Genomic DNA, 144,179 nt, shown 5'->3' with positions numbered 1-144,179 from the left:
TGATAATGCCATGTTGGCACACGTTTAGGCATGAGTTTGGCCCAAACCTCCAGCCCTCCCACACCTGGTCCCTTCAAAGTGTGGGTTTTCAATTCACAGATTCACAGCAGCATTTAAAGATGTCCCTTCTTTTTTTTTTTTTTTAAATGCAGTCCAAAAATACACTCCAGCACAGTTCCGCAGTTATGCGCTGAGCGCCAGGCTGCTGTCCACTTGTAATGCACCAGACTAGCTAGACCCGAACCACGGATTCCTGGAGAGCCGCCTCAGTGGTCCTCGCTGGCTCCGCGGCTCTCTGGCTTTTTTCCTGCGGCTTTAAACACACAAAATGTTATGTTTGTCCATTTATTTCTGCAAAATCGCTCTTTTGTGCGCGCGCTGCTGTTGTCCTTTCATGGACAGCCACCTCTGTGCTCTTTCTAAGTGGCTTCCTTTCCATTCGTGGCTTGCTGGCTTTATTTTTTCCCGGGCTTTAAACACAGTCATTTTTACAATGTGATTCCACTTTTAACTTTGTGTTTGTCCGTTTATTTCTGCAAAAGCGCTCTTTTGCGTGCGGTGCCGTTCTGCATACAGAATGAGGTGGCCGTTTTATTATATACACCTGTGGATCATTTTCAAAATATATATATTTTTTTTTATGTCTTCCGCAGCTTACAAGTCACCATGATACAACTTTTAACTTTGTGTTATGTCTTCAAAATTGGTCTTTTGCATGCTCTCCACCTGTGTTGCCGCACAGCTTCTGCTCTTAGCTGCTCCACTGGAATTATTATCTTCCATGGCTTTAAACACACATCCACTTTCACGCAGTCACCCAAATTTTAACTTTGTGTTCGTCCAATATTGACTGAAAAATCACTCTTTTGTGAGCTGGCGTTCTGCCTAAATGCTCGTTTGAAGCATGATGATGAGTCACTGCCGCAGTGCGCACACACAGCAGAGCTCATGTCATCCATTACAGAAGTGATTAGAGGTGTTTTCAGCATCCAAGGTTTGACAGAAAATGATTAATCTGCTACAAAATAATTATTTTATATAGAGTCCAGCGCACAGAGCAGGTGGAATTGTGTGCACAAGAGGAGAGCCGCTCCAAAAATAGCCTCTCAGGTTCTGCCTCAGTGCGCACACACAGCGGAGGTCATGTGATCCATTAACAAGATGTTAAATCAACATACTTTTACATAAACAGACATCAGCATACAGACATACTTTTACAGCTAGGAACTGTTTTATCAAGCTGTTCCAAAAATAGCCTCTCAGGTCCTGCGAAGGTGCCAGGTGCACGGATAATGGACTTTTAGCAGACTCGTAAGCACCACGCAAATGCCTCTAAGCCGTCGCAGTAACTCGAACACAAACTGATGGAGCGAGACAAAGGAACACCTCTGTTTCGGAGTGTTAAAGGACAAGTTGGGACAAGCCCAGCTCTCCACAATTTCTCTTATACTCACTCGACTGGTAAGCACTGAAAGCCGAGATAGGCATGTCCCAACTTGTCCTTTAACACTCCGAAACGGAGGTGTTCCTTTGTCTCGCTCCATCAGCGAATCGGTCGTGATGTGCGAAGCCTCCGCGCGGCTTTCCATGACAAAATCTCTTGTTAAAAGTGAAATCTGCCGGAAAATGGCTGATGTCCAGCTCTTGTGATAACCAGAGAAATGGTACACGACGGTCCCGGCTCCACACAGCGATCCGTTTAGAAATGATGTGGTGGTTTCTGCCTCTCAATGGCGGCTCGGAGCACAGCGCGCCGAGCGCCAATGTGGGCCGTCCTTAAAGCTGTAGTAACACTCCTTATTCTCTGTGAAGCCCGTAAAATTTTCACAGAAAGACAGATAAATTTTTCGAATGGTTTCCAGCAGCCGGTCTCTAACAGTTTCTGAAAAAATTCTGATGGAAAAAAAGCCCAAATCATTCCGCCATTTCCTCGCAATGAAACAACGACGAGAGGGGTGGACCACTGCTCACTCAAAGCCTGCCCACAGGCGAATGACGCAACCAACAGGCGTGGAAAAACTCACGCATATGCACAAAGGTTCAAGCTTGGCTGACGTAAAAACATATGAATCAAATCCATATATTTTTTGCATAAAATAAAAAGGTCGGATTCTTTTCTCACAGACCTCGTATTGGCGAATATTGTAATAATTGTGACTGCCCTAATAGTGAGTACTTTGAAAAGGGCTTATATTGGCCGATAATACCGGCCACACCGATATATCGGTCGGGCTCTACTAGCAACGTCCTACTTTTAAACTCTGATAAGACTGAAATGATGGTTCTTGGTCCAGTGAGTCATCAGCATCAATTTGACCAGTTAACACTTGGCCTAGGCATACATTACACAGACAACGTGAGGAACCTTGGGGTAATTTTTTGATCCTATGTTGTCCTTTGATCTCCATGCATTTGTCTCTTCTAGAATGCAACAACAAACAGTCGCCTTGGGGCGCTATATAAAAAAAATTGATTGATTGATTGATTGATAGAATGGACTACTGTAATGTTCTATTTTCTGGTTTACCGCAGTCCAGCATTAGGGCTCTCCAATTGATTCAAAATGCTGCTGCCAGACGTTTGACACGAAGCAGAAAGTTTGACCACATTACACCCATTTTGGCATCCCTTCACTGGCTTCCTGTCCCAGTGAGATCAGATTTTAAGGTTTTGCTATGATCCTATAAAACTGTTCCTGGACTGGCACCTCCCTACCTAGCTCACCTAATTAAACCCTACGTACCGGCCCAGGCTTTGCGTTCTCAGGGTGCAGGACTACTTTGTATCCCTAAGGTGAATAAAAAGGTCTGCAGGTCATAGAGCTTTCTCTTATCGTGCCCCTGTTCTGTGGAATGATCTCCGTGCGTCAAAAAAACACTCAGATTCTGTAGAGACTTTCAAGTCCAGACTTAAGACGCACTTATTTTCCCTTTCGTATGGCTAGCATACTGGCATTGTATTGACATTCTACGCTTTTTACTCTTTTAATTCATTGTATTAGGAAATGGAGCGCGCCGCTGCCTCAACTTTAATCTAAATTGTGGGTCTTTAAGTGAAGCTTAGGGCTAGTGGCTGGCGATCACCTTAGTTTTTCTTGTGCTTAATGTTGACAAATTACACTGTATTTTTTGTCTTTCTGATGCCTGATTATGATTTTTTTTTCTCCTCTCTCTGTTTAAGGTGCGGCTCCATCCAGAGATGGGTGTGGTATCTGTTCCAGAAACCATCCTGTCCTGTGCACCGGCAACATTTCCTGTATTTTGTTTTGGAATTTGTGTCTGTAGCATGGCCCAAGCACAGGGTCACCCCTTTGAGTCTGGTCTGCTTGAGGTTTGTTCCTCAGGGGGAGTTTTTCCTTACCACTGTAAGGTTAGACCTTACTTGTGTGAAGCGCTTTGAGGCAATTTTGTTGTGATTTGGCACTATATAAATGAAAATAAATTGAAATTGAAAATACTTTAGTTCCTTGTCATGGCTGGAAACGTAGCTTTTTAAAGCAGGTCCCTCTGTGGTTTTTCTGCTGCAGAGGCATTTCTCAGAGGATGCTGGTGTCGCGCTCTCTTCAAACAGAAGCACTGTGATGATTTAAACTTTTAAAGCGCAGTCACAGTCAGTGTAATCATCAGACGACGTGATCAAACCCAAATGAAGTGTTGTGTCTCTTTAAACTTTTAAAGTGCCATCGCTGTCTGTGTGATCTGTCGACGAGGTGATCACCACACCAACAGATCACCAGATCACTTCATTCAGGTCTGAACACACCTGATCATGGTCGACTGGTGCTTTAAAAAGTTTAAATCATCACAGCACAGAGTATCAAAAGTGAAAGTAAAAAAAGAACAGTTTGTAAATATAAATACCAGACATACTGGTTTACTGGCTACTACTGTTCCTCTCATTCCTGACCTCTGTCTTCCTATTACCCCTACTCTCCCTGAATGAGGAATTGTACAGACTGATGGCCTGAGGGACAAAGGAGTTTTTCAGTCTGTTGGTCCTGTATTTGGGAAGGAGCAGTCTGTGGCTGAAGAGGCTCCTCTTGTTGCTGATGTCAGTGTGCAGAGGGTGACTGGCATTGTTCATAATGTCCAGCAGTTTGTCCAGTGTTCTCTGCTCTACCACCATCACCAGAGAGTCCAGCTTCATGCAAACCACAGAGCCAGCCCTCCTGATCAGTTTGTCCAGCCTGGATGTGGTCCCCCCAGCACACTACGAGTTATATATTGATGGCTACAGTATTTACAGAAATGATAGAAATAGACTTGGTGGTGGAGTTGCTTTTTATATTCAGGATCACTTACCGTAACAAATCAGAAATTATATGAAATTTAATATTGAAGTGTTATGGCTGCAAGTTTATTTACCGCACCGTAAGCCGTTGGGTTGTTGTTGTTACCGACCACCAAATGCTAATTGTGAATATTTAGATACAATTTGTGAAATGTTTGATACCTACGAGGTCTATTAGAAAAGTATCGGCCCTTTTTATTTTTTGCAAAAACCTGATGGATTTGAATCACATGTGCTTGCATGAGCAAACCTTGAACCTTCGTGCGCATGCGCGAATTTTTTCACGCCTGTCGATTGCGTCATTTGCTGGTAAGCAGCCTTTGTGTGAGGATGGGTGTAGTCTCTCGTTGGATTTTCATTATAAGGAATTATTATTACTGGAGCAGCGCTACTACATCAAATTTTGCCAGAAACTGGGCAACAGCCAGGTGGAAACCATTCGGAAGATTCAGATGGCTTTCGGTGACGATCCTATGGGCATCACACAGATTAAGGAGTGGTACAACCGGTTTAAAGACGTCCGCACAACAGTACAGAGCGAGCCACGCTCCTGTCAGCCATAAACATGCTGAAATAACCAGATCATTTCCAAAGTGAACGCTGTGGTGATGCTGGACCGTCGTGTGACTGTCCGAGAAATTGCGGAAGAGGTGGATATCAGCACTTTTTCGGTACATTCCACTGTGACAGAAGATTTGGCCATGAAAAGAGTGGCTGTGAAATTCATGCTGCTGCTGACGGTGAAACAAAAGCACCTCCATGTTGAAGTCTCACAGGACATGCTGTGACATGCCCACCTCTTCCACAATTTCTCTGATAGTCACACGACTGAAAAGTCACCGAAAGCCGTCTGAATCATCCGAATGGTTTCCACCTGTCTGTCGCCCAGTTTCTGGCAAAATCTGATGCGGCGCTGCTCCAGTCGTTCCGTCTTTTTCCTTGTAATGAAAATCTGCCGAGCACACAAAACATGTCCTCACACAAAGGCTGCTTACCAGAAAATGATGCAATCGACAGGTGTGAAAAAGTTCACGCATGCGCATGAAGGTTCAAGGTTTGCTCATGCAAGCACACGTGACTCAAATCCATCAGGTTTTTGCAAAAAATAAAAAGGTCCAATACTTTTCTAACAGACCTCGTATACTACTGTGGGTAGGGTGATTTCAAGATCGACTGGTTTGCTAAAAACTGCCATTTAAAAAATAAGTTGTTTACTGTAACTTCTACATGTGGATTTACTCAGGTTATTAATAAACCTACAAGAATACGTACATGTTAAGAATGATGGTGCCAGAATATCAACGTGTATTGATCACATTTTTACCAATTCGCCTGAGTGGTGAAGTAGTAAATTGCTTCCTACAGAAGTGACAGTAGTAAAGCAGTTTCTGTTCCCATTGGCTGTAGTGATCATAACCTCGTCATAATTGTATTAGCCACGATGGTAGGTAGACCTGGACCCACAGTAATATTCAAGAGGTCATATAAAATGTTTAGTAATGAGAAATTTGTTGATGATGTGAAGGCCATTCGTTGGGATGAGGTGTTATCTATTCATAATCTCGATATTGCACTCGCATGATTTAAGAGCTTATTCTTGCCTTTAGTTGAAATTTATGCTCCTTTGAAGTTTACTGTCAAGAACATAGTCACACCCTGGTTGGATGATGAAATTGAAGACTTAAAATGAGAGATCAGATGAAAAAGGTGGCAACTATAACAGGCAATAAATCTGATTGGGACCTTTATTGTAAAATGAGGAACGCACGAAACTTAAAAAGAAAAAAAATTTCTGGATCGAGTTCAGAAAGCAGGAACTGACAGTACAAAGATATGGAATGTTTTAAATCAGTTGACAGGCAAGAAAAACAGAATCAATGTGTCTTTTCTTGAGGTAGATAATAAATTCATAACAAAGCCTGTAGATAGCTAATTATATTAATGATTATTTTATAAGCAAACTAGACAAATTAAGAGAAAATGTGCCTAATCTGAGTAATTTTAAATCCTATCGATTAAAAAATAAAATTATGAATAATAAAAACATCAGGTTTAAATTTGAAGAAGTACAAATAAGGTGAAGGAAGTCCTGAAATCCTGTAAAGATAAGCCCCCGGGTGTTGACGGTCTTGACAGTAGGCTTCTCAAACTAGCAGCTGATTGTATTGCTCCAGTTTTAACTCGTATAATAAACCTTGGTTTTACTTGCAACACATGTCCGCAAGCGTGGAAACGGGCAAAAATTATCCCACTACTGAAAAATAAGAAACTTCCGTTCTCAACTTTAAATAGTCGACCTATTAGTATTCTACCTGTGTTAGGAAAAAATATGGATTCAATTGTATATGAGCAAATTAGTAACTATTTTTCTTCAAATAACTTAATCTCGGACTTCCAACATGCATATAGAAAGAGTCACTGCACTGCCACGGCGTTGACTCATATGTCCGATGACTGGCTAGGAGAGGTTGAAAGAAAGAATATAGTCGGTACTGTGTCTCTCGAATTCTCTGCTGCTTTTGATATTATTAATCATGATTTGTTATTGGAAAAACTTGCTGGTTATGGTTTTGAGCTATCAGCTCTTACCTAGTTTTATAGTTACCTATCAGAACACAGACAGTGTTTTTTAATGGCAGCTTCTCTAGCACCAGGAGTGTAGTATGTGGTGTGCCACAAGGGAGTTGTCTTGGTCCATTATTATTTACTATTTTCACAAATGATTTACCATATATTTGATCAAGTCAATATAGAGATGTATGCAGATGATTCTACCATTTATGCATCAGCACGCTCACACAATGATTTAGAATTGTTTTTAAATGTGGAACTGCACAAGGTAGTTGACTGGGTAACCTCTGATAAGTTAGTGTTAAATACAGTAAAGACTAATTATATGATTGTTGGCTCTAGTTGCATTATTATAAAAAAAAACTGTATTAAACATCAAAATTAATAATATGATAATAAATCAAGTACATGAGACTAAGCTGCTCGGTATAGTGGTAGACTCTTAACTATCATGGAAAAAACATATGAATTATATATTTGTAAAAATGGGCAGGGGTATATCGATTATGACAAGACATGCAAGGTTTTAGGGTAGCCCTGTGGTGGAGATGGAGTAACACGTTGAGGAGGGTAAAAGGAAGGAGAATAAAAGGCTGAGGATGATCTCCCTCCCCCTGCAGTGACAGAGGCATGTATTCCTCCTGCTTCAGCCTATTATACTCTGGGGGCGGTGCCTATATGCAAAAGTTCCTGGAGTAACGCAGGATTTGCCTGGATAAATCCAGCGGTACACAGGCCATTATCAGCGGCAGCAGAACACCGCCGTTCTCACGTGCGTCTTAACCTGCGATTGTAAAGGATAGAACTGGGTATTAACCCCCGTTGCCTGACGTGTGCCGGATGCTACGGCGTCAAAACGCTGCTTTATTCGGCGGATTGAGCGGCGTTTTATCCGCGTATTTGCGGATAGTACGGCGGCCAAAACGCCGGTGAAATGCTCCGCCCCTTTCCACCTCAAAAACAGCCGGAACTACCTCGAACTTTGGTCTACGTACTGCCCACCGACAAAACATAGACGGTTTTGAAACATTACGCTACCTGTTGCTAGAACTAATGCCATTAAGAACACTATCATATGAAGGAATGGAATTTATTACCAGATTACATTAAACTCACTTCTAATTAGTCTATTTAAAAAACATCTGAAACTGCATCTGTTGGTATAGTGAGCAATCTGGGTCAAACCTTTAAACATATATAGACACTTTTCTCTGCCCATGTGTGATGGATTGTTTTTTGTTTTGTTTTTTTCATTTTTTGCTTAAATATGTTTTGAATGCATTTTTGATGTTTGTGAATTTGGATGGACCTCAGGAAGAATAGCTGCAGCTAATGAGGATCAAAGAAAAACAAATACATAAACTACGAGCTGGTAGAATATCCACAAGAGTTTCCTGCAGATTATATCAAATGACCGCAACCTCCTCAGAAAGTACAGCCTGCTCTCTCCCTTAAAAAGCTGCTCTCACGGTAAATCCTCTGGTTTTTCAGTGAGGACAGCTCATAGATCTTGTTCCGCATTGAGTTCACATTTTCCGTAATTGCAAAGGGAATTGATAGTTTGTTGCGCCTCCAGTTGTCTGTTAGCCTAGCCTTTAGCTTACCCCTGGCCTTGCAGTCCCTGTGTTTATCCTTAGTTCTGCCAGGATGGGGTGTCATATTCCAGCTTGTCCCTTTGTTTTCGGAGCCAGTAGTTCCTCTCTTGACTAAGTGAAAAAGCTGGCTCCTGGTAGCCTTGTAAAGTTAAAAATATCCATGGGATATGTATATAACACACAATGTCTTTGTGAGAAGAACAGAATGGTAAAAAAACGAGCTAAAAAGAGGTAAAACTGGAGAGGCAGCCAACTCCAACAGCACCGGAGCAAAAAAAACACCAAAACAAATCCTGATGTATATTTCCACTTCATCAGTTCCATCAGTGTAATAACTTACTGTCATCAGATCAAGCTCCCACTCTGACACTTTATTTTAATGAGTGTTGTTCTAACATTTATTGTTCATTTATTTACAGACATGCAGCTGTTGTTGGTGATTAAAGAAGAAAATCTCACTGAACACCAAGAATGGAATCTCAGTGTTGACCAGGAGGACATTAAAAAAGAAGAGAAGCTGTGGATAAGTCAGCAGGGAGAGCAGCTTCAGCAGCTGGAGGAGGCAGATCTCACCAAGTTTGGTTTCACTGTCGTCCCTGTGAAGAGTGAAAATGATGATGCAAAACCAGAGTCATCACAGCTTCATCAAAGCCGAAGTGATGAGAGCACAGAGGCTGAGCCTGTAGCCAGCAGCTCATCTGTACACAGAACACTGACATTAGAAGCTGATGGAGAGAATGATGGAGGACCACAACCACCCAGCAACTCAGGTCCAAACAGTAATTTACAACCAGAAACCAGTGGCAGGAGTTCAGACAGTTCTGGAACTGAGACTGATGACAGTTATGACTGGAAACAGACCAGAGAACTTCGGTCAAGTTTTAACCGTCGAAAAAATACTAGTATTGTTCCTTCAAGCAACACTGATAAGAAACAATTTAAAGGTTCTAAATATGGAAAAGCATCTGGTCACACGCACAACTCCGAGCAACAAAAGGAGAGGCAAGCAAGCGGAAAACCATTTCGCTGTTCTGATCGGAGAAAAAGACAGAAACAAAACAGCACTCTGAACAAACACATTAGAACTCACACAGGACAAAAACCATTTGGCTGTTCTGAATGTGGTAAAAGATTTAGAGGAAAGGGCAACCTAAAAGCACACTTGATAATTCATACTGGACAAAAAGCATATGTCTGTTTGGAGTGTGGTCACAGATTTGGACAAAAGAGCACTCTGAACAAACACATGATAATTCATACAGGACAAAAAGCATTTGTCTGTTCTGAGTGTGGTAAAAGATTTGGGCGAAAAAGCCACCTCAACTCACACATGATAATTCATACAGGACAAAAAGCATTTGTCTGTTCTGAGTGTGGTAAAAGATTTGGACAAAAGAGCCACCTCAACTCACACATGATAAGTCATACAGGGGAAAAAGCATTTGTCTGTTCGGAGTGTGATCAAAGATTTGGACAAAAGAGCGATCTGAATAGACACATGAGAATTCATACAGGGCAAAAAGCATTTGTCTGTTCGGAGTGTGGTCAAAGTTTTGGACGAAAGTGCACTCTGAACACACACATGATAATTCATACAGGACAAAAAGCATTTGTCTGTTTTGAGTGTGGTCAAAGATTTGGAGTAAAAAGCAACCTGAACCAACACATGAGAATTCATACAACCGCTTAAAAAAGATCTGCAAAACAGAGTTGACACCAAAGAACAAGATCAGAGCCATAAACCAGTTTGCAATACCAGTGGTGACCTATGGGTTTGGCATAGTAGACTGGCGACAACATGAGCTTAATAAGTTGGACACAAAAACCAGGAAGATGCTCATGTTCAAGAAATTGTATATACATGTTATCATTTATAATGTTTTTCCTTTGAGGTTGCCTGTAAGTTTTGATTTATCAGTAACTCACTGAGCACAGCCTCTTCTTTTACCACCCTGAAAATGAACTGTCTGAATAAGGATGATTATAGAACCTGCTTTCAGTTTAACTGTCCTTGATAAAGTACAGCTGCGGCTGCAGTATCCGTTTGTTCCTACTTCACTGATAACCACACGCAGACATTTTGCTGGCCTGGAAACAGATGTTAAAATGACTTATTTCTGTAGTATCTGCACCCTTGAGTGAATAAATGCTGGGGAGAGACAGGGCTCTGGCAGAGAGAAGGGAGTGGCTGCCCGAGTGAACTCACTGTCTCTCCTTGCGAGCAAAAGCAACAATATCTCCTGTGGTCCTTTGTTCTTTAATGGGTTAACTGTGTCTCCTATACAGGATAAACCTAACAGCTCACCCTCCACAAAGTCACATACAGAAATCAATGCATGGACAGAATATATCTCCCTCCCAGAGAAGGCGGTCTGGGTCTCACTGAATTCAACCAGGCCGACAGAGCATCGATAATAAGTATTGGCCAGTACTTAAAGAGCTCTGAAGAAGTGATGAAAAAGGTCGCACAACACCACGAGAAGACCTTATCCGAACAGACCTCAGTCACCAAACTGGCAAAAATTTTGGCGGAGAACTTCTACAAGAGAAAGCAACAATCTGACGCCTGCAACAAAACTTGCAAGACAGACCAGAGAACAATACAGCAAAAAAAGAACAAAAACAGAGTAGACAGATGGAAACAGCACAGAAGGGCTGGACGATTCCAAGAAGAGCTCAAAAAGGAATACATTGACAAAGTTGGATCAATGCAGTGGCTGAAAAATGGAGAACTTGGTTTTGATGGAGAAAGAATTCTGATTGGAGCACAAGATCAGAGGGCAATCGATTAATCCTGCTACATTTGCATTAATGTACTTTTATATATATTTAAGTCAGGGTCTAGCCAGATAAACAATGATTTTCTTAGAGCCTTCACCTCCTATTTTACATTAAATAAAAAAGAGAATAAATGAATTTAGTATATTTTAATATAATCAATATTTGCATGTTAAAGAAAATGTTTTTCAAATAATTTCATTGAACACAAATTTATACATATTAGAAATTCATATGACAGCAGTACAGTGCTGGCTCCAACCAATTTGGTGCCCTAGCTAAGATTTTTAATGGCGCCCCCCAAAAATAACTCGTATTATTGTGGCAAGGTGCACAAAAAACTAAAACCAAAGCATTTCCTTTTTCCACACACTACCATAAGAATGTGCTAATGTGCCACAATGAAATGCAGCACAACAATTTACAGTCTTAGCGATTGGCTTCATTATTTTTACTTTATCTTTTGTCTTGGAACCACTTTTCCATTCTCACTTTTTTTTCTTTTTCTTTTTTTTCCCCCTCCCATGGGCACCAGACAGTTTGGGCCGTTTGGCATTATGTCGCAATGACATAATGACTCAGAAAAGCTCAGACACTTGAGAGAGGGGGCATAACTTTTCAACACACAAATACTTCATATGGAATTCATTTAATTCAATTTATTTTCATTTATATAGCATGAAATCACAACAAAGTTGCCTCAAGGTGCTTCACACAAGTAAGGTCTAACCTTACCAACCCCCAGAACAAGCACACAGGTGAGGGTGGTAAGGAAAAAGTCCCTCTGATGATTTCAGGAAGAAACCTCAAGCAGACAAGACTCAAAGGGGTGACCGTCTGTTTGGGCCATGCTACCAACACAACTGACAAAACAAATTTACAGGAAATTTTGCCAGTGGACAGGGCAGGAGGGTTGCAGAAGTAGACATCACTCCCATCTCTGGATGGGGCTGCACCTCAAACAGAGAGGACAATAAAAACAAAATAAGGCAGCGGAAAGGCAACAAATACCGTGTAATTCGTCAGTATCAATGATGAAACCCCTACTAACAAAACAAATCTGATCAGCCTTATTATTTTAGTTAAATTTCATATACACACCAGCATTTTTTAAATAAAAATTTTTTTTTTGTTTTTTCTGGCTTATTATTATTATTATTATTATTATTATGCCTCGTGGGACATATAGCATCCAGGTTGTCCGTCCTTCTGACTGTCTGTCCGAAATTTGTTCGCCGCAATGTAGCTCAGCAACTATATACAATTAAAGACTTTTGATGAGGTGTACCCGTGATTATGCGGACCTGGTCAGGATGGGGTTCACCAGGCCTCGGTGAACCCCATCCTGACCAGGTCCACATAATAATGGGTACACCGAAATTAAAAGTCTATAACTATTTTATTATATGGTAAACAGGAAAATTGGGAGTTTGTCAAACATGCTAAAACTGAAAAATCAATCTCACGTTTCAGCTCTTTATTTTTACTGTCATACTGCACCAACAGATCCAAATTGCTTCATGAGCACAATCTCTAAAGCCCCTTTCACTCCGGGGCTGCCTCGAGCTTCCTGTGGTGTCATGTGCGCAGCAGGGGGGCAGAGAGAAGGTGAGAACGCAGCCTGCAGGTTCTCTGCACAGAGGAATCCGAGTGCAGTTTGGCTGCAGACAGACTGTGCACTCTGATTTATCTTCTGGTTTATATTTGTGCTGAGCTGCAGGTCTGCGCTCTGAGTTCTGTTATAGTTTATCTTTCCTACTTTGACCGCAAGATGCGCATGCACTCGAACGAACCGTCTGTGAGTAAATGTGGAGATGTCTGGAGTTATACTTGATGTGGACATGTCCTGTCTCTGGCCATCAGTCTGTGAGCAGGACTTATATGGACTGTATTTAAACACATTTGTGAGAGAAGACCGAGGAGCTGCTGCAGCCAGCAGTGTTTTTTTCCTGTGCCCTTAGTTTTTACTGCATTGTGTACACAGCGTCGTCATGACGAAGCATGAAACAACTCAAAGCTGGCCAAAGTAGGCATTGTATCGCGTTATCTGATTGGTCGTTATCGATAGAAGGCATCGCTCAATTGGCTAGCGCTACGCTGCACGCGAGGTGTACTCGGCTCCACCAGTGGTCAACTCGGCATGTAGTACAGCTCAGAAAGTGGCAAATGGGCCAATCAGAAGTTGGCAAAATCACATACCATACAATAATTGCTCGCACGAACTTCATATTTGTTGATACATGCCTTGGAGGAGTACTTCGCATGGGTTGGGTTTGAAGTCCAGTGACCTTGACCTACTTTAAAAAAAAATTACCAATAGTTGCATTTATTCGAAGACTACCGACTTTTTATTGTCACTGTTGGCCACATCCTCTAAATAAATATAATGTCAATCTCCAATTTTTCCACTGTGTATCCTAGTTTACAGTAGTACTGTGTGTGGGGTATTTCGTGACGAATGTCTCTAGTTTTAAATCTTATTTGGAGATCTCAAAAGATTGCACTAGCAAAAAAGCTGTAAAAACCCAAACATTAAGAGAATACAACCCCTGACAAAAATTATGGAATCACCGGCCTCAAAGGATATTCATTCAGTTGTTTAATTTTGTAGAAAAAAAGCAGATCACAGACATGACACAAAACTAAAGTCATTTCAAATGGCAACTTTCTGGCTTTAAGAAACACTATAAGAAATCAAGAAAAAAAGATTGTGGCAGTCAGTAACGGTTACTTTTTTAGACCAAGCAGAGGAAAAAAATATGGAATCACTCAATTCTGAGGAAAAAATTATGGAATCACCCTGTAAATTTTCATCCCCCAAATTAACACCTGCATCAAATCAGATCTGCTCATTGACATTGACCCTATGCCATGACATTGACCCTATGTGTCTTTTTGCAAGGAATGTTTTTGCAGTTTTTGCTCTATGGCAAGATGCATTATCATCTTGAAAAATGATTTCATCATCCCCAAACATCCTTTCAATTGTCCAAAATATCAACATAAACTTGTGCATTTATTGATGATGTAATGACAGCCATCTCCCCAGTGCCTTTACCTGACATGCAGCCCCATATCATCAATGACTGTGGAAATTTACGTGTTCTCGTCAGGCAGTCATCTTTATAAATCTCATTGGAAAGGCACCAAACAAAAGTTCCAGCATCATCACCTTGCCCAATGCAGATTCGAGATTCATCACTGAATATGACTTTCATCCAGTCATCCACAGTCCACAATTGCTTTTCCTTAGCCATTGTAACCTTGTTTTTTTCTGTTTAGGTGTTAATGATGCCTTTCGTTTAGCTTTTCTGTATGTAAATCCCATTTGCTTTAGGCGGTTTCTTACAGTTCGGTCACAGACGTTGACTCCAGTTTCCTCCCATTCGTTCCTCATTTGTTTTGTTGTACATTTTTCGATTTTTGAGACATATTGTTTTAAGTTTTCTGTCTTGACGCTTTGATGTCTTCCTTGGTCTACCAGTATGTTTGCCTTTAACAACCTTCCCATGTTGTTTGTATTTGGTCCAGAGTTTAGACACAGCTGACTGTGAACAACCAACATCTTTTGCAACATTGCGTGATGATTTACTCTCTTTTGAGTTTGATAATCCTCTCCTTTGTTTCAATTGACATCTCTCGTGTTGGAGCCATGATTCATGTCAGTCCACTTGGTGCAACAGCTCTCCAAGGTGTGTTCACTCCTTTTTAGATGCAGACTAACGAGCAGATCTGATATGATGCAGATGTTAGTTTTGGGGATGAAAATTTACAGGGTGATTCCATAATTTTTTCCTCAGAATTGAGTGATTCCATATTTTTTTCCTCTGCTTGGTGTAAAAAAGTAACTGTTACTGACTGCCACAATCTTTTTTTATTGATTTCTTATAGTGTTTCTTAAAGCCAGAAAGTTGCCATTTGAAATGACTTTAGTTTTGTGTCATGTCTGTGATCTGCTTTTTTTCTACAAAATTAAACAACTGAATGAACATCCTCCAAGGCCGGTGATTCCATAATTTTTGCCAGGGGTTGTATAACTTCTAATCTGTCTTCATGTATCCTTGTTATGTAAGATTTTTAATGCCTTTCTTTGTTATGTATGCACACTTTGAATCATTGTTCTGTTTAAGCTGTATTGTTCATATTTGTGTCAAATATGTGTTTCAAAAAAAAACTTTAGAGGGGATGGGGGCAACAAAAACTATTGGCTGGTCCCTAGCTATGTAAATTGTTGTGCTGCAATGCATTGTGGGAGTTCAAGGTTTTAAGTGTTGTTATTGTGATTCATGTTAGTGTTGTTGATTTGTTGTGTTTTCTAGACAAATTGCTTTTGGAAATTTAGCTGAGTGTCATATTGTTAATACCATGAGTGTAAAGTATAGTATATTTGATGACTTCCCCGTTATCTCTGTGTTGTGTGTAAAGATAATGTCGCTTACTTGTGGCAAAGTGTAGAAAAGACAAACATGCTTGTTCTTCCATGTACCTTGCCACACAAATATTATCATTATTATTATTTAATAGGTTTTGCTATGTAGTTAAATCAATATGGGCTTATGTGTATTTTATACTATACCATATACTAAAAGGGAAATTGTGTTGACTAGATTAAACATAAGTAGAACAATTTGCTGTTGTCTTAACTGTCTCCACCTTGTTTAACCTGAAATTCTTGGACACGATCGCGAAACGGTTTCTCTAAGAAGGTAGATGGTGAACAGCTTATGATTCCCCCCACTTTGCTCTGTTCACAATTCTTCCTCACAGAACTTTGAAATTTTTAATTGTGGTGAAAATAGTGAAATTCATCATAAGACAGTTTCTCCTTCAGTTTCTGATTTTAATTATGGTGGTTTTGTTTGATTCATTTAAACACTTAACAATTCTTCACAAATGTTGAATTTTGTTGTAAACAGACTAGTTGTTTGGAAAATAATAAATTTCACCCAAAATTATGCTTTTCCTCCAGTTTCTGGTCAATTTTAATTCTGATGGTTTTGTTTGATTCATCAAAGCTCTGTTCTTGAATGCAGAATTTTGAAATTTGAATTTGGTGAAAAACATCAACTCTTGGTCATGAAAACTATGAAATTCACCCAAAATTGAACATGTTCCTGAATTTCACCTTTTCTGATAGAAAAAAGAAGATTGCATTCAAGAAATTTACAGATCAAACGTCACGGGCATTCAATGTTGGTTTTGGGTCTTGCCACTTATGTGTAGAACGTTGTCCAGATTCTCTGAATCTTCTGATTTTATTATGGACTGTAGATGATGGAATCTCTAAATTCCTTGCAATTGTACACTGAGGAACATTGTTCTTAAACTGTTGGACTATTTTTTTCACGTAGTTGTTCACAAAGTGGTGATCCTCGCCCCGTCTTTGCTTGTGAACACCTAAAACGTTTGGGGATGCTCCTTTTATACCCAGTCATGACTCGCACAATTAGTGTCCTTTCCCAAACGCTAACTGAGTGTCATTAGAAGGAAAGGTGATGTAACACAGTGGTAAACATACCACTGTCCCACCTTTTTTCAAACGCCTTGCAGGCATCATTTCAAAATGAGCAAATATTTGCACAAAAACAATAACATTTATCAGTTTGAACATTAAATATCTTGTCTTTGTGGTGTATTCAGTTGAATATAGGTTGAAGAGGATTTGCAAATCATTGTATTCTGTTTTTATTTACATTTCACACAATGTCCCAACTTCATTGGAATTGGGGTTGTAATATGGTTGATTTTTATGCTTCTGACCTTGGTAATGCATAGCATTGTGGGCAGAGCAGAGAATCAGATGCTCAAATGAGTTATATTTGTGACCCCCAACAGCTAATAAGCGAAACCTAGATTTATAAATAAGAGCAACACCCCCGCCTTGCTGTGCATCATGAGGGACATGACTAAATGTGTACCCTGTTGGGCAGGCCTCATTTAAGGGGAGGACACAATGGCGGCGCCAGGAAATTTTTGTTGGGGGGCTGAGGTAAAAGTTGGAGGGACTCCACAAAATGTTGTCGAAATTAACAATATATAGTAAATTGCTTTATAAATACCAAGGTATATGTTTTAGTCATCCGTGCTCCTCTAAAATGCGGTATCAATGCACATACACATCAATTAGAATGATTGCATTCATCACTTTGCTCAGTTACGCAATATTGAGACATTCTTAGTGCAAAACTGCAGTTGAAATCCACAAATATGTCAGTCGCTGTTCACAGTATTGGCAGAATTATTGGGGGAGCTGAGGGGGGGCCTGGCTCTTTATTGGGGGGGCTTAAGCTCCCCCTTGGCGCCGCCACTAGGAGGACAGCTGTAGGTTTAAGCCAGGTTTCACATAACCCAATCATATCTAAGTGATGAACCAGAATTAGATCATTAATCAACAATGATTTTGAGGATAGTGATCTTATGTTAATGAGACCCAGACTAAGGATCTCAGTGGGGCTGACAGTTGGACTGTTTGGGTTTAGGAGTGGTTCCAGAGTAGCATGGACACATCGACGGAAGCAGGCCACAGTCTGAACTTGTTGAATTTCCCTCCCTGGCAGATAAACTGCACTGTGAAAGAAACAGTCTGCTGTCCGGATATAGAACTTTTAGCTGTCAGCCTTAGACCATACTACGTGCCTCGAGAGTACAGTCACGTGATCGCTGTATGTGTTTACATTCCACCGCGTGCACTTCCGGAGAAGGCGTGTGACGTCATTCACTCCACTGTTGCTAAGCTCCAGACTCAACATCCTAATGCCTTCATTTTTATCTCTGGGGACTTCAATCATGTTACACTGGAGTCAAATCTCTCTGCATTCTATCAGTTTGTGAACTGCCCCACAAGGAAAAACTGGACAATTGACCTCATGTATGCCAATGTGAGGGAAGCTTATAAGGCTATTCCTCTGCCTCCACTGGGTAAATCAGATCATAATTTGGTTTTATTGCAGCCACAGTACATTCCGTGTGTGCGCCGACAGCCATCCGTCACACGTTCATTCAGGGTGTGGTCCCCTGAGGCAGAGGATGCTCTGAGGGACTGTTTTAAGTGCATAGATTGGAGGGTGCTGTATGAATCATATGGGGAGGATATTGAGGGGGTTACTCACTGCATAACCGACTATTTGAACTTCTGTATGGACATTGTTGTCCCCAGCAGAACTGTACGCTGCTTTCCCAATAATAAACCTTAGATAACCAGTGACGTCAAGGACCTCCTAAACAAGAAGAAGAGGGCGTTCAAGGATGGTGACCGGACAAAGCTGAGGCGCGTACAGAGAGAGCTCAAGGTCAAGCTGAGTGAGGCAAAGGAGAAGTATAGCAGGAAGGTGGAGGAAAAGTTACGGAATAATAACATGAGGGAGGTCTGGAATGGGATGAGAACCATAACAGGCTGTAAAAAAAACCCAGCGGTGTAGTGGATGGGAATGTGGAGAGGGCAAATCAGCTGAATAACTTTTATAATCGTTTTGATGCAGCTGCCTGCTCTAGTACCGCCCCCCAATCCCCTCTACTCGATGGGGTTACTCATGCAGCACACCATGTACACCCTTCATTACTTACCTCCACTATCGATGCTCCTCCCTCTCGGGCAGCTACCTCAATTAGTACCTCAATTAGTGTGCCATTCAAACGTGTTAATAACCTCCATTCTGGTCACTGTGAGCCTCCTCCCCCTGTCTCTATAACATTAGACATGGTGACACGTGAGCTCAGGAGACTCCAGCCCAGGAAGGCTGCTGGACCGGACAGAGTGTGCCCTAGACTTCTGAAACTCTGTGCGGCTGAACTAGGTGAGCCTCTGCAGCATGTCTTCAACCTCAGCTTACATCTTGAGAGAGTACCAACTTTGTGGAAGACATCATGCCTCATCCCAGTTCCAAAGAACTTACATCCTAGTGAACTGAATGACTTTAGGCCTGTTCCTTTAACTTCTCACATCATGAAGACATTGGAGCGGCTACTACTGCACCTCCTCAGACCTCAAGTCATCCATGCACTCGATCCGCTACAGTTCGCTTACCGGGAGAAAGTAGGAGTGGAAGATGCCATCATCTACCTACTGCATAGAGCTCATTCATACCTTGACAGTGGAAATGGTGCTGTAAGAATCATGTTTTTTGATTTCTCCAGTGCCTTTAACACCATTCAGCCCCCACTATTGAGAGATAATCTACTGCGGATGAGGGTAGACCCACACCTAGTCTCCTGGATAACAGACTATCTCACCATGAGACCACAGTTTGTGAGGCTGAAGGACTGTGTCTCTGGGACTGTGATCAGTAGTATAGGTGCCCCACAAGGAACTGTCCTCTCTCCTGTTCTGTTCACCCTTTATACATCAGATTTCAGTTACAACACCGAGCTATGCCACATGCAGAAGTTTTCTGATGATACAGCTATTGTGGCATGTATTAGGGATGGACAGGAAGGGGAGTATAGGACTCTGGTGAAGGACTTTGTCAAGTGGTGCAGGGCAAACCACCTGCAAATGAACACTCTTAAGACCAAGGAGATGGTGGTGGATTATAGGAGGTCTAGATCCCCTTCACTCCCAGTCTCCATTGAGGGGCTTAATGTACAAGGGTGTTTAAATTCCCTTTTGGGTCATTAATGTATGTATGTATGTATGTATGTATGTGTGTATGTGTGTATGTGTGTGTGTGTGTGTGTGTGTGTGTGTGTGTGTGTGTGTGTGTGTGTGTGTGTGTGTGTGTGTGTGTGTGTGTGTGTGTGTATCTATCTATCTATCTATCTATCTATCTATCTATCTATCTATCTATCTATCTATCTATCACCATAGTGGATTTTCTGCACTAATTTCTCCGCTAAGCTAATGGATTCCACATCCACATTTGTCATAAACCTTGCAGGGTCTCTAATCACTTGCTCCATGGCCTGCTATAAAATCCTAATGTTACCCTCCCTATAGAGCTCTATCTATGTTCGTAGACAAGATGGCGGCACGTTCCCCAGTAGGATGAAGGCCATCCGGCATCAGAAAGCCACGGCAGCCCCAGAACAAAGGCCAGTTATCAATAAAACTAAAGCCTTGCTGCCTACAAAATTACGCCAGGCTGACAATGGTGTCAGCCTGCTAAACGCCTCATCATTACCCCAGGAGGGGAGGGGAAATGTTCATATTTAATGTTCAAACTGATACGTTTTTGTTTTTGTGCAAATATTTGCCCATTTTGAAATGGATGCCTGCCACACGTTTCAAAAAAGCTGGGTTGGCAACAAAACACTTGATGAATACTCAAAGAACAAATGTTTGGAACATTCCACAGGTGAACAGGTTAATTGGATAAAGATGAGTGTCATGATTGGGTAATATGTATATGTCACGGACATGAACGAGCAAAGCTCTTCAGCGTCTGACCATGTCATTTAGGTCCTTCAGACTTTTTTTTTTTTGGAGTATATGCTTCAGCGGAGCAGTAGCATGGCTAAAACTTTTCAGCTTCGGGGGGGGGGGGGGCAGCCCTCTTAACCCTCTGCCACTTTAAGCATTTTTTAAAATGTAGATGTAAATTAATATTCAAAGTTTTCAGCTAGTTGACAGTAGGGTTGTACAATATGGCCAAATTATCATATCTCAATATTGCCATATCAATATGATATACAATATGACTATGATTTGGCACAAAGTGCAGCATCAGTGAAAATTAAACATTCTTAAACAGTAATAATAATAATTTTCTTTTTGTTCCCTCTCTTCTCCTCTGGCTCCAGCCGTGTGAGCCGTAGTGTCGGCGTTGCTGGAGTGGTGCAGTGTGGTTATGCTGGGCGTTTCCCAGGTAACCTCTGCACCTGGGGGGGGGGGGTGTTTTCCCCCCAGTTTCTGCCCTCAGGGTTTGACTGTGGTGTCCTCTGGGGGGGAAAGGGCTGTGGGTCCATCTAGCCATAGACGGCCGGGGCTGGGTCCGTTGGTCGTGAGGGGAGGCGTCTCCTGGGGTTGACGAGTGGTCCTCTGGGAGGCGCTGGGAGTCCCCGTGGGTGACGTTGGATCCCAGAGGGACCTCGGCTGTGGTTATTACTCCTGGAGCTGGCGGGAAGTCCTCTGGGGGGTGTTGGTCCCTACATGTCGTTTGGGGGGGGGGGGGGGGGGGGGTGTTTTAGCACTTTTATTTGTAAGCTTAAGTTTGGGGTTTTTCTTTTCTCCTCTTCCCGGGGTTTGATGGGACGGTCCCCTGGGGAGGGGGGATGTTTTGGTTGTTTGTGTTTGTCTTTTTTGTTTTATGACTAAAGACCGAACATGGTTGGATAAAGGCTGACTGCACAGGTTTAAGAACTCCTGGCCACACCTGTGCTAAGGGACTGACTGAAACAAAGGCAAGGATGCAACCAGAGGAGAGGACATCAACCATTCTGTTGGAAGACGAATGCAGATGCGGTTTCCAGCCATGGTCCCTGGAGGGGGGTGTTTCTCCTGGGCCAGGTTTGTGTGGTCGCCGGGAGGCTTCCCGTGAGGGTGGGGTACTGTTATATGGCTGGGGGGGCCTGGCTGCCTTTTTGTTTCTGTCCTTTGTTTCTCCTTCCAGGTGGCTTGCATTTGGGACTGAGTGGCTGTGTTGCTGAGGTTATCAGGACCTCACCCTGATCACCTGCGGCTCGTCAGGACTCACAGCTGAGGTGCATCTATATGGATTGGAACATGGTGGCATTTAAGACTGGAGTATACAGTGTGTATTTGCCAGAGACTCGACCTTATGACCAGACGGGTGAGATCGTCGTCTCGGGAGCCATCTCATCATCAGTGGATGCAGAGAACGTCCAGGGTTTGATGCACGGTCTGTGAAAGAGGAGGGGGTGAGGTCTCACGCTCGTCAGCACACTTCCTGAGGTACGTTAGATTTTGTGACTAACATTTATACAGTCAGTAAATGTGGTGTCCCTCACACCTTTATTATATTGAGCTGTATGTGTTGTGTGGGCCGCTGAAGAGGAGGTACTGCTGGCCCACTACCACCAGAGGGCGCCCTGCTTGGAGTGCGGGCTCCAAGCACGAGAGGGCGCCAGACCCAGAGGAAGTGACAGCTGTCACTCATTACTCCAGCTGTCACTCATCTACACCACCATATAAGCCGGACTGCAACTCCACCTCCCCGCCGAGAAATCGACTACCAGTACCAAGGTAATTTCTCTGCTGACTGACACATTGTGTAACCAACTGAACTTCTATTGCAGCCGTTTTCCTGAAGTGTTGCCTTGTCTGGAGGATTGGCGTTTGGTGCGACAGTGACGGCTTCACCTCGCACCCCCTCCCAGATAAGTGGTTGATCAGGAGCTGCACGAGTGTGTGTGATTTGGAGGTGGAGGTGCTCCCTCCTAACGGTGTCTGGACTGTAAATTACTGAGTGTGCGGACTCACACTCATACATCATCTTTCTGTTTTCTGCCAGCAGTACCAGGGTCGACAGCCGAAGACAGAGGCCACCTGGGGACTCGGGACTTGGCGGCTCCGGTGTTCTTCAGGCCGTTGGTGGTGGAGGCCGTGTGGGACGCGGCTTCTCTCTCGTCGGGCGTCTTCTATCTTCGAGCCTGCCCACACGTCACCTGGTGTTTATTGACTGTGAAAATTACGACACATTTCGTTGTGTATTATCACAACATTAAATTGTTACCTTTTGGCTTACTCATTGTCCGTTCATTTGCGCCCCCTGTTGTGGGTCCGTGCTACGACACCTTCCCAACAGTATGTTAGTCATGTATCGGCTTCCACTGCAGTGGAGTTTTGTGGACTGGATGTTCCATGCCTGCAGGTTGGGAAGCTGATTAGTAATCAAGCCAGGAAGTGTTTGCTGTTTGTACACCTTTAAGTGTTCTCTCTGTGTGTAGAGTGTGGACTCACATAATGGTTCCTTCTTTCACAGACTCGGTTTGTTGCGGCCACCTGGGGGGTGTTGGCGGGGTCCTTGGGTCCGAACAGCTTCTGGCTCCGGACCGTTAGCGCTGCTGGGAGCGCACCACGCCAGACCGCACTTTCTTTTGTTGTATTTTGTATCACTGTTATGTATTAAATTCAGTTAGCCTTTGTACCGTGCTCTGCTTATTTCATACTGGGTCCTTCAAATGCTGGTCGGTTCTCCGAGCTGCGTCCGACACATAACAGATTTAAAGCGTTTTTGTAAGCTCCGTGGATTGCCTGTTACAACCAGTACCACTACATACGGCAGTGGACAGAAACGGAAAGAAGAGCTGGCTGTGCTTGCGTATGCCGCATCGTGACAGAAACTACCGTTGGTGCCGACAAAGGAGGAAGAGAGAGCTGCTGTCGAAAATGACCAGTCCTTGTTGATAGACAAACAAATTTCTGACCCCTTGAAGGCAACTGACGGATGGTTAGACGAAGTCCAGAGTCTGAAACTGTGGATAGTGCAGAATATTTGCTAAGCAGGGATGAGAAATCGCTACTCCGCCGGCTTTGTAATGACTACAAGGAAGGTGGGTCTCAGATATAACCTCTTTGGTGTCACGTTTGTTTTGATAAGTTGACAAACAATAATATGTGCATGCATGCAGTTCGTTTATAGAACATGTCAACATTACAATATTATGTGCCACGTCATTCATGGCGCGACATTCCAGTCATAAGCCGATGCATGAAAACTGTGTCATCAGCCACATTATAATTCGGCACAGTTTCAGGATATTGACAAAATAAATGTGTGCAAGAAACTTACAATTTTAGTCCATCTTATACGTCCGTCTGGATCTTTCTTTTCTGTGGAGAAATTGTGTAGAATGAACAGAGGTTTACAACCACATTTCTTCTTCTTTTCGTCTTTGTGTGGACTCAGCGGAGCTTTGCAATTGTGTGTTTTCAACCAACTTTCAAGCCTATGAATTCCGTTCGAGCATTTGAAAACAGCACAATATGCACCTGTCATTGTACGCGTCACTTAAGGCTTAAAGCCTTTGAAACAATCCCTGTAAGCCTTAACTTTTACAGTCCGCTAATGCTACTGTATACGAAAATCAATGGGAGCGGTGTGAGTTTGGTAGTTGGAATTTTTGCCCCCGTTTGACCCACGTATGTGCAGACGCGTTGCGCACTTCGGTTACTTCGACCCCTGTGTAATTCTTCAATTGACCACAAGCACAAACAGCTGCACATCGTGTTGGTGATTAGATTGCACCAAGTAGCATGACATGTATGCATGAAAGATTTTTTAGAACCTTTCAGCTCGTCAAGTGGTGCGAAGAAGTGAACAGTGCGCATCAGAGCGCAGCTCGTCTGAACATTATAACAAGAAGTTAAATCTGTTATAAAAATATTTAACAGCTACACACAAGAAGGAAAGAGCACACAGCTGTTTTACCAAGCCATGACAATGTAAATATGACAAGTAATTACCTTTTAAGATGGCTCAAAATGCTTTCTGCAGCTTGCAGTCGGAGTTTTATCGATCCTACAGATGCTACAGACGTCTGATTTTTTTCGTTCCTTTATCTGAATACATAATGTATTGACTACTGTTAGGTTAGATGGACCATTTCACCCAATATAACAAAAATTGTTTCTGAACAGTTACCTACCCTAGCTTACAATGGCAAAAGTCTTGGGAACAGGAGGTTAAGGGTAGACATTTATTTTCAATAGCTAATAGAGTGACAATTCCAGGGAATAGCTGTGGAAGGAAAGGGTGGACAAAAAAGGAGGAAGTCACTATCACTAGACTGAGAATTGAGCATACATTCTTGAATAGCACTCTCTTCCTCTTAGGGAAACACCAGGATGAGCCAGAGACAGTGAAGCTTCTCCTCATGTACTGGGAAAAATATTCCAGGGCAACGCACAAGCTTTTGTGAGAATTTACAAAGATGGGGCTGAATAGAGTTTCTGTGGGCAGTATTTTGGACATGGGGTCAAGTGGGAGGGGAAGTCATGGTTCTTTAAATTCCTGAAAGATACTGGACTCAAGAGGATTTAGGACAACTGTAATGGACTGATGCAGTAGGTGGCAGCAATGCACCAAAAGGATGCCGGAAATTCATGCCGATGGCTTTGGCACGAAGCTGATGGCACAGCAAAAGCGCCACCGTGTTGAAGCCTCACAGGACATGTTGTGACATGCCCACCTCGTCCACAATTTGATAGTGAATGATAGTCACACGACTGAAAAGCCACCGAAAGCCATCTGAATCTTCTGAATGGTGGAAGAGCTGGGCATGTCACAACATGTCCTGGGAGACTTAAACACGGAGGCGCTTTGTTGTGCCATCAGCTTCGTGCCGATGAATTTCGCTGCAACTCTTTTCATGGCAAAATCTTCTGTCACAGTGGAATGTGCTGAAAAAGTGCTGATGTCCACCTCTTCCACAATTTCTCGGATAGTCACACGACGGTCCCACATCACCACAGTATTCACTTTGGAATGATCCGGTCATTTCAGCGTGTTGATGGCCGCCCGGAGCGTGGCTCGCTCTCCACCTTGTGCGGATGTCTTTAAACCAGTAGTACCACTCCTTAATCTGTGTGATGCCCATAGGATCGTCACCGAAAGCCATCTGAATAATCCGAATGGTTTCCACCTGGCTGTCGCCCAGTTTCTGACAAAATTTGATGCAGTCGCGCTGCTCCAGTCATTCCGCCATTTCCTTGCAAAGAAAAAATGACAAGAGACTCCACCCATCCTCACACAAAGGCTGCTTACAAGCAAATGATGCAACCGACAGGCGTGAAAAAAATCACGCATGCGCACAAAGGTTCAAGGTTGGCTCATGCAAGCACACGTGATTCAAATCCATCAGGTTTTTGCAAAAAATAAAAAGATCGGATACTTTTCTAACAGACCTCGTATTTCTTTTCTGTGTTCATGTTGTCTGATGTGACAGCGTGGGGAATATCTGCTCAAGGGGCTTATTTATATGAAATTGCATATTCAATCAGGGGCAAGGCCAGGGAGGAGTTGTGTGTGTTTGCAGGTGCGATCAATTTCACGTCCAATGGGATATACAAATGGAACATCCCCAGAGCCATGTGTATCCACACTTTGATACATCTGATTATTTTTGTTCTTACACCAATGTCTGGGTTTTGCTGTACGCCGTGTTTCAGTAAGAAATCCATGCAATTCTTTGTACATGAGGTCCCAGGTGCTTTGGGCTTGTTCTTGTGCTGCCATGATCAGATCCTGTGTGCTGTCCTTTAGGCAGGCCTTTCCTAGCCACTGGTAGGACTTCTTGATGTCAGCCACTTCCTCTCTATCGCACATGCTCTGGCGGGGCTTGGTCTTCCACGATTAGGGATGGGTAATAATAAAATTTTAATCAGTCGATGCCATTATCGATTCCCTTATCGATACCTCTTGTGAATTTTCTGTGTACTAAAAGTAGGCTTTACAGGTTTTCTATGTCAACATTTTAAACTGGTCACTGGATCCTTGATCTCTGGACATAAATAAAATCTGTAGTTTTCGTCAAAAGCATTTCCTTTCAGACATTTTGGCATGAATGCCTCTCCATACCTCTGAACTGAGCTCAGCCGGCTGCTGCACATCAGCGAAGGTGTCTCGTTTTAGGAGGAAAAAAAAACATTTTGATCGATTGCAGTTTATTATTTGTATTACAACGTTTGGAAAGAGGTGTTAATTTGATTTAAATGGTGTTTTGCTTTGAATTAATTAATTCCGACTGGACTCTATCATTCTAACTTGACTCGGCAGAGAGCCACACAGCGTTTTGAGCTGTGTGAACAGAACGGAGGATGATTCACATTTCTTTCTTGCAACAAGACAGGAGTCTTGATTGACAAGTGACTCATGATTGACATATTCAGGGAAGAAAGTGGTGCAAAGCAAAAAAAAGCTGAAACCCCAAATTACTCCCAACACCACCCACATGAAAATGTTTGAATTCTAGAAGCTCTGAAATCCAATCTGGGACTATTCCAGACAAACTGCAGTGAGTGCAGCAGCCATTTTGGTGGAAAAAAAAAACTTTCCTTATTCAAATTCATTCAAGTAGTATTCTGCTCTTACTAGGATGCAGCAGTTTTCTAGCTTGGCAGATAGTTCTGGAGGAAATCACTGAAGAAATTAACAAATTGAAAATTTGTTGGACTGAAACAAATTGTCATTAAACAGGGATGAAGTGGAGGTGTAAGAGTCACTAGGTGTTCACAGGAAACATTTATTTCTATATGTATTTATTTTCATTGTTAGTTTGTTACCATTACAGGCCACAGTGCCGGTCCTGTAACGGTGAGGCTTCTTCACACCGCCGGTAGCCGGAGCGTTCTTCCAGGTGACTTTGGTAGCGAGCTGCTTACTTGGAGCTTTTCCTCCGGTGGATTCACAGGTGGTTTGCTTGGTTCTGGCTATATTAAGTTTACGCTGTGAAACTGCCGGCCACTTCGTTACATCGTCCTTAAATTCACTATGCGGTGTAACATACAGATCCACTGCACCAACTGCTACACATCGATCACAATAAACAGCTTTATCTTGAGGGTTTAAAGTCTCGTAATCAGCTTTCATTCTCATTTTCTTTCACGTGCCAGCCGCCTAGTAATCCACAATGGAGATGGTAACTGTCCCACAGCAAATCGGTCACGTGATTGAAAACCCTCTATACAGACAACAAATGCGCGGAGATGCGAACTTAATGCCAACTTTAACATTGAAAATGCCATAGACATGCTAACGCATTAGCGTCTGTCACGTTTTTAAGTTATAAAATACATCTCAACTGTTTCAGAAGGCCATAACAGGTCGGTGTAACATGAAAAAGGTAAATATTACACATACATATGCTCTTTCGGGTTTTAGTGGGGAAACATTAAGATAAAGTGAACTAAAACAATGAACCAACGAAGCAGCAGATCAAAGCATTGCTTCAATCTGTGAATCACTGCTTCAACCTTGATTAGTTTAAGGTTCAAAGCAAAGCCGCACTGCAGAAAAGTTGATTACAGATCCACTGTAGGGTCTGTAATCAATGTAGAGAAATCATTTTCCTTACAAACACCCCAAAAACAGCCATTCTGAAGGACCAATAAGGGAATCTTTAAGCAAAAAGTTATTGATGTAGGTGGATTGAATCATTTTTTAACGATACCTGAAAAGAACCGGTTCTTGATACCCATCATTATCCATGATATCTCCTCTTCCTGCTCATTATCATGTCCGTCTTCACCTATCTGAGGCATTCTTGTAGCAGCTGATCGGGGGCGGCATCTTTCTGCTGTGTTCACGGATGCTCCTCATCTCATCCTGGATTGTGGCTCTGACACTCACTAATCCTCGCCCTCCCTCCTTCCATTGCTCATAGAGCCTCAGGATGCTGGACTTTAGGTGGAAGCCTCTGTGTAGTGATGGGATGATGATACCTCAAGGAGTGTATTGACACACTACACAAACTGTCAGTAACTCATTAGTGACCCCTGCAGTAGTTATAAAATCATTGCAGGTAAATAAGATGGAAATGCTAACATCCTGCAAACCCAACATCAGCCTGTGAAATATTCAATGGCCAGTCCTTTATTTAAAATATGATCTCATCATTGCATAATTTCATGTGCTCAATTTCTGTGTCCAGTTAAGCTGTTCATGAGAAGAGCTTAAACTTTGCTTAAATCCTTGTTTGTGTAAATGCTAAACTGAGTTGGTATGTAAAATATAGCAAATTTGTCTGTAATAAAATTCAGAGTTAAAATTGACCTGGGGGTCTGCTCTGTGTCAGCCTGATCCTGTCAGATCTCAGAAGCTAAGCAGAGCAGGATCTGGTTAGTACTTGGAACTTTGGAACACCAGCGTCTGTGTTTCTCCAGGTAAAACTTGAATTGTGTCAGGAAGGGCATCCGACGTAAAACTAGTGCCAAATACCAATGCGGATCTGGCTGTATCTGCTGTGGTGACCCCGAACGAAACTGGGAGCAGCCGAATGAACAACAACTCACACGGGACTGGGAAAAACCTCTTTGAATGATCCATGAAGTCAGTGGAACAAGGCGAGGGCAAGCAAAACTCCAAAATCCAACTCCAACAGCAAAACTCCATCCATCAAATCCGCAACGTCGATAGTTTGTTTCCTTATAAACACAATTTGGCGCGGAGCATCCGACGACAGTTCCTGTATTGGTCACATGATTTTTTTTTTCTTCTTAAAGCGATACATGCACCAATACGGGGTTTCACTCATGTGCTCGGCCCAGTGCTGACACACCAGTGTTGCTTGTCCCATCACTACCTCTGTGTATTGTGAGTTTGTGTTTTGACATCAGTGGCATCTCCCCCTGTGGCCAACTTATCTCAGCTCAATTTGGAGTTGAATTAAGATAAAACTAAAATTCTATTTGGGATATACTCTTGATCTTGGTCTCACTTTAAGCAGGATGTAATTCAATTAGGCACCGAGTCATTTCAGAAAATAAGAGACCGAAAAGGTATTTTTGTACCGATGTTGCAGACTGAACTAATCAATTGCTGGCTGTCTGAGTGGTGTCCAAAAAATGAGGTGGGCTTCATAGATAATTGGCAAAGCTTCCGGGGAAAACCTGGTCTTGTTAGGAGAGACGGCATCCATACCACTTTGGATGGAGCATCTCTCATCTCTAGAAATCTGGCCAATTTTATTAAACCCTCCAAGTCATGACTATCCAGGGTTGGGACCAGGAAACAGAGTTGTAGTCTTACACACCTCTCTGCAGCTTCTCTCCCCCTGCCATCCCCTCATTACCCCATCCCCGTAGAGACGGTGCCTGCTCCAAGACCACCAATAACCAGTAAAAATCTATTTAAGCATAAAAATTCAAAAAGAAAAAATAATATAGCACCTTCACCTGCACCACAGACTAAAACAGTTAAAAGTGGTTTATTAAACATTAGGTCTCTCTCTTCTAAGTCCCTGTTAGTAAATGATATAATAATTGATCAACATATTGATTTATTCTGCCTTACAGAAACCTGGTTATAGCAGGATGATTATGTTAGTTTAAATGATTCAACACCCCCGAGTCACACTAACTGCCAGAATGCTCGTAGCACGGGCCGAGGCAGAGGACTAGTAGCAATCTTCCATTCCAGCTTATTAATTAATCAAAAACCCAGACAGAGCTTTAATTCATTTGAAAGCTTGACTCTTAGTCTTGTCCATCCAAATTGGAAGTCTCAAAAACCAGTTTTATTTGTTATTATCTATCGTCCACCTGGTCGTTACTGTGAGTTTCTTTGTGATTTTTCAGACCTTTTGTCTGACTTAGTGCTTAGCTCAGATAAGATAATTACAGTGGATGATTTTAACATCCACATAGATGCTGAGAATGACAGCCTCAACACTGCATTTAATCTATTATTAGACTCAGTTGGCTTCGCTCAAAATGTAAATGAGCCCACCCACCACTTTAACACACACACTTTAGACATATGGCATAGAAATTGAAGACTTAACAGTATTCCCTGAAAACCCCCTTTTGTCTGATCATTTCTTAATAACATTTACTTTAATGGACTACCCAGCAGTGGGGAATAAGTTTCATTACAGTAGAAGTCTTTCTGAAAGCACTGTAACTAGGTTTAAGGACATGATTCCTTCTTTGTTATGTTCTTCAATGCCATATACCAACACAGTGCAGAGTAGCTACCTAAACTCTGTGAGTGAGATAGATTATCTCATCAACAGCTTTACATCCTCATTGAGCACAACTTTGGATGCTGTAGCTCCTCTGAAAAAGAGAGCCTTAAATCAGAAGTGCCTGACTCCTTGGTATAACCCACAAACTCGCAGCTTAAAGCAGATAACCCGTAAGCTGGAGAGGAAATGGCGTCTCACTAATTTAGAAGATCTTCATTTAGCCTGGAAAAAGTGTCTGTTGCTCTATAAAAAAGTCCCCCGTAAAGCTAGAACATCTTACTATTCATCACTAATTGAAGAAAATAAGAACAACCCCAGGTTTCTTTTCAGCACTGTAGCCAGGCTGACAAAGAGTCAGAGCTCTATTGAGCCGAGTATTCCTTTAAGTTTAACTAGTAATGACTTCATGACTTTCTTTGCAAATAAAATTTTAACTATTGGAGAAAACATTATTCATAACCATCCCAAAGACATATCTTTATGTTCGGCTGCTTTCAGTAATGCTGGTATTTGGTTAGACTCTTTTTCTCCGATTGTTCTGAGTTATTTTCATTAGTTATTTCCTCCAAACCATCAACATGTCTATTAGACCCCATTCCTACCAGGCTGCTCAAGGAAGCCCTACCATTAATTAATGCTTCGATCTTAAATATGATCAATCTATCTTTATGAGTTGGCTATTAAGGCTTTTAAGGTGGCAGTAATTAAACCATTACTTAAAAAGCCATCACTTGACCCAGCTATCTTAGCTAATTATAGGCCAATCTCCAACCTTCCTTTTCTCTCAAAAATTCTTGAAAGGATAGTTGTAAAACAGCTAACTGATCATCTGCAGAGGAATGGTCTATTTGAAGTCAGGTTTCAGAATTCATCATAGTACAGAAACAGCATTAGTAAGGTTACAAATGATCTTCTTATGGCCTCAGACAGTGGACTCATCTCTGTGCTCGTCCTGTTAGACCTCAGCGCAGCTTTTGATACGGTTGACCATAAAATTTTATTACAGAGATTAGAGCATGCCATAGGTATTAAAGGCACTGCACTGCAGTGGTTTGAATCATATTTATCTAATAGATTACAATTTGTTCATGTAAATGGGGAGTCTTCTTCACAGACTAAGGTTAATTATGGAGTTCCACAAGGTTCTGTGCTAGGACCAATTTTATTCACTTTATACATGCTTCCCTTAGGCAGTATTATTAGAAAGCATTGCTTAAATTTTCATTGTTACGCAGATGATACCCAGCTTTATCTATCCATGAAGCCGGAGGACACACACCATTTAGTTAAACTGCAGGAATGTCTTTCAGACATAAAAACATGGATGACCTCTAATTTCCTGCTTTTAAATTCAGATAAAACTGAAGTTATTGTACTTGGCCCCACAAATCTTAGAAGCATGGTGTCTAACCAGATCCTTACTCTGGATGGCATTACCATGACCTCCAGTAATATTGTGAGAAATCTTGGAGTCATTTTTGATCGGGATATGTCATTCAATGCGCATACAACCCCTGGCAATAATTATGGAATCACTGGCCTCGGAGGATGTTCATTCAGTTGTTTAATTTTGTAGAAAAAAAAGCAGATCACAGACATGACACAAAACTAAAGTAATTTCAAGTGGCAATTTTCTGGCTTTAAGAAACACTATAAGAAATAAAGAAAAATAATTGTGGCAGTCAGTAATGGTTACTTTTTAGACCAAGCAGAGAGAAAAAAATATGGACTCACTCAATTCTGAGGAATAAATTATGGAATCACCCTGTAAATTTTCAGCCCCCAAAACTAACACCTGCATCAGATCAGATCTGCATCTAAAAAGGAGTGATCACACCTTGGAGAGTTGTTGCACCAAGTGGACTGACATGAATCATGGCTCCAACACAAGAGATGTCAATTGAAACAAAGAAGAAGATTATCAAACTCATAAGAGGGTAAATCATCACGCAATGTTGCAAAAGATGTTGGTTGTTCACAGTCAGCTGTGTTTAAACTCTGGACCAAATACAAACAAAACGGGAAGGTTGTTAAAGGCAAACATACGGATTTTTCAGAGTCATACGGACGTACAAATCGTCTTACGGATATTCAGGGTTTTCTGTTAATTTATTTTACTGTTTTTCTTAACTCCGGACTTTTGGCAAGCCCTCCACCATCTTCGTACTCCTCATAAGCTGTGTGATGACGTGCGAAATGTGAGCGTCCAATCGAAATTGGTTCACCATCACATGGTTTTCCAATATCCAATCGTAGGGCGGAGCAGTCTCAGACAGTAGGGCCAAAGATTGTTAGGAGCAGGGATCTGTTACTGTGTTCGTGTTTCTGTAAAAATTGAACAGCTGTGTGACACTATTCATGGGAAATATATCGAGTTTGTACAAAATGTCTACAATGTACTTGACATTTTGACAGCAAGCAATTTTACTGTTTAGCAAGAGGATTTAACTGTGGAGAACTTCCACCATAAAAGAGCCCATGGAGATCCCTGGTGTTATATGGACAAAACCCCAGTTATGTGATACAGCCATGTGGGTGTGTGTACTGTAATAAAACTGATTTTGGTGCAGTGTGGAGGTTATAAGGATTTTGTTGATTTTTATCACTTGGTTATAGGTGGACCCTCAAAGGGGTTGACATGTATGAGCGATCAGAGTGCCATGGCTAAAGCTGCTAGCTGATGCGTTCACTGCTTGTCGGACTTTTCAAACCGTCATGGAATTTCACCCCGTTTCTGCTTAAAACTGACTTTAGAATGATTTGAGGTTTAACATTTATCATGCGATGGTTAATAATCCATTTAATTGCTTTGGGTTAAGATGCAGATGGAAGGGGCGGACAGTTTAGTCTAAGACACCAGTGACGCAGACTGAAAGGTCCCCCTATTTGTCGCTGAGACAGATGGCTGGAATGCAGTTTTAAGCAGAAACGAGGTGATAATCGGTAAACTGCGGCTCATGACGCATGCACTGTGGAGGCAGGGCGGACCATTTTTAGGGGGACCTTTCAAATCAATTTTATATAGCGCCAAGTCACAACAAACAGTTGCCCCAAGGTGCTTTATATTGTAAGGCCAAAGCCATACAATTACAGAAATACCCCAACGGTCAAAATGACCCCCTATGAGCAAGCACTTGGCAACAGTGGGAAGGAAAAACTCCCTTTTAACAGGAAGAAACCTCCAGCAGAACCAGGCTCATGGAGGGGCAGTATTCTGCTGGGACTGGTTGGGGCTGAGGATAGAGAATCAGGAAAAAGACATGCTGTGGAAGAGATCAATCACTAATGAATAAATGCAGAGTGGTGCATACAGAGCAAAAAGAGAAATAAAAAGAAACACTCAGTGCATCATGGGAACCCCCCAGCAGTCTAAGTCTATAGTAGCATAACTAAGGGTTGGTTCAGGGTCACCTGATCCAGCCCTAACTATAAGCTTTAGCAAAAAGGAAAGTTTTAAGCTTAGTCTTAAATGTAGAGAGGGTGTCTGTCTCCCTAATCTGAATTGGGAGCTGGTTCCACAGGAGAGGAGCCTGAAAGATGAAGGCTCTGCCTCCCATTCTATTCTTACAAACCCTAGGAACTACAAGTAAACCTGCAGTCTGAGAGCGAAGTGCTCTATTGGGGGGATATGGTACTAAGAGGTCCCTAAGATAAGATGGGACCTGATTATTCAAAACCTTAAGAATTTTAAAAATTCTATTCTGGAATTCACAGGGAGCCAATGGAGAGGCTAATATGGGTGAAATATGCTCTCTCCTTCCAGTCCCTGTCAGTACTCTAGCTGCAGCATTTTGAATTAACTGAAGGCTTTTCAGGGAACTTTTAGGACAACCTGATAATGAATTACAATAATCCAGGCTAGAAGAAATAAATGCATGAATTAGCTTTTCAGCATCACTCTGAGACAAGACCTAATTTTAGAGATATTGCCCAAATACAAAAAAAAAGCAGTCCTACATATTTGCTTAATACAACCCCTGGCAAAAATTACGGAATCAGCAGCATCTGAGGATGTTCAGTTTAATTTTGTAGAAGAAAAAAAAAATAAATAAAAAGATCACAGACATGACAAAACTAAAGTCATTTCAAATGGCAACTTTCTGGCTTTAAGAAACCCTATAAGAAATAAAAAAAAATTGTGGCGTTCAGTAACCGTTACTTTAAGACCAAGCGGGGGGGGGGGGGGGGGACCCCACTCAGAGGAATAAATTATGGATTCACCCTGTAAATTTTCATCCCCAAAACTAACACTTGCATCAAATCAGATCTGCTGATTAGTCTGCATCTAAAAAGGAGTGATCACACCTTGGAGAGCTGTTGCACCAGGTGGACTGACATGAATCATGGCTCCAACACGAGAGATGTCAATTGAAACAAAGGAGAGGATTATCAAACTCTTAAGAGGGTAGATCATCATGCAATATTGGAAAAGATGTTGGTTGTTCACAGTCAGCTGTGTCTAAACTCTGCACCAAATACAAACATGGGAAGGTTGTTAAAGGCAAACATACCGGTAGACCAAGGAAGACAAAGTGTCAAGACAGAAAACTTAAAGCAATGTCTCAAAAAAAAAAAAAAAAAAGGAAATGGGATTTAAACGAAAGCCATCATTAACACCTAAACAGAGAAAAAAAAAAAGGTTACAATGGGTTAAGGAAAAGCAATTGTGGACTGTGGATGACAGTCATTCAAAAATTTCTCCACATTGCACCAAAATCAGTTTTATTATAGTACACACACCCACATAGCGGTATCACATAACCGGGGTTTTGTCCATATAACTAACACCAGGGATCTCCATGGGCTCTTTTATGGTGGAAGTCCTCCACAGTTAAATCCTCTTGCTAGACAGTAAAATTGCTTGCTGTCAAAATGTCTACAAGTACATTGTAGACATTTTGTACAAACTCAATATATTTCCCATGAATAGTGTCACACAGCTGTTCAATTTTTACAGAAACACGAACACAGTAACAGATCCCTGCTCCTAACAATCTTTGGCCCTACTGTCTGAGACTGCTCCGCCCTACGATTGGATATTGGAAAACCATGTGATGGTGAACCAATTTCGATTGGACGCTCACATTTCGCACGTCATCACACAGCTTATGAGGAGTACGAAGATGGTGGAGGGCTTGCCAAAAGTCCGGAGTTAAGAAAAACAGTAAAATAAATTAACAGAAAACCCTGAATATCCGTAAGACGATTTGTACGTCCGTATGACTCTGAAAAATCCGTATGTTTGCCTTTAACAACCTTCCCGTTTTGTTTGTATTTGGTCTGAGACTGCTCTGCCCTACGATTGGATATTGGAAAACCATGTGACCGTGAACCAATTCCAATTGTACGCTCACATTGTGCACGTCACACAGCTTATGAGGAGTACGGCTTGCCGAAAGTCCACGGAGTTAAGAAAAACAGTAAAATAAATTAACAGCAAACCCTGAATATCTGTAAGACTATTTGTACGTCCGTATGACTGAAAAATCCATATAGGTTGACATGTATGATCGCTTCTGCCTCCTTTTATGATGAAATGCTGAATCTGTGTGGAAATCATTGTTGTACAAAAGCTTCAGATCTGTCGCTGAGATAGATGACTGGTGTGCAGTCTGAAGCAGAAACGAGGTGATAATCTGAACTGCGTCATCGGGGGACCGTTCCGTCTGCGACACCGCCAGTAAACTGCCATTTATTTTGACTCTCTGCGCTCTTATTTGTCCAATCCAAAACTGGACTATGATACATTAATGAAAATATTGATATGAATTAAGAAATATTTAAGATAAACCAAATGCTGATTTTAGACTCAAGTATAGCAGATCTGCAGTGTATTCTCACTTTTCTAAACTATAATAATATGGCCATTAGTCAATGAAATTTGTCATCTCCATCCCAATTACAGACAAACCAACCACTAGGATCAGTGGGCATCTACAGTCTGGTGCCCCTGGACCAACTCCAGATATGGAAACATTGGCTTGGTCAGCGAAAGGAACAGACCCTAAATATTAGTCACATTTTTCTCAACAATCAGTGTTTAAAATCAAAACACATCATTTCTCTTTACTCAAAATATGAAATTTTACTCAATTTGAAAATGCCTCAGCATTTTGAGAGGGGAAGGGGGTCAGCAATGAGCACTCCCAAGTTGTTGTTGAAGATAATTCTGCCATCAGACTCAGTGCTGCAGTCTGGGTGCCGCAGAAAAGCTAAGACGCTGGATCTGAGCTCAGATGAGGCTGTCTTACTGAAGTCCAGCACTCCAGTTAGAAAATCAAGCAGCAGCTCTCCTTTCTCGGACCCCTCAGAGAAACACTCAGTGATATCCATTTGAGACAGCAGCTCATAGCTCTGGTAGGTCACTTCTCTGGAGTCCAAGAACCTTTTGACGTCTTCTGTGGTCACCCACCAACTGGTCCCACTGTTAGGCAGCTGGTCCTTGTAGGTCTTCCCCAGCCTTGCCCAACCACTCTCACCTGGAATAAGGTGTGTAAAGAAAGCAACATCAGCTTGGAAAACTATCCACATCTCAGTTTTACAAGACACTGTTTGGGGAGAATTTGAGAAGGAGAAATACACACGTTTGGTCAGTTATTTGCTGTTTTGTGGGTCACATTCTTACCTACAGAGCTCCCTCTATAGCTTGGGAGTACATGTTACAAAAAACCACACCTCATTGCCTTGACCTGTGTGTGACCCCTTCCTCTGTCATGATTGTGAACATGAAAGAAATAGTCTTTGTTGGTTTGTTCTTATAGCTGCCAATTCAACAGGGGTGTGTGTATATGGTGCTATTGTTGTGCCATAAAGCCATCGCACTGTCTTCACTCAGATTGACAGTCACCATGTCTCACCCATTGGTACATGCAGACTTCATTTATTTTGGTGTTGCCTAGCTGGTGGCATAGCAACTCTTTGTCTCCGGCAATGATGCAACTTTTCTTTAAGACCCTTTCCAGACAACCCCAAATGTGCAGCAAGTTCATTTTGTTTTGAAGTGGAGAAATCCACCTTGAACAATCAGATTTAACAAAGTGTTCAACATTTTGTAGAAGAATTTTTAGGTCCATATTTGAACTGTGATGAACTATCAAGTGTCCTGATCCGAACTGTATGTCCTCTGGTTGAACTAGCAGGTGTTCAACCCAAAAAAAGGGCTCTATTAGTCATTTAGTCTGTCAGGGGCTTTCCAAGGCCTTTTAGGTGCTTTCCCGCAGGCCACGTGCGGGGGCCTCAGGCCAGCTGCACGTGTGGCTGAGGCCACGTGCGGAGGGGGCCTCAGGCCAGCTGCACGTGTGGCTGAAGGTCTTTTAAAAAAATCAGTTGTAAATCCTTCATGTTTTAATGGGAGCGTTTGTCACATTGAAATAATGGCCTAACACCTGCTTAGGGTTCACTAGAGGACGCTTCCAATAGAAAACCATGTCTTGGGAATGAAATAAATAAAAAAGTCGAAGGAGGAGCGATGCCCGCGGGTCTCCAATAAATAGACGAGCGCGGTTGTCATATTCAGTCTCTCTAGAGGACTCAGTTTGTCTAAGCTTTGTGTCGAAGGCTTAAATAAACTTAAAAACTGTGCATTTTATCTTGCTTAAGGCTGAATTATTCTAAAGTGTTGTGTCCTCTTTCTAGCATATCACTTGCAATTAGTTTGTGTTATCTAAAAGACGACATCCTGAGAAGACCAAAAAGACGAGCCGCGACAATTTCACCCTTTGAATCAAAACTTCACACTCAAGAAATATTGTTCTCTACTTTTTCTGGGTCAGGCTCAAACCTCTCAATCAGCCCTTGTATAAAATGTTTTGATGATCACATGTTAGACCACTTACTAGAGACAAGAATGAAAAGGATCTTGCCATTATTTTTAAGGAGACTCTGGTAGAAGGTGATTGTTGATTCAAGGTCCTCCATATAGTACAGCACCTGTCAAGTCCAGCAGACAAATGAGAGGAGAACCGCATTCATGGAATAATCATAGATACCAGGAAACACTAACCTGGATCATATGGATGAAGTCAACCTTCTTGGTTATTTTTTTCACTTTCCAGCTCTCCTCAAACTCAGAGGCAGTCATCATGTTCCAGGAAAACTTGATGTAATCTAAATCTGGTCTCTGTGACACCAAAGCTATACACACACCACACTTTAGATTATCAGCTTTATTGGCAAGTATGTTAATAAACTGAGTTTTGCCTTCTTGTTCAGCTCCTTCACCACAATTGTCTGGTACAACATCAGACCACCCCAATCTGTCTGCCAATCTCACACTCCAATTTCCTTGACTCGTGAACAAGACCCAGCGAGACTTAAGGACCCCTTCACACAGTGTGAATACATACAACTCAGGGTAACTCACGGCGGTAGAGCTCATACAGGGCCAGCCCAAGCCTTTATGGGGCCTTAAGCAGAATTTCATTTGGGGCCCCCCTACCATCACCTCAGCACCAGATGCCTCATTATTCCATAGGTTACACTGTTATGTGTGTGTAACGTACTCACAATAATTAGCATTATTTGTAATTATCTTACATCATACAGGTGTCACTTGTTTTTAACCTTAAAGGGGTAGCAAACTCAACTGTTTTAATTCTACATACAGAGTGATGTATAAGTATGGCTCATTAATTTAACTATTTGAAAGTAACATCAGCAGGCAGGAGACTGCATTTATAGTAAACATTAAATAACTTAATTTCTTTCAGATGTGCAAAATGTTCAATATCCAAATACAAAATAGAATCAAATGACATTCACATTATCTTACAGAAAAATAAAGTTGTAATCAAAATTAAATAATTTTGAAAATGAACAGTACATCCATAGCTCTCTGCTGGACAGTGTCAAACAAACACCACATCAGTCAGATTTGTTCATATGTGTACAACATGAACACAAAATCCTCCAGTTTCATCAGAAGTCCTTTGGCACAGTCTAATGTGTCATCATCCATGGACTTATCTGCAATGATCATCTCAAAAGTTTGCAGGAGGGCATCATAATTGTTTGCCACAGTGCTCACTATCTGTGATGTGAAATTCTGAGTAGGAGCATTTCTGGGCAACCTTGAGCAGCCTGCAGACTCAAGAAAAGACATCCTCTTTGTGGATTGAGAAAAATGTGGCAAACCCAGAGAATGATGCAAAAAATATTCTGCAATCAGATAAGCATTTAGCCCCCTGAGACAGAACCAGATTAAGTCTGTGTGCATAGCAATGCACAAACATTGCACTGGGGGCTGTTGCTTTAACTTTGGCCTGCAAACCATTGAGAGCTGAGCTACTTTTCCCCACCTTTTGCACCAAATTAATCTGAGTTGATCTGTCCTGCTGTTTAACTCTAAGTTTTTCTTCATAAGGAAGACTATCAAATGGCTTCGCCAAAAGCCGGTCCACAACATTCAAATTGTCTGCCATTATGTGTAGCTTGCTACCTAGCTAGCTGGGACTGGCGGGAGGCTAGTGTGAAGTTTGTCCGCTTGTGAGTGCTTTGTGACGGAGGAGCTCGGTAGGGACAGAAACTGCGATAGAAGTCAGTCTCCAAACACAAGCAGCTACAAAAAAAAAAAAAAACACGATATAGGAGCTCGATTTGTCGCTAGTTTTTAACAAAAAATGCCGCTAAGATTAGGAAAGTCTCTGGTTCAACTCAGACCAGAATGAAAATTAAAAATGCTCCCACGGATGTTTACGCCAAGAGATCGCTGAGTCGCTCATTTCGTTGTCAATCAAAAAGGGATTCAGCCTCAGACAGATCACCCAATCATCATCAAGCAGAAGCTGAGCGTCCGGGCCAGCCGAGGTCAGCCCACTGCCCCATAGACCCCCCCAGACACGCTGAGCGTCCGATGGGCGGGACAAAGCCCAGCATTTATCTAATGACTCGTCTCATTTCGTTGCAGTCTGTGTCGCTGAGTGAGAGGAAAGCCGCGTTGTTACCAGTGATAAGCTGATTCTGAACAAAAGTTCAGCGTGTTGTAGCGCATATTTAGTCAATGACATGTACACACACACCAGTATATATTTGATCACTTATTTTTGACTTTAGGGGAAGCTTAGCTTCCCTTGCAGTCTTAGAGCAATTGCCTCTGACTTTAAGACACCTAAAGCACTTTACACTAAACGAACGGAGCATTTTGCAAACAAAAAATTGTAATATTGGACATGCAAACCTACCTTTGTCTTGTTTTTTTTCTCATCTTCCAACTTTTTTCTTTTCTCCGCTCCAGAGGGATAATTTCTTTTCTGAGACATGACTTGCACTCACTTCGTTCCTCACGATTAGTCGTCGACCACCTGACCCAAGCGGTGCATCTAAAATTTGCCCAACAGTGGCAGCAGCCAACAGGAGTCAATTAACCTAGTATTGGTATTTTGTCAAAATGAATTTTTTTCAGGTGTAATACAATATTATTTTAATTTCATGTATATATTTTTTTATCACAATGTCTCGGTGCTCTCGGGGCCCCCTGGTGGTGTGGAGGCCCTAAGCGACCACGTAGTTGGCATATGCCTTGGGCTGGCTCCAAGCTCATGAAACATTGCGCCAACAGGCAGGCATGCACTATCTGGGTATGACTGTCTTTTGAGCATGAAACAGTGTGAGCAGCTGCACCACATCACACTGCTGATGTGGAGAAGAGAATAAAATAAAAACCAGCTGTGTAATTAGTGAATATCAATGGGTTGATGTAAATAATACGTCAAAGGGGACGCAATACAAAAACCCTGTAGTTAAATAAGATGTCATTCACAGGATTCAAACCCATAAGCTGTGATTACCAGACGGAAACTTTACCACTGCACTACCATCACTGGCCTGTAAACAGTGTGGAAAAATGTCTGGAATCAACAAAGGCATGGACGAGGTGCACTGTGTCCGGCCGCTGCAGCCCAGTGCAGAGGCGAAAGATGTTATGAGGACAGCAGGCAGAGATACACACATCATGGAGGAATGTTGTAAGATCATGTCCTTCCAAACACAGAACATGTTCTCAAGCTGGGACGTCCAGGAGCAGAGATCTTTACAGCTGTGAACAGACACACCCCCCCTCTATCGTTCAGCACCCAGACCAAAGTGTCACTTTGTTATGTGGTCATTTTTTTTCCAATTGCAGCTGTAGGTATTGTCGTAATTTATACAACTGTCCTCGCAGTTGTTTGTGTGTTATCCAGCCATCAGTGTGCTGCGAGCAGCTGACAGACCTGGTTGTCCGGCTCCCCATGTGATCATATCTGTACATACATAAGCATTTGATGTACGCAAGTGTATTCCCCCAGATGTGTTGGGGGAGACACATGCACCACATGTGTGGGATTTCTAACTCCAGTTGTGGGGCACTTAGATTTCACATCTTGCTCAGTGATCTGCTGACTTTTTGTGATGATAGTGCAAATGGCCACACATTTTCTAAGTGCCACGTAAGCGGTGTTAGATGTTTGTGCGTGTCATCTGGAATTTGGCCGACACTGGGTTCATATAGTGCAGTCTTTCAGCCGCTGGTGTGCACAAGTAGTTGTAACAGCTTTATGATCCGTTGGAAGCAGCTACGAAATTGCACATTTTACCTACGATTCCTGCTTCATGTGCAATTCAACCAAATTCACACTGTGCGTGAAGGGGCCCTAAGCTCCTCCACTTGGGGCAATCTCTCCCTTGAGCTAGAATGACAGTTCATCCTTTTTCGACAGAGGACCATGCTCTTAGTAGGGCTCACTAAATAAAAGGCTGGAATATATTTTGGGGTGTGGGAACATGCAGGTGCAGAACTTCATTTGTATCTCACCTACCTCTGTACTTGTGTAGTAGCTGGCTGTTCGGCTCCACCACCTCGTTGTCCAGTGTCAACCATGGATACTTCTGATGGATTGCAGAGAGCAGCTCCAGGTCAACTTCACCTACAGTGTCAGACAAGATCAGGTAAAGTACACAGACATAACTGAATAAATTAACCACACTGTCAAAAAAAAAAAGTTCAATTAAAAACACGGCGTGTGAGTTTTACAATTAAACTTGACTGGTTGTTAGGGCAAAGTTTTCACAGCTGCAGCCATAAACCACAGCACATTTACAGAAACAGTTATGGCAGGGATCACAGACTATTTCATTAAGAAAATGAAGTAGAAACAGCTTTATTGTACAAAGATGAATACATAGTGAAATTTGTCCTCTGCATTTAACGTGTCCAAATTACAGTTAGACACAACCCAGCCACTAGGAGCAGTGGGCAGCCACAGCCCAATGCCACAGGACTAATTCCAGATGTAAACATGCTGGCTTGGTCAGGGGCAGAGAAAGAACCATGTTTTTGATAGTGGGAGGAAATGCAAACGCCACAGAAAGAACCAGGTGGGAATTGATCCCACAGCCTTCTTGCTGTGAGGCAATAGTACTAACCATTAATCCACTGTGCAAGCCATGTTTGAAGTCACCTGAACAGCAGATATGAGTGTCATATCGGAGTGGCCATGTTGGCAGCACTGACTGACTACACTGTGACAAACCCATAAATGAATAAGAGTGGAGCCTGGGTAGCTCTCTGTGACAGACAGAGCTAACAGGGGAAAAAAAAAAGTTAACCATGGTTGGGGTGTTTATTAAACCATATTTTGGTGACTGTATGGTGGTTCTCAGTACATTGTGCTTTGGTGTGGGCAAGGGTTCCAGCTAGGACCATTTTAGTACCAGGTAATTTGTTAATTTTGTGCTCAGTTGTCATGGCAGGGACAGAGCCCCCTGAAGCTATGGAGTTTTAATGTTATTGGCAAGCCCTATTTTAACTAATTTTGAGTTGTTTTAGATGCATCGAAAGCAAGAATAATAGACAAAAAAAAAAAACGTAATATCAATGATATTTTTATGTTTGTCAACATCTAATTAATAAAATGTTGAAAATGTTTAAAAATTTGATGAACAGTTTTTGCACCTTTAATCAAATGAAGCGGGCAGTTTCTCTCATGACAGTTATGTTTTTTCCCCTATTTTTGAGTGGGGATTGCATTACTAAATATATAGAAAACATGGAAATGATTGACTTTTCATGTCAAAGATGAGTGAAGCTCTCAGAGCAAACCGAGTGTTTTGGAAATACAAAGCCTTTAAACTGTAAAATAAACCATAAATTTCTGAATGTATCGGCATATATGGATAGAAGGGACTCTAATGAAAGATTTTGAGGGAGTTTTTTCCTCCTTTCGCTCTAAGCTGCCTTAGAAAATGATACATTTCTTTTAAATAAAGCAAAACCAACGCTAAGCTTGAAATACGATCGAACTGGAACATTTTTAGCAACATTTCAGTTCACATTTTGGAAAATCCGTGCTGGGAGGTACAGCCAATTTGAACCCGAGAGCTGGGCTGAAATTTACAATAGTGGGCTGTGCCACCCAGCGCTGCCCGCCAAAGCGAGAAACATGGTGTGGGAATTAAAAGTTATGAGCTACTAATTTTCTATGTAATTGTGCATGAGCAGGACTTAAAAGATGAAGCTACCAACAGCTGCTAATGCTGCGTTTACACATGATGATGACAAGTCACGAATGCCATGAAGTACACATTCTTGGCCGCTGATCACGAATGTGATGATTCGGGGCAGAGGTGTCAGGTGTCCTCAGGAACTGTTGCAACCTGTTACGATTAATGGCACGTGTTGCTGGAGAATTTATCAGGAACCATTACGCACGGTCAAGAATAATGTTCTGCATTGTTGCGCGCAACAGCACATCGTTAAGTTGTGAATGAGGTGAGTTGTCTCCACACACCCATATTCATACAACCGTTGCTAACAATTTAGATTGCTCCAGTTTTTCAGAACTTTGTGACTGCATGCGTAGTTGGGCTCTGCCATGGAGTGGCACAGAGAGGAGGAGGAGACGGACAGAGCCAAATGTGTGGCTTTCTGCGGCTCGGCTCATGCGTTTTCCTAAACATCAGGCACATGCAGCAGGTGGAACACCTGCAGGAGCGCGCTGAAGAGCACCGAAATTAGTCTTTTAGCCGACTTGGTGTCAGCAATCAAACTGAATGCGGTGCAGCAGAGTTTAATTATGTGCGCTTCTGCCGCTGGACTGGAAGAGGTGCAGAGATGTCTGGCTGCACATGAGTCTCCTCTTGCTCCTCTGGTTCAGACTCGTTCTGCTCATCGGTTACAACAGCAGGTGGAATACCTGCAGGAGCAACCTGAGGAGCTTCAGTAGGAACACTTAGATGACTTTGCGTCACTGTTCCTCTTCGGCATAGTGCATCAAACTGAACGCTGTGGAGCTGAGTTTAATTGTGTGCACATGACAGAAAACCGATTGGTCGTGGAGCGCAGTGAAATGTGACGCCGCGTTACAAGTCGTGCTAAAACTTGACAATTTCCGTGTCAGTTTGGGCTCCAAGAACCATCACAGGAACCACTACGAACGTTGTCACGTTCTATTAAGGATCACTACTCAAGACGGATCAACACACTCAGTTGTGACCTACATGACGTGAGACGAAATGGTGGTGTGTGACATTCGTGGAAGATTTTGACAGGCAAAAAAACATGCTCCATGAATATCACACACCATTAAGAAACCTATTCAGATGTGTTAAGAATGTGTCATAAATGACAGAAAAATGACAACGCATCTTGCTTATGTGTAAACGCACCTTAAGAGTGCTACTGTGGTTAGCACACTGCAACACTGAATAAGGTGAGAGTTTAACTCAGTGAAACTATTGCAGCAGGGACATCTTAGATGATCCATTAGGATATTTCACCCCACAACAAGTCATGTTATTCCATGTATTTGCAATAAAATGTTTAAAATGACAGATACAGCCTCCATAACAGCTAGTAGCCACATCTTGTGGCCTCTGAACTGAAGATGTTATGAGAGACAGATTTTGGGCTCTTCCACTGTCACTAAAAGTGACCATTGCCTCCAATTATATTTAACTATTGCTTACAACATCTTAAAATAACATACATTAAAAAACAAACACCAGTACAGTTGTCATACCAGAGGAAACTATGTGGTTGTTAAGTGCTGACGTAATGCATCACGTGATAAATCTGTTTCCGGGTCCAAAAACCTCCAAGTTTACAATTAAAGTTACGTCTGTTTGATCCTTTTAACGATCTACAGTTTAAGTTTAGTTTGTGTTTATAGTGCGCAAACCTACATCCCTTCCTTAATGGCATTCATCTGGTTCTATGGTCAGAACACTTCTTTTACATATTTTATTATGCACAGGTAAAATATACATGTCTATTTGTTAATAAAAAATGTATTACAATAAACAGGACGTTAAAGTGCAAACTTCACTTTCTCCCCAAACGACATGAACAGGAAGTGATCGCAGCAACTCCCATTGAAAATAACGGAGAAACGACCTGAGCGTCTGACATTTTTACATAAAAACACAGTAACAACGTCTAAAAACCCAGTTAATATATCCAGGAGAGTTTTAGACACAATATACAAAGAGTTTTATGTTGCGATGTTAACGCTGTTGTCCGTGTGCAATGGTGTAAGTGCAGCCTGCTCAAGTCATCTCAGTGCAGTTCTCAATGTTAATGACAGAGCACCTTTTTTGTTTGGAGCTGGAAGTTGAAAAATCACATGATGCGTTACGTCACACTTAACTGGATAGAAACCAAAAATGTTTGACTATAAACATGTTTACTTGAACATTTTAACATGAACTTGACTACGATCCTGCTCACTTTTGGAGCCACCCTGAAGCGGTCAGTCAAGGAATTGCAACATTTTCTTCTTTCGCGTGGGCTTCATTCAAGAAAGTCGAAGATTACTACTTTGTCCCTTGGGGACTTATTGTGTAAGTTATCATGTAAGTGTCTTGTTTTCTTACCTGCACCACTTCCTACTCCAATGACACTGATATGAGATTTTCCCTCTGCAGTGCTGAGGAAAGAAGAGATAATAACTATTATCCTGAAGGAAATTTGGCTAGAGTACCAAACAATAAGCATTTTTTTAAATAAAATAGGTGGAACAAATTTATGCTAAATGACAAAACATTTCCACAAGATGTTCGCCAGTATTGCACATAACTGAGTAACTGTCATTATGTATTCATCCTGCACAAGGGGTAGGAATTATACAGTCTGATTGTCAGAGGTAGAAAAGATCTCCTGTGGCCTTCTGTGTTGAGAAAATTGCCTCAAGCACAGGTCTTGATCATAATGTAGCGTTATAATTCAGTGCTGTATTTTTTGAAGTATAACCTTGTTTTTGGCCAATAACTGAAGTCAGTTCTTTTGGATTTTCCATTTTTTTCTCCATTTTGGGCCACCATAGAAGACTTGATATGGAGCTGCATGTTAATTTGGCACACGTTTACCAGATGCATAGCTTAAAATAGAAATGATTTTTCAAAAATATAATAGAGCTGAGTTCATAAGAAATGAGGGTCTGAGCCAGGACCACAGTCTGCCTATTGGTGATGGCAAGTCTAGGGATTAAAGTGGTGGGCTTTAGACAACAGGTTCATTGGTTCAAAGCCTTGTCAGTTCCCCCCTTCAAAAAAGGGGCTTTTGGGCAAGGTCCTTAATCTCTAAGTTGCTCTTAATGCATCTTTGAATGGTAGCATGTTGAGCATCTGCTTCAGATGGAAGAGTACTACAGAAATGTAGTGTTGCAGCACACCAGGAACTAGAGACAGACTCAGATGTAATGAGGCAGGTTTCATGACAAAAACCAAAGAACAATTTATTGAAAATGTGCTGTTGAGGTGGATGAGCTGGAGACCAGGAAACCAGTTGTAAGGACGATGAGGGGGTAGTGACAGGGTGCTGATCATGATAAACTGCAGGAATCTGAGAAATCACCTGGGAGTCAGAGGGAGGAATGTGGGACTGACTACTGGGAAAAGTGAATTGCAAGCAGAGGGAGTGGCACCTCTCGCTACACTGGTAGACCAATCCATGGATGGATTGTTATGGTGTAACCACAGGAGCACACACTGTACAAATATTGAATGCTTGTGTTCAATGGTACAAATAGTTTATCCAATAAACTGTAGTGTTTCTTTTTATTTGTCCCAATCAGGAACATTTGCTGTGCAGACAACCTAAATACAGATGCACTTTAAAAACTTCCATTGATGAGCTGAACACCATGAAGCCCAGTTGGAAAATAGGAGAGAAGTGTCTTCAACACCACAACATCACCTGCTTCTAAATAAAAGGCTCTTTAAACAGCAACCATTTTATTATTTTTAAAAAGCCGTTTCAGTTTATATTTTAACAATAAATGAATGGATCATTAAAAATGTCCACAAAATCAAAAGACATTTGCACAAGTAGAAGTTCTCCCCTCATTGTGCACAATTTTACAACATTATCACTATGGAGGTGATCTGGATCCAGATTCTGGCTCAGAATTTCACTTTATAGTCTTTTAAGGATTATGTCAAAACTACTATAGGGATTCTCACAAGATTTGCACCACAGATAGATATTAGGGCCCGGAGACTCCACTCAATTCTGAAGGTGATCTGGAGCTGGATGTCAAAAATCTGATTGCTGATAGTCTCACACACAGACTGAGATTAAAGACCCTTTGTGACTGATCTTCAAAGACGTTTGTATCAAATCAAGTCCAACCTGTCTCTCGTCTGTGCACTGCCAGTAATGGCGGTTCTTTTCAATTCAGTTGTGTCTTACCTGGACAGGAGGTCTGGGAGGATCTTGTGGATGAAGTCGTACGTGGCTTGATGCTCAGAAGAGCACTCCAGAAAAACCTCAAAGGATTTCTGCCAGTGGCTTTCATTGTCAGTCAGATTCCTGAGTGTCGATGCCATGTCATATATATAATCTGCCAAAATAAAAGTTACATAAATGCACATAGTTAAGAAATGTATCATTTTCTTATTTAAGGTTGCAACCTTTTGTAGTTAGTGTGAAGTGGAATATTTTAGTGGGAAGTTACATTATATAGGTCCTTATCAGCACCGATTTGTTTGGACAGTTTAAAATGGGCAGGACATGTACATTATAAACAATGTTTGAAACAGTGGAGGAGCCTCTTGATCAACTCCTCCCCCAATATCAGAGTCCTCCACATGAGTACATTCAGGATCTTATCTTGCAACTGTTATTTTCTGAACAAATCTGACTTTGTGATTCCAGACTAGAATTCATAGCTCATTTATAGGTTGTGTTCCATCACTTTACAGGTGTGACTGGTAATGAGACATGCAAAATTTGTCGACAGTGTCACTACACTCCAGTCATACGACATTTTGTACAAAAAAACAACAACAACAAAAAAAACAACTTTGAACTCATCTGTGACTATGTTTACATGCAGCCAATAACCCTTTCATAACCGGAATATTAGCAATAACCTGGTTGCGCACGGCCATGTAAACACCCGCAAAAACCCAAATATGCTCATATTCTGATTTTTAAAAACCGGAATATGACCCCTGGTTACTCCTTTTCTAACCCAAATATCAGGTCATGTAAACGCGCATCGGAATATCCCCATAGAAAGGAACATTGTTTTATGTTCCGTGCATGTCCTATCCGCAAGGAATCTTGGTCTTTTGAGTACGGCAACTACTTGTGGGTTGCGCGCGCCACACACAGGACACCACAGAAGCAGAGGTAAACAAGCATGGGGAAATCCAGACGCAGCAGCACAGCACCACACTTTTGGAGCGAGGAGGAAACCGAGTACTTCATTAGTATCGTGAAAGACATGAATATAATGTCTTATTGATGGGAGAAAGTACAGAGATAGCGACATTTACAAGAAGGTGGCTGAAAAGTTACGCGAAGCAGGATTTGCATGAACAGACCAAATAAAGCACCAATGGAAAACGCGCGTCGCTGTTTAGATGGGGATATTCCAAATGATACCAGTGACCATGTATACAGGAGTAACTGTCTGCTTAAGCTTGTAAACGGGTTATTCCTAATGATTCAGAAACCGGAATATTGCCCAAGGTGTATGCTAAACCAGGAAGACCTAGTTTCCGTCAGTATTAGCTTCATCTCTAACAGCAAGCAGCTGATCCACAATTTAGTTGTTAACCACACAACCAATGGGAAATGCACACATAAGATGTCAGTTCAAATTGACCTTTGTACCGTTTGCATATGCAGGCCAGAAATGCAAATCATCCACCGTTCAGACTAATTTTTCTTAATTTCTCCTTAACATGCCTTCTTTATCACCCCGGCCAGGGCCACCCATGATGTTTCTCTGGCATGGACTGGAACATTAATCTTTGTGGCTTGATCAACTTACGGGTTGGAAATACTGTCCCTTGTGCATCATATTTCATGTGTTGTGGTACTCGACTGATTAAATGGGGGAGGTTAAGGTCTAGTGCAGTGGTGTCTGAACTATTCCAGAAAGGGCTGAGAGGATGCAGGTTTTCTTTGCAGTCACTGACTCCAGCAGGTGATTTCACTGATGAAATCATCCCACCTGTTCAAAGGGATGTTAATCAGTGAAATCACCTGCTGAAGACAGTGGCTGCAAATAAATCCTACACCCTCTCGGCCCTTTCTGGAATAGTTTGGACATCACTGGTCTAGTGGTTATCCGTTGGGCTTGAGCTCAGCGGACCCTTGGTTGAAACCCCAGCCAGACTGGGGGGGGACCACTAAGGGCCCTTGGGCAAGGTGCTTAGTCCCCAAGTTGCTCCTGGTGTGTAGTGAGCACCTTGCATGGCACTGTGTATATATATGGGCGGTATTGTAAAACAACTTGCAAAAAACCATCAGCAGACCAATTAGCTTCCAATGAATTTAGGTCTGATAATTTTTAGACCGCCAACATATTTTTGCGGGCATAGTGAATAAAGCTTAACAGTTAAAAACATTTGTGAAGTCTGAAATTAAAGATTTTAGTGCCTGTCTGCTACATGTTCTGTAGTAGATGGACAGCTATGAGCAATACAGCTCTATCCTCTGCAGGCAGGAGAGAGGAAGAGGAAAAGGGGGGGGGGGGGAGATAATTTCTCTTCACACCATACAGACTCACCAGCATACAGTTTTGACTTATGAATACAATTTTAAACAAACTAATTCCAGACAAGTCATCTAAAATTAATGTCACATCTGACATTTTATAAAGTGAAAATATTAACTGTTACAGTTAGGAGTTATGGCAGCTAACTGAAACCAGGACTTAAACAGTGTAGAACCCCAGGATGCAGGGCAGCTCAAACATGAGGGTGAGGATGAATAGTTTTACACAGGTGAGTAACACCAACCCAGAGTTCAATTGCAGAATGTCTTGACACTGGCATGAGTAAACAGAGGAATAATATTCATAATGTTGTAGACAAACTCAGGAAATCTTCTACTTAAGAGTAGATAAACTTAATGAGAAGTGAGAACAAAGAAAATCTCTTTTCATGGAAGGGGTGTGCCAGACAGAATTTAAACTTAGCAAACCTCCAAACTGAAGTTTTGCTTCTTCATAAAAGTGAGTTCAAACTGAGAAATGTTTCACCTTCAAATTTCTATATCACCAGTTCACAATGAGATCACATCAAGGAACTTCACACAACATAAGAAAAACAGAAAACTGAATTAAAAACAATAAAAAAAAAAGACAAAACCATAAAGAACACAAGAATAAAAACACCTTAGGTGGAAATCAATGCTGGAGTTTTTAACAACAGGTGACACACAAACTAAAGAAACTGCTTCAAATGAGAAAAAACTCAGACTCTGTTCAACTGAGGAACACCTCTTATTTCTTAGATGTGGAATTCCAAGTCAATGACAAAAACAAAACAAATAGTCCTTTCTTCTTACCAAAAATGTATGAACTCAGAGACAAGAGTTAACTCAGAAAAACTCTCTTGCTTAGTAAATGAGTTCAACTCTAGAGTGCACAAAAAAAAAAAAAAAAGCTGGTTAATACTCACTACAAAAGTGACAAGAAGAAACACACCATCAACCAACTCAATGCAAACATGCACTACTGCAATGGATCCATAACCCAAAATAAACAGAGCCCCATTAAATAGACAAACAAATCAGAGAACAGCAGTAGACATTAGCAGGTGGAAATAATCAGACCTAATTATGTGTAGGGAGCTCAAATGAACACTAGATGGTGAGAGTAAGACCTGTGAGGACATAAAGGGTCACCAGAGGGAAGCAGAGAGTGCTAAATACTGTAAGGTGATAGAGGTCAAATGCAGAGAATACTAGACAAGAAAAAAGGTGAAACTGACAAGATGTGATATCAGAGCTGGAAGCAACTGTGAGAAGGAAATGACAAAACTACTGAGACAGACAGAAAATGACTAAGACAAAAGCTGGGATATGCAAAGAATGATAAACCAGAAAACAGGTGATACAAGATAAAAGGCTGGGAAATAATATAAAGCGAACCTAAAGAGATGGGAGTCGTCAGGAGATCAGAGCAGATAAAAACTGGTACTACGAGGTCTGTCCGTAAAGTATAGGTCCTTTTTATTTTTTTCAAAAACTATATGGATTTCATTCATATGTTTTTACGTCAGACATGCTTGAACCCTCGTGCGCATGTGTGAGTTTTTCCACGCCTGTCGGTGACGTCATTCGCCTGTGAGCACTCCTTGTGGGAGGAGTCGTCCAGCCCCTCGTCGGAATTCCTTTGTCTGAGAAGTTGCTGAGAGACTGGCGCTTTGTTTGATCAAAATTTTTTCTAAACCTGTGAGACACATCGAAATGGACACGGTTCGAAAAATTAAGCTGGTTTTCAGTGAAAATTTTAACAGCTGATGAGAGATTTTGAGGTGATTCTGTCGCTTTAAGGACTTTTCACGGTGCGAGACGTCGCGCAGCGCTCTCAGGCGGCGTCATCAGCCTGTTTCAAGCTTAAAACCTCCACATTTCAGGCTCTATTGATCCAGGACGTCGTGAGAGAACAGAGAAGTTTCAGAAGAAGTCGGTTTCAGTATTTTATCCGGATATTCCACTGTTAAAGGAGATTTTTTTAATGAAAGACGTGCGGACGGGTCGGTGCGGCGGCACAGGAAAAACACCTCCGTGTTGATAACCATTTGTTAAAATCCAGTTTTTGATGGCTTTCAGTGGAGTGAGTATATGAGAAATTGTTTATCAGCTGGAGATGTTCCAACTTGTCCTCAAGGCTTCCAACAGAGGTGTTTTTCCTGTGGCGGAGCGTCGCGGCGGCTGCGAGCCGACGCTGCAATCCGCCCGCACGTCTTTCATTAAAAAAATCTCCTTTAACAGTGGAATATCCGGATAAAATGCTGAAACCGACTTCTTCTGAAACGTCTCTGTTCTCTCACGACGTCCTGGATCAACAGAGCCTGAAATGTGGAGGTTTTAAGCTTGAAACAGGCTGATGACGCCGCCTGAGAGCACTGCGCGACGTCTCGCACCGTGAAAAGTCCTTAAAGCGACAGAATCACCTCAAAATCTCTCATCAGCTGTTAAAATTTTCACTGAAGACCAGCTTAATTTTTCGAACCATGTCCACTTCGATGTGTCTCACAGGTTTAGAAAAAATTTTGATCAAACAAAGCGCCAGTCTCTCAGCAACTTCTCAGACGAAGGAATTCCGACGAGGGGCTGGACGACTCCTCCCACAAGGAGTGCTCACAGACGAATGACGTCACCGACAGGCGTGGAAAAACTCACGCATGCGCACGAGGGTTCAAGCATGTCTGACGTAAAAACATATGAATGAAATCCATATAGTTTTTGAAAAAAATAAAAAGGACCTATACTTTACGGACAGATCTCGTAGATGTGACAAAGATTAACAAAGAAGAGACAGGAAACTAAAACCCCAACACTGACAGAACCACAACAAGCTATGTTTTAGTTTTAAAGTAATGTACTAATTTCGAAATTTTAGCATTTAGACACATGCCCGCAGTGCATTATGGGTAAATTTGTTTCCCTGACATGACTGGTTGGCTGCTCAGTATAACACACACACACACACACACACACACACACACAACTTACTGAAACGTGTGTTTTACAAATAAATCTGTATTTGTAAATATGTCTTTTTTTTTCATTTGTAAAGAAAAAGGCAATTTAAAAACTGAAAATTCTGTTTAAGTGGATTCAGCACTTTTAGCAAATGTGTTGGATTTTAGTATAATAGTAATAGTATTTGTCCTATTGAGATATCCCATAATCCTTTGCGCACCAGAGAGTTGCTGCAATCTAAACAGCATAGAAAATCCACATGATGACAATTGTAAATGAACATTATACAACCAAAATGTACATTCTGATGCTTTTCATCACGTTAAGAGGCTGCATGCATGAGACCCTGAAAACTTGCTAAAACAAATATTCCAAATAATCCGTGGCTGCTACATTTAATCTCCATGGAATTTAATAAACGCAAACCGAATTTCAGACATCTTATATATATTACTCTGGAACAAAGAGGAAAAACGGTATTGTGAAGGACAATAAGTAGGACGCTAAAGAGCAAACTTCATTTTCCCCCAGAATGACATGAACAGGAAGCGAACACAGCTCACAGTGATTCCCATTGAAAATAGAGAAACAACCTGAGCTTCTGGCATGTTTACATAAAACAAGCACAATAACAACATCTATAAACCCAGAGAATATATTCAAGAGAGTTTTAGGCACAATATACAAAGGGTTTTATGTTGCGATGTTAATGCTGTTTTCCGTGTGCAGCGATTACAGTGCAGCCTGATTGGAGCATCTCAATGCATTTCTCCTGTCAGGAAACTAATTTACCCATGATGCCCTGCGGCATGTGTCTAAACACTAAAACCTTCAAAATTAGTGCATTACTTTAAAACTAAAACATATAGCTGATATTTTCACTTTATAAAACGTCACACGTGGCATTAATTTAAATAACTTGTCCAGAATTAGTTTGTTTAAGATTTTAACCATAAGTCAAAACTGTAGCCCTGTGAATGACTTGCGTGATACGCTGGTGAATCTGTATGGTGTGAAGAAAAATTGTCTTTATTTTCCTTGGTCATCATGTCTCTTTTGCTGAGAAAAGACTGATCTGATACAGAAGAACTGACTCATTGTTGTGTCAGTAGCTGCTAGTGTACTGAAGTCAATACCGAAAATTACCGGTTTAGTTTTTATCTGTAGCTTCTGCAAAAAATTTTAAGGGTATATTGGTTTAGCTTCATAAAAGACAACTTTTCAGTTAGGGGATTAATTATTGAAGCTAGCTTTTTAGTTAGCTGTGCCCACCACTATATACACACACCATACATACATACATGTGTGTGTATATATATATATATATATATAGAGAGAGAGAGAGAGAGAGAGAGAGAGAGAGAGAGATACCATCAGAGAGTCTTGTCCACAACTACCACAAAAGACTCCAAGATGTCACTGATGTTAAAGGGGGCAATACACAGTATTAAGAACAGCGGTGTTTTGCTGTATCTGTTAGCTGTTTAATCTGCGTAGTTAGATTGATCTAGAAAAAGATTTGTTTCACAGTGTAATCTTCACGTGCCTTAACTAAAGCACTCTCTCTGCTGAATCACCTCTAAATTATTCACACATTATTCACTTTGTGTGTTTTTAGGAATCCGCTAGCTTAGCGCAGCTACTAGCTCTTAGCCGGTTTAGCATGGCGGCTTCTCCTGTCTCTCCCACACTTCTCTGCTCTGGGTGTGAAATGTTTAGTTATTCCTCGGCCTCCTTTAGCAGTAACGGTACTTGTAATAAGTGCAGCTTATTCGTAGCTTTGGAGGCCAGGCTGGGCGAATTGGAGACTCGGCTCCGCACCTTGGAAAATCCTACAGCTAGCCAGGCCCCTGTAGTCGGTGCGGACCAAGGTAGCTTAGCCGCCATTAGCTGTCCTCCAGCAGATCCCGAGCAGCCGGGAAAGCAGGCCAGCTGGGTGACTGTGAGGAGGAAACATAGTCCTAAACAGAAGCCCCGTGTACACCGCCAACCCATTCACATCTCTAACCGTTTTTCCCCACTCGGCAACACACCCACCGAGGAACAAACTCTGGTTATTGGCGACTCTGTTTTGAGAAATGTGAAGTTAGTGACACCAGCAACCATAGTCAATTGTCTTCCCGGGGCCAGAGCAGGCGACACTGAAGGAAATTTGAAACTGCTGGCTAAGGCTAAGCGTAAATTTGGTAAGATTGTAATTCACGTCGGCAGTAATGACACCCGGTTACGCCAATCGGAGGTAACTAAAATTAACATTGAATCGGTGTGTAACTTTGCAAAAAGAATGTCGGACTCTGTAGTTTTCTCTGGGCCCCTCCCCAATCGGACCGGGAGTGACATGTTTAGCCGCATGTTCTCCTTGAATTACTGGCTGTCTGAGTGGTGTCCAAAAAATGAGGTGGGCTTCATAGATAATTGGCAAAGCTTCTGGGGAAAACCTGGTCTTGTTAGGAGAGACGGCATCCATCCCACTTTGGATGGAGCAGCTCTCATTTCTAGAAATCTGGCCAATTTTCTTAAACCCTCCAAACCGTGACTATCCAGGGTTGGGACCAGGAAGTAGAGTTGTAGTCTTACACACCTCTCTGCAGCTTCTCTCCCCCTGCCATCCCCTCATTACCCCATCCCCGTAGAGACGGTGCCTGCTCCCAGACCACCAATAACCATCAAAAATCTATTTAAGCATAAAAATTCAAAAAGAAAAAATAATATAGCACCTTCAACTGCACCACAGACTAAAACAGTTAAATGTGGTTTATTAAATATTAGATCTCTCTCTTCTAAGTCCCCTGTTAGTAAACGATATAATAATTGATCAACATATTGATTTATTCTGCCTTACAGAAACCTGGTTACAGCAGAATGATTATGTTAGTCACACTAACTGCCAGAATGCTCGTAGCATGGGCTGAGGCGGAGGATTAGCAGCAATCTTCCACTCCAGCTTATGAATTAATCAAAAACCCAGACAGAGCTTTAATTCATTTGAAAGCTTGACTCTTAGTCTTGTCTATTCAAATTGGAAGTCCCAAAAACCAGTTTTATTTGTTGTTATTTATCGTCCACCTGGTTGTTACTACGAGTTTCTTTGTGAATTTTCAGACCTTTTGTCTGACTTAGTGCTTAGCTCAGATAAGATAATTATAGTGGGCGATTTTAACATCCACACAGATGTTGAGAATGACAGTCTCAACACTGCATTTAATCTATTGTTAGACTCGATTGGCTTCGCTCAAAATGTAAATGAGTCCACCCACCACTTTAATCATACTTTAGATCTTGTTCTGACATATGGCATGGAAATTGAAGATTTAACAGTATCTTGTCAATAGTTTTACATCCTCATTGAGGACAACTTTGGATGCTGTAGCTCCTCTGAAAAAGAGAGCCTTAAATCAGAAGTGCCTGACTCCGTGGTATAACTCACAAACTCGCAGCTTAAAGCAGATAACCTGTAAGTTGGAGAGGAAATGGCGTCTCACTAATTTAGAAGATCTTCACTTAGCCTGGAAAAAGAGTCTGTTGCTCTATAAAAAAAAGCCCTCTGTAAAGCTAGGACATCTTACTACTCATCACTAATTGAAGAAAATAAGAACAACCCCAGGTTTCTTTTCAGCACTGTAGCCAAGCTGACAAAGAGTCAGAGCTCTACTGAGCCGAGTATTACTTTAACTTTAACTAGTAATCACTTCATGACATTCTTTGCTAATAAAATTTGAACTATTAGAGAAAAAATTACTCACAACCATCCCAAAGACATATCGTTATCTTTGGCTGCTTTCAGTGATGCTGGTATTGTTATGTGTCGACGCGGGTTGAGGAGCGGACCTGCGTCAGACGGAACCCAGCGCTAAAAATAACCAGAAAGCGGTTCCAATAACAAAAAACAATTTATTTATATCACCCGCTGGTGCATAATAAAGTGTAAAAACTGAAATAGCGTCCTTCTGGTGGAGTGAAGGCTGGCACGCTCTCCAGCGCCCAAAAGGATCGAAGCCCGGCGCTCCTGGACCCACTATTACCGCCAACCACCCCCCAGGTGGACACGACAAACCGACTCTCTGCGAAGGATAGAAGAGGTGAGGTAAGTCAGCAGTTACAACTAATATCCTTCAAAAGACACACACTATCAGCAACACATTCAGATCTGTATTTTGAGCTTTATGCAAATGAGCAGCTTCTCACAACAGGTGAAGGATCACTTGTCTGCACGTCTCAGCAGTGAGAAGCAAGCTGCACAATTCTCATCACAATTCAAATATACTGCGTAACAAAATACCAAGTTACTATCAACAATTAGTCAAACACTTAATCACCTCTGATGTGTGCTGACAGCATGTGTCCCTCACCCTTCCTCCTTCACGGGCTCGATGTGTCAAACCCAGGCGCGGTCCTCAGCATCTCACAAACGAACATCACAAGGTCGAGTTCCCGGCAGTTCTGCTTGAATCACACATGACTTAAATGCAGAATGCCATCCAATTATCTGCTTCAGCTGAAAGTCTTCAAGGCTGCACGTGAGCACCATTCACAGGTGCTGCACATGATGTTGATGAGGGTGAAGGACTCTTCAGCCAGCACCTTCTCCACAGACAAATCAGTTCTCATGCCACCTGGAGAGCAAAGAAAAGAAAAGAACACCAAAATGTCCAGCCACACCCCCCAACACACAACAGGTATTTGGTTAGACTCTTTCTCTCCGATTGTTCTGTCTGAGTTATTTTCATTAGTTACTTCCTCCAAACCATCAACATGTCTATTAGACCCCATTCCTACCAGGCTGCTCAAGGAAGCCCTACCATTAATTAATGCTTCGATCTTAAATATGATCAATCTATCTTTATTAGTTGGCTATGTACCACAGGCTTTTAAGGTGGCAGTAATTAAACCATTACCTAAAAAGCCATCACTTGACCCAGCTATCTTAGCTAATTATAGGCCAATCTAACCTTCCTTTTCTCTCAAAAATTCTTGAAAGGGTGGTTGTAAAACAGCTAACTGATCTGCAGAGGAATGGTCTATTTGAAGAGTTTCAGTCAGGTTTTAGAATGCATCATAGTACAGAAACAGCATTAGTGAAGGTTACAAATGATCTTCTTATGGCCTCAGACAGTGGACTCATCTCTGTGCTTGTCCTGTTAGACCTCAGTGCTGCTTTTGATACTGTTGACCATAAAATTTTATTACAGAGATTAGAGCATGCCATAGGTATTAAAGGCACTGCGCTGCGGTGGTTTGAATCATATTTATCTAATAGATTACAATTTGTTCATGTAAATGGGGAGTCTTCTTCACAGACTAAGGTTAATTATGGAGTTCCACAAGGTTCTGTGCTAGGACCAATTTTATTCACTTTATACATGCTTCCCTTAGGCAGTATTATTAGAAAGCATTGCTTAAATTTTCATTGTTACGCAGATGATACCCAGCTTTATCTATCCATGAAGCCAGAGGACATACACCAGTTAGCTAAACTGCAGGATTGTCTTACAGACATAAAGACATGGATGACCTCTAATTTCCTGCTTTTAAACTCAGATAAAACTGAAGTTATTGTACTTGGCCCCACAAATCTTAGAAATATGGTGTCTAACCAGATCCTTACTCTGGATGTCATTACCCTGACTTCCAGTAATACTGTGAGAAATCTTGGAGACATTTTTGATCAGGATATGTCATTCATTGCGCATATTAAACAAATATGTAGGACTGCTTTTTTGCATTTGCGCAATATCTCTAAAATTAGAAAGGTCTTGTCTCAGAGTGATGCTGAAAAACTAATTCATGCATTTATTTCCTCTAGGCTGGACTATTGTAATTCATTATTATCGGGTTGTCCTAAAAGTTCCCTGAAAAGCCTTCAGTTAATTCAAAATGCATCCAATATCACCCCAATAGAGCGCTTCGCTCTCAGACTGCAGACTTACTTGTAGTTCCTAGGGTTTGTAAGAGTAGAATGGGAGGCAGAGCCTTCAGCTTTCAGGCTCCTCTCCTGTGGAACCAGCTCCCAATTCGGATCAGGGAGACAGACACCCTCTCTACTTTTAAGATTAGGCTTAAAACTTTTCTTTTTGCTAAAGCTTATAGTTAGGGCTGGATCAGGTGACCCTGAACCATCCCTTAATTATGCTGCTATAGACTGCTGGGGGGTTCCCATGATGCACTGAGTGTTTCTTTCTCTTTTTGAATCACCAACGATATTAGCTCATCTAAATCGTTTGGCTCGTCACGGACTGCCAGCTCGTCTTTTAATGACTCATTTAACCCATCTACAAACACTCCTCGTAAAGCTGCGGCGTTCCAACCTGACTGAGCAGAAAAAATCCGGAAGTCCACGGAATACTCCGCCGCACTCCGCCTCCCCTGCCTGAGATTCAGCAACCGTTGGGCAACGGTATTCGTTTTCACCGGATGGTCAAAAACCAGTCGGAACTCCTGGGAGAAATCCTTAAAGGATCCTAACAATGGCGAGTTGTTACTCCACAACGCTGTGACCCAAGCTAAGGCGTCACCTCGGAGCAAATTTGTCACATATGAAACACGGCTCCCATCAGAAAAGAAGGAAGCCGGTTGCTGAGCAAAAACCAGAGAACATTGCATCAAAAACGAAGCACAGGCTTCGACATCTCCCGCATAAGGCTCCGGATGACAAATAATCGGTTCGGACGCCGAATCTCTGGGTGACGGAGTTATCTGCACCGGTATCGATGGTGCCGCAGCTGGAGCAGCAGGAAGCGGAACGGCTTGCGCTGCAAGCTCCGTAACACGAGCGTCTGTTTGTTTAATTTGGTTTGCGAGATGCTGTAATTGCTCCCATATTTTCTCCAAGTGTTCTTGAACTTTTTCGGCAAAAGGATCCGCCTCTGCCACTGGGTCCATTATGGAATGGCCGGGAACTACTGTTATGTGTCGACGCGGGTTGAGGAGCGGACCTGCGTCAGACGGAACCCAGCGCTAAAAATAACCAGAAAGCGGTTCCAATAACAAAAACAATTTATTTATTTCACCCGCTGGTGCACAACAAAGTGTAAAAACCAAAATAACATCCTTCTGGTGGAGTGAAGGCTGGCACGCTCTCCAGCGCCCAAAAGGATCGAAGCCCGGCGCTCCTGGACCCACTACCACCGCCAAACACCCCCCAGGTGGACACGACAAACCGACTCTCTGCGAAGCATAGAAGAGGTGAGGTAAGTCAGCAGTTACAACTAATATCCTTCAAAAGACACACACTATCAGCAACACATTCAGGTCTGTATTTTAAGCTTTATGCAAATGAGCAGCTTCTCACAACAGGTGGAGGATCACTTGTCTGCACGCCACAGCAGTGAGAAGCAAGCTGCACAATTCTCATCACAATTCAAGTATACTGCGTAACAAAATACCAAGTTACTATCAACAATTAGTCAAACACTTAATCACCTCTGATGTGTGCTGACAGCATGTGTCCCTCACCCTTCCTGCTTCACAGGCTCGATGTGTCAAACCCAGGCGCGGTCCTCAGCGTCTCACAAACGAACATCACAAGGTCGAGTTCTCAGCAGTTCTGCTTGAATCACACATGACTTAAATGCAGAACGCCATCCAATTATCTGCTTCAGCTGAAAGTCTTTAAGGCTGCACGTGAGCACCATTCACAGGTGCTGCACATGATGTTGATGAGGGTGAAGAACTCTTCAGCCAGCATCTTCTCCACAGACAAATCAGTTTTCATGCACCAAAATGTCCAGCCACACCCCCCAACACACAACACTCTCGTGGGCATGCGAGAGTTTTTTCACGCCTGTCGGTTACGTCATTCGCCTGTGGGCAGTCTTTGAGTGAGGAGTGGCCCACCCTCTCGTCGTTTTTTCATTGTTTAGGAATTGTTTGATAAAAATTTTTTAAAAACTGTAAGGCACAACTGAGTGGACACCATTCGATAAATTCAGATAGTTTTCTGTAAAAATTTTAACGGCTGATGAGAGATTTTGGTTTGGTAGTGTCGCTTTAAGGACGGCCCACGGCGCCTGATGGCGATCTGCGGTCCGAGGCGGCAGCGTCTCGCCGTTTCAAGTTGAAAACTTCCACATTTCAGGCTCTGTTGACCCAGGTTGTCGTCAGAGAACAGAGAACTTTCAGAAGAAGTCGGCATGAGGAGTTTATTCGGACATTCCATTGTTAACGGACATTTTGTAATGAAAGAACGTGCGGGCAGAGTCGCATGTCGGGCCGGACCCGACCGCGGGGGGTCGCGACAGGAAAAACACCTCCGTTGGAAACCTTAACGGGCAAGTTGGAACATGCCCAAGCTGTTAAACAATTTCTCAGTTACTCACTTGTTGAAAGCCATCAAAAGCCGCCTGAATTTTACAAATGGTTTTCAACACGGAGGTGTTTTTCCTGTCGCGGCGCACACAGATTCGCCGAGTCGTCACGGAAACAACTCGGAAAATTTGCGCACACGTCTTTCATTACAAAATGTCCTTAAACAGTGGAATGTCCGCTTAAAGTCCTCACGCTGACCTGTTCTGAATCTTCTCTGTTCTCTCACGACGTCCTGGGTGAATTAAGCCTGAAATTAGAATGTTTTCAGGTCGAAACAGGCCGACGACAGTGCCTGGAAGCGCTGCGAGACGTCCCGCTCCGTGGGAAGTCCTTACAGCGACAGAAACACCCCATAATCTCTCATCAGCCGTTAAACTTTTCACCGAAAACCAGCTTAATTTCTCGAATAGTGTCCACTCGGATATCCCTCACAGGTCCAAAAAAAGTGTTGATAAAGCAACGCGCATCGTCCGCAGCAGTTATTCAGACAAAGAGATTCCGACGGGCGGGGTGGAGCACTCCTCACTCAAGGCCTGCCCACAGGCGAATGACGTCACCGACACGCGTGAAAAAACTCACGCATGCGCACGAGCGTTCAAGCTTGTCTGACGTAAAAACATATGAATCAAATCCATTTATTTTTTGAAAAAAATAAAAAGGACCACTTTTTCATCACAGACCTCGTATACAGTTGTTGTTCTTCTTTTGGCTTCTCCCGGTTCACTCAGGGTCACCACAGCAAATCCAGTATGGATCTGCATGTTGTTTTGGTTTTCACTCTGTCATTCATGTCTTCTTTCAGGGGATTTGGATGTGAAGATGTTGTCTCTGCTGCAGTCTCCCTATTCTGACGACCCCATCACTGTGGATATTTTAGACTGCAGTACTTTATGTTTTTATTTTTTTTATCTTTTTATTTGTATTTGAACATACCTGTACATACAGCTAAATTTGTTCTCCACATTTAAAGGTATAGTGCCACTGGGCTTTTTACCTGATGGCCATCAAATATGGCCATATGGCCGTGTCCTCCCAATCCATCTTGCTCTTAACCTCACTGACCCTCCGATCTCAAATGAATCCCGCCTTGTTCCTTATAACGAGGTAACAGGTACACCTACCAACTTAAACCTCCTCTGTCCATTGACCCAAGGGTCATACTAGTCCTACCCTTAAACAGGGAACACTTATGACCAACGGGTATAACAACATGCTCTGTAGACACAGGTGAAATCCCCGAAGGAACGCCGCCAGTGGGAATGCCTGGAGCCTGGATAACTCCGCTAGGGCTGGCCTGGGCCGGTGCCCCCTCCCGAGAAGTCACTCATTGTTTGCTTTAAGCTGAGACAGTTGCTCTCTGAGCTGTTGGAGCTCCTCCTCCACAATGGTAGCAGATACATACGCCCCAACCTTTAGGCAAGAAAAGATTGGATTTTACCAACCTCAAGTTTTGGGTCCTAAGGAAAAAATTAATAGAAGAAGAAGAAGAAGAAGAAGAAGAGTTTCTTATTTAATGTTGGTAGCCAACAAAAGTCTACGACTTGTTTCCAGAAGGGCCCACGACACATGTCACTCCTCCCCCCCCAGCACAGATGTTAAGAGTGCCAGTCAGGAGCGTGGTTGCCATCGGGAAGCAAACCCGAGTCGCTGGCATCCCAGTCCAACGTGCAAGCTGTTACGCCACCACCTCCCTAATACCGTTGCTTTGTCCAACTGTGCATATCCACAACAAAATACCAAATATAAAAAGGTGCAAAACAAAAGTCACAACAAAAGAACAATTCATAAATACTACCAAAGTGATCACACCTCTACATTATCCTGCCGACAACACCAAGTGTGGTGGAGTCAAGTTTGGTTTGTTATTTGTTTGTTTAAAAGGAACTATAATTTAATTTTAATCTTAGAGAAAAGGACCGACAACGCCACCCGGGGATACGGCCCTGGTACCATTCAAAGCCCAATTTGTTTCAAAAAGGCTGCGCTAGGTACAGGAAACAGAGGTGTGTTTATCACAAGGTAGATTTATTCTCCACAATTGATTTAAAATATATAAAACATATCACAAATTACACATTTAACATTTCATAGCACCACTTTTTCACAACTTTATATTGCACGTTCCCATCAGGCATTATGTTGCGCTTTGCACACACTTAAATTGTTCACCTTTCACCAGTTTTTATAATGCACTATGCACACAGTTCAATTGTTCACCTTTAACCAGTTTTTATGTTGCACTTAGTACACTGTTCAATTGTTCACCTTTAACCCTGATTAAAATAGGCTGGGCGAGGGCCCAACTCAGGCACAAATTTAAAGAAAACAACTAAATACAAAACAAACTCTGCAAACCAAAACACAAACAACTGCAACATAAAAAGCAACAAGCCAACAACAATCAACAACAAAAAAAACAACCAAAACATGCATAAAATTAGGGAAAGGGAACTCGCCCGAAAGGGAATAAAACCATTACCCCACCATATTAACAAGATCAGGCAGTCAGTCCCATGCAGTGCATCAACCACACCAACAGAGGGCGCCCCCTTGTGAAGCAATGTGCACACCATTGTTGAAGACCAAACGAAAACGTGGACAAAGCAACGACCCCTTTAATAGATAGATATCCAATGACATCAAGGATTTCCCACAGTTCCGCAGTCCGCCATGTTGTGAGTCAACTTTCTTTCACTAATCTCTATATAATAGATCAGTGACATCACCACAATAATGTTGATGTCAAAGCCGAATAAAAATAGCAAGAAGGAAAAACCAATATATCGTGACACATTGAATCCAATTTGCAAAGCGAGGTATTTACAGAAAACTGCTGAAATTGACAATAAGGACCCACATGATCGGAAAAGAAGAACGGTGCTCGGACGAGGAAGCACTCCCAGCCATTATCTTCCCAGATCTTGTCAACTATTTGGTTATACGATGTGAGTGCGTACACGTTAGAGGAAATAAAATCCTACAGTTGCCGTGTACGTGCAGATGAGGACGATTCCGGCTGCTGCCGGCGGAACAAACACACCAGGTTTTACGCTGCGCCCACAGTTGTTGCGCTGATCCACAGCAGAAGCAGCAGCGCTGCCATTTTTATTATTACTGAGCCAATATCACCTGAACACACTGAATAATTCACCAACATCTGAGTGCTAAAAGTCATACTGAAACGTGGTGTTCTGCAGCCTGTGCAAAAGCATCTCCGCATTACGCAACTCCAGTTAGTACAGGATGGATCAAACCATCTTCCTCTCTCCTGTGCGCACTGGTTGCAAAAAGTCCTGGTGCTGTCGAGAAGGCTTGCAAGAAAATAAATGTGACAATTTTCATGCGCTCACAGCGATAAAATGCCACAACAGAACCCGGTGTGCATCCACGGGAAGCCTACTTTTAAGACCTCTGTGTACTGCCTCCCAGTGTCGTAGTTTAACAGTTGATGTGTGAAGGTCGAAAAAAAAAAAAACGCTTTTGGGCTATGACCTCAGATCAGATGACACCACCCGCCAAATTTAAGGAGCATATTAAATAAATAAATAAATGCAGATGATTTTTATTATATACTTACTGGACGTAATGAGAGTGAGTGCGCGTGTGTGTGTATGTATGTGTGTGTGAGAGACAGAGCGAAAAAAAAAAAAAACAATTCACAGTTAAACATCAAGGTTTACTTCTTGCTCTGATGACCAGCGACAGTATGTCCCTTGATTGTCAGTATCCGGTTGTTAAGCGCTGATGTAACGCATCACGCGATAAATCTGTTTCCGGATCCAAAGACCTTCAAGTTTACAATTAAATTTACGTCTGTTTGATCCTTTAAGGATTTACAGTTTAAGTTTAGTTTGTGTTTACATTGTGCACAAACCTCCGTCCCTCCCTTCTCCGCCTCCACCTCCGTTAACCGCATTCGTCTGGTTCTATGGTCAGAACACTTAATAAAACTTTTTTTCTTTTACTTTACATATTTTATTATGCACAGGTAAAATATACATGTCTGTTTGTTAATAAAAAATATTTATTACAATAAACAGGACGTTAAAGTGCAAACTTCACTTTCTCCCCGAATGACATGAACAGGAAGCGATCGCAGCTCACAGCAACTCCCATTGAAAATAATGGAGAAACAACCTGAGCGTCTGACATTTTTACATAAAACAAACGCAGTAACAACGTCTAAAAACTCAGTTAATATATCCAGGAGAGTTTTAGGCACAATATACAAAGAGTTTTATGTTGCAATGTTAATGCTGTTGTCCGTGTACAACAGTTTAAGTGCAGCCTGATCAGATCGTCTCAGTGCAGTTCTCAATGTTAATGAGAGCGCGACTGTTTTGTTTGGAGCCGGAAGTTGAAAATCACATGATGCGTTACGTCACACTTAACAACCGGATATTGTTGCTTGGGACAATATGAAAAAAACAATATGGAGAAAAAAAAAAAAACGTTCTAAAGACAATTTGTTTAGTATATGTTTTTCCACTTCAGATGGAAACACTGGCGCTTACTGAGGATTTACCGCAGCACACCGAGTGTATCCACTGAGTTTCTTGTTCCTTTGTTCCTTTGTTTTTATAAACTGTCTTTTTCTTTAGGTTCCTTGAATGCCAGGGGGTTAAAACATGCCATAAAACGTAAAGCTCTATTTTTGTTTTCTAAAGGACTAAATACAGACTTCTTCTTTTTTCAAGAATCCCACTCTACAGGTGACGATACAAACTTCTGGAGATCCCAATGGGGTGACAATACGAGGGCTGTGTTGTGAAAGTGACGTGACACGGACCCACAACAGGGGGCGTTAATGAACAGACAATGGATAAGCCAAAAGTAACAATTTAATGTTGTGAATCGCACAACAATGTACAGACAATAACAATATGGTGGACTGTCAATCATACACCAGGTGACGTGTGGGCAGGCTCGACGATAGAAGACGCCTGGCGAGAGAAGAGCTGGATCCCCACACAGCTTCCACCACCAACGGAGCTGAAGAACACCAGAGCCGCCAAGCCCTGCGCCCCAGGTGGCCACTGTCTTCAGCAGTCAGACCCGGTACTGCTGGCAGAAAACAGAGACAGTCCTGATGAGTGTGAGTTCGCACACTCAGTAATCCCACAGTCAGTGTTTAGTAAAGGAGGGAGAACCTCCACCTCCAATCACATACTCGTGCAGCTCCTGTTTAACCACTTACCTTGGTTTGGGGTGTGAGGCGAAGCCGTCACTGATCACACCAAACGCCAATCCCACAGATAAGGCAGAACACCACAGGATAACGGCTGCAAAAGAAGTTCAGGTTATCGCTCAATGATTTGAGTCAGCAGAGAAAGTTACCTGAATGGTAGCTGATTTCTCGGCGGGGAGGTGGAGTTGCAGTCCGGCCTTTATGGTGGTGGTGATGAGTAGTGGATGAGTGACAGCTGGTACGGATGATGAGTGACAGCTGTCACTCCTGGTTGCTCCGACGCCCTCTCGTGCTTGAAGCCCGCACTTCAAGCAGGGCGCCATCTTGTGGTGGTGGGCCAGCAGTACCTCCTCTTCAGCGGCCCACACAACAGGCTGTCAATAAAGTATAGGTCCTTTTTATTTTTTTTCAAAAACTATATGGATTTCATTCATATGTTTTTACGTCAGACATGCTTGAACCCTCGTGCGCATGCGTGAGTTTTTCCACGCCTGTCGGTGACGTCATTCGCCTGTGAGCACTCCTTGTGGGAGGAGTCGTCCAGCCCCTCGTCGGAATTCCTTTGTCTGAGAAGTTGCTGAGAGACTGGTGCTTTGTTTGATCAAAATTTTTTCTAAACCTGTGAGACACATCGAAGTGGACACAGTTCGAAAAATTAAACTGGTTTTCGGTGAAAATTTTAACAGCTGATGAGAGATTTTGAGGTGATACTGTCGCTTTAAGGACTTCCCACGGTGCGAGACGTCGCGCAGCGCTCTCAGGCGCCGTCGTCAGTCTGTTTCAAGCTGAAAACCTCCACATTTCAGGCTCTATTGATCTAGGACGTCGTGAGAGAACAGAGAAGTTTCAGAAGAAGTCGGTTTCAGCATTTTATCCGGATATTCCACTGTTAAAGGAGATTTTTTTTAATGAAAGACGTGCAGGCGGATTGCAGCATCGGCTCGCAGGAAAAACACCTCCGTTGGAAGCCTTAAGGACAAGTTGGAACATGTCCAGCTGTTAAACAATTTCTCATATACTCACTCCACTGAAAGCCATCAAAAGCCACCTGGATGAGAGATTTTGAGGTGATACTGTTGCTTTAAGGACTTCCCACGGTGCGAGACGTCGCGCAGCGCTCTCAGGCGCTGTCGTCAGCCTGTTTCAAGCTGAAAACCTCCACATTTCAGGCTCTATTGATCTAGGACGTCGTGAGAGAACAGAGAAGTTTCAGAAGAAGTTGGTTTCAGCATTTTATCTGGATATTCCACTGTTAAAGGAGATTTTTTTAATGAAAGACGTGTGGATGGGTCGCGCGTCGGGACGCAGCCGGTGCAGTGCAGCGGCACAGGAAAAACACCTCCGTGTTGATAAACATTTGTAAAATCCAGGCGGCTTTTGATGGCTTTCAGTGGAGTGAGTATCTGAGAAATTGTTTAACAGCTGGGCATGTTCCAACTTGTCCTTAAGGCTTCCAACAGAGGTGTTTTTCCTGTGGCGGAGCGTCACGCCGGCTGCGAGCCGACGCTGCAATCCGTCCGCACGTCTTTCATTAAAAAAATCTCCTTTAACAGTGGAATATCCGGATAAAATGCTGAAACCGACTTCTTCTGAAACTTCTCTGTTCTCTCACGACGTCCTGGATCAATAGAGCCTGAAATGTGGAGGTTTTCAGCTTGAAACAGGCTGACGATGGCGCCTGGGAGTGCTGCGCAACGTCCCGCTCCATGGGAAGTCCTTAAAGCGACAGTATCTGTTGTGTGGGCCGCCAGAAGAGGAGGTACTGCTGGCCCACCACCAGAGGGCGCCCTGCCTGAAGTGCGGGCTTCAGGCATGAGAGGGCGTTGCCGCCACGGACACAGCCGGGGGTGACAGCTGTCACTCATTATCTCTTGACAGCTGTCACCCATCTACACTACATCATCTCACCCCATAAAACCCGGACGTCATCTCCACCTCATTGCCAAGATATCATCGACCTGTGAAGGTAATAATCTCAGCCGTATAACTAACTGTGTTTAGTAAACTCATTTTGCAGCTGTTTTTCCTGTGGAGTGCATTATCTGGAGATTGGCGTGACCGGCGACAGCTTCGCTTTACACCCCACCAGATAAGTGCTGTGTGACAGGAGCTGCACGAGTGTGGATGAGAGCTGGAGGTGGAATCTCCACCATTGTTGTTACTGGGTGTGCACACACCCACATCTTATTGTTTCTGCTCCTTGCCAGCAGTACCAGATCCCACATTCGGAGACGGTGGCCACCTGGGGACTCGGGACTTGGCGGCTCCAGTATTCTCCGGGTTCGTGGCGGAGGAAATCGTGTGGTTCCGGTTCTTCTCAGGACAGACGTCTTCTATCCTCGAGCCTGTCCACACGTCACCCTTGTGATTGACTGTTTGCAAAATTTCACATTCCTCTGTATTGGTTGTGCTCATTCACAACAGTAAAAGTGTTCATATTCGACTCTTTCATTGTCCGTTTCATTTACGCCCCCTGTTGTGGGTCCGTGTCACTACACTTTTCCAACAGTATCACCTCAAAATCTCTCATCAGCCGTTAAAATTTTCCTCGTATTTTTCTTTCCCATGGAAGTCAGCACTCAGCTGGCACTGTCACGGTAAAACACAAATATGGAGGTGAGCTTCTCACTCACAAATATGACAACCATGGGCATTTTGTTTTTATGATATTATCATATCTAAACAATATCTTCATTGTTATTAATATCTATGGTTATAACTCACAACGTGAAAATTTAAACTTATTAGTTTCAATTGAAAATGAAATTACAGATGGTCTAAACAAGTATCCTAATTCAATTATTATAATAGGAGGAGACTTCAACATGGTGATAAACAGTCAGATTGATAGGTGGCCACTTAAACAATCTAGCCCTAATAATCAATTACTGCTATTTATGCAAAGATTTAATTTGAAAGATATATGGAGAGAAAATTTTTTAAACAGAATTAAATTTTACCTGGAGAAATAACAATGGTTCTAAACAGTCACACATTGACTTCTGGCTGGTCTCTGACTGTCTAAATACAGATGATATTGAAGTTCGTATCCTTTCTTCTCCGCTCACTGATCATAAAGCAATCTGTCTCTCAATTAAATTATCTAGAAACATGTCTCAGGAAAATAGGAAAGGCTACTGGATGCTTAATAACTCTTTGCTTAAACTGGACATTGTGCAACAGAAGATTTTAAAAATACTCACTTACTATGTAACTAAAGCTAAAAATGAGAATTCTTTTGGAACAAACTGGGAGCTTTTTAAATATGAATGCAAAATTTCTTAGAACATACAGTTCCTATCTGGCTAAAACCAGGAAGGCTGAAGAAAATAAAATAGTTCTAGACATTATGACAATATCCAAATTAATTCCATCAGACTTGTCTGATGAAGACAAAATTAATCTAGCATCTTTACAAAACAAATTAGATTATATATACGTATAAGGACAGAGTACAAGGTGAATTTGTAAGATCTCGTCTAAAACTCTTCATATTTTTTTCAGTTAGAAAAGCATTGTGCTAAGTCTAATACACTCCAACAATTAAAAATTAATGGTCAAATAATCTCTGACCCAGCTTGTATTGCAAATCATGTAAGCTCATTTTATAGCAATCTTTATGGGCCAAGTGATGCTGCTGGGAATATTGAGCAATTTTTAGCGGATATTAATATTCAACAAATTCAGTCTTCCCAAAGAGAAACATGCGATTCCCCTCTTTCGATCAGTGAAATTCACTCAGCTATAAATCAATTAAAAAAACAATAAATCCCCAGGACCGGATGGTCTAACACCAGAATTCTACAAACTTTTTAATAATCAGATTTCTCCATTCTTAATCCAAGTATTTTTAGAGAGCATAGAGAAAGGGACCCTTCCTCCTACATTAAATCAAGGAGTAATTACACTAATCCCAAAACCCAAAAAAGATATACTCTTAATCGATAACTGGCATCCTATATGCTTACTGAAAAATGATTATAAAATCCTGGCATCTATCTTTGCCAAGAGACTAAAATCTGTGTTAAATACTGTAACAGGAGAAACACAATCCAGTTTTATGCAAAATCGACACATCTCTCATAACATCCGTCTTGTTTTAGATATTTTAGATTACTCCCACTTATTGCCAGATGATAGTTATATCCTATTTCTGGATTTTTATAAAGCGTTTGATTCTGTTAATCACGATTTTATATTTAGCTCTCTTTCTAAATTTGGTTTTTGTCAGGATTCGTGGTCGCGTGACACAGAAGGTGTTTGGACACAAATGCAAACTCTCAGACGATGCGGTGTAATAATAATCTTTATCTTACAGACAGTCCAGGGTCCGGTACACAGAAAGGCAGGCCGCGTAGCAAAGGTACAGATGAGGGCAAGGCAAAATACGTAGTCAGGAACAGGCTGAGGTCGAACGCACAGTGAGACACAATATCAGAGTCAGAGAGCAAAATCCGGAAAAGCAGAACGAGGTCAAAAAACACTGAGGTATATGAGACGAGAACAGGGCTGGAACAAAGATACGAAGATCAACGAGCTGGCACCACGGTGAGGGAAGTGAGCGCTAAATAACAGGTGATCAAACAAGGTGCACGTGTAATCGAGGGTTCTGGAAGGAGGTGTGGCTGGATGTAACAAAGATGAGGGAAGCAGGTGCAAGATAGTGCAGTGGAGACAACACAAAGTGGAGTGATGTAAGATGCAAAGAGTAAGGAGCGTGAGTGGATAAATACACTAAACAGACAGAATGAGTGAGGGACGATGAGATGAGACAGGTCCAGTGGCGTGGAGTGAAAATGAAGCAGATCCAAAGCAAAAGGAGTCAGTGAATGAAAACCAATGGTGAAAATATAACATGCCCACAGACCAACAAAAGGAAATGTGAATCGAATAAAGAGCAAACTAGGAAACAGAGTGACAGACCTAAAAATAGCACAAGAATAATAAGACTAAAAACACCACTTGAACTGAATCTCAATCTGACATCACAGACAGAGGAAATAAGACAGAACTGATAAGAAGAAGAACAGAAACAAAACCAGAACCTACAGTAAAACAATGGAAAAACTAGAACCAGTGATCGCAGAAAACAAAAAGAATACAACAAGATAATAAAACACCAAAGATACATAATAAATGCAACCAGAGAAAACATAATACAAAATGATCAAAAGGGTAACCAAAAGGATCAAATCCGGGGAGGCAGATGACAACAGGGTACAAACCCATAACCTCGCCCTGAGCCCGGACCCACCCTGACAGTACCCACCCCCCTACAGCCGACACTGACGGCCGAGAGACCAGAACCCCCACAAACCCCAATGGGGAAAACAGAAACACAGAAAAACCCCGGCGGACGAAGTCGACCAGAGGCCAGCAAATGAGACCAACACAGAACACCCTCCACCAGCACCGCAGGTGGCAACCAGAGCCCACCAAATAAGGGAGGGCGGAGGGGGACCGGCAGGGGGGCAACAGAGGTCAGAGGACGACCACGCAAGAGGCCACGGACAGAAAAACCATCGGACATGCAACCGAAAACAGAGACCCCAGGTAAGTCAGGAGGCCGGCCGGGGGGCCCATAGTGAACTGATGGGGAGACAGCGGGCACCTGGCAAAAAACGGGTGAGGACACAGGAACCAAAACATCAGTAACACAGCGCCCCTGACCAGGAACCAACTGCCAGTGATCGGTGCAGCAGAAGAGACACATCGAAGTAAACGAACAAATAATCATGTGGGTGTGTACAAGAAAGGATCACAAAACTCTGAGGATCCAACAAAAATATATTCCAACCAATAAGAACCAGACAAACCAAGAAAGCAACCACGCAAACGACAAATTGATGAGTGGAACAAAAAGCTCCAAGCCACTATTACCAGAACCTAACAAATGAAAAAAACCAACATAAGGACTTATCCCGGAGGTAAATAGTCATAAACAAACCACAAAATGAACAGGGGGGAAAGAAAACAGAGAAAAGGCATGAGGAACAAACTGACTTAAGAAGGGAGCAAAGAAAGTGAAGAAACCTACCAAAAAAGATGCTGTCAGTGCAAAAGAACCTAACCAGGCTAGTAAATGAATGGGGGAACCATACTGTGAAAAAATCAGCTGTAGCCGGAGAACCATCCAATCACACCATACTAGGGGCCAAACAAAAATGGAAAAATCACAAAAATAAATGGGGAGAAGGCCAAAAGGGAACCTTAGCCTGAAATAGGAGTATGACCAATGAAAAAGATTAAATAAACCCCTAACACCCTGAAAACCAGACAAACAAACAGAAGAACTAACCAGGGCCCAAACCAGAAAAGCAAATGAATGTAAAAGACGAATAAACCATGAGAATGTGCTCTGGAGGTGGCAAAAAATTGGTAACTTATATAAAGACCTTAGGGAGACTTTAACAATACCATAAAGTGAGGGAAAGACCCTTATCATTCTTAAATGTAGACAGACCAATATGGGAGTCCTAATACATAAAAACAAGGAAGTGATGATTACTGAAGTACCAAAATTATTCAATGAAAACAAAACTGGACATTGATCACAGACAATGAATGGTCTACTTTTCAGGGAAAAAGGAAAATAACACAACCACAATAATAGTCCAAAAATAAGAAAGGAAAAACTCACAGTCCAGATGGAGTCAGAGGGCCGTTCTAATGCAGACTCTGAAGAGGAAGAGGGCAGAGGAGACTCAGCAGGCATGTCCTCTGTCGAAAACCCCTGTGGAGAGCACGCTGGAGAGATGTTCTGTGGCGTGCACGGAGTTGATCCCACCGATGACGATGATGAAGCCGTGTGCATAATGACCACTCTGATTGGTGACGTTGCTAAATGTGGAGCAGCGCGCGCCGTGATTGTGTCGTCCTGTGCCGTGATCAGATGAGGAGCAGCGCGCGCCGAGATTGCGTCGTCCTGTGCCGTGATTAGATGAGGAGCAGCGATGCATGCTGGAGCCGGGTCTGCCATCCTCACCGATGCATTAGCAGGGGGGCGTGTCACCACAGTTTCTGTTGTGCGCCCCAGAATGGAAACAGCCATTCCTGATGGCTCCTCCAGCGACCCAGGACACGAGAACGCTGGAGGGCAGTCAGGCAACATGAAGGCTTTAGACACCAAGAGTGCTTGTGATCTGCGTGGTGCAGGGACCGGAGGCAAACGGGGCATGGAGCCCGAACATGGCTGTACCGCTGCTCTGGTTAAGGGACTTGGCACAGCAGACTCCCATTACCAAGATGTGCCGCGGAGCTGGTTTAGGTGGCATGTCATGCGTACTCGGCACGGATGAAGGAAGCTGCGGGGCCTGTTACATCGGCGGGCGTGACGTCACCGATGAAGGAGCAAAAATCTGAGGTGGCAAGACTGCCGCAGGGGATAATATGATGGTCTTCGGCGTGTTTGACAAGGCATCATGGATTTCGGATTCATACAAAAAGTCCATTGGGTCTTCCACACATGGAGGAATTTGACCTCGCTCAAACTGGGCTTTACTATCTGCTAGTTCCGGGAAGGCTGAGATGATATTAGGCTCCGCTAGAAGTAAATGATCGAGAGCGGAAAAAATATGTTGCTTGTGTCGCTGTCCTGATTTGCCCAGAAATTCAAAAAATAAGTCCTGTATTTTAAACAGCGTCTCTGCTGTGGCCTGAAGCACAAATCCCGCCGACTCAGATGAGGATTCATCGGCGTCACAGTCTTCATCCTCCTCATCCTCAATGTCCTCTCATTCCGACTCGCTGTCAGGAGGTGGCAGTGTGGCCGACAGATATGCCTCAGGGTGTTTCACTCAGTCAGGAAGTCTTTTTTCGGCAAATAAATCATCCAGCCCTTGAAGGTCGGGGAAGACCTTAAATAGCCATGAGTGAGCCTCCAGTAACTCCCAAGCTTGATCCAAATAATCAAACTTTTCTCTCGGGGAGAGGACGCCATGAAAGCACACACAAAAAAAATTTCAGATCAGCAAAAACCTCCTTGATAGTGGAAATGTCAGAATCCGTCAAGGCTAAGTTCATAACCGGGTGAGAGCCTGCTGTGTCCATGTTCTGGCCAGCTCGTTCTGTCAGGATTCGTGGTTGCATGACACAGAAGGTGTTTGGACACAAATGCAAACTCTCAGACGATGTGGTGTAATAATAATCTTTATCTTACAGACAGTCCAGGGTCCGGTACACAGAAAGGCAGGCCGCGTAGCAAAGGTACAGATGAGGGCAAGGCAAAATACGTAGTCAGGAACAGGCTGAGGTCGAAGGCACAGTGAGACACAATATCAGAGTCAGAAGCAGAGAGCAAAATCCGGAAAAGCAGAACAAGGTCAAAAAACACTGAGGTATATGAGACGAGAACAGGGCTGGAACGAAGATACGAAGATCAACGAGCTGGCACCACGGTGAGGGAAGTGAGCACTAAATAACAGGTGATCAAACAAGGTGCACATGTAATCCAGGGTTCTGGAAGGAGGTGTGGCTGGATGCAACAAAGATGAGGGAAGCAGGTGCAAGATAGTGTAGTGGAGACAACACAAAGTGGAGTGATGTAAGATGCAAAGAGTAAGGAGTGTGAGTGGATAAATACACTAAACAGACAGAATGAGTGAGGGACGATGAGATGAGACAGGTCAAGTGGCGTGGAGTGAAAACGAAGCAGATCCAAAGCAAAAGGAGTCAGTGAATGAAAACCAATGGTGAAAGTATAACATGCCCACAGACCAACAAAAGGAAATGTGAATCGAATAAAGGGCAAACTAGGAAACAGAGTGACAGACCTAAAAATAGCACAAGAATAATAAGACTAAAAACACCACTTGAACTGAATCTCAATCTGACATCACAGACATAGGAAATACGACAGAACCGATAAGAAGAAGAACAGAAACAAAACCAGAACCTACAGTAAAAGAATGGAAAAACTAGAACCAATGATCGCAGAAAACAAAAAGAATACAACAAGATAATAAAAGACCAAAGATACATAATAAATGCAACCAGAGAAAACATAATACAAAATGATCAAAAGGGTAACCAAAAGGATCAAATCCAGGGAGGCAGATGACAACAGGGTACAAACCCATAACCTCGCCCTGAGCCCGGACCCACCCTGACAGTTTTGGCCATCTCTTCTGTGATGCTATTAAAATGCTCTATAAAAATAACAACTGTACAGTTAAATTAAAAGCAGGCACCTCTCCCAGATTCAATCTGAATAAAGGAATCCATCAGGGCTGTCCAATTTCTCCCTATTTATTTCTTTTAGCCACGCAAATACTTGCTAGTTATATATCCACTAAGCCATTAAAAGGTATATCTGTTTTTGGTAAAGAAATTTGAATTAGTCAATTAGCTGATGACACTACACTTTTTTTTAAAGGACAACACCCAAATCCCATATGCCCTAAATTTAATACAATCTTTCTCTGAGGTCTCAGGTCTTAATCTCAATATAAAAAAATGTGAACTCCTCCCAATAAAGAATTGTGATTTAGACTCAATTTGCAACATCCCTGTAAAAGAAAGAGTAACATATTTGGGCATTATTATTTGTAAAAATTATAAGGAGAACAACAAACAAACAATACCTTCAAAATAAACTGGATAAAGTCTTATCTCAAAAACCCGACTTCCATTTGGAATATTTTCCCTCATCATATATTCTCATCGGCTGGTGGCCTCAATTTCCTCCTCCTCTGTAATTACAATGTTGACAAGATTCCAGCAAATTTATCTGCTTTTCGCAAACAATCACTATTAGCATGGGCACTTTTACATGAACATAATTTTTCTCCTCAGAATTTTTTTATTTGGAATAACCAATTTATACTTTATAAGAATAAATCATTATTTTTTCTGCATTAGTATAACAAGAATATCCAACTGGTGGGTCAACTTTTTGATAAAGATGGACTCTTATTGAGGTACAATGAATTCAATCAAAGGTATAATCTTGCTGTAACATCGAAGGAATATGCAACTGTGTTTGATGCGGTTTCCAAAGAAATTTGTGAACTGTTCAAGTCGAATTGCTTTAATGGAACTATGTCTGTATCATGTGTAACTGACACTGCTGTTGGGAAAACTTGTTTTGCATCTAATGCTCGTAAAAATAACAAAAGAATCCATGCCCTATTTCAACAGGATATAATATCTGTGCCCATTGTAATTTTTTACTGGTGAAACTTTGTAAATGATAATATCTGGAACCAGAGCTGGTCCATCCTCCAAAAACCTATGATAAATAACAAAATGAAAGATGTAGCGTTTAAACTTTTGCATAGAATTTACCCCACTAATATATGGTAAAATTTCTCAAAACTATTGATCCCAGCTGTTCTTTTTGCAAAAAAAAAACTCCTGAAACTATTAGTCACCTTTTCTGGAACTGTCCAGTCATGAGAATCTTTTGGAAAGATTGTCAGCAATTTATCAGTAAATTTGATCCTGTTTTTTTTTTATTAAAATTTGAACATGTAATTTTTTGTATTCACACGAATCTCCTCAGAAACAAAAAGATTGTTTTAAATTTGTTGTTTTTTCAAAATTTTACATACACAAATGTAAATTTTCAAACACAACTTTATTTTTCCCTGTTGTTATAAAAGAAACTGAAATGTATTTGTCCTCCATAGCAAAGAGCTCAAATCAAAAAGCAATCCTTACATATAATAGCTGCTTGTCACTTAATATATTCAACATTCCTTGATCTTCTTTTGTATTTTTTTCATTGTGTTACAAAAAAAAATGTATGTAATATATATAATTGCTTTTGCCTTTGCCTCCCCCCTGGCACTCTGATGTTCATGTATAGTTCACTTTAAATATTACAAAAGAAAAAAAAAGGAACTTCTTTGTTCTTCTTCTTCTTTTTTCCTTTCTATATCTCTTTGACCTTGTGTTTTGTTCGTTTGTTTGTTGTTGTATTTGTTGAAATAAAGTTTTGGGAAAAAAAAAAAGTTTGGGACAATATGTGCCGGCGTCTCTTTTGTTAAACTGAATCAGTGATCTGTAAAATTTGATTGCCACGCAACAGGACTCACACTCACAAGCACCACTAGCTTAGCTTATGGAAGGCTAAAAGTGGACGCTCTCTTTATGGCTGAACAACTGTCCAGTTTCTGTATATTTTATGTTTGTACACACCCGCGGCCGACGTGCTTGATGAATTCCTGTGCAAAAAGTAGTACCCAGATAATTGTGATATATTCCTGTGAGATAATGAGTATATCTCATCTAAATTAATTCTAAAATTTACCAGTAATAATAAAATTATAAAGATAACTGAAGTTTTAAGAGTGGCCATAATAAATATTTAAGAAACTTCAAGTTTATGAGTAACTTAAACATTGACACGATGGAGTTTGATGCGGAAGAGTTTAGAAAGATACAATTGGAATGGTTTGATTACCATTTCCAGTTTGCGATGAAGGACTTGGGTGTTAACTTCGTGTTAAAGTCAGAACAAGAAGCTGCACTGAAAGAGATCTATCTGAGAAGAGACACATTCTGTGTGTTGTTGCTCCAATGGAAAGGGCACACTGAGCAGGGTGGCGAAAGTAGTCCGGCAAGCTCAATCTGTGGTCAAGCTATCCCACAATGCCAAGCCACAGATTGAACTCGCCGGACTACTTTCGCCACGCTGCTCAGCGTGCCGCTCTCAAACACATATGACTATGAGTGGTAGAGGTGGGCGGATCGATCCTAATATTTCTAATATCGATACCAACACTGGTATTGATATTGAACGATCCTTGTGTAAAAAGATTGATACTCAAGCTTTTTTCTCTCCCTCATGCACTGACTGCTGCGCACGTTGAGTGATATTTTATTAAACAAAAATGTTGATTGTGATAAAGTATTTTGTTGTACGTACAATGTTTGGCGAAATTCTATCCTAGGTCTTTTGGATACTTTGGATCTATGAAGCTTAAATATGAAAAAGTATCTGTATCAATATCGGCGATACTGGACCTGTATTTACTTCACCTCTAACGACCTCCACCTCTAATGAGTGGGGAAATCATTAGGATTTTCCTGGTGAAAATTAAATCAAAGCAAATGCCTTCCTGTGGGAAACACACAGAATATGTGTCTTCCCATATAGATCTCTTTCAGTGCAGCTTCTTGTTCTGACTTTAACATGAAGTTAACACCCAAGTCTTTCATCGCCAACTGTAAATGGTCATCAAAACATTCCAATCGTATCTTTCTGAACTCTTCCGCATCAAACTCCATCGTGTCAATGTTTACAAGTTGCTTGAGCGACAACAGGTGAAGTTGCTCATAAACTTTACGTTTCTTAAATACTTATTACGGCCACTCTTAAAACTTCAGTTATCTTTAGAATTTTATTACTGGAACATTTTAGAAATGATTTAGATGAGATATACTCATTATCTCACAGGAATTTATCATAATTATCTGGGAACTACTTTTTGTGCAGGAATTCATCAAGTATGTCGGCCGCGGGCGTGTACTAACACAGAAAACCCAGAAACTGGACAGTTGTTCGGCCATAACGAGAGCGTCCACTTTTAGCTTGTCGTAAGCTAAGCTAGTGGCGCTTGTTAGAGTGTGGGTGAACATCAACCTTGACCGCTCGCCACTGCTAACGCAGGTGTCTCTCTCGGTCTGGCTGCACAACACCATTAAGATTTTTAATAGTCTGTGCATCTACGCGCGCCAGGTGTATCACCCAGGCGCGATTACTACACGTAAAGTATTTCCGCTAGTAAACGTGTACTGCAATCTAAAAATCCATGAATACATCAAATATATCGAATACGAAAGTTTCTAAATGTTTTAAAAGTCACACAAGCAAATATTTTTACAATTATGAAAATACGAAATTTATTTGTACTCGGCCTCTTGTTTACCCATCAAGTCAACTAGAAATGAGTGCTACTTTCAAAAAAGCTCTTGCGCGGACAAAAGAGGTGCTGAACCAACCTCGACCACCTGCCACTGCTAATGAACCAGTCAGAGCGGCGCAGTGTGGTTCTTTTTACATCCGGGAAATCTAGAAAGTAATCAAAGTTTCTGCCGCTAAAAAAAGTGTAAACAACGGCTGCCAGGCACGCAAGCCGATACGGTCTACACACAATGACGTATTTCAGGTTTGGTGCTCAGCGGGAAGCTGGTCACGGGGCGTGCACAATTTTCAGTGGCGGGATGTTCAAATGTTGTATAATATAACGGGAAAACCGTTTCCATTTTCCCAAAACGCTTAGGTTGACCGAAATATATAACTTTTGTTACATATAATAAGACTATGTTGTCTTTAAGTGTCATATCCACTTTAAATCAAACTTATTAATAAACTCACCCACCCACACACACTTAATATGTGTGTAGATAATCAGCATTTGAATGACATATGTTCAAACATCTTCAAGCTGTGTAACATGTTGTGTGGGCTGCCGAAGAGGAGGTACTGCTGGCCCACCACCAGACGGCGCCCTGCCATGCTGGCACCTAGGCGTCTCCTACCCTCGGGCCTGCCCATGTGTCACCTTTTTGTTGTGAATTAAACTAAGCATATTTGACCTGTGTTTGCACATTGCATAATAAATTGTTATTTATTCATATTCCTATTGACTGTTCATTTACGCCCCCTAACGTGGGTCCGTGCATTCACTTTCCCAACAGGATAACTCGGCCACGTCATGGACTCCGAGGGGCGTTTACCACCAACTGACCGATCAATGGAAGTGCAAGGTGCGCAGGATCCACCAGGAGGATCGTTGGGTGAGCTGCAGCACATTCTGTCTAACCTCACTGCTCGGTTGGATTTATTAACTGAGCAGGACGCTCACCTCAGCCGTTGGATGGAGGCTCTCACTGCGCAGGTAGACGCGCGCGTGCCATTTAATCCAGTGGTCGTTCAGAGGTCCCCCCCCCCCCCCCCCCCCGCCGTCGCCCGAAGCTTACATAAGTCCCCCGGAACCGTATGGTGGTTGTGTTGAAACGTGCACGGACTTCCTGATGCAGTGCGCACTCGTTTTTTCACAGCGGCCCGTTATGTACGTGTCTGAGCACAGCCGGGTGGCTTACGGAATTAATTTACTTCGGTGCAGAGCACGCGCCTGGGCTACGGCGCTCTGGGAACGAGATTCACGAGTCCTCTCTACTTATACTGAGTTTATAAGGGAGTTTCGACTGGTGTTCGATCATTCCAACAGAGGCGAGGCCGCTTCAAATATGCTGCTGTCAATGACACAGGGACGGCGGAGTGCTGCTGTTTACGCAATCGACTTCCGCATCGCGGCAGCGAGGTCCAGTTGGAATGCAGTCTCACTCCGTGCCGCCTTTGTAAACAGGCTGTCTCCAGCCCTAAAGGAGCATCTGGTGGCTAAGTATCAGCCGCGGGATTTAGATGGGCTTATTGATCTGGTTATATGCTTAGACAATCGGCTTGAGGAATTCAAGCGAGAGTGAGACGAAGGGCATGACCGGGTGCGCACTGTCCCTCTCCCCTCCAGATCTGAGCTAGTGCCGTCCTTTCCCCGCTCCAAAGCCAGGGCTCTCCGCATTACACCAGCTCCCCCTGCTGACGTTGCTATGGAAACAAGCAGGGCGAAAGTGACAGTAAAGGGAAAACAAAGGAGACTGGCACGTGGAGAGTGTGTTTACTACGGCTAGAATGAGCATGCGCAGAATAAGGGGCCCCAGGCGGTTAAACAACAAAGCTCAACCTTAGAGACTGGGCTAAGAGTGAGCCATACAAACCACACGGGTGTCCCACACAAATGCGCACGACTCCCAGTCACAATCCTCTGTGGGGATTTAACCCTTACCGCTCCAGCACTGATCGACACAGGATCAGAAGGGAACCTACTGGATAGTAGGTGGGCTAAGGCTGTGGGGCTCCCTCTGGTGGCCGTTCCTTCACCATTGAAGGTGCGGGCACTAGATGGCACCCTACTACCAGAAATAACACACCAGACACAGCCTTTAACCTTGGTTGTCTCTGGTAATCACAGGGAGGAGATTGTGTTTTATGTAACACCTTCTACCTCCAGAGTTATTTTGGGTTATCCATGGATGATAAAACACAATCCCCGGATTGATTGGCCGTCTGGGGTTGTGGCTCAATGGAGCGAAACCTGCCACCGGGAGTGTTTGAGATCCTCGGTGCCACCTGGCGATGAAGTTAAAGAGGAGGTCAGAGTCCCCCCCAATCTCACCGAGGTGCCGGCTGAGTATCATGACCTTGCTGACATCTTCAGCAAGGATCTGGCACTCACCCTGCCCCCTCACCGACCATATGATTGTGCCATTGATTTGGTTCCAGGCGCTGAGTATCCATCCAGCAGGCTGTACAACCTCTCACGTCCTGAACGCAAATCAATGGAGACCTACATCCGGGACTCATTAGCTGCCGGGTTAATCCGAAATTCTTCATCCCGTTAGGTGCAGGTTTCTTTTTTGTGGGCAAGAAGGATGGCGGTCTCCATCCATGCATTGATTATAGAGGGCTGAACGAGATCACGGTTCGCAATCGATACCTGTTACTACCTCTATTGGATTCAGTGTTCACGCCCCTGCATGGAGCCAAAATATTCACAAAACTGGATCTTAGGAATGCTTACCATCTGGTTCGGATACGGAAGGGAGATGAATGGAAGACGGCATTTAACACCCCCTTAGGTCACTTTAAGTACCTGGTCATGCCGTTCGGCCTCACCAACGCCCCCGCGACGTTTCAAGCTTTGGTTAACGATGTTCTGCGGGATTTCCTGCACCGATTCGTCTTCATATATCTAGACGATATCCTCATCTTCTCCCAGGATCCTGAGACTCATGTTAAGCATGTCCGTCAGGTCCTTCAGCGGTTATTGGAGAACCGGCTGTTTGTGAAGGCCGAGAAGTGCGAGTTCCACCGCACTTCTCTGTCCTTCTTGGGGTTCATTATCTCCTCCAACTCCGTCGCACCCGATCCGGCTAAGGTAGCTGCGGTGAGAGATTGGCCCCAATCGGTAAATCGTAGGAAGCTGCAACAGTTCCTAGGGTTTGCCAATTTCTACAGGAGGTTCATTAAGGGCTATAGTCAGGTAGTCGGCCCCTTACAGCCCTGACCTCCACAAAAGTCCCCTTCACCTGGTCAGATCGATGCGAAGCCGCGTTTAGGGAGTTGAAACACCGGTTTTCGACTGCACCCGTTCTGGTGCAGCCCGATCTTAACCACCAGTTTATTGTGGAAGTGGATGCCTCTGACTCAGGGATAGAAGCCGTGCTGTCCCAGAGCAGGGAGTCTGGTAGTGTTCTCCACCCCTGTGCTTACTACTCCCGCAGGTTAACCCCGCAGACAGAACTATGACGTTGGCAATCGGGAACTCCTGGCGGTGAAAGAGGCCCTTGAGGAGTGGAGACATCTGTTGGAGGGAGCTGTGGTCCCATTTGTAGTTCTCACTGACCATCGGAACCTGGAATACATCCAGACAGCTAAGCGTCTGAACCCCAGGCAAGCCCGATGGTCACTGTTTTTCGGACGCTTCAACTTCAAGATCACCTACCGCCCCGGGACCAAGAACATCCAGTCTGATGCACTGTCCCAGGTGCACGAAGAGGAAGTTGGAGCAAGGCTGTTGGACCCACTGGACACCATCTTACCAGAATCCACTATCGTTGCAGCCCTCACATGGGACGTGGAGGGTGTGGTCAGGGAGGCCCTGACGCATCATCCGGATCCCGGAGGTGGTCCTCCCAACAGGCTGTATGTGCTACCTGACACTCGGACTGCCATCTTGGACTTCTGTCACGGTTCCAAGCTCTCCTGCCATCCGGGGGTGCGAAGAACCGTGGCAGTGTTCTGGCAGCGGTTCTGGTGGCCGTCAGTCGAAGCCGACACCAGGGACTACATCCGGGCCTGTACCACCTGCGCCAGAGGCAAGGCTTCACACCAGCCGGAGGCAGGACTCCTCCAGCCATTGCCTGTGCCTCGTCGCCCCTGGTCGCACATCGGAGTGGATTTCGTCATGGGTCTCCCTGCGTCTCAGGGAAAGACGGTCATCATGACGATAGTGGACCGGTTCTCCAAGACGGCCCACTTCGTGGCCCTCCTGAAGCTCCAAACAGCCCAGGAGACTGCAGACCTCCTGGTCTACCACGTCGTGCATCTGCATGGTATCCCCACTAACATAGTATCTGACCGTGGTACCCACTTCTCCTTGCAGGTCTGGAGGAGCTTCTGTAGGGAACTGGGGGCCACGGTGAGCCTGTCGTCCGGGTACCACCCTCAGACTAACGGTCAAGCAGACCGGGCCAACCAGGACCTGGAGCAAGCACTGAGATGTGTCACATCAGTGCACCCGACGGCCTGGAGTCAACATCTGGCCTGGATCAAGTATGCACACAATAGCCAAATCTCATCATCTACCGGCCTCTCCCCGTTTGAGGTCTGTTTGGGGTACCAGCCCCCATTGTTTCCGGCTGTTGAGGGAGAGGTCGAGGTGCCCTCGGTCCAGGCCCACCTCAGGAGATGCCGTCGGGTGTGGAAGAAAGCCCGCTCTGCTCTCCTGAAGGCCTGGACGTGAGCTAAGGACCATGCAGACCGCCGACGAGCCAAGGCCCCAGCTTATCAGCCTGGGCAGGAGGTTTGGCTATCAACAAAAAACATCCCTCTGCAAACAGACTCCCCGAAGTTGACTGACCGTTTCATTGGACCTTTAAGATCCTTAAGGTGATCAGCCCGACTGCGGTGAAGCTCCAGCTCCCAGCTTCACTGCGGATTACACCCGTATTTCATGTTTCCAGGATCAAGCCTTACCATACTTCTGACCTCTGCACCCCCAGACCGGCGCCGCCTCCTGCCCGCATCATCAACGGAGAACCTGCTTGAACAGTCAAGAAACTCCTTGATGTACATCGGAGGGGTCGGGGGTACCAATACCTGGTAGATTGGGAGGGTTATGGTCCAGAAGAACGTTGCTGGGTGAAGAGGAGCTTCATTTTGGATCCCGCCCTCCTGGCGGATTTCTACAGGGAACACCCCGACAAGCCGGGTCAGGCGTCAGGAGGCGCCCATTGAGGGGGGGGGTCCTGTTGTGTGGGCCGCCGAAGAGGAGGTACTGCTGGCCCACCGCCAGATGGCGCCCTGCCATGCTGGCACCTTTATGCCCTGCAGAGGGTGCACGGACCTGTTGGCACTACCAGGTGCGCCCCATTAGGCTGTCTTCAGCTGTCACTCATCATCATCATCTACACCATAAAAGCCTGGGAAGGACACCATAACTCTGCCGAGTTATCAGCTTACCTTACAGGTAAAACTACTCAGCCGTTTTGTGCCGTACGCACATTCATTGTAACTGAAGTCTTTGCAATTGTGACTTATACTTGCAGCTTGTAGCCGAGTTTGTGGACGTTGAAGGAGTTGGCGTCTCCACTCCTCACTTCTGACTTACTGAGTATAACCTTTGACACTGCACATCCTCCAGTTTTTCCTCTGCACTCTGGGAGTATCTGGATTTATTCCTCCAAGAGGATAACTGTGAGTTGCTGACTGTTTGCTGGGTGAACACCCACCCACCCTAACCTGTTTTTGCTGCTGCCAGCAGTACCGGTCCAGCAGCCTCGGACGGTGGCCACCTGGGGAGGTCGGGTCTTGGCGGATCTGGTGTATTGCAGGCCTCCGGTTGGCGGTGGGGCTTCGTGGGTTCCGGCTCTTCTCTGGATAGGCGTCTCCTACCCTCGGGCCTGCCCACATGTCACCTTTTTGTTGTGAATTGGACTAAGCATATTTGACCTGTGTTTGCACATTGCATAATAAATTGTTATTTATTCGTATTCCTATTGACCATTCATTTACGCCCCCTAACGTGGGTCCGTGCATTCACTTTCCCAACATAACAATTCATTTTGTGGTGAGCTGCGTGAAATAAAGCGAGAGCTTTTGTCTGTTTGCACTCTGCCACTAGGAAGCGCTCTTATTTTTCAGATAGAACAACACAGGGACGACATCTAACATGATACATTTTTCACTTATGATGACAACATGGTGACACTTAACTCACCAAACCAATTGAATTACAAAAACACGATAAATCAACAACACTAACATTTTGAACCACAAAATGCAACATTTAAAACCCCAAAACCCAGAGCTCCCATAATGCATTGCAGCACAAGAATTTACAGGTTTAGGACCGGCCCAGCAGCCGCTCCAGTTTAATTTTGCTGAGTATCATCATCAGGGACGTAGCACCAAATTCTGGGCCCTAGGTACTAGCCCCCCCCCCCCCACACACACACACACTGTTGTGCTCTTTTTTATTAACGGAAACACCAAATTTCTAATACGTAGTCAAACCAGGTCTACATCATGTATACCTTAGATCACACCTGGGAGTCAGAACCCTTTTTAAAGTTGGGGGAACAATATTGAGTTGGGGGGTCTGGGGGACCAAATTGCAGCATTTTCTAGAAAAATGGTGTAATTTGGTGCATCCCTGTGCATTTTAACGGAGATATACCCAATGTTAACCTGACTACAAATTAGGGTTTTGGGATATACGAGGTCTGTTAGAAAAGTATCCGACCTTTTTATTTTTTCAAAAACTATATGGATTTGAATCATGTGCGCTTGCATCAGACAAGCTTGAACCTTCGTGCGCATGCATGAGTTTTTTCACGCCTGTCGGTTGCGTCATTCGCCTGTGGGCAGGCTTTGAGTGAGCACTGGTCCACCCCCTCATCGGATTTTTATTGTTTAGGAATGGCAGAGCAACTGCCGCTTTGTTCCATGAAAATTTTTTCAGAATCTCTGCCAGACAGCCAGATGGAAACCATTTGGAAGATTCAGATGGCTTTTGGTGAAGATTCTATCGGTATCACACGGATTAAGGACCATTAAAACTGGATTAAAAACAGCCCACTGCGGCGGAGGGCGCACAGCGCCCCGAGCAGCCATCAACAGGCTGGAACGAGCAGATCACTTCCAAATGTAAGGCTCTGTTGATGCTGGATGTCGTGTGACTAGCAGAGAAGTTTCAGAAGAGGTCGGGATCAGCACTTTCTCGGCACATTCCACTGTTAAAGGACATTTTGTAATGAAAGACGTGCGGACGGATTTGCGCATCGGGATGCAGCCGCTCGTGGCACGGGACAAACAACACCTCCATGTCCGCACGTCTTTCATTACAAAATTACATTTCATTACAAAATCTCTCACATAGTGCAGCCTGTGCGCCTGGACAAAACCATTGTAAAACTGTGCAGGGGTGGAAGGGCCCTCAGAGATCTTTCAATATTATTGTTAGAGCAGAATTATGTTTTGCAACATTTATACATTCATTCTAATTATAATCTTTTACAACATGAATTGTATGGACATTAATAAAATGCAACACAAAAATGTATTTAATGCCAGTTTTTTGTGGGCCCCCTCCCATGCTCTGGGCCCTGGGTACATAGTACCCTTTACACCCCCCCCCCCCCCCCCCCCCCCGCAGTCCGATGCCCCTGATCATCATCATGACATTAAGTTATTTTCACGATTACGCATTTCTTAATGCAGTTATATGATCGGTTCATTTTACTGTTCTTTTATATGTACGAGCACAGAGTACATTTATTTTTGTTAAGGATGTGACAATCGTACCAATGCACCGAAGCTTGTATCACTCCTTAAAGCAATATGGTCCGACACAGTGTGTTGGAGCTTGTGTCCACCACGTGACTAATGACGTGAGGAGCTTCGTACGTCACTGGTACGCTGGGAGAGGTCCGAAACCTTTGCCTCCCCCTGGCATTCTGATGTTCATGTATAGAGGGTTTTCAATCACGTGACCGATTTGCTGCAGGACAGGTGCCGTCGCCATTCTGGATTACAAGGCGGCTGACGCGTGATAGAAAAATGAAGAGAATGTCCGGTTACTACGAGGCTTTAAATCCTCGAGATAAAGCTATTTATCGTGATAGATTTGTAGCAGTTGGTTCAGTGGATCCGTATCTTATACCAGATAGTGAGTTTAGTGTTAATGTAATGAACTGGCCGACCGTGTCACACTGCGATATTTTGAACTAGGAAGCTGCCGACCAGGTCAGCCTCGCCGGCCTCCTGCAGAGCATCACAGCGGAGCTCTGAAAGCGGAGATCCTCTTGAAGTCCTGAGCGATTTCTCTCACCAGGCGCTGGAAGGGCAGCTTGCGGATCAGCAGCTCGGTGCTCGAGGACCACAATGTAAATAAGCATCCGTATTTGAAGCGTTCTTGTGTTGTCCTCTGCAGTATTTTTATGTATTGTTATATAATTTTATTGCCGAATAAAATAAAATAAAATTCTGGGAGCAGTGGATTTCTGTTAGCGGCGGATCTCTCACAGCGACACGGTGCCGTGAGGCTTCTTCACACCGACGTTGAAACTTCTGCAATTGTTCGCCAAATGCACGAAGTGTAATCACAGCGGCCACCGCGTCGTAATCCAGAATGGCCGCGGAACACAATATGACGTGACCGATACGTCACATGAAAACCCTCAATAGTTTACTTTAAATATTACAAAAAAGGAACTCCTTTTTTTTCCTTCTTTTTTCCTTGTTATATCTCTTTGGCCTTATGTTTTGTTCGTTTGTTTGTTGTTGTATTTGTTTAAATAAAGTTTTGGAAAAAAAAAAACATGCCGCTGTCCCAATGGATAAAAAGACATGAAAATGTCCTGGTTGGGTTTCTTGCCACGTCGTCTCATAGCTAAGCTTTTGCAATTAATATGGACAACGCTGCAATCAAGAAAAGATCATGGGTGTGGGTGTGGGAGCATTTCGACCTAATTACCCCCAGTAAGGTAAAAATGTTTTTTCAGGCTACTGCTGTCATGTTACTATGTATTGGAGGTTATATACTAAACATCCTTTACGCAGCTTGTAGCCTAGGTTGGCTCACATCATATTTTAAAAGCATATATAGCCTAGTATTTCGCTTTTAATAAGGTTTCATATGGGCTATAAATGATCACAATAGCCTATCCCATTATTTTAAGGTTTGGTGTTTGCAATACACCTCCGTGCCAAACATGGGGATGGTGCTGCTGCTTCCACATCAACCTCCAGGGCTCCTGAACTAAGTCGACTCAGTGTCAATGCTGATCGAGGTTCATCTTTGTTTTGTTTTGTTTTCTTTTTAATTATTATAATCATAGTAGCCTACAGTAGCCCACTATTGTCTACTAATTGTGTTCCATTCCACCAGGAACAAGCACCTCTGTCCCTTGTGAGAGGATTTTCTTCAAGGCTGGGGAAATTGTAAACAAACAGTTTAAAACCCACTGTTGTGGAACAAATACTTTTCTTAAATAAAAATTTGGAAAAATGTAACCCTGTTCCACAAAACACCCCTCAGTAAACACATTACCCCAATATCACCCTTTGTTGCACAAGCACATTCCACATTTCCCCCACACTGATAAATTTGTATAGCACTTTACTGTAGTATATAGCACAAGCACTTTTCCACAAGCCACCTATAGTGAATATTTAGCCCATTGGCTAAAAGTGCACTCCCACCCTGCACTCATTCCCATCATGACAACACCATCAATGTGGAGTTTGTCAGCTATAGTTTCAACCCTAAACTATAGGCAGGGGTGAACATACTCATGGTGCTTGTGCATGCTAAAAATAAATGATTTGCATTAAAAAACAATAACAGTTTAGCACACACAAACACCATGAGTACCAGTTATGTGCACCCCTGACTATAGGCCATTTCTATAGGTAGAGAAATTGCCTTCTTTCTGCAATTAGTACATATAAAAGAAATGATAGACAAACAACAATCGGGTAAACAGATTCAATTTCTTTAATAATCACGTAAGACAATAAATTCTTCCGGTCATAACATTTTATTCTCAAGTTAAGATAAGTTGCATTTCTACAGATGTGTCAGTACTGTTTCATTAGGGGTTTTTTTGTTTGTTTTTTTTGTTGCCTGTTGTAATTTCAGCAAACCACCAGATGACGCCAGTTGTCCCTGATGCTTTGATGCCTTGAACCTATTTGTGATACAATCAGGAAGAACATTCAAAAGCCTCACAAGGCTTCGTTGCCCATCCCTAATTTTTGTATTTCTCCTTCCCTTTTCGTGACAACCAATCACAGCTCTCACAGGAGGACTATGTCATACCTAGCAACGGTGGTCGACCCCGCCTCCTCACGAACATAGGAGTTTCAGTCTTTTTTTTCTCTCTCTTTTTGCTCAGAGTTGCTCTCAGACACCTGATGGCACACTTAGACTAAGATTCCTTTCCAGGGAATTTTAGGCTAAGTAAGGAGCTCTTTAAGAGAACTTTGAACTGCTTTGTGCATACTGGCCCTGGTGATCAAAGCTAAAAGAGACAAACAGCAAAAGGAAAAAGACAAGAAAATAAAAACAATTTCCCATACCAACTTGCCGGCATATCACCCAAGTCATTCACAGTCATACAGTTTTGACGTATGGTTAAAACTTTAAACAGACTACTTCTGGACAAGTTATTTAAATTGTTTGTCGTTTTATAAAATTAAAACATCAGCTATATGATTTAGTTTTAAAGTAATGCAGTAATTTTGAAGATTTTAGCATTTAGACACGTGCTGCAGTGCAGTATGGGTAAATTATTTCCCTGGCATGCGTTTGCTGGGTGCCGTGCGTTTTGAAATGACATTAAATATTGTTAATGTGATTCCACGTGTTGTGTAAGTGATAATAATGCAAATAACATGCAGTTGTCATGCGGTACGCATTTTCAGAGTCCCTCCGTCCATGCCCAGTCGCCTGCAATGACAGATATTGGCCCAAGTTAGACGAGGGCCAATATCGGTCATTTTAGGCGACTGGGCATGAAAATTAATGATGGTTGAATTAGTATGTGTGTTATATTTATGTTCCCCATAACCTTAATGTAGTATGTCATAGATGGAGCTATTAATGAATAATATAAAGTGAGTAATTAAGAAAAAATTCATGGGCCTTGTACAGAATTGCAATGCATTTTGACATTTTGGAGTTGGCATAATTTATGCGTCTTGTCCAACTTAATTCATCATCAATAGTAACTCCAAAAAAATTGATTTCAGTTACAATTTCAATTGTTCTGCTTGAATTCCAAGCACAATGCACTTTATTTTAATGAGATGAAGTGATAATTTGTTTGAGTTAAGCCATGGTATGAAGGTCTGTAGTCTCTTCTCCACTGTATCCAAAAGCTGTCACAAATGATCCCACATATATTCTTCAAATAATTCTGAGTTTATTAATATGAACAAATCTGAAAGAAAGAAGAAGAAGAAGGGGAAGGAAAACAAACAAACAAACAAACAACAACAAAAAATGTTTCCCTTATCCGAAAAGCAACACTTTTAATTAATCTAACAATTTGGATAATTTAGAATTTGGTTGTATGATCACTTTTATGCTGAAAGCAGAATTAGGTTGGGGAGGGAAGTAATTTGGAAAAGTTTTAAAAAATGCATAATCCTTTTTACTACAGTGAGACAAACAGTCTATGCTTATTAATTAACTTAGAATCCGCAGTGTACCAGCTTAAGTTAAAAGTGATTACAATTGTTAAAATAATACAATAAGTATTATTTATTTTCAGCATTAAAATGACCAAAGTGTTTACAAGCTTAGTCTTTTTGGAGTCAGATAGGATGCAGTGCAGTCTGTTCATACCTTTCACTCAGCTCTCTGTCCTTCTCTCTGCCTTGAGTCTTCTAATCACACTCTGTTCGCAAACAAACTCATAAGACTCCGCTGCAGTTTCTCTCAAGCAGTTGTGTGGGTGTGGAGTGCCAGAAAGGGGGGGATTTGAAGCTTCTCTCAGTATTTGTACATGTGCACATGCATACTTCTCCCTGACACCTTAGTTCCAGAATAAGAATTTCACGACTGCTTGTAGTATATCAAATAAGCAAAATAAACCAACTTTTCTCAAATAAAAACTAGGAAAAAACAACATTCACAGGTCCAAAAATGACCTGTGTCCCATTACACTCGACATATTATATACAAATCAGTGGTGGGCACAGATAACCAAAAAAATTAACTTCGATAACAGATAATCAGATAACTGAAAAGTTATCTTTGATAAAGATAAAATGATAAACCACCCAAAAATGTATCAGAAGTTACAGATAACCAATAAACTAGTGTCTCTAGTACATTTGCAACTACAAACAAGATGAATTTGAGTTTTAACACCATGATCGCTTCTGGTAGTATCAAAAGCGACAACAGACCCAAACAATGAGCCCGCACTTCTGTCTTTGAACATCTTGCCCCCTGCTGGAAGCTCCTGTTTACTACATGGCTTCCAGCACAGACACAAGCTAAGAGGAGCCACAAAGCTCAGCTCTCTATCCAATCACAATGCTCCCGTCAGGCGGAGGTCTTGGAAAATAAAGCAATGCTGAGTTATGGTTTGGTGTATAAATAAAATGAATACTGATAGAATAACTTCATTAATGTCAATTCTGTAATTTGTACAAAGTTAAAATATAACATATATCTTTTAATGTTGAATAATGCACTAATTCTGAAGTTTTGTAACAAACACAGACAGATCGCAAAGGATTCTGGGTAAAATGTGCCTCCTCTAAACACTGATTGGTTGAGTCATTCATTATGTAAACCAACACATTAATGTGACGTTTGTCGTGTGTTGGTGTTTACAGATAAATGTGCTTTTGTAACATATTCAGTTTTTTTACTTGTAAAAACAGGCATTTTTACAGAGCCCTGGACGTGTCATCGCAAAATGTTTCAATCAATCAATCAATTTTTTTATATAGCGCCAAATCACAACAAACAGTTGCCCCAAGGCGCTTTATATTGTAAGGCAAGGCCATACAATAATTATGTAAAACCCCAACGGTCAAAACGACCCCCTGTGAGCAAGCACTTGGCTACAGTGGGAAGGAAAAACTCCCTTTTAACAGGAAGAAACCTCCAGCAGAACCAGGCTCAGGGAGGGGCAGTCTTCTGCTGGGACTGGTTGGGGCTGAGGGAGAGAACCAGGAAAAAGACATGCTGTGGAGGGGAGCAGAGATCGATCACTAATGATTAAATGCAGAGTGGTGCATACAGAGCAAAAAGAGAAAGAAACAGTGCATCATGGGAACCCCCCAGCAGTCTACGTCTATAGCAGCATAACTAAGGGATGGTTCAGGGTCACCTGATCCAGCCCTAACTATAAGCTTTAGCAAAAAGGAAAGTTTTAAGCCTAATCTTAAAAGTAGAGAGGGTGTCTGTCTCCCTGATCTGAATTGGGAGCTGGTTCCACAGGAGAGGAGCCTGAAAGCTGAAGGCTCTGCCTCCCATTCTACTCTTACAAACCCTAGGAACTACAAGTAAGCCTGCAGTCTGAGAGCGAAGCGCTCTATTGGGGTGATATGGTACTACGAGGTCCCTAAGATAAGATGGGACCTGATTATTCAAAACCTTATAAGTAAGAAGAAGAATTTTAAATTCTATTCTAGAATTAACAGGAAGCCAATGAAGAGAGGCCAATATGGGTGAGATATGCTCTCTCCTTCTAGTCCCCGTCAGTACTCTAGCTGCAGCATTTTGAATTAACTGAAGGCTTTTTAGGGAACTTTTAGGACAACCTGATAATAATGAATTACAATAGTCCAGCCTAGAGGAAATAAATGCATGAATTAGTTTTTCAGCATCACTCTGAGACAAGACCTTTCTGATTTAGAGATATTGCGTAAATGCAAAAAGGGCAGTCCTACATATTTGTTTATATGCGCTTTGAATGACATTACCTGATCAAAATGACTCCAAGATTTCTCACAGTATTACTAGAGGTCAGGGTACTGCCTCCAGAGTAAGGATCTGGTTAGACACCATGTTTCTAAGATTTGTGGGGCCAAGTACAAAACTTCAGTTTTATCTGAGTTTAAAAGCAGGAAATTAGAGGTCATCCATGTCTTTATGTCTGTAAGACAATCCTGCAGTTTAGCTAATTGGTGTGTGTCCTCTGGCTTCATGGATAGATAAGCTGGGTATCATCTGCGTAACAATGAAAATTTAAGCAATACCGTCTAAAATACTGCCTAAGGAAGCATTGTATAAAGTGAATAAAATTGGTCCTAGCACAGAACCTTGTGGAACTCCATAATTAACTTTAGTCTGTGAAGAAGATTCCCCATTTACATGAACAAATTGTAATTCTATTAGACAAATATGATTCAAACCACCGCAGCGCAGTGCCTTTAATACCTATGGCATGCTCTAATCTCTGTAATAAAATTTTATGGTCAACAGTATCAAAAGCAGCACTGAGGTCTAACAGAACAAGCACAGAGATGAGTCCACTGTCCAAGGCCATAAGAAGATCATTTGTAACCTTCACTAATGCTGTTTCTGTACTATGATGAATTCTAAACCTGACTGAAACTCTTCAAATAGACCATTCCTCTGCAGATGATCAGTTAGCTGTTTTTACAACTACCCTTTCACGAATTTTTGAGAGAAAAGGAAGGTTGGAGATTGGCCCTATAATTAGCTAAGATAGCTGGGTCAAGTGATGGCTTTTAAGTAATGGTTAATTACTGCCACCTTAAAGCCTGTGGTACATAGCCAACTAACAAAGATAGATTGATCATATTTAAGATTGAAGCATTAAATAATGGTAGGGCTTCCTTGAGCAGCCTGGTAGGAATGGGTCTAATAAACATGTTGATGGTTTGGATGAAGTAACTAATGAGAATAACTCAGACAGAACAATCGGAGAGAAAGAGTCTAACCAAATACCGGCATCACTGAAAGCAGCCAAAGATAAACGATACGTCTTTGGGATGGTTATGAGTAATTTATCTCTAATAGTTAAAATTTTGTTAGCAAAGAAAGTCATGAAGTCATTACTAGTTAAAGTTAATGGAATACTCAGCTCAATAGAGCTCTGACTCTTTGTCAGCCTGGCTACAGTGCTGAAAAGAAACCTGGGGTTGTTCTTATTTCTTCAATTAGTGATGAGTAGAAAGATGTCCTAGCTTTACGGAGGGCTTTTTATAGAGCAACAGACTCTTTTTTCCAGGCTAAGTGAAGATCTTCTAAATTAGTGAGACGCCATTTCCTCTCCAACTTACGGGTTATCTGCTTTAAGCTACGAGTTTGTGAGTTATACCACGGAGTCAGACACTTCTGATTTAAAGCTCTCTTTTTCAGAGGAGCTACAGCATCCAAAGTTGTCTTCAATGAGGATGTAAAACTATTGACGAGATACTCTATCCTCCCTTACAGAGTTTAGGTAGCTACTCTGCACTGTGTTGGTATATGGCATTTAGGAACATAAAGAAGGAATCATATCCTTAAACATAGTTACAGCGCTTTCTGAAAGACTTCTAGTGTAATGAAACTTATTCCCCACTGCTGGGTAGTCCATCAGAGTAAATGTAAATGTTATTAAGAAATGATCAGACAGAAGGGAGTTTTCAGGGAATACTGTTAAGTCTTCTATTTCCATACCATAAGTCAGAACAAGATCTAAGATATGATTAAAGTGGTGGGTGGACTCATTTACTTTTTGAGCAAAGCCAATAGGTCTAATAATAGATTAAATGCAGTGTTGAGGCTGTCATTCTCAGCATCTGTGTGGATGTTAAAATCGCCCACTATAATTATCTTATCTGAGCTAAGCACTAAGTCAGACAAAAGGTCTGAAAATTCACAGAGAAACTCACAGTAACGACCAGGTGGACGATAGATAATAACAAATAAAACTGGTTTTTGGGACTTCCAATTTGGATGGCCAAGACTAGAGACAAGCTTTCAAATGAATTAAAGCTCTGTCTGGGTTTTGGATTAATTAATAAGCTGGAATGGAAGATTGCTGCTAATCCTCCACCCCGGCCCGTGCTACGAGCATTCTGACAGTTAGTGTGACTCGGGGGTGTTGACTCATTTAAACTAACATATCATCCTGCTGTAACCAGGTTTCTGTTAGGCAGAATAAATCAATATGTTGATCAATTATTATATTCATTATACCAACAGGGAATTAGAAGAGAGAGACCTAATGTTTAATAGACCACATTTAACTGTTTTAGTCTGTGGTGCAGTTGAAGGTGCTATATTATTTTTTCTTTTTGAATTTTTATGCTTAAATAGATTTTGCTGGTTATTGGTAGACTGGGAGCAGGGCACCGTCTCTACGGGGATGGGGTAATGAGGGGATGGCAGGGGGAGAGAGAAGCTGCAGAGAGGTGTGTAAGACTACAACTCTGCTTCCTGGTCCCAACCCTGGATAGTCACGGTTTGGAGGATTAAGAAAATGGCCAGATTTCTAGAAATGAGAGCTGCTCCCTCCAAAGTGGGATGGATGCCGTCTCTCCTAACAAGACCAGGTTTTCCCCAGAAGCTTTGCCAATTATCTATGAAGCCCACCTCATTTTTTGGACACCACTCAGACAGCCAGCAATTCAAGGAGAACATGCGGCTAAACATGTCACTCCCGGTCCGATTGGGGAGGGGTCCAGAGAAAACTACAGAGTCCGACATTGTTTTTGCAAAGTTACACACCGATTTAATGTTTGCATGTGAAGAGAATGTGCGCTCATTTTATTATATTGCGCGGACGTTTTATTATATTGTGCACATTTTATGACATTGTGCGCACGTTTTAAACATCGTTTGAGTAAAATAAGGGCACGATCTACTTAAACGTGGCCACAATTTGTAAAATGTGCACTCAATATTGTTTTGACACATAAATGTTGGCTATTAGCCAACAAACCAGGAGACAGTGTAATACATTTTCCCATTAGAAATGGATCTGGTCAGAGTGTATCATCATGGTTTGGGCGCACAAGAACATACAGAGAACTCCAGCTGCCCAGCATGGCATCATCTGGACTTTAAGCACATTAAAAAGGATGCTGAGGGCGAAGCGTCTCCCCGTCATGAGGATGACAATTTCGGTCATATTATGAAGTTCATTTTGAACGAAAGGAAAATGTGCGCACGTTTTATTAATTCGTGGGCTCAATTAAAGGAAAACGTGCGCACAAATTATCATGGCCAGAAAAAAATATCACTTTAAGTGACCTCTCTCGGGTTCCGTACTCCCATCGAGAGTTTTTGTAAATTAAGTTTGAAAGAAATGCTTCTGTTTACGTTTTGCTTCTGGAAACACGAGTCCGACGTGTGGTTTTTGAACGTACAATGTGTGTGAGAACATAAATCGTGCGCTCTGAACTTTTACACCGTGCAGTTCTGTGGTACATTTTGAGCTGTAGCCGAGTACATTGATTGGCCAATACTGCCATGAACATTACTGGCCAGTAGATGGCCAGTAATGGACCAGGGGAGCAGAGGATAGAGTGGTTTCTTCTTGAAGCAGCTCTTCTCTGTTTTGCAGAGGGTAGAACTACACATCAGCTATGAAACATTTAACAGGTAGGAGCTTAGCTGATTTAAAATTTTATAAATGTTTGTAGCTGTTCAGCTTTATTTACCATGTTATCGGTCTAAAAATTATCAGACAAAAATTTATCGCAAGATAATTAGTCCGATAATGGTTTTTAAAGTTATCTAAAAAGATAATCCAATAATGAAAACATTTTCTTCAATAATTATCGGTTATCTGATTATTGGAACTGTGCCCACCACTGATACAAATATATACACGCAGAACTCAAAGGGACTATTGGTCGCAGTACCCTGATAGGAGACCTGCCCGCCAACCTTCTACCAGACTTTTTAGGGCCTGGAGGATGGGAACTGGGTATTAATTCAGTCTCACAATCAGTTTTAAATAGTCCACAAAGAATCTACCACAACTACCCACTCTATTAACCCACACAGTCAATTCTGTCTGTTATTTCAGTCAAAAATAATTAATTGATCAGTCAATTAAAATTGTATTTTATTATTATTATTATTATTATTAGCAGTATTTAATATGTATACTGGGGAACTGATTCATACACTGCACAAACTGATATCTAAGAAAGTAAAAAAAAAAATACTTGTTTAAAGAAAATTAGACTATTTTTTGTCTAAATAGAAAAATAATCTTGTCAAGCATTTTTTACAAAAGGAAAAAAATGTCTTATTTTGGGACAATGTATCTCACTTTTTCTTAATAAGTTTTTCCAGCTAATATCAAGCTGTACTTAACCAGTAACAAGAAAAGGCAATGGATTTCAAATCATTCTGGCCAGCCTGGTTGAGTCCTATGTGCCGGCAAGGGCTCTGCGTTCACAGGGTGCGGGACTATTGTGTGTCCCGAGGGTGAAGAAAAGGTCAGCGGGTTACAGAGCTTTTTATCACTGCGCCCCAGCTCTGTGGAATGATCTGCCTGCTGTTATGTGCAGACGCAGGTTGAGGAGCGGACCAATGTCTGACCGAACCCAGCGCTAAATAACCAGAAAGCGGTTCCACAAACAAAACGATTTTATTTCCCCTCCAATGCAATAATTAGTGTACAACATAAATATTGGTTTGTCTGGCGGAGTGAAGGACGGCGCGCTCTCCAGCGCCCAAAAGGATCGAAGCCTCGGCGCTTCTGGACTCAGATTCACCGCCAAACACCCCCCAGGTGGACACGACAAACTGACTCTGTGAAGGATGGAAAAGGTGAGGTAAGTCAACAGAACTACAGCAAATATCTTTCAGAGGCACACACTATCAGCAACACATTCAGGTCTGAATTTAAGCTTTATGTAAATGAGCAGCTTCTCACAACAGGTGGAGGATCATCAGTCCGTACTCCACGGCAGTGAGAAGCAAACTGCACAATTCTCATCAATGTTCAAATACACTGCGTAACAAAATGCCAAATTACTATTAACGATCATTCAGACAATAATCACCTCTGATGTGTGCTGACAGCATGTGTCCCTCAGCCATCCTCCTTCACAGGCACGATGTGTCAAACCCTGGCGCGGCCCTCAGCGTCTCACAAACGAACGTCACAAGGTCGAGTTCCCGGCAATTCTGCTTGAACCACTCATGGCTTAAATGCAGAACGCCATCTCATTATCTGCTTCAGCTGAAAGTCTTTAAGTTTACACGTGAACATCCTCCACAGGTGCAGCTAATAATGCTGATGAGGGTGAAGGACTCTTCTGCCAGCACCGTCTCCACAGACAAAAACCAGTTTGCATACCACCTGGAGAGCAAAGAAAAGAAAACAACACAAAAACATCCAGCCAAACCCCCCAACACACAACACCTGCGCTAATACGACAGTCGGACTCTGTGGAGACTTGTAAAGCCAGGTTGAAGACACATCTGTTCTCCCTGTTTTATCATTAGTATTTTATATGATTGTCTGTCTTTTTTATGTTTTATTTATTTTACCTTTTATGGTTAAATTTTTTTTTATTGTGTTTTAATCTTATTTCATTTTATTCTGCTTTTAAATGTTTGTGAAGCGCCTTGAGGCGATTACTCGTAATTTGACGCTATATAAATTAATAAATTATTATTATTATTATTATTATTATTATATTAAAGGAACAACACTGTTTTCCTTATTTTAAGACAGAGGATAATCTTAAAATAAGAATTCTAATCAATGTTATTACATTGATTACGGTTGTTGTATTCACAGCTGGCTTTGAAAACATCACAAATATGACAATGCAGCTTAATATGACTGCTTTATTAATATTTCCTCTTACGTAATCCGATGCAGAAACCTCTCTCTTTACAAAAACAAACAAAAAACAAGTGTCCATTTAAGAGTTACTGTCGGGTTTAGAATACTGTATCTTTGATAAGAGGAAGAGACAACCAGGCAATAAAACAAGTGAGAGATAGAATTCAATTTAAGCTCGCGAGGAGTGCAGTCAGGCTGTACACCAAAGCTACACTAAAGTCTAGCCTGTGCTCCCGCTCTTTTTATTTAGGACTTCCCTACATACATGGGCGGTACAGCTCCTAAGGGGAAGAGTGATAGCGCGTGAGCTGTTGCAGCAGAACCGCTGATTGCACAATACATTCAGGACGTTCAGAACCTTTTTAATCTTGGGCTCGATTAAGATGTGTTTAAGACATCTAACAATTAATCACACTTCTTCTGACACAAGGACTAATGTATCATAATCACACTGTGGTTGGAACATTCAATTCTCTATTCTTTATCTCACTGCTCCGCTTACGGCTGCATCCTGCCTGAGTCATCTTCACATGTCCTGAAAAACAGCTTAGCGTACACACAGAAATACCACAACTTGCAGAAACACGTCATGTCACATATCTTAAGTAACCTTCACCCATCACACCAGTACAATACACTTTATCAGAGCAGAGATAACTACATTCTACCAGAGCAGAGAACACAAAACATGCATGATAAAATAAAACAGTGTATCTACAGAATAACTCCAACATTTCCCCTCTGTTTATCATGCATTCCAACGGTATTACATCTTCACCTAAAAGTAAACAATTTGTTATATGGCTAGGGGGGCCTGGCTGCCGGTTTGTTTCTGTCTTTTGGTTTTCCTCCCAGGTGGCGTGCGTTTGGGACTGAGTGGCTGTGTTGCTGAGGCTGTCAGGACCTCACCCTGATCACCTGCGACTCGTCAGGACTCACAGCTGTGGTGCATCTGGATGGATTGGAACATGTTGGCATTTAAGACTGGAGTGCACAGTGTGTATTTGCCAGAGACTCGACTTTGTGACCAGACGGGTGAGATCGTCGTCTCGGGAGCCATCTCATCAGCAGCGGATGCTGAGAACGTCCAGGTTTGATGCACAGTCTGTGAAAGAGGAGGGGGTGAGGTCTCACGCTCGTCAGCACACTTCCTGAGGTACGTTAGATTTTGTGACTAACAGTTATACAGTCAGTAAATGTGGTGTCCCTCACACCTTATTGTATTGAGCTGTTTGTTAGTCATGTATCGGCTTCCACTGCAGTGGAGTTTTGTGAACTGGATGTTCCATGCCTGCAGGTTGGGAAGCTGATCAGTAATCAAGCCAGGAAGTGTTTGCTGTTTGTACACCTTTAAGTGTTCTGTGTGTAGAGTGTGGACTCACATAATGGTTCCTTCTTTCACAGACTCGGTTGTTGCGGCCACCTGGGGGGTGTCGGCGGGGTCCTTGGGTCCGAAACAGCTTCTGGCTCCGGACCGTTAGCGCTGCTGGGAGCGCACCACGCCAGGCCGCACCTTTTTGTTATTATATTATCACTGTTATGTATTAAATTCAGTTAGCCTTTGTACCGTGCTCTGCTTATTTCATACTGGGTCCTTCAAACGCTGGTCGGTTCTCCGAGCTGCGTCCGACACATAACACAATTGTTACTAAGCAACCACTTCTTATTCAGATTTTCAGCTGCAATTTTCAGGCACCACAGACTTTAGGTGCGTCAACAAGTCCTTGGCTAAAATGGGAATGGCTTTTACTGGGAGGAGTAGGGACACTAAAGCACAGTAGCCTGACACATTCCTAGGCAATCTGTCAAAAATTCTATTATCTCCACACCACCACCACACGTCACTTCGGCAGACTGGTATAAATGAACCGTTTATCTGTATTATTCGACTACACCACTTGTCTTATTACATTTTCAGCTAAAGCTTCATAGGCTAAGAGTGTGTTAACTCATCACGTCAACAGTTCAAGCTTGAACTGGAGTTGTGAGCTTTTCAATATCATCATAATTCTCAACACAGTCATTATAGTTTTCTCCACTAAGGTCTGACTGTTTCAATGCTTGATATTTTGGCATAGTTTGTTGGAAAGCCAGATTACACTGTACAAATGTATTTGACACCATTTTGCCAACCATTGTTTTGATATAAGGGATCACACAACACATGCAAAGTCCAATCAGAATTAGGACTATAATAATTGGTGTCACCATTTTCAATAGTAACTGCCACCATGGTCCTGAAGTCAACCAGGACCAGGGATTCCACCGGTTCACGGCTAGGGTGTCTTTATGCATTGCATCACGAAGTTTATTCAGCTCTTCCAATGCGTCCTGCACATCCACTGAATGAATGGAGTCTGGGATGAAAGTACAGCATGTTGTGTTCAGCAGAACACAAACTCCTCCCTGTGAACCAGTAAGCAAGTCTAAAACCATGCGATTTTGCATCACCATGGTACGTAAAGCATCTATTTCAGTGTTTTGAGCTGCTACTATTTTCTCAGTTACATTCATGAACAGACCCAATCGATAATTCAGTTTCAATCATTAATTAATTTTTTTCCACTCCTATCCAGGGGAACAATGAATGTGCTATTTTATCTCCTACAGACCACAATTTTTGGTCCTTTGGTACATCCGAGCCCCACATGTGATCATGTGGTAACACATCTGGGTATATCAATCTCCTCCGTCTGGTGCTGCCATTCTTCTCTGTGGAGGTCCTTGGCACTACCACATATGTATGGTCAGTCACCTGGGTAGGTGCACACACACCACCCCAATTTGGTGGGAGACTCATGTAAAGTCTGGAACCACAAAGCCAATAGATGTCATCATACACCGGAGTACCATTTACAGGTGGTAGCAAAAAGTTACTAACATAAGCACATGCTTCATCCGTTCCCCATGGACAGGAGCCTGTATAATTACATCCCCGTCCAATGTGATGAAGATAAGTACCATCCACATATTATGTTTTGGTTAGGCTTAAATTATTTGATAAAACATACGTTTGGGTACACAGACGTTTCTTAATTTTACCTACAGTTTTATTCCCTGTCCCGTAAAAGCAAATCGGGAATGGCCGTTGTGATGACAATTTAACGTGATGATATTTTTGCATTTCCCTTCAGTCTAGTCAATGGAGCAGCACTTGGGCACGCTTGTACGTCCTCTGTTGAAATCCCTATCATATAAGTGGCTGCACTGAGGCAAGTGGTGTTACATCTTATCAGATTTGCTGAGAACTGCTGCCCCCGAAATACAGTTTGATTATGCATCCGTATGATAAGACATTCTGTCACCCTAGCAGGGTACGGTTTAGCCGTCAGAGCTGGGTGTGTTGAGGATATAGGCATTTGCGAACAAACATAGCAATTAGTAACGTAATTCCATAGCCAATAAATGAACATCTCTGTACCACAAATTAGTATGGTATATATGAGGGTGTCCATCTGTCTCATTCACATTATGAATAAACCTCTTCTGACGTTGCTTGCGTTGTTCTCTGGTATTCCATAATACGGAATAATTGTCTTACACAGTGCTTTTGCTACTGTTAAAGCATCTGCTTTTTGTGATGGAACAATTTCTACCCATTTTGAAAAGGCATCAATTAATACTAGACAGTATTGATAAGGTCCACATCGATTTAGTTCAATAAAGTCCATATGAACAATTTGAAAAGGATACTGTGGTTTTGGGAATTGCCCTCTCCGGGGTCTTATACTTCCCTGTGGGTTGTGTTTCAATCAGGTAACACAGGCTTTACAAAAATTTTTTGAGTATAAATTAAATCCATAGGTAGTAAAGTATTGGTCTACCATATATACCATCCCCCCTGTCGACACACCCATGTGTTGCAATTGCAGCTGCTTTGAATAAGCTTTTGGGTAGGATGGGTTTGTTATGTATACAATAAAGTCCTTTGGGGTTGCCCCATTTTTCAACCACAAATGTCGTTCCTGCGCTGGTGCCTGTTTTTGCATATCCAATAAAAGGTCAGAATCTATTAATGGTTCATTGTCTGTCTGAGCAGGTAGGAGCGTGGCGGGATTCAAGGTGTTGCATCTTTCAATGGTAATATGTGGCTCAGACAATAGCATTGCTGTATATGCTATCTGTCTAGCAGGCGATAAGAATATATCCAAACGTTTGGAATAATAGCCAACTGGTTTATTTTTATTACCATGTTGTTGTAGCAAGACTGCACACATGAATCCCCGTTTTGTGTCCACCATGAGAGTGAATGGCTTGGCATAATTGGGCAGAGATAATACTGTGGAACTCACAAGTTCTTGTTTAAGAGCTGTAAACTGTTCTTCAGCTTCTTTATTCCACTGTATTTTGTCAGTCATATCCATTGGTATAGAGTGTATTAAATCCTGCAATTTCTGCACCTTCTCTGCATAACATGGAATCCAGGCTCTGCAATAATTACAGATACCTAGAAAAGTCATCATTTCCTTTTTCTGCTTCAGGTTTTAACGGATATTGTTTGATCCGTGGTCTCCAATCAGATCGTGGCTTAATTTTGACTGGCGGAATATTTTTCAACAGTCCTACATCTGTGGGTGCATTCACCCAGAGATGAGGAGGCAGTTTGGCCAATAAAGTCTCATCTTCCTGTGTCAACAACACAGATGTTGTTAAATTTCAATCATCCAGATCTACTTCATGTATCACCGGTGTCGTCCAAGCACTTACAAACTTGTATTTCCGATACAAGCCTGTGGATGGACTGAAATCCCACACCGACATTGCATCTGCTTCATGCCAATCAGTTGCTTCCTCAGCTATTTTAACAATTCTTCCAAGGTCCTTCCAGGACTGAGTGTCTGCCCTTGTCAGTGAAATATGCGGCACAGCCTCAGGTTTTCCTCTGTACCATTTGTCTGCACTTTGGGTCAGCACTACATTACACACAGAGGTGGTTTTTCTGTCTGTGTATAGGTGTGCTACTGTCTGTAATTCTGATGGAATTTTCAGAAATCCTGCTCCATACCTTTCATCCTTTCGTGGAGTGAATAGCATAGTTATGTGTAGATCTTTAGGTGACATCATTACTACATGTTCTCTGTTTTCACAGGTCATCAGACCTTCCTCCAATAATTGTTCAGTTTGTCTCAATTCCGACAGATCCAAAGAGTACTGCCAGGCCTGGGCCAAATTTGTATATACAGTAGCGGGCTGCCTTTTTTGTTTTCAGATTTCTTTCTGCGTGTATGGCGTGGTCTACATACTCTTGTAACCCAGCTGTTGGGAGCGTTATCATGTGTTTGTCTACCCATGCTCGGATATCTGATCTGGAGTTGGTATGGAGTGCATTTTTCAATTGTTGTTCATACACGCTATAATTTTTCAGTGGTAGAAGACCACTGTGCACTTTAACGTGACATGTTTAGCCGCATGTTCTCCTTGAATTGCTGGCTGTCTGAGTGGTGTCCAAAAAATGAGGTGGGCTTCATAGATAATTGGCAAAGCTTCTGGGGAAAACCTGGTCTTGTTAGGAGAGACGGCAGCCATCCCACTTTGGATGGAGCAGCTCTCATTTCTAGAAATCTGGCCAATTTTCTTAAATCCTCCAAACCGTGACTATCCAGGGTTGGGACCAGGAAGCAGAGTTGTAGTCTTACACACCTCTCTGCAGCTTCTCTCCCCCTGCCATCCCCTCATTACCCCATCCCCGTAGAGACGGTGTCTGCTCCCAGACTACCAATAACCAGCAAAAATCTATTTAAGCATAAAAATTCAAAAAGAAAAAATAATATAGCACCTTCAACTGCACCACAGACTAAAACAGTTAAATGTGGTCTATTAAACATTAGGTCTCTCTCTTCTAAGTCCCTGTTGGTAAATGATATAATAATTGATCAACATATTGATTTATTCTGCCTAACAGAAACCTGGTTACAGCAGGATGAATATGTTAGTTTAAATGAGTCAACACCCCCGAGTCACACTAACTGTCAGAATGCTCGTAGCACGGGCCGGGGTGGAGGATTAGCAGCAATCTTCCATTCCAGCTTATTAATTAATCCAAAACCCAGACAGAGCTTTAATTCATTTGAAAGCTTGTCTCTTAGTCTTGTCCATCCAAATTGGAAGTCCCAAAAACCAGTTTTATTTGTTATTATCTATCGTCCACCTGGTCGTTACTGTGAGTTTCTCTGTGAATTTTCAGACCTTTTGTCTGACTTAGTGCTTAGCTCAGATAAGATAATTATAGTGGGCGATTTTAACATCCACACAGATGCTGAGAATGACAGCCTCAACACTGCATTTAATCTATTATTAGACTCTATTGGCTTTGCTCAAAAAGTAAATGAGTCCACCCACCACTTTAATCATATCTTAGATCTTGTTCTGACTTATGGTATGGAAATAGAAGACTTAGAAGACTCCGATTGTTCTGTCTGAGTTATTCTCATTAGTTACTTCATCCAAACCATCAACATGTTTATTAGACCCCATTCCTACCAGGCTGCTCAAGGAAGCCCTACCATTATTTAATGCTTCGATCTTAAATATGATCAATCTATCTTTGTTAGTTGGCTATGTACCACAGGCTTTTAAGGTGGCAGTAATTAAACCATTACTTAAAAAGCCATCACTTGACCCAGCTATCTTAGCTAATTATAGGCCAATCTCCAACCTTCCTTTTCTCTCAAAAATTCTTGAAAGGGTAGTTGTAAAACAGCTAACTGATCATCTGCAGAGGAATGGTCTATTTGAAGAGTTTCAGTCAGGTTTTAGAATTCATCATAGTACAGAAACAGCATTAGTGAAGGTTACAAATGATCTTCTTATGGCCTCGGACAGTGGACTCATCTCTGTGCTTGTTCTGTTAGATCTCAGTGCTGCTTTTGATACTGTTGACCATAAAATTTTATTACAGAGATTAGAGCATGCCATAGGTATTAAAGGCACTGCGCTGCGGTGGTTTGAATCATATTTGTCTAATAGATTACAATTTGTTCATGTAAATGGGGAATCTTCTTCACAGACTAAAGTTAATTATGGAGTTCCACAAGGTTCTGTGCTAGGACCAATTTTATTCACTTTATACATGCTTCCCTTAGGCAGTATTATTAGACGGTATTGCTTAAATTTTCATTGTTACGCAGATGATACCCAGCTTTATCTATCCATGAAGCCAGAGGACACACACCAATTAGCTAAACTGCAGGATTGTCTTACAGACATAAAGACATGGATGACCTCTAATTTCCTGCTTTTAAACTCAGATAAAACTGAAGTTATTGTACTTGGCCCCACAAATCTTAGAAACATGGTGTCTAACCAGATCCTTACTCTGGATGGCATTACCCTGACCTCTAGTAATACTGTGAGAAATCTTGGAGTCATTTTTGATCAGGATATGTCATTCAAAGTGCATATTAAACAAATATGTAGGACTGCTTTTTTGCATTTACGCAATATCTCTAAAATCAGAAAGGTCTTGTCTCAGAGTGATGCTGAAAAACTAATTCATGCATTTATTTCCTCTAGGCTGGACTATTGTAATTCATTATTATCAGGTTGTCCTAAAAGTTCCCTAAAAAGCCTTCAGTTAATTCAAAATGCTGCAGCTAGAGTACTGACGGGGACTAGAAGGAGAGAGCATATCTCACCCATATTGGCCTCTCTTCATTGGCTTCCTGTTAATTCTAGAATAGAATTTAAAATTCTTCTTCTTACTTATAAGGTTTTGAATAATCAGGTCCCATCTTATCTTAGGGACCTCGTAGTACCATATTACCCCAATAGAGCGCTTCGCTCTCAGACTGCAGGCTTACTTGTAGTTCCTAGGGTTTGTAAGAGTAGAATGGGAGGCAGAGCCTTCAGCTTTCAGGCTCCTCTCCTGTGGAACCAGCTCCCAATTCAGATCAGGGAGACAGACACCCTCTCTACTTTTAAGATTAGGCTTAAAACTTTCCTTTTTGCTAAAGCTTATAGTTAGGGCTGGATCAGGTGACCCTGAACCATCCCTTAGTTATGCTGCTATAGACGTAGACTGCTGGGGGGTTCCCATGATGCACTGTTTCTTTTTCTTTTTGCTCTGTATGCACCACTCTGCATTTAATCATTAGTGATCGATCTCTGCTCCCCTCCACAGCATGTCTTTTTCCTGGTTCTCTCCCTCAGCCCCAACCAGTCCCAGCAGAAGACTGCCCCTCCCTGAGCCTGGTTCTGCTGGAGGTTTCTTCCTGTTAAAAGGGAGTTTTTCCTTCCCACTGTAGCCAAGTGCTTGCTCACAGGGGGTCGTTTTGACCGTTGGGGTTTTACATAATTATTGTATGGCCTTGCCTTGCAATATGGAGCGCCTTGGGGCAACTGTTTGTTGTGATTTGGCGCTATATAAAAAAAATTGATTGATTGATTGATTGATTTAAAAACTTTTTCCATTCGATGTCGATAGTCTTCGAATGGTTCATCATCTTTCTGTTTTGTGCGATTTATTTCTGTGTAATTTGACTTCTGCTGGTATTTCTGCTTAATTCTCAGCAATAGTGCGGCCAATCGATCTTCCAATTCCTGACTATCATGGGCTAATGGAGTGTGGTCTGCCTCTGCAGGATCCCAGTCTCCTTTTACATCAGCCCAATCCTTTGTCACAGTTGCCATTATGACTTGTTGAACTTCATCCCCTCTAAGATTGTAGGATTTAACCAAAGCAGTTACATCAATAATGTACTGGGCTACATCTTCTCGTGGGGGAGTTATACCTTCCACAGCTGCCTTAACGTCTGCTTGTGTCCAAGTTCGGTACACAAGAATAGTTCTTGGTCCTGACATATGTGGATTTGCCACATGAATCATTGGATAGACTCCTGATCCACCTGGTTCCTGATCAGCCGGTGGGGCTGATGGTCCAGGTTGTTTTTCTTCATCTTTTGGTGTTTTGGATCGTGTTCTCATGACGTGTTGTGTAGGGTCTACATATGATGGGGGTTGTCCCTGTGGTAAATCTGGATAGAGTTTATTCTCCTTTATTTCAGCTTCTGGCTGACTGTGTTTTGTAGTATCCAATTTTACTACCATTTCTACTTTTGGAGCCGCAGGCCCTCTCTCATGATCTTCTTGTCTGTGAAACATCATGTTCCCCTGCTCCTTCTTATCATTTACTGTTTCTTTCTGTCTTTCCTTTGCTTCTCTAAGGCCCTTCTTTCGTTTCTCAACTTCTCTTTCCCATGCTACAATTTCACCTTGACCTTCTTTTTCTCACTTGTTCCACACTTTTTCTCAATACTGTTCTTTAGTTTAGTTAATGACTCTTTCTGCAGGCATCCATCAAATCCATGATCTTTTATCCACTTATCTAAGTGTTTTGTTGAATTTGGATCAATTTTATTCATGTATATCCAATCTTTTGTTTTTAGATCGTCCCGGGACTTAGGTCTCTCATTTTTACTGTTAGATTTTCCCATTTTGTGTTTTCAGAACGTTTTAGACCAGTGATGGTTTTGCCCCTACAGGGTCCTAATCCACTGGTGTTGTTACAATCACAGGGTAGTAATCAACTATTCTGAGAAGTGCGTTCCCTTTCGCCACCCCGGAGGGCACGGGAAGGCCTTGCCTTTGCTTCTTCTCAAAACTTACTACTTACTTTCCTGTGAGATTTTCATAGAGGGGAGTCGAAGTGACTCCACACTCTCACTCAGTCACCTTTATTACACTCACACACAGTTATTTTATTTACACAAATACATAGAAACACTTTTAATAACCGTACGCGTATTCTTAGGCCAGGGGAGCTCGCCCTCCCGTGGAATTTAACTAATGTCCTGCATTAGGGGACTCCTGTTGTGTGGGCCGCTGAAGAGGAGGTACTGCTGGCCCAGCACCACCAGAGGGCGCCCTGCTTGGAGTGCGGGCTCCAAGCACGAGAGGGTGCCAGACCCAGAAGAAGTGACAGCTGTCACTCATCCTCTGCACCAGCTGTCACTCGTTCATCATCACCACCATAAAAGCCGGACTGCAACTCCACCTCCCCGCCGAGAAATCGACTACCATTACCGAGGTAATTTCTCTGCTGACTAACACTGTGTGTGTGTAATAACTTGAACTTCTATTGCAGCCGTTTCCCTGGAGTGTTGCCTTGTCTGGGGAATTGGCGTTTGGTGTGACAGCGACGGCTTTGCCTCACATCCCAACCCAGATAAGTGGTTAACCAGGAGCTGCACGTGTGATTTGGAGGTAGAGGTGCTCCCTCCTAACTGTGTTCGGACTGAGAATTACTGAGTGTGCGGATTCACACTCACTCATCATATTTCTGGTTTCTGCCAGCAGTACCAGGGTCGACAGCCGAAGACAGAGGCCACCTGGGGATTCGGGACTTGGCGGCTCCGGTGTTCTTCAGACCGTTGGTGGTGGAAGCCGTGTGGGACGCGGCTTCTCTCTCGTCGGGGGTCTCCTATCTTCGAGCCTGCCCACACGTCACCTGGATTTACATTAACTGTGCAAATTACTGTACGTTTCGTTGTGTATTATCACAACATTAAATTGTTACCTTTTTGGCTTATTCATTGTCCGTTCATTTGGGCCCCCTGTTGTGGGTCCGTGCTACGACACCTTCCCAACAGGATTTCTCGGCCATCGTCATGGATCCCGAGGGGCGTCAACCCGAGCTTGAACGGCCAATGGAAGAGCCAGGAGCGCAGGCATCAGCGGGAGGCGTGTTGAGTGAGCTGCAGCAGATCTTAACCGCCTTCACGGCTCGGTTAGATTTAGTGACTGAGCAGAATGTCCTCCTTCATCGGAGGGTGGAGGCTCTCACCGCCAGGGTGGAAGCGCGCGATCAGGGCGCTGCTGCAGCCACTCCTCTGGCTGGTCCTGGGCCTGTATCAGACGTTCCACTGGTTGTTCAACGAACCCTCCCACCGTCCCCTGAAGCATACATAAGCCCTCCGGAACCATACGGGGGCTGTGTCGAGACGTGCGCAGACTTCCTCATGCAGTGTTCGCTCGTCTTTTCACAGCGCCCTGTCATGTACGCATCAGACGCTAGCCGGGTGGCTTATGTTATTAATCTGCTTCGAGGAAAGGCACGCGCATGGGCTACGGCGCTTTGGGAGCAGAATTCACGGCTCCTAATGTCTTATACTGGGTTTGTACGGGAGTTGAAACAAGTGTTTGATCATCCCAACAGAGGCGAGACCGCTTCGAACGTGCTGCTGTCGATGAGACAGGGGCGCCGTAGCGCAGCCGAGTATGCAGTCGACTTCCGCATCGCGGCAGCAAGGTCCGGCTGGAATAACGTTGCGCTCCACGCCGCCTTTGTAAATGGACTGTCCCCGGTCCTTAAGGAGCACCTACTGGCTAAGGAGGAACCGCGGGATTTTGACGGGCTTGTCGATTTAGTTATACGCTTAGACAACCGTTTAAACGAGCATCGTCGGGAGCAGGCTGGGGGGCGTGACCGGGCACGAGCCGTCCCTCCCCCTTCCGGTTCCGACAAGGTGACGTCGTCCCCCCGCTTCACTGCCAGAGAGCTCCGTGTGGCTACAGCTCCCCCTGCTGAGGAGGCTATGGACACGAGCAGGGCCAAAGTAAAAATAAGTGTCAGACAAAGGAGGCTGGCCCGCGATGAGTGTTTTGTCTGCGGCTCTTGCAAGCACATGCAGAAGGACTGCCCTAAACGGTCAAACTACAAACGCCCGTCCTTAGAAACTGGGCTAAGGGTGGGCCATAACACACACGCGGGAAAACCCCGCAAATCTGCACGAATCCCAGTAACAATCCTTTGTGGGGATTTAACCCTTCACGCCCCAGCACTGGTAGACACAGGGTCTGAAGGGAATCTGTTGGACAGCAGATGGGTAAAGGAAGTAGGGCTCCCTCTGGTGGCTCTGCCGGCACCATTGCAGGTGCGAGCACTGGATGGCACCCTGCTTCCATTAATCACACATCAGACACAACCAGTGACTTTGGTTGTGTCTGGGAATCACAGGGAGGAGATAGTGTTCCATGTAACACCATCTACCTCCCGAGTGATTTTGGGCTTTCCATGGATGGTGAAGCACAATCCCCGGATAGATTGGCCGTCCGGGGTTGTGACGCAGTGGAGCGAAACCTGCCACCGGGAGTGTTTAGGATCCTCAGTTCCTCCCGGCACTACGGCTAATGAGGAGGTCAAAGTTCCCCCCAATCTATCGGCGGTGCCAAAGGAGTACCATGATCTTGCTGACGTTTTCAGCAAAGATCTGGCGCTCACTCTTCCCCCGCACCGACTGTATGATTGTGCCATCGATTTGGTCCCGGGCGCTGAGTACCCGTCCAGTAGGTTGTACAACCTCTCACGTCCGGAACGCGAATCAATGGAGACCTACATCCGGGACTCCTTAGCTGCCGGGCTGATCCGGAACTCCACCTCCCCGATGGGTGCTGGTTTCTTTTTTGTGGGTAAAAAAGACGGCGGACTCCGTCCATGCATTGATTACAGAGGGCTGAACGAGATCACGGTTCGCAACCGATACCCGTTACCTCTGTTAGATTCAGTGTTCACGCCCCTGCATGGAGCCCAAATTTTCACTAAATTGGATCTTAGAAACGCGTACCACCTGGTTCGGATCCGGAAGGGAGACGAATGGAAGACGGCATTCAACACCCCGTTAGGTTATTTTGAGTACCTGGTCATGCCGTTCGGCCTCACTAACGCCCCCGCAACGTTCCAAGCTTTGGTAAATGACGTCTTGCGGGACTTCCTGCATCGGTTCGTCTTCATATATCTGGACGATATACTCATCTTTTCCCCGGACCCTGAGACCCATGTCCAACATGTACGTCAGGTCCTACAGCAGTTGTTGGAGAACCAGCTGTTTGTGAAGGGCGAGAAGTGCGAGTTCCACCGCACTTCTTTGTCCTTCCTGGGGTTCATCATCTCCTCCAACTCCGTCGCCCCTGATCCGGCTAAGGTTGCGGCGGTGAGAGATTGGCCCCAACCAACAAGCCGCAGGAAACTACAGCAGTTCCTAGGCTTTGCAAATTTCTACAGGAGGTTCATTAAAGGTTACAGTCAGGTAGTTAGCCCCCTGACTGCCCTGACCTCCACCAAGGTCCCCTTCGCCTGGTCGGATCGGTGCGAAGCCGCGTTCCAGGAGTTGAAACGCCAGTTCTCGACTGCACCAGTTCTGGTGCAGCCTGATCCTGATCGCCAGTACATAGTAGAAGTGGACGCCTCTGACTCAGGGATAGGAGCCGTGCTGTCCCAGAGCGTGGAGGCTGATAAAGTTCTCCATCCTTGTGCCTTTTATTCCCGCAGGTTGACCCCAGCTGAACGGAACTATGACGTCGGCAATCGGGAACTCCTCGCGGTGAAGGAGGCTCTTGAAGAGTGGAGACACCTGCTGGAGGGGGCATCGTTGCCCTTCACGGTTTTCACGGACCATCGGAACCTGGAGTACATCCGGACCGCCAAGCGGCTGAACCCCAGGCAAGCCCGCTGGTCTCTGTTCTTTGGACGCTTTGACTTCCAGATCACGTACCGCCCCGGGACTAAGAACCAAAAACCAGATGCATTGTCCCGGGTGCATGAAGAAGAAGCCAAAGCGGGGCTGTCGAACCCCACTGAGACCATCATCCCCGAGTCCACTGTCGTGGCCACCCTCACCTGGGACGTGGAGAAGACCGTCCGGGAGGCCCTGACAAGGAGCCCGGACCCGGGGACTGGCCCCAAGAACAGACTGCACGTCCCACCAGAGGCAAGAGCTGCCGTATTGGACTTCTGTCACGGGTCCAAGCTCTCTTGTCATCCCGGAGTGCGTAGGACCGTGGCAGTAGTCCAGCAGCGCTTCTGGTGGGCGTCCCTGGAAACCGACGTCCGGGACTATGTCCAGGCCTGTACCATCTGCGCCAGGGGCAAGGCAGATCATCGGAGGACAACGGGACTCCTCCAACCCCTGCCAGTGCCTCATCGCCCCTGGTCTCACATCGGCCTGGACTTCATCACGGGCCTCCCGCCGTCCCAGGGCAACACCGTGATTCTCACGATAGTGGACCGGTTCTCCAAGGCGGCCCACTTCGTGGCCCTCCCGAAGCTCCCGACGGCCCAGGAGACGGCAGACCTCCTGGTCCACCACGTCATGCGGCTGCATGGGATACCATCGGACATTGTATCAGATCGTGGTCCCCAGTTCTCTTCACAGGTGTGGAAGAGTTTCTGCAAGGAGCTGGGGGCCACCGTGAGTCTCTCGTCCGGGTACCATCCCCAGACAAACGGCCAGGCAGAGCGGGCTAACCAGGAACTGGAGCAGGCCCTTCGATGTGTCACCTCCGTGCATCCGGCGGCCTGGAGTCACCATCTGGCCTGGATCGAGTATGCCCACAACAGCCAAGTTTCGTCTGCTACCGGCCTCTCCCCTTTTGAGGCATGTTTGGGGTACCAGCCCCCATTGTTCCCGCTGGTGGAGGGAGAGGTCGGTGTGCCCTCAGTCCAGGCCCACCTCAGGAGGTGCCGCCGGGTGTGGCGGGCCGCCCGCTCTGCCCTGTTAAAGGCCCGGACGAGGGCCAAGGCCCATGCGGACCGCCGGCGTTCCCCGGCCCCCACATACCAGCCCGGGCAGGAGGTGTGGCTCTCGACCAAGGACATCCCTTTGTGTGTCGATTCCCCAAAGCTGAAAGACAGATTCATTGGACCTTTCACAATCCTCAAGATCATCAACCCGGCCGCAGTGAAGCTTTGACTCCCGGCTTCACTGCGGATTCACCCTGTCTTTCATGTTTCCCGTCTCAAACTACACCACACCTCGCACCTCTGTACTCCGGGACCTACGCCGCCTCCTGCCCGGCTCATTGATGGGGAGCCTGCCTGGACAGTCCGCAGGCTCCTGGACGTCCGTCGTAAGGCCGGGGTTTCCAATATCTGGTGGACTGGGAGGGGTATGGACCTGAAGAACGCTCCTGGGTGAAGAGGAGCTTCATCCTGGATCCGGCCCTCCTGGCCGAGTTCTACGCAAGACATCCGGACAAGCCTGGTCGGACGCCAGGAGGCGCCCGTTGAGGGGGGGGGGTCCTGTTGTGTGGGCCGCTGAAGAGGAGGTACTGCTGGCCCACCACCACCAGAGGGCGCCCTGCTTGGAGTGCGGGCTCCAAGCACGAGAGGGCGCCAGACCCAGAAGAAGTGACAGCTGTCACTCATCCTCTGCACCAGCTGTCACTCGTTCATCATCACCACCATAAAAGCCGGACTGCAAATCCACCTCCCCGCCGAGAAATCGACTACCATTACCGAGGTAATTTCTCTGCTGACTAACACTGTGTGTGTGTAATAACTTGAACTTCTATTGCAGCCGTTTTCCTGGAGTGTTGCCTTGTCTGGGGAATTGGCGTTTGGTGTGACAGCGACGGCTTTGCCTCACATCCCAACCCAGATAAGTGGTTAACCAGGAGCTGCACGAGTGTGTGATTTGGAGGTGGAGGTACTCCCTCCTAACTGTGTTCGGACTGAGAATTACTGAGTGTGCGGATTCCCACTCACTCATCATATTTCTGCTTTCTGCCAGCAGTACCAGGGTCGACAGCCGAAGACAGAGGCCACCTGGGGATTCGGGACTTGGCGGCTCCGGTGTTCTTCAGACCGTTGGTGGTGGAAGCCGTGTGGGACGCGGCTTCTCTCTCGTCGGGGGTCTCCTATCTTCGAGCCTGCCCACACGTCACCTGGATTTACATTAACTGTGCAAATTACTGTACGTTTCGTTGTGTATTATCACAACATTAAATTGTTACCTTTTTGGCTTATTCATTGTCCGTTCATTTGCGCCCCCTGTTGTGGGTCCGTGCTACGACACCTTCCCAACAACTCCACCATCCCTGCGAGGTTTAACTGCCTTTTCACTGTGCACTTATTTCCCTGTTTAACCGTGACTTTCTGTCACTATTTCACTATTTCAACATTTCTATTTTACACAGCCTACTGCCACCATTCACAACAAAAATTTTATCAGAATCAAATTCTATACTCACACTCCTGTCGGTCTCTTTCCCTCTCGGTGATCCTGTCAACCTTTCAGATCCCAGCCAACGGATTGAGCCAGTCCCGTCAAAGGGTCTGAGTTACCTTGGCCAAGGATTTCTCTGGTGTCGATCATGCTCGCTGGAACCGTCAGGTCTGTTGGGATCCCGGACGTGCCCCCAGTCTTTGTCGGGTTTAGAATACTGTATCTTTGATAAGAGGAAGAGACAACCAGGCAATAAAACAAGTGAGAGATAGAATTCAATTTAAGCTCGCGAGGAGTGCAGTCAGGCTGTACACCAAAGCTACACTAAAGTCTGGCCTGCGCTCCCGCTCTTTTTATTTAGGACTTCCCTACATACATGGGCGGTACAGCTCCTAAGGGGAAGAGTGATAGCGCGTGAGCTGTTGCCGCAGAACCGCTGATTGCACAATACATTCAGGACATTCAGAACCTTTTTAATCTTGGGCTCGATTAAGATGTGTTTAAGACATCTAACGATTAATCACACTTCTTCTGACACAAGGACTAATGTATCATAATCACACTGTGGTTGGAACATTCAATTCTCTATTCTTTATCTCACTGCTCCGCTTACGGCTGCATCCTGCCTGAGTCATCTTCACATGTCCTGAAAAAGAGCTTAGCGTGCACACAGAGATACCACAACTTGCAGAAACACGTCATGTCACATATCTTAAGTAACCTTCACCCATCACACCAGGACAATACACTTTATCAGAGCAGAGAGAACTACATTCTACCAGAGCAGAGAACACAAAACATGCATGATAAAATAAAACAGTGTATCTACAGAATAACTCCAACAGTTACAGCAGTAATATCAAAAGTACAAAAGTGCAAGAACAACCTTAACATCAACCTAAAGAACCTTATTCAGTTGAATGCTACATGAAGTCAGCCAAGTTTCTTGAGACTACTTAGCCCATGGGCTAGTCCATGCCCCACCCCACCCCCAGCACAGCTTGACTTCTTTGGTATGTTATGTATATAGGCTTACTGCATCAGAAAAATGATGTTAACATCAAATAAAGTGGTACAAAATATGCGTTTGAGCTGAATTAACTTGATCAGACCACACATTTATCATTTTAATATCTGCACAAATTATGGGGCATTTGAAAGGTGTTGTGGTCCCTTAACTTTTGGTATTGAATACATGTCAGTTGTGTCATTGGTTATGCAAATATAGGCCAAAAGGTCACATGTGGGGCAGCACGGTGGCTTAGTGGTTAGCACTGTTGCCTCACAGTGAGAAGGTCATGGGTTTGATTCCCACCTGTGGCCTTTCTGTGTGTAGTTTGCATGTTCTCCCCGTGTTGGGTGTGGGTTCCTGCCGGGTGCTCCGGCTTCTTCCCACATCCAAACACATGTGGGTTAGGTGGATTGTAAACTCTAAATTGACCACAGGTGTGTGTGCGGGTGTGAATGCATTTCTTTGTCTATATGTGGCCATGCGACAGACTGGAGTCCTGTCCAGGGTGTACCCTGCCATGCTCTCTATAACTGCTGGGATAGGCTCCAGCCCCCCGCGACCCCTAATTGGAATAAGCGGTTGAAGATGAGTGAGGGTGAGGTCACGTGTACACAAAGGAAGTCAAAATTCACTACCTTTCCAACTTAAAATACTGTTGTGGCCAAACTGGTTGGAGATTTTCAACAAACTTTCAGATGTTTTAAGGCAGGCAAAATGTTTTACACTGTGAAGAATTTAAAAAGGGTGTCACACTTTCAGAGATTAACCCCTTAGTATGTACCTATGATATACCAATTTTGCACTTATGGCAAAAAAGTGCTTCCTGGCCCTTGCTAGTGCAGCAGATAATGGAATATTTAGAGGAATCCTTCAAATGGTGAAACAAACACCAAATTCGGCACAAATACTCTTTTGAGAGGAAGAAAAAAAAAAAAAAAAAAAAACGACTGGCCACTTGAATTTTCAATTTTCAATAGGCAGCCAGGGAAGGTTAGGGTCAAAAATCAAAAATGCTCCAATCATATCGAAACCTATACCACATTATTTGTCTGATCATAACAATTCCCAAAAGATATAGCTTGGACTATCCATGACTGAACGTTATGGGGTAAAAACAGCAAAAATGGTGACAAAGGTCAGTTTCAGTTTGTACAGGGGTCAAAAGTTAAAGCTGCTCCAATGTCAGAAAAAAATTATACAAGTTATTGGTTGAAATAAATGGAATAGTTTTGACTGAATGTTTGGTCTCCAAGGTAAAGGTCAAATAAGGCAGACGTCCAGTGCATTCTATGACATATGTTACCCTGTAACATGATAACTAAGCATGACAGATGGTGCAAACTATTCCTTTTTAGAACACTATTAACCCAACCAACAACTTGCATCACTTCTTACCAAAATTGCAGCAACTTTAACTTTTGACCCATGTACAAACTGAAATGGACCTTTGTCACCATTCTGTTTTTATTCCATAACATTCAGTCATGAAGTCCAAACTACGGTATACCCTTTTTTTTTGGAATCGTTATGATCAGTCTTGCATCAAGGCATCAATTCTAGTACCTGAATAAATAATAATAATTCAAATCTTATTTTAAGGGTTTTTTTTTTTTTCTTTGCTAGAGATTATCTTATTTTGAAGATATTAATTCTTATAATCTGCTCAGTCAGGGACGAAAATACTAATTTCAAGGAATTCTGCCTTAAATAAGTGTGATTTAGTTGCTTAAAATTAGCATAGATTGCTTAAAATTTTGAATTTCTCTCTAGTTTATGGCTTATTTTGAGTTTTCAGTACCTAGACATTTCTAACCAAGCAAATTTTTCTTACCCCATTGGCAGATTTATTTATTTGCTTAATACAAGAAAGTTTGGCTAGATTTAGGATTATTTGGCTTATTTTGAGAGGGGCAGTTTTTGCAGTGTAGAAATGTTTTATACACAAAATCGTTATTGCCTAGATGAGCCTGTTTCCAAACGAGTTTATGAATACCCGCTGGAACTTATTGATCTTTGTCAGTTCCACAGTAGCTCATGCACAATTATTGAGGCAAAAATAAGCCAAATACTGCTGTGTTCAATTAAAACAGTCAATCTGAATTTTGTTCCAGACAGAAAAGAACCAGCTCACAGAAATTTCAATATCCCACAACTATATTTACAGAGGACAAATACACAACCCAACACCACATAAAAATATTCACAATAATAAAGCCAATCAATTGTTTTACTGGTATGTAATCTTGATTACCTTTTGCGTGAAAGATATTAAATAGGCAAAACTAACCAGCAAGAAGGTGATGGTATTTATCGTTTTGCGTTATCACCTTAACAAGCTGAATAAATTTATTTCATTAACAGGTTTATCTCAGAAATTTCCCCTTAAAGAATTTTTCTTTTCACCCTGGACACAGACTCACACACATACACATATACGACAACAGACATCTACAGTATATTTATCAAAGTCGTCAGTGATAACACGGATTCTTAAAGAGCCGGTGTTACAGCCTTTCCTTATAAACAGCTGTTTGTCCGTCACATTGAGTTAGTCAAATTCATACCAAAAGCCCACAATACACAATATCCACAGGCCAGGCAGAATCTTAATTCTCCTTCCTGTTTTTTTTATTTTCAACACAATAAAATCACACAATTATATTTACCGCAATTACACACAATAATATTTTATCAAATTCTAAAGATTAGTAATTTGCTTTTTTTCCACACACAAATAAATTTTTACCTTTAATATAAAATCATGTATCTTCACCTACCAGGGCAGAATTTAAATTCTTCCTCCCCGACTTTAGGAGGATCTAACCTCAAGGAATTAAAGCCCTTGGGTTTGCAAGTCCATCTCGCTGTGATATATATTTTGCCGAATATAATCACTGTTCCTTTCCAACGTATGTATTTTACCTTTCACTTTTTCACACATTTCCTTTTTTTTTTTACCTTTTTACCATTACGCATTTTTCCAAAAGATCCGAACTGTCACACTCACTCTATTAACAACAAGACATTTGCTTCACTTTCAGACATCACTTTTTTTTTTTTAGAATGTCCAATATGCACAATTTTATTAAAAAGGTTTGTGGTTGCCTTTTACAGATAGGGCCCTTTGATGTCTTTCCTCGCAGCTTAGTAGCCTTCGCTGCAGTCTGTTTTCAATTCGCAGAGGTCTCCTCGGTCTGCTTGAAAATAGCTGAGAACAGACCGGTATGAAAAAATTAACAATTTATTGTGGTAACACAATGAATGAGAAATGTACAAAGCTGAGAAACCAGGCACTAAAGGAGGGAGAGGCGGCTGAAACAGATGCAGGTGCAGAAAGCTCTCAAAGCAGATGGCAGTCAAGTGGAACCCAGACCAGACAGAACCAGGTGGCTGTAGAGGAGCTGACGGGACCAGGAATGCTGAGGACACTGAGTTAGTACATGCAGTGGCGGTCCTAGAGTGATTTATTCCCCGGGCGAAACCCCCTGCGTGTGCCCCCCCGTGCACACTAACGTGGCCACCACCTCCGCCCCACCACCCATGAAAACACAAAATTCGTCCAGAACACCCACATCCATGAATCCATCCATTTTCTTCCGCTTTATCCGGAGTCGGGTTGCGGGGGCAGCAGCTCAAGCAAAGCTGCCCAGACCTCCCGATCCACACACACCTCCCCCAGCTCCTCCGGGGGAACCCCAAGGCGTTCCCAAGCCAGCCGAGAGATGTAGTCCCTCCAGCGTGTCCTGGGTCTTCCCTGGGGCCTCCTCCCAATGGGACGTGCCCGGAACACCTCTCCAGCGAGGCGTCCAGGGGGCATCCGGAAGAGATGCCCGAGCCACCTCAACTGACTCCATTCGAGGAGCAGCGGCTCGACTCCGAGCTCCTCCCGAGTGACCGAGCTCCTCACCCTATCTCTAAGGGAGCGCTCAGCCACCCTGCGGAGGAAAATCATCTCGGCCGCTTGTACTCGCGATCTCGTTCTTTCGGTCATGAGCCAAATCTCATGACCATAGGTGAGGATGGGAATGTAGATCGATCGAGCTTTGCCCCCCTACTCAGCTCTCTCGTCACGACGACGGTCCGATACAGCGACCGCATCACTGCAGATGCTGCACCGATCCGTCTATCAATGTCACGCTCCATCTGTCCCTCACTCGTGAACAAGACCCCAAGATAGTTAAACTCCTCCACTTGAGGCAAGGACACTCCACCTACCTGAAGAGGGCAAAGCACCTTTTTTCGGTCGAGAACCATGGCCTCAGATTTGGAGGTGCTGATTTTCATCCCAGACGCTTCACACTCAGCTGCAAACTGCCCCAGTGCACGCTGAAAGTCCTGATTTGATGAAGCCAACAGAACCACATCGTCCACAAACAGCAGACGAGATTCTGTGGTTCCCAAACCAGACCCCCTCTACACCCTTGCTGTGCCTAGAAATTCTGTCCATAAAAATAATGAACAGAACCGGTGACAAAGGGCAGCCCTGGCGGAGGCCAACGTGCACTGGAAACAGGTTTGACTTACTACCGGCAGTGCGAACCAAGCTCCTGCTGCGGTCGTACAGGGACCGGATAGCCCTTAGCAAAGGACCCTGGACCCCGTACTCCCGGAGCACCCCCCACAGGGTGTCCCGAGGGACACGGTCGAACGCCTTCTCCAGATCCACAAAACACATGTGGACTGGTTGGGCGAACTCCCATGAACCCTCGAGCACCCGATGGAGCGTGTAGAGCTGGTCCAGTGTGCCGCGACCGGGACGAAAGCCACACTGCTCCTACTGAATCCAAGGTTCAACCATCGGTCGAATTCTCCTCTCCAGTACTCTGGAATAGACCTTACCGGGGAGGCTGAGGAGTGTGATCCCCATATAGTTGGAACACACCCTCCAGTCCCCCTTCTTAAACAGAGGGACCACCACCCCGGTCTGCCAATCCAGAGGCACTGTCCCCGATCCCCATGCGATGTTGCAGAGGCGTGTCAGCCAAGACAGTCCCACAACATCCAGAGATTTAAGGTACTCAGGATGGATTTCATCCACCCCAGGATCCTTGCCACTAAGGAGCTTTCTAACCACCTCTGTGACTTCGGCCTGGGTAATGGATTAGTCCGCCTCTGAGTCCCCAGTCTCTGCTTCCTCTTCGGAAGACGTGACAATGGGATTGAGGAGATCCTCGAAGTACTCCTTCCACCGCCCGACAACATCCCCAGTCAGGGTCAACAGCTCCCCACCCGCACCGTAAACAGTGCTGGTGGAGAGCTGCTTCCGCCTCCTGAGGCGCCGGACGGTTTGCCAGAATCTCCGACCGATAGTCCTCCTCCATGGCCTCCCCGAACTCCTCCCAGACCTGAGTTTTTGCCTCTGCGACTGCACGGGCTGCGGCACGCTTGGCCTGCCGGTACCTGTCAGCTGCCTCTGGGGTCCCACCTACCAACAAAGATAAGTAGGACTCCTTCTTCAGCTTGACGGCATCCCTTACTTCCGGTGTCCACCACCGGGTTTGGGGATTGCCGCCGCGACAGGCACCACAGACCTTGTGACCACAGCTACGAGCGGCCGCATCAACAATGGAGGTAGAGAACATGGTCCACTCGGACTCCATGTCTCCAACCTCCTCCGGGATCTGGGAGAAGCTCTTCCGGAGGTGGGAGTTGAAGACCTCGCGAACAGAGGGTTCCGCCAGTTGTTCCCAGCAGACCCTCACGATACGTATCGTGAGAACACCCACAATCCCACAAATTAACTCACAACAGCTATTTTCAAGAACAAATTTCCGGTTTTAATGACTACTGCAATAACAAACACAAAGATAAACAATAATTACTTCAATAAAGTTTTTGAACATAAAAAAAAACAAAAGACTCAGTGACTTCACATTACAACTGTGTACAGTACAGGTATTTAAGAAAGCACAACTGCACTACAGCACCACCCGATGGTCAAAATATTGCACGTCATTCAGTTTTACCAACAGAGTGCACATTGCATTATCATGGAGTACCATCACCATAATGAACAAGACTTAAACCTCCGTTAAAGTCGCACCATATAAATAAGTGCTCACTATCCGTGATGTGAAATTCCATCGAGTAGGAGCATTTCTGGGCAACCTTGAGCAGCCTGCAGACTCAAGAAAAGACATCCTCTTTATGGATTTTGAGAAAAATGTGGCAAACCCAGAGAGTGATGCAAAAAATATTCTGCACTCAGATAAGCATTTAGCCCCCTGAGACAGAACCAGATTCAGTCTGTGTGCATAGCAATGCACAAACATTGCACCGGGGGCTATGGCTTTAACTTTGGCCTGCAAACCATTGAGAGCTGAAGCCATGACAGCAGCCATGGCTTCTTCGTAAGGAAGACTATCAAATGGCTTCGCCAAAATCCGGTCCACATTCAAATTGTCTGCCATTATGTGCAGCTTGCTACCTAGCTAGCTCGCTAGATGGGACTGGCGTGAGGCTAGTGTGAAGTGTGTCCGCCTGTGAGTGCTTTGTGATGGTGGAGGGGCTCAGCAGCACCCGCTGCTCGGTAGGGACAGAAACTGCGATAGAAGTCAGAAAGAGTGATAGAAATCAGTCTCCAAACACAAGCAGCTACAAAAAAACAAACAAACACCAGAAATAGAAGCTCGATTTGTCGCTAGTCATTTTTAACAAAGAAAATGCCGCTAAGAGGATTAGGAAAGTCTCGGGTTCAACTCAGAACAGAATGAAAATTTAAAAAGCGTCTGGGCCAGCCCACTGCCCCATAGACCCCCAGAGACGCTGAGCGTCCGATGGGCGGGACAAAGCCCAGCATTTATCCAATGACTCATCTTGTTTTGCTGCAGTCTTTGCTTCGCTATTGAACTCTGTGGACGCTCAGCGTCCACACTGTTTAAAGCACTGTGAAGCTGCGGGAATGAGTGAGAGGGAAGCCGCGTCATTACCAGTGATAAGAAGTTGAGCGCGTTGTAGCGCATATTTAGTCAATGACATGTACACACAACAGTAGTATATATTTGATCACTTATTTTTTGACATTTTAGGGGAAGCTGAGCTTCCCTTGCAGTCTTAGAGCAATCGCCTCTGTAGTAGTGTAGTAGTTGGTAGTCAACATTTCAATGACTATTACAGCGTTCCACTGGTGGAACGGCGTCGGCGTGTATTATGGGGATACCATTCTGTTGGCTAACACAGAGCCCAACGTTAACCTAAGGTGATGACAGCAATAACTTTAAAAGTTTAAGTCTAATCTTATGCTGAAATTAATTTCGGCTAGGCCGTCCGATTTAGCAAACATCATCAGGCTAGTTAGGCCACTAATTCATCATGTCACTCACTGAAATCGATACATAAATCGATACATACCTTTTTCCTTTGCTTGTTTCTCCTCCTCTTCTTTCTTTTTCTTTCGAATTTAGGCACCTGATGGCTTTGATCGTTTCCTATCCATGATTATGTCTTACTCCGTTTCGACCACCTCCTCGTCCAAACATTGAATGATTCTCCCCTCCCCCTGCACAAACTCTGCACTGTGCAGCGTTGCTCACCTAATGAGAGAGGTGAGACTGTTGCTGAACCATTTCAACTTGACCAATTGACCACCACGACCACCATAATCTTGGGAATTCCTTCGGTTCATCATACACAACACAGAATCAAACTTAATGGGAATGTAGAGAATTTCGAAACCTTTATTTGAAATATTATACAATAATAGAGCAGAGCGTGATGACAGATGATGTGATCTGAGGACAGTGGATTGTACAGGCGCCAGATGCGCGCCTCCCACCATGGGACGGGGGGGAGGCGGAAGATGGGGGCGCCGCTCTGCCGAAACGTAACCATGAACCACCCCCGTTTTTTTGTTTTGTTTTTTGTTTTTTTGGAAAGTTTTTTTTTTTTGACCCCGCGCGGTCGTGCCGCCCCCCCCCCCCCACGATGCCACCCCGGCCGGCTGCCCGGTTGGCCTGCCTCCAGGACCATCCATGAGTACACTTCAGAGTGTTCATGAAAATGAACAAGACCAGGATACCCTGCAGGCTAAACTGAATTTCTGGCATCTGACAGACTGAAGAGGCGTGGTATTTATCCAGGTGATGATGAGTGTGAACAGGTGAATCCAATCAGCTCCAATTGCAGGCTCCAGATGGCACAGGAAGGGAGAAGGAGTGAGGCTGACAACAGCAGACAAAGGCTGCACAACACTGTCTATGTCAGCTCAAAGTTTTGAGCATGTACACAACTTTCTGACAGACACGTCAGACATCAGCCAAAGTCAGCTGACAAGAAACACATTTAACAAATGAGAAAAAGGACAAATGGACACAAACAAGTGTGTTATTTGAGTTTTCTATTCATTTATGATGAAATCAGACATTTTTTTTTAAAAAGAGCAGTCTGATGATGGTAATACTGGCCATGTTTGTGCATCGTCCCACCCCAGTGGCGGCTGGTCAAATCAAATCAAATCAATTTTATTTATATAGCGCCAAATCACAACAAACAGTTGCCCCAAGGCGCTTTATATTGTAAGGCAAAAGCCATACAATAATTACAGAAAAACCCCAACGGTCACGTGAAAAAAAAATCTTGGTGGGGCTGGTGTGCCAATAGATTTCCCTGCCTAGTCCAGTACAGGCATTCAAATGAACAGTCGGAAAATTACTACAGTTCCATAATAATCTGAATTGAGGCAATGTGAGTGTGGGGTGGCCGCAGCAGTATTCCGCGCAGCCGCGAGCTCGGTTGGAGTGGCGGGGGGGGGGGGGGGGGGGGTGCGTCATGTGTGCAGATGAGATGAGTTTGTATCAGTCAGATGAGTTTGTATCAGTTTCTGTCAGTGTGTGCATAATGTCTAGAGTTGCCTTGACAATGTCAGACTGTAGAGGAGGGCAGTAGATAAGAGGGGTAGCTGAATGGTTCACCAAGGCTGTAGAGATTCTTTTGGAGGAAAACAGCAGGGCTAATTGACCTTCAGAGGCTGATAAGCCTGCCATGTTTAGGGTTAAGCAGAGAAACACCATTTACAGCTCCTGTGACCGACCAAATCAAATCTATGAGTATTCCCTGATCTCCAACATCTTCCTTTCCAAGGTGTACATTTGCTCTGAGATGTTTTCCAACTTACGTCTGAGTTCAAGGGTTAATGCAGTCTGTGACTGTACCATCTTGCCCAACTCGTTAATTATGACAGACAGGTGAGGGGTCGTGGTTCTGGTAGCAGCCGTCTTGCCAATTCTCCAGTAGGTCAGGGCAACACATAAACCAATAAGCACCAGCCCTCCCACTATAAAACTAAATATAAATAAGTCTTTGACGTCCCCCACAGAGAGCGGTACCAAGCATGCAACACGCTACTTCTCCCAGGTGTCGAGAACATAGCCTGCAGGGTAGGTTCCATCTGAGCATGCAGGGTCCCCCATCCCTGATTTCCTTGTTGAAAAAATAGTGTCAATAGCGTTCAGAGACCACCTGATCAATTCCATGGTTAATCCAAATATAGTTTGAAGAATTCACAGTCCGGTGAACTAGGGACTTTGAAGGTTAGAGGAGATAGAGGAGAGAGGAGGAGATGCGACCACCCTCCCTGAAATCCCAAGCCAGAATAAAAAGAAGTTAAGGGCTGGATGCTGTTTTTAATCCTCCAAATCTCTTCTACAGAACAGGTTTGTTCACTCAGCTTTGTTTGTGTTACTGATACTTGATAACATGTTGTGGTCAAACATTTTCCTCATCTGGTATTCCTCCAGTGATTCAGTGGACAGTTATGCAACAGGATGAGGAGGATTTTGATGAAAGATACATGGGAAACTTCTCCATATTCTGTAAAATATCTGGATAATTTATTCTTGAAGGAAAGTGATATCACCACCCTCAATGTTTCAACTCCATTTGTCCAAGATCAGCAGGGACTCTGAATTTAGAAATGAACAAAGGTAACTGAAAGGATTTGTATTCTGGTAGTGCTGGGTTGAAAAGATCGATTCGCCAGTTTTAAATCAATTGTCATTTTAATTTTCACAGATCGATTCATACATCCAAAGATCGATAGGGAGGAAAATAAGTATTTGAACACCCTGCAGTTTTGCAAGTTCTCCCACTTAGAAATCATGGAGGGGTCTGAAATTTTCATCTTAGCTGCATGTCCACTGTGAGACATAATCTAAAAAAAAAAAAAAAAAAAAAAAATCTGGAAATCACAATGTATGATTTTTTAATAATTTATTTGTATGTTACTGCTGCAAATAAGTATTTGAACACCTACCAACCAGCAAGAATTCTGGCTCACACAGACCTGTTAATTTTTCTTTAAGAAGCCCTCTTATTCTGCACTCTTTACCTGTATTAATTGCACCTGTTTGAACTTGTTACCTGTATAAAAGACACCTGTTCACACACTCAATCAATCACACTCCAACCTGTCCACAATAGCCAAGACCAAAGAGCTGTCTAAGGACACCAGGGACAAAACTAGACCTGCACAAGGCTGGGATGGACTACAGGACAACAGGCAAGCAGCTTGGTAGAAGACAACAACTGTTATGATTACTTATTAGAAAGTAAAAGAAACACAAGATGACTGTCAATCTCCCTCGGTCTGGGATTCCATGCAAGATCTCACTTTGTGGAGTAAGGCGATTCTGAGAAAGCTCAGAACTACACAGGAGGACCTGGCCAATGACCTGAAGAGAGCTGGGACCACAGTCACAAAGATTACATTAGTAACACATGATGCTGTCATGGTTTAAAATCCTGCAGGGCAGCAAGGTCCCCCTGCTCAAGCCAGCACATGTCCAGGCCCGTTTGAAGTTCACCAGTGACCATCTGGATGATCCAGAGGAGGCATGGGAGAAGGTCATGTGGTCAGATGAGACCAGAATAGAGCTTTTTGGAATCAACTCCACTTACCATGTTTAGAGGATGAGAACAACCCTAAGAAAACCATCCCAACCGTGAAGCATGGGGGTGGAAACATCATGCTCTGGGGGTGCTCTTCTGCAAAGGGGACAGGACAACTGCACTGTCTTGAAAGGAGGATGGATGGGGTCATGTATTGTGAGATTTTGGCAAACAACCTCCTTCCCTCAGTAAGAGCACTGAAGATGGGTCATGGCTGGGTCTTCTAGCATGACAATGACCCCAAACACACAGCCAGGGCAAGTAAGGAGGGGCTCCGTAAGAAGCATTTCAAGGTCCTGGAGTGGACTGGCCAGTCTCCAGACCTGGACTCAATAGAAAATCTTTGGAGGGAGCTGAAACTCCAAACCTGAAAGATCTAGAGAAGATCTGGAAGATCTGTATGGAGGAGTGGACCAAAATCCCTGCTGCAGTGTGTGAAAACCTGGTGAAAAACTACAGGAAACGTTTGACCTCTGTAATTGCAAACAAAGGCTACTGTACCGAATATTAACATTGATTTTCACGGCGGTTCAAATACTTATTTGAAGCAGTAACATACAAATAAATTATTAAAAAAATCATACATTGTGATTTCCGGATTTTTTTTTAGATTATATCTCTCACAGTGGACGTACACCTAAGATGAAAATTTCAAACCCCTCCATGATTTCTAAGTGGGAGAACTTGCAAAACTGCAGGGTGTTCAAATACTTATTTTCCTCACTGTATATGGTGTACCTGAAAAATTACACTGCAGTTGGTGTACTGGCCTCGTAGAACCCAGCTCTACTATCCAGGAGTTAAACACCTCCACACAATAAGACACTGACGCCAGGATGGGTTTAGACTGTTCTTTATATGGCAGGTGTGAAACTGTAATGACATAATACAGTATACATGAGTGGAAATGCACAGAAAAACAGCAACCACCTTTGTATATGTTAATGCTAACCAAATTCACTTAAAAGAACCACATGTTAGCATAGCTTGTAAGTTGTAAATAACGTAAATAGTTTGTTTTAAACCTCATGAAATTACCTTTAAACACATCTTATTTATGTAAACTTGTTATGTACTTATTTATTGTATACTCACAGGGAATGCCTTTCATGAACTCAAACAGCCTGAACAACACATGTAAGTCATCGGAGAATTTTCTGCCTTTCTGCGTGCGCTACTACAAAGGACCAACAGGGGCGATATCACATCCTGTTCAAACTTAAGAGGCTACCCGCCAAAATAAAAGCAAATGACATATGTCAGAACAGTTGGGCCATTACGCTGTTTCCGAGGGTGTGTAACGGGGAAAAATTAAATTAATCGCATCCCCAATCACTGGCTCTGATTTAGGAGCAGCGTGTCTACAATTTATTCCTCAACCTCTAACAAAGCCATTTAAAGATGTCAATCATGACTACGAGGACTGTTATTGCAGGCAAGAAAAAAAGAACCATCCGCATCATCATTCACACAGTAATTTTTTTCCTTCCTCATAACATGCCATTTCTGTGGGACAGCACATAAAGGTTCTCTGGTGTGGACTGTGAGAACTTTTCCCATAGCCACGTTCTCCTGTTGCAGGAGAAACGTTTTCCTGTATCGTGCCACGCAGCAAGCGCTGCAGGTGCAAGTTTTGTAAGGGAGACCGAGGCCATTTTCCCCCTGAAAATTTTTAAATTTATAACTCTCTGAAATACTATTGCGGGCCCAATTTTGTTAAATAGTATTAATATGTTGCATCACTAGACAATTGGGTAACAGCGCAAATTTTTTTTTAATGACACTAACCCAAATCGATATCGGATCGAATTGAATCAAAGGAGTTCAGACAGTTCTGGAACTGAGACTGATGATAGTTATGACTGGAAACCGGCCAGAAAACATAAATCAAGTTTCAACTGTCGAAAAAATATCAATATTGTTAGTTCAAGCAATTGTAACATTGATGAGAAACAATTTAATTACTTGAAAGATGGGAAAGCATCTGGTCCCATGAACAACTCAGAGCAACACAAGGGGATGCAAGCAAGTGTAAAACCATTTAGCTGTTTTGATTGGAGTAAAAGACAGAAACAGAAGGGCACTCTGAACAAGCACGTGACAGTCCCCAATGACTATGGTCAGAATCAAGCTGAAAGGGGAAAATCACAAAATACCAAGACCTCAAAAATGACGTACGAACAACATGGTCATTGAAAGACATCGATATCATCCCAGCTGTGGCAGGGGCAACAGGCCTGATGAAGAAGATCCTGATGAAATACCTTGAGGCAGTCCCCGGTCACCCAAGCGCACATGAGGTGCAGTTGTCTGCAATTAAGGGAATGATCACCATCTTGAAGAGAGCCCTCGGATACAATGCCAGCTCTGGTTAGGGTAACTATAGAGCCTAGGGTGCAACTTTAGGCCCCAGGTCTGGGGCCCACTGCATTCTATTAAAAATAAATCAAAGATAAATTAAAAAATAAAGAGATTAAAAAAAGAAGAGAAAAACAATTTAGCTGTTCTGAATGTGGTCAAAGATTTGGACAAAAGAGCCACCTGAAAACACACATGATAATTCATACATGATAGTTCCTACTGGACACAAGCCTCGAGTGTCCTCGGTCCCACTGTGAAGGGGTTTGCCAGGAGAGATCTTGGTATAAGGATGTTTCAAAAGAAACAAACCCCAGCTAAAACCTCCACAAAGCGCCTAGGCACCAGGGCGTATGAAGAAAATGGTGCAACTTCTCCCAGTGCTGCAGGGAGACATCTCCACTGTAACAGCACTCAGCTGGGTCATCCACCAGATCAGCGGTGTCATCCACCAGATAGTTCTGATCCTGGACCCCAACAACAACACCATCAATGGGCTAAAAGAATCCAGTGAAATTGCATCACTGTAAATTGGTCCACTGGGGAGAAGAAAAAGATCTCTCACTGCTTCGCTTACTCAAACTTGAGAAGTGGGCCCGGAGATCAAAGGCAGTATTTGAGGAGAGGAAAGGTCACCATCTTGAAGAGAGCCCTCGGATACAAAGCCAGTAATGTTAAGGGTGCAGCTTTAGACCCCGTGTCTGGGGCCCACTGCACTCTAGTAGAAGGAAATTCAAGGCAAATGAGAAAAAAAAAAAAAATTTGCCTGTTCTCAATGTGGTCAAAGATTTATACAAAAGATCCACCTGAATGGCCACATGGTAATTCATACTACTTCACTTACTCAAGGCATAAGAAGTGGGGCAGGAGGACACAGGCAGCATTTGAGGAGCGGATAAAAGAAGCGGATTTACCAGCAGAAAAGAAAGAAGCCACCACAACTGCAGAACTACAATTGATTGCCTCTCAAATCAAAAAATATCTGACAGTAGAGGAAATACAAAGAATAAAGGAAGAAGCCCAAAAAGAAGCGATAAAGGATCATCAGTTGATGGAGGAAGGGAAACAACTTGAGTTTGAAAGGAGTCAGTGGAAGAGGAAGGACGAGTGAGTACTGCTGTGGGCAATGGAATAAGAAAAAGTAAAATACACCAACAGCCAGAGAGAAAGATGTAGAGAATAGTAGAGAATATTCCACCACCACTGCCCAAGTAAGAAAGGCATCCCAAGAGGGCGCCTTACCACCCAAAGACACAACTTTATTGCACAAAAACACTTCTCAGATGTGGAAATACAAGTGATGCAACACGAGGTTGGACAAATGGTCAGGGACGGCATTTGCCCTCTGACACAACCCATTACACCACCTAGAAATGACTGTCCTCAGAAAACATACGTCCAAAAAAAATACCAGACCAAGCCAGCCTCTCACACCAAAGAAGAAGTAGGAGTCAAACACAGCCCCAACACAATAGGAGTCAAACACCACATCAACACAAAAGGAATCAGGCACTGCCCCCCGAAAAAACGAGTCATTCACTGCCCCCTGATAAAACGAGCCATTCACCAGCTCATCCACAAAACAATATACAGGTGCACTCAGACCCAGAACAGTGGGAATTATAAGAGGAACTGGCAAATAAGATTGAGGAAACAAGAAAAATGGACATGAAAGAACGTCCAAAACTGACTAAATTAAAGGAGAATTAAAAAATTCAAAACTATCCTACAGAAAGTTGACCTGGGATTGGCTAGACTGGTCCCAGTAGGACCCACATTAACAGATTTAAACTGTGTAAATTATGGAGCGGCATGGTACATACAAAGTAAATTAGCCCCACAGATTTAGAGAGAAAAGGAACCACAATTATGAAAAAGAATACTGTGCCACAATGGAAAAAGAAATTACAACACAAAATCAGCCGCCTAAGAGCAGAGATCTCCCAAATGGCCACATTTGTGGGAGGCTAAAACCATAAAAGGAATCTCCTTAAAAAGTCAGTCGCATTAAAAGAAAATACAATGTTGAAGATAAACAGCTAGGTGGGAGGCTGGCTAAACATCAAGCCTTAGTAAAAGCTTTTGCTGCACAAATTAGGAACAAAGGCAAGAAAATACAAGCAAAACAGATAAAGTAATTTGCAAAAAAAACAACAAAAAAAAACCCTGGTGTACAGGAAGTTATCAAACAACACAATAGAAGTCCAACAGCCACAGAGAGAAGTTGAAAAATTCTGGAGCCCACTCTTTGAAGACACACCAGGAGGCAGTGGATTGAAATAATAAAACAGAAAAACAAAGACAAACAGAAAATGCCAGCAATTGTAATCACTGAAGAGGAGATCAGAAAGAAAATAAGTGAATACAGTAACTTCAAGGCACCTGGCATCAACAAAATCCCAAATTTTTGGTTGAAAAGGCTAACGGCATTGCACCACCATTATGCTGTGGCTTTCAAAAAAAATTTGAATGGAGAAGAGGACACACCAGACTGGCTAATGACTGGGAACACAAGCCTACTACCAAAGACAAAGGAAACACAGCTTCCCAACAATTACAGATCCATCTGCTGCCTAACAACAACATACAGATGGCTGACAGGAATCATAGCTGATTCCATTTATGAATATCTTGACACTGGTGGCTACCTGGAAAATGAACAGAAAGGTTGTTCCAGAAAAAGATTAGGAGCTAAAGACCAGTCACTGATAAACAAAGCTATCATGGAGGACTGCAAAAAACGGAGGAGGAACCTTAGCATGGCTTGGATTGATTAAAAAAAGCATTTGACAGCGTGCCACACTCCTGGATCATGAGGTGCTTAGAACTCTACAACATCAATGAGGAAATAAGATCTTGCCTGGGGGTACAATGAACCACCGCCCTAAACCACACAGAGGGACAAATAATAATCCCAAACATACGAGTTCAGAGAGGGATTTTTCAGGGAGACAGCCTCTTGCCACTTTTATCCTGCTTAACAATAGACCCGCTTAGCAAGATCCTGAAGGAGCAAGACATCAGGTATGATTTAAGTAGAAGCAGAGGAAGGAAAAATCACAAACTTGTGAAGCATCTGCTGTTCATGGATGATTTGAAAATATATGTCAACACAAAAAAGGGACTCAGTCGGCTCGTGGAAACAGTTCATAAGTTCTCCAAAGACATTGGTATGGAATTTGGACTGAATAAATGCTCAAAATGCACAATCAAAAAGGTAAAAAGAAAAAAAAAACAGAAAACATACAGTTGGATGAAGGGAGCTACATTGAAGATCTGGCTGTAGACTCCACATACAAATACTTGGGAATTGAAGAAAATGCTACAATCGAGCACAAGAAAATGAGAACAAAAACAACACAAGAATACCTAAACTGCTTAAAAAAAGATCTGCAAAACAGAGTTGACACCAAAGAACAAGCTCACAGCCATAAACCAGTTTGCAATACCAGTGGTGACCTATTGGTTTGGCATAGTAGACTGGCCACAGCGTGAGCTTAATAAGTTGGACACGAAAACCAGGAAGATGCTCACCCTCCACAATGTCACGTACAGAATCAGTGCATGGACAGAATATATCTCCCTCACAGAGAAGGCGGTCTGGGTCTCACTGAAATCAACCAGGCCTACAGAGCATCGATAATAAGTATTGGACAGTACTTAAAGAGCTCTGAAGAAGTAGTCATGAAAAATGTCGCACAACATCATGAGAAGACCTTATCCAAACCGACCTCAGTCACCAAACTGGCAGAAAACTTTGGCGGAGAACTCTTACAAGAGAGAGAGAAAGCAACAATCTGACGCCTGCAACAAAACTCGCAAGACAGACCAGAGAACGATACAGCAAAAGAGAACAAAAACATCGAGTGGACAGATGGAAACAGCACAAAAGGGCTGGATGATTCCAAGAAGGACTCAAAAAGCAATACATCGACAAAGTTGGATCAATGCAGTGGCTGAAAAATGGAGAACTTGGTTTTGATGGAGAAAGAATTCTGATTGGAGCAAAAAATCAGGGACTTCTAACAAATGGCTTCAAAAAAATGGCAGGGATCTCACAAAATGATAAATGCAGATTCTGTCATACAGTTGTTGAGAGTGTAAACCATTTAACATCAGCATGCCAGATCCTTATGGCAGACAGACATTATACATCCCGACACAACAGGATCTGTCAATATCTCCACTGGAAAGTATGCAAGGAACTGGAGATGGAAGTCAAAGAAAAAGTCTGGGAGCATGAGCCAGCACCAGTCTCATTCAACGGAAAAGTAACTGTCTTCTACGACAAAGAGATCCCAGCAGGAAGACATATCAAAGGAGGCACAATCAAACCTGATATTGTCATCTGGAACAAGCAAGAGAAAACAGCCAAAATCATCGATGTGACAGTCCCCAATGACTATGGCCTGAATCGAGCAGAAAGAGGAAAGATCACAAAATACCAAGACCTAAAAAATGACCTATGAACAACATGGTCATTGAAAGACATTTATATCATCCCAGTTGTGGTGGGAGCAACAGGCCTGATGAAGAAGAATCTGAAGAAATACCTTGAGGCAATCCCCAGTCACCCAAGCGCATATGGTGCAGTTGTCTGCAATTAAAGGAACGATCACCATCTTGAAGAGAACCCTCAGATACAATGCCAGCTATGGTTAGGGTAACTATAGAGCCTAGGATGCAACTTTAGACCCCAGGTCTGGGGCCCACCGCATTCTATTAAAAAGAAATCAAAGATAAATGAAAACACAAAAGACAAAAGCCATTTGTCTGTTCTGAATGTGGTCAAAGATTTGGACTAAAGAGCCACCTGAAGATTTGGATGAAAGAGCAACCTGAGCAGACACATGACAATTCATACAACTTCTGTCAGTGGTGCAGTGAGACATCTCTCCTGTGCCAGCACTCAGCTGGATAACCCACCAGATCACCAAAGTACTGATTTGGACCCCCAGCAACAACAGCCTCAAAGGACCAAAAGAAACTAGCCAAACTACAATACTTTAAATTGGTCCATTGAGGAGATGAAAAAGATATTACACTGCTTTGTTTTCTCAAGATACAAGAAGTGGGGCAGGGAAAAAGGCAGTGTTTAAGGAAAGAATTTAAAAGTGGACCTACTAGCAGAGAAGAAAGAAGACACCACAACTGCAAAACTGCCCTTGATAGCCTCTTAAATAAAATATATAACAGAACTAAAAGAAAGTAGAATGAAAAAAGCCCAAGAAAAACCAATGACCGGTCACCAGTCACTGGAGGAAGGGAAACAGGTAGAGTATGAAATGAGTCAGTGAAGAGGCAGGAAGATTGGGTACTGCTGTGGGCAACAGAATATGCCAAACTGAAATATACCAACTGTCAGGGATTTGGCCGGATCAGGGCGCTGAGCCCTTGTTTTTCCCCTTTTTGTGGTTTTCCATCTGCTTCAGCTTTATCAGTAAATATTTTCATCATGAGTTATTCTGTTATGTTTTTCTTATCACTTTGTTACTTTTCATACTTTATCCATTGTCCAGTTCTGTTCAGCTGGTTTGTGTTTTCATTGTTTATCATTTAGCTTTCATCTGTATATGTTGGCTGTTGTTTTCTGTTGTACTTTTATATCGGGTTTTGATTTCTGTTTATTAGTCTGTTCCTGTTTAATTTTGCTTTTGTATTGATTTCTTGATCAGTTCTAGTTGCTTTTGTACTCATGCTCATGTTTGATTTTGGTTCCTGTTGTTATTGCATTATATTCTGACCATGATTTCCAATTTAGCTCTGTTCTGTTTTTACCATTTGTTTCCACTCCACACCTCCCATCTTGTCTTTGTTCCTTGTCTCACGCCCAGTTACTTATGTTCACTCCACGCCCTGCACCTGCCATTATGTTTTTCCCTCACCTTGATGCAGTCTGTTTTGCTTCCATTCGCTCATGCTCTTGCACCTGCTCCCGTGTCTTTGTCTATTAGATCACGCCACTTTGCTCGCTCCCTTCCTCACACTCTTGCCCGTCTTATTCTTGAGCCAGAAGCCACACCCCCTTCTAGATTGTTCCTCACGTGCACCTTGTTAACTCCTGCCTTATTTAAACACCTCCCAGCCAAAACTTCACTGCAAGTTTGCCGTTGAGTGTACACATCATAGCTATTGTTTTCAGTCCTGTTTTGCCTTGCCGTGTTTTTTGAATCCTGCTCTGTTTTTGACTATGCCTTTCGCTTCATCCCTGATGTCAGTGTTTGCTTGTGCGCCTCTGAACCCTGCCTGAATATGACTGCGTTTTTGCCTGACCCTGTTTGTACCTCCGCTCCGCTGATTGATCACCAGTGTACCGAACCTCACCCTGAAATAAAGATGACTACTTCTTTTACACATAAACCTGATCTGGGAGTCTGCATAGCGGGTCCAGCTGCTTCGGGTGCTTGGCACTCACCCGTCATGACACCAACCAGAGAGAAAGATCTAGAGAATGGCAGAAGATATTCCAGCACCACTGCCCAAGTAAAGGCCCCGTCACACATAACACAAAGTTGGGCGAAAGAAGCAGAAACTAGCCAAAAAAGGTCTATAAAAAAAACAAATTGGCGAACCATGAAAAATTCCACCTGCTGTTGGGAAGGACACACGGTCGGATAGACGCGAATGATCCCTCAGTGACTGCTTTGTGCAGGAACCCGTCGAACAAGGGACAAAGGGTGAAACTTTTTTCTGTGGTTATTTATTTTATGTATGGGTGATTCTTTAACTACGGGCACTATTGGCCTTGTAAATGTCATTTCCACCACACCATTGCCTTACAATATAAAGCGCCTTGGGGCAACTGTTTGTTGTGATTTGGCGCTATATACATCTGCTCTGATGTCACTGTTTATCTCCATAGAAACTACCCAAACAATCTTTCATACAAACTGTTTAAAGGGACATTACAGTGTTGTGGTGGAAATTATGGCAATAGTGTGGGACAACTACATTTTGTTTAAAAAAATCACAACAGTTGTATGACATTGAATACCCCAATTATGTTTTGATTATTTTACTAATATTTTATTCAGAGATATTTTAAAACATTAGAAAAAAATGTTTCTTTACCATTCATTTTTATCATTGAAGATCAAAAGTCTGGGTGTGGGACAAGCACAAAACGGCAATATTTGCATATAATGATGCTGAAAAAAGGTGAAAAAGTCATCATAGACTACTAGAACAAATTTCTTAACACACTTTCATTGTAAAGATAACTATGAAAGTGTGAAATTTCCCCTTTTTTCTGTTTTTCATACAATATGATCAAAAGACATAAGTGCCCGTAGTCTAAGAATCACCCGTATTTGTTATGTAAATATGTATTTATTTATTGTAGTATGTTTGTATTTGTCCTCTCTCTGTTCTTTGTGCTTTAATGTAACACGTCGTGTACTCTCAGTTCCAGCTATCAGTGAGTTGCTGGCTGGCGATCAGGTGACACGCCCTCTGTTCACAGCACTATGAGCAAAGCAATCACACATGAATGTGTTCATGCCTTTCCCCTTATTGTGTATGTTTTTATTTATTTTTCCACTCTTTCTGTCTGTCATGTGGATTCCAACTTATGTGGTGGAATTGACTTTAGCCTGGCCGACCGGCTGATGGCAAGATTCACACCGTGCCGTGTGTGCTGAGGTGTGGCTGGCCGGTCCAAATGTGATCTTGTTTTTATGTAATTATCAGCATGTCATGAGAGCATGAAAGCCCGCCCACACATGTGCATTGCATGGAGTGTTGAGAGCTGATATTATTCATGGCATGATATGTGTTCTCTAGCTGTGAAGCTGTGAGTTGTGAGTACACAGCAGTCAGCTGTTCCAGCATGGACATGACAGCCATCCAGACGTGCACTGCACTGGACAGCGTTCGCACTCCGGCCACCTTGACAATGTTGGGTCATGGTCATTTTATGAAAAAATATGGACTTCTTTGGGGTGAAAATCATTGTTTGATTCATGTAAACACTGTTCATAATTCTTCCTCACAAAATGTTTAATTTTGTTGTAAGCAAATACTGTCTGTTGAGAAAACAATAAAATTCACCCAAAATGCTTATTTTCCTTCAGTTTCTGACAAACTTTATTTCTGATAGTTTTGTTTGATTCATCAAAGCTCTGTTCTTCATTGCAGAATTTTGAAATTTGAATTTGGTCAAAATAGCAATTTCTGGTTCATCAAAACCATGAAATTCACCCAAAGTTGGGCATGTTGCAGAACTGCATGAGAGAGAAAAAAATTAACAAAATAAGATGGCATTCAAGAAAATGTACACATTCTCATTAAATTTTTGTAGAACCTCAACTTCCAGCAAAAATATTTCCAGCAGATTCCTGTCCCGATACAGTTGAGACACTGCTGTCAACATTTCAACTGGTACTTCAGGTTTCATTCAAAAGTCTATTTACACAATAGTGTAAACACTAAAATGACTCTTACAAAATTTACAGCCGTTGGTAAAGAATTTTATTTGTAATGTAATGTTTGCTTAGTAAAATTATATCCATCCATTTTCTTCCGCTTTATCCGGAGTCGGGTCGCGGGGGCAGCAGCTCAAGCAAAGCCGCCCAGACCTCCCGATCCACACACACCTCCCCCAGCTCCTCCGGGGGAACCCCAAGGCGTTCCCAAGCCAGCCGAGAGATATAGTCCCTCCAGCGTGTCCTGGGTCTTCCCCGGGGCCTCCTCCCAATGGGACGTGCCCGGAACACCTCTCCAGCGAGGTGTCCAGGGGGCATCTGGAAAAGATGCCCGAGCCACCTCAACTGACTCCTTTCGATTATATTAATACCATTAATACCAAAGTCATTACAATTATGAAATATTCTAAATTTGATGTCTGTAATGGTTATAACACCGATTCAAATTTCTTTAGAGATGATCCATTGTGGAAGGTCAAACCAAAAGCTTGACACTGTTTCACACAAAACGAAAAGACGGTCCAGCAGGTCTTCAGTTCCGGTCTCACAAATGCCGCTGTTACCTACATCCTACACTGACGGCATGAGTTTACCATCAGTGAATCAACAGAGAATCAGACAAAATTACTAAAGTGAATGCTAGCAACTAGTGCTGCACTTTACTAACAGACCCAGAATTTTTGTCAATTCATGTCAATTCTGTCATTTGTACAAAGTTAATGCACTAATTCTGAGGTTTTGTAACAAACAGACAGATCGCAAAGGATTCTGGGTAAAAGTGCCTCTGCTAAACACTGACTGGTTCAGTCATTCATTATGTAAACCAACACGTTAATGTGACGTCTGTCGTGTGTTGGTGCTTAAAGATAAATGTGCTTTTGTAAAATATTCCATTTTTTTATTTGTAAAAACAGGCATTTTTACGGAGCCCTGCAAGTGTCATCGCAAAATGTTTTGCATGTGGAGAGAATGTGCGCACGTTTTATGATGTTGTAAAATGTGCTTTACACTGTGGGAGGTGATTTTTCATGCAGGAATTTTTTGGACCGAGTTTCAGGTTAATCGTGCGTCCTGCATCGTGTAGTGTACGTGGAGTATCAAGCTACGGTCAACATCTGACGACCACCTCCTGATCGCCGATCGTATGGTCGAATGAGAATCAAACCTGTTTGATATTATTGTGGTCAGCCGTTGTGAGGGTTTCCTGCTGCTGAAAGCTACAAGCATCCAAATGCTTGCATTGTGCCTGTGCAAACACTGCAGAGCTGGCTTATAATGTTATTATTATTATTATTTTGCTGTTGTTTTGTTTTGTTTTTAAACTTAATTTGTAAAAAAAAAAAAAAAAAAAAAAAGCCATTTGCAAAGCCAAAAAGTTGATTTGACAATCATCTGATATAACCGTGGTCAAAATAAATAGAACACTGCCATCTACTGGTTCCCAGACGCTTAGTACTTAGGGCGAATACTGCCATGAACACTACTGGCCAGTAGATGGCAGTAGAGGCCTCGAAAACAAAATTCCAGATAATCCGTGTCTGCTACATTTAAAATGCGTGGAATTTAACAAATGCAAATATAAAACCAACGTCTATAAATGCAGAGAATATATTCAAGAGAGTTTTAGGCACTAGAGTTTAATGCTGTTGTCCATGGAGCCTGAACAGAGTGTCTGAAATGCATTTGTCCTGTCGTGACGTACTGAGATTACATCATCGTACCCATGTGCTCACAAAACCTTAAAAATTAGCACATTACTTTAAAACTAAAACATATATCTGTTATTTTCACTTTCTAAAACTTCAGACGTGTTGTGTGGGCCGCCAGAAGAGGATGTACTGCTGGCCCACCACCAAAGGGCGTCCTGCCTGAAGTGCGGGCTTCAGGCACGAGAGGGCGCTGCCGCCACGGACACAGCCGGGAGTGACAGCTGTCACTCATTAATTCCTGACAGCTGTCACACATTCTTCATCATCGCACTCCATAAAGACCAGACGTCATTTCCACCTCATCGCCGAGATACCATACTTCATTGGAGGTAATATCCTCAGCCGTTTGTGTTTTTTGCAATATATCTGTATATTGTGAGTGTTTGCAGGAGTACCGGTTCCTTTTTGCTGTGGAGGCTGAGTGAGTGCAGGACGGCACTCTTTTCCCCTGAGGAATCACTGCGGTACTCTGCACCATATTGAGTGAGAGGTGGAGGTGGCATTCCCACCGCTGTTGTTACTGGGTGTACACACACCCACACTTGACTGTCTTTGTTCTTCGCCAGCAGTACCAGATCCGACAGTCGGGGACGGTGATCACCTGGGAATTCGGGACTTGGCGGCTCCAGTATTCACCAGGTTCTGGGGCGGCGGAAATCATGTGGTTCCGGCTCTTCTCAGGACAGACGTCTTCTATCCTCGAGCCTGCCCACACGTCACCTTTGTAATTTGACTGTAATTATATTCTGAGATTGTCTGTATGTTCGTTGTGCACGTTTCACAACATTAAATTGTTACTTTTTGGCTCATCTATTGGCCGTTCATTTGCGCCCCCTGTTGTGGGTCCGTGTCACTACACTTTCACAACAACATGACAGTAATTTTAAATAACTTGTCTGTTTGCAGAGGTTATAATTGTGCATCTGTTACAAAACTTTTAACAGGTGGGTGCTGAACTGATTTTAAATTTTAAAAATGCTTGTCGCTGTTCAGCTTTGTTTATCGGTTTAAAAGTTATGGGACAAAAATTAATCGGAAGATAATTGATCCGATAATGGTTTTTAAAGTTATCTAAAAAGATAATTCGATAATGAAAACATTATCTTCGATAATTATCTGTTATCGGATTATCGCAAGTGTGCCCACCACTGGACCTGTTCCATTGTTAACCGTATGAATTAAAAGGAGAGGGGAAAAAATAATTCCATACTACACCAACATACAAGCCAAACGAGAGCGAGAATAGATGCGCCTTTCATTTGGACTTGAATGTCTCTGGGCAATTTTACAATCAGGGTACATAAGTGGATTCTAAAGATAAAGTTTAGTTTAATGACAAGGTAGATCTGACTGCACTCATCATAAAGTTAGGATACTGTGCCCCCCAAAAGTATTGCAACACTTGGAATTTCACACATTTTAATTTGTTTATGCCATTTCAAATACAAGAAATACAAAAAATATAAAGAATAAAAATTTCTAAAATTATCTTCCTCAAATTCAAACTGAAAGCAAATCTCTAAAACTTGATAAAACCTGTAAATAATAATCAGTTTTATTGCCAGTTTTCTTCAGACACTGAATATGTCTTGGACTTTATTTACATCAATTATGAAGAAATACAAAAGTTTCTTTCACCAACACATCAAATCCAGGTTTTCATCTCAAATGTACTTTCTGTCAAATTGTAGCTGAACTTTCAGGTCTTCTTTTTAAGAAAATCCTCCTCTACATCACTTCATCAGGAAGCTGTATTTTATAGTTTTGATTAATTTAAATCAAGTTAAGTTAATTTATATCACCTCTGGATACAGCAAGATGGAGCCTGTGCTTGGCAAAGCCACTGCTCTCCTCCTCCTATGTACATTGTTATTGTTTGTTTTTATAATGAATGTGGTCATAACAGCTCAAGTATCTTATGGACACGTCTCTGCTCTCCAAAGTTACCATCGTGGCTCTCTTTGTGCCATAAATGAGTCAATTGAGCCCTTTTTTAATGACTGTGGAAAGCAGAGTCACTTTTCCTTCACCGGACTTACCTGAGTGCTTGCTGCTGTTTTGAGCTCTGAGCAGGAGGAAGAGGCGGACAAAGCGAAGCGTCCGGTCAGGCGTCCAGATGTGGCGCAGACGGGCATTGCATTTGCGGACCGCCATGCTGGATCACCGGTGTCTGCGGGTGGTTCCTCTTGAGCCGCGCTGTGGAGTTGGTACATCCTCGTTGCCCTCTGCGAAAGGTGCTATATAAATAAACATTACTTGCCCCCAATCTCAGTTCTCTTTTGTACCCCCTTCCCTTGGCGCTACACCTACCCCTTTAAAACAAGGGGTAAGGTGAAGGGGTATGCCTCTAGCCCTATGAATTGAGACACCCCTCCGCCTTAGGAGAAAAAAAAAACTGCCTGTGTCAAACTGCCGTCTTCATTGTTTGTTAACACGGCAACTGAAATGCAACTTGTTGCAGTAGTCTGTTTGCTCATTTTATTTTCTCGCCTTTCTATGTAAATGCAAAGAAATAGAAGTCGCAGATTTCTTAGACGCGTCGCAATCATGTCATGTTAATGTAATTAATTTGTAATTTAGAATAATAATAGTAATAATTAATTAGTAATCAATTGTTAATACTACTAATTAATCGATAATTGTAATAATTAGTATTGTTTGATTAATATTAATTGATTAGTAATTAATTAATTATTAATTAAAACAAATAAACACTTGAAATATATCAGTCTGTGTGGAATGAATGTATACATTCATTAGTATACAAGTTTCACTTTTTGAATGAAATTACTGAAATAAATAAACTTTTTCATGATTTTCTAATTATATGACCAGCACTTGTATGTATGTTATGGGCTGCATCTAGTCATGTCAATATTTCTTTTTCAAATTTTCCCATTTTTTGCATCCAGCCCTATTTCCTTTAGAAATTTCTTTGACAAATAATAACAGTTTATTAGGACGTCACGTTATGTGTTACACATATACGTGTGCGTATATATTTTCCAACTTGATCCCATTGATGAAACTTCTCATTTTCTGCCCGAAAGCTTATTAGGAGACGAGTGTGCTCAGGGCTCCTTTTGTTTACAAAAGACACGCGATACAGACCTTGAAATCCAACAGCAGGGATTGATATTATCCAAAGATTTATGAACATACAAATTAACGTGCTTATCTTTTATCATGATTTTCTCCATTGTGAGATATAAAAGTGTGTTATCGTAGCGTACGTGTGTATGTGCATTATAACGCCTCAGCGCACGAGCGAAGTTACGATATTCTTCAGAACGACAATATACGCAACATGCATCCAGCAGCAGACATGTTGCTGTCATAGGCAACTGGCTGTAAAGTTTTTTGGCAAGTTATAACTTTCTAAACAGCGTAATTTGTAATGAAAGCCGCTTCATTTGTGCGGCTCTTTCGGCGCAATGTTTGTTTTTTCGGAGACAGTGGTAAGCTCCTCCTACCCCCCCGCCCTGCTCCAAAAAGAGAATTGAGACGCCCCTCTGTCTCTCGTGCCTGCGCAAAACGGAGGGGGAGGGGTAAGGGCTAAGGGCTAAGGGCTAAGGGGTGGAATTGAGATTCAGCCTTACTTACTTGTAGACATTTGCTTTCAGTTTAAGGAAGATAACTTTAGATTTATTTATTTGTATTTGAAATGGCATAAACAAATTTAAATGTGTGAAATACCAAGTGTTCCAGTACTTTTGAACAGTGGTGGGCACAGCTAACCAACAAGTTAGCTTTGATAACTCATAATCAGCTAACTGAAATGTTATCTTTTATAATGCTAAACCGACAAATTGCCTAAAAAAATTATTGGAAGCTACAGGTAACTGATAACATTTAATTTTGTTGCACAAAGAAATCAAATAATAGTGAAAACATGTTCATTGCGTCCAGAATGTTGGTATTTTGGTCGTTGAACTTTGTGGTGCAGTGTCATAACAACACAGCAATAAGTCACTCCGTGCAGTGTCTAACAGCCAGTGGGTTAGCGGCTCTGTGCGGTGTCATAACAACGGATCAATCAGTTGCTCCGTG

General features: G+C 42.9%; 1 protein-coding gene across 2 annotated transcripts; it reads right to left on the bottom strand.

Moving 5' to 3' along the window:
- Window positions 1-36,333: 36,333 nt before the first annotated feature.
- LOC117531200 (histamine N-methyltransferase-like) lies at window positions 36,334-92,044 on the bottom strand. 2 transcript variants are annotated; one of them, XM_034194247.1, is made up of 7 exons: window positions 91,867-92,044; window positions 48,475-48,625; window positions 46,659-46,711; window positions 42,605-42,712; window positions 38,815-38,945; window positions 38,648-38,741; window positions 36,334-37,291 (listed from the first exon to the last, which is right to left on the bottom strand). In XM_034194247.1, exons 2-7 carry the CDS (start codon window positions 48,609-48,611, stop codon window positions 36,918-36,920), a joined length of 897 nt encoding a protein of 298 aa, XP_034050138.1. In that variant the 5' UTR covers window positions 48,612-48,625; window positions 91,867-92,044; the 3' UTR covers window positions 36,334-36,917. The 2 variants fall into 2 exon arrangements, with proteins under 2 accessions (XP_034050138.1, XP_034050137.1); XM_034194246.1 differs by lacking the exons at window positions 42,605-42,712; window positions 46,659-46,711; window positions 48,475-48,625; window positions 91,867-92,044 and having other exon boundaries at window positions 38,815-39,309.
- Window positions 92,045-144,179: the final 52,135 nt, after the last annotated feature.

This window comes from Thalassophryne amazonica, chromosome 18 (assembly GCF_902500255.1).
Source record: "Thalassophryne amazonica chromosome 18, fThaAma1.1, whole genome shotgun sequence".
Lineage (NCBI taxonomy): Eukaryota > Metazoa > Chordata > Actinopteri > Batrachoidiformes > Batrachoididae > Thalassophryne > Thalassophryne amazonica.
Note: the sequence above shows the minus strand (reverse complement) of the source record. Positions and strands in the feature narration are given on the sequence as shown.

Excerpts from the sequence above, each read along its gene's own strand:
- LOC117531200 (XM_034194246.1), bottom strand. The coding sequence starts at position 39,252 with ATGGTAGGGGGGCCCCAAATGAAATTCTGCTTAAGGCCCCATAAAGGC. Across the intron at positions 38,742-38,814 it reads ACTTCATCCATATGATCCAG|GTGCTGTACTATATGGAGGA; the intron begins GTTAGTGTTTCC and ends TGGACTTGACAG. Across the intron at positions 37,292-38,647 it reads CCTTTTCATTCTTGTCTCTA|GTGAGAGTGGTTGGGCAAGG; the intron begins GTAAGTGGTCTA and ends ACCTTATTCCAG.